The sequence below is a fragment of the Artibeus jamaicensis genome, unplaced genomic scaffold, assembly GCF_021234435.1.
Source record: "Artibeus jamaicensis isolate MK-2021 breed Jamaican fruit bat unplaced genomic scaffold, CSHL_Jam_final contig_924, whole genome shotgun sequence".
NCBI lineage: Eukaryota > Metazoa > Chordata > Mammalia > Chiroptera > Phyllostomidae > Artibeus > Artibeus jamaicensis.
The window spans coordinates 454,526-567,705 of record NW_026522015.1 but is presented as its reverse complement, the minus strand read 5'-3'; the positions used below and the strand labels follow the sequence as shown (position 1 = coordinate 567,705).

General features: G+C 38.0%; 1 protein-coding gene across 1 annotated transcript; it reads right to left on the bottom strand.

Moving 5' to 3' along the window:
• Positions 1 to 16,619: 16,619 nt before the first annotated feature.
• NME8 (NME/NM23 family member 8) lies at positions 16,620 to 76,720 on the bottom strand. The gene is made up of 16 exons (XM_053655118.1): positions 76,660 to 76,720; positions 76,192 to 76,231; positions 76,056 to 76,113; positions 75,756 to 75,862; positions 72,709 to 72,780; positions 66,748 to 66,864; positions 59,034 to 59,100; positions 57,559 to 57,632; positions 39,914 to 40,006; positions 38,622 to 38,809; positions 26,399 to 26,565; positions 21,106 to 21,250; positions 20,308 to 20,415; positions 18,198 to 18,349; positions 17,491 to 17,635; positions 16,620 to 16,857 (listed from the first exon to the last, which is right to left on the bottom strand). Exons 2-16 carry the CDS (start codon positions 76,222 to 76,224, stop codon positions 16,620 to 16,622), a joined length of 1,764 nt encoding a protein of 587 aa, XP_053511093.1. The 5' UTR covers positions 76,225 to 76,231; positions 76,660 to 76,720.
• Between the last annotated feature and the right edge of the window lie 36,460 nt (positions 76,721 to 113,180).

Below are 113,180 nucleotides of genomic sequence, written 5' to 3'. Positions count from 1 at the left end.
CATCAGCTGACAACATTCTCGTCACTCCCAACATCAAGCAGCTGTGAAATAAATGAGTGAGCACCTCCAAGGGGGAACAGTAGAAACCTGAGCACACTGCTCCTTTCCCCTTTTTTTCCCTCCCCGCTGCCTCCCCCTGGCTCAGACTACACAGCGTGGGCCTGTCATTTCTAGGGCTCAGACTGAACTTGGGTCTGATGCCCAGAAGCTTCTTGGGAATTTCCCCTCTTTCAGCTATCAGGTGGGTGATCCTAGTCCCTTGGGCTTAGAGCACGGTCAGGCTGAATGGGCCCTTGGCTGTTGTGGACCACTCTGCCTGGTTTCAGGAATTGGAACTACCCCCCATGGCTAAGGATGAGTGACCAACCTCTGGAATGCAAACCACAGAAGACAAAGCTTGTCTCTGGTAGCAAATGCTGCCTCAGTTTCTTCCCTGCCCTCAAAGCATGGTCAGTTAGTCCACGATGGGTAAGACCCCTCACAGCAGGGAGCAACCTAAGCCAGACGTGATCACTTGGGAGGCCATCATGGAAGGACTCGGGGGGCTGCAATGAAGAGCAAGCAATAGACCCTTCTTCCCCAGCTATGTGACATAGCCCAAGTCCCCATGTCCTCTGGGAGAAGCACTTCCTGGCTAATCCACTTAAACCTGAAAAACTGATGGGAAGGGGTGCAGCTCCTTTTCTTGCTAGAGCAGATCTGGGGAGAAATCTGGCATCACAAAGAATTCCTCAAAATCCTGTGAAACCTGCTTTGCTCTGAGTGCATTCATTCATATGTTAAAGGTTCAAGCAAGAAATTCTAAAATTCTTCCTGACAGACTCTGACTCAGACTAAGCCTTCAGACTTCTTTAAAATGTTATCTACTGTTTGATCCTTGCCGCCCTGTATTCCTGCATATTACAACCCAATAAAATCCCCTAGAGGAAGAGGCTCAAGGCCTTTTTCCCCCGAGAAACTGGCCACCTCTCCTCCCCAAGCATATCATGTCTTGATAGTGTTTACTTTCATCCATGGCAGATGGAGGGACTTGTGGGCAAAGTAGCCCCCACACTTGGCTCCTTGCACCCCTAGCCCAATAGTCTGCCTCTGTGCAGCCTGGGACTGGGTGTCAGGGACAGGCACCAGCTAAAATGCTACTCTCACACACAGAGCCTGAATGCAGAGAAAGGTGCTGGCTGGAGATGCTGCTTGTTCTGCCCCTAACCTGAAGCCCTAGTTGCCCAGCAAACTCACGCCGCTAAGGTATTAAAGCCAGAGCATCTACTTGGGACTCACCACTGCTGCTGTGCTTTTATCTCCTACTATTACAGAACAGAGGTGCAAGGGGGGCAATATTTGGCTCACCCAGGGATGCTGTTACCGAAAACTGTTACCGAAACAACAGGTCCTCCCCAACAAGGACAGGATACTAATACTATCCAGACTACCTACTGGGCTCGTCTGTCTACCGCCAGAGGAAAGACATCTCTCAATGCCAGAGATTCGTGAAAAGGAAAGGAAAGGTTTATTTAAAGCTATACAGACTTAAAGTAGTGACCCAATATCCCCATTAATATATCAAAGTCCTTTAGGATAACCACAGATGCCCACAGTGCTTCCTTCCCCCTTGCCCTAATTCGGGGTACTGTATCTCCCGGAAAAAAAAGCACACGTCTGTGTTTCAGGCTGCTGGTACCATCAGGTGTGTCGCTGTCCAGGATCTCTAATTACTCCAAAGCCATGTGGCACCTTCTCATGATCTACTGGCAAAGAGTTCTTTCACCCTTCTTCCAGGCAAAGTCTCTCCTGCTTCCCAGGCCACACGGCCAAAGGGAACACCCCAAAGCCACATGGACCTCTTCTACAAAAGCTGTAGGGGTCTGCAGTCTGCCAAAAGTGCATGGGTCTCTCCTTCACATGGCTTCAGAGAGGGTAGGATTGCCACTCTGGCAAAGCCGAGTGGTGGTTCTCTTTTCAAATGGCTGCAGGGGTCCCCACTCTGGCAAAGCCACATGGTTCTCCTTCACCTGGCCATGAGGGGGTCCTCACACTGCTAAAACTGTGTGGCTCCCTCTCTTCTTACATGGCTGTGGGGGTCCCCACTCTGGCAAAGCTGTGTGGTACTCTTCCTTCTCACCTGGCCAAGAGGGGGTCCTCACTATGGCTGAAAGTGTGTGGTTCTCTTCTACCAGAGCTGCAGGGGTCCCCACTCTGCCAGAAGTGCGTGGTGCACTCTCTCTCTATGGAATTCTATGGAATCTTAAAAGCAGCAAGAGAAAAGGAGAGAGTTACCTACAAAGGAGTTCCTGTAAGACTATCAGCTGATTTCTCAAAAGTAAACTTGCAGGCAAGAAGGGGCTGGAAAGATGTATTCAAAGTCATGAAAAGCAATGACCTACAACCTAGATGATTCTATCCAGCAAAGCTATGATTTAGAATGGAAGGGTAGATAAAATGCTTCCAAGATAAGGTCAAGTTAAAGGAGTTCATCATCTCCAAGCCCTTATTATATGAAATGTTTAGGAACTTATCTAAGAAATAGAAGATCAAAAACTGTGAAGAGCAAAGTGACAGCAAACTTATAACTATCAACAACTGAACCTAAAAACCAAAAATAGAAACTAAGCAAACAACTATAACAGGAACAGAATCACAGAAATGGAGATCACATGTAGGGTTATCAGTGGGGAGGGGGAGGAGGAGAATGGGGGCAAAGGTATAAAGAATAAGAAGCATAATTGGTAAATACAAAAATAGATGGGGGAGGTTAAGAATAGTATGGGAAATGGAGTAGCCAAAGAACTTACATGTGCAGCCCATGGACTTGAACTAAGGGAGGGGAATGCTGGCAGGTGGTGGGGTGCAGGGTGCAGGAGGATAAAGGGGAGAAAAAAATTGGGACAACTGTAATAGCATAATCAATAAAATATACTTAAAAAGAAGAAATGCTATGATGTGTAATTTTGCCATTACCTATTCATATAGTAGAAGCCTAATATTTATAGCTGTAATATTTGCATGAGAACAATTTTATACCTTGGTAATTCTAAAATATGTAGTTGCAATACCTAGATGAGAACCACTTTATAATGCAAGTTTGGATCACATTAGTTAAATACTTTGAGAGGGAAAAAGAGCATATTTTTTTAACAATTAAATTTACCTAAGAGCAGACTCATAACCAGAGGGCTGAACCCAAATCTCACAAAATTTTAATAATATGAATAATATAACATGGTGTAAGGGACTGACATTAAGCAAAAAATATTATGAATAAAATTCCATGATGGTACTGAGAAATATATAAAATGCAGTTATTGAATCAAAGTGATAAATTTTTCAAATTCATTAACATTTTTAGTCCTCAAACAATTTCAAATATTATGCACTGAAACATTTCAACACTCCAATAACATGGGAAATGGCCTCATGCTCTGTATTTCTTTGTTAAAAGCATTTAAATAACTGGCTTGGGAAGTCATCCAAAGTAGCATCCAGGGGCAAGGAAGTTTAGCCACAGTTCAGGCAAGAATTAGTGTCAGTGGATCATTCCAGTGAAAAGAAAGGGCAGCAAAAGAGTCCAAGAAGAGGAACGTAAAAAAGCATAGCATATTTTAGAAAATATGTCCATTTTTCACAGAGCATCTTACAGGGCACAGGATGCAGAGAGAGGATAATAGAAAGTATAAGTCTCAAATCAAGAATGCTTCAGGACTTCTCTTTTGGAAAGTTGCTAGAGGGGCTCAGTAGGGCAATCAAAGAAACTCTGGCTTCAGAGTCAAGGTGCATGATTGAGCCAGCACTAAATAATGGGACCTGTTCTGTATGCTTAAGATCATGAAGCCATAGACCTTATCCCCAGCTCTATTTGACTATAGAGATACTGGTGCTTCCCTCACAGGCATTCCATTGTCTAAATTCTGAGCCACTTCTGTTTGGATGCATCTCCTCACTGCCATGTGTTTCTCATCATGCTTCCAAATCTCAGCTCAGAGCTCTAATGTGTGCCCACCAATATTGCAGACTTTAATATAGTCCACCTCAGCCCCAGTGGCCCAGAACATGTGCTTTTAACCTAAAGTCCAAGTGAGATTCAAGATCAGCCCCTTTATCTAGAGCCCTAACAATTTCTGGCCTTTTCTAACCTTGTTCCCTGAGACCAATGAGATATCCCCAGGTACCACTAATCCCAGCCCTCATATGCTCTCTCTCTTCCTTCCTCCACCTATAAAAACAATGAAAAGATGCCCCTGGGTGAGGATTAAAAAAAGAGAGAGTACTTGATTTGAATGGATGTAGAATGTGAAGGAAGTGACAAACGTGAAGATTTTCACTATGCTTATTTCTCCGCACAATCCAAAGAAAGCCAATAATTAATTTGCCCTAGTTTTTTAAAAAATACATTCTGGAAAATACTAAGAAACATTCTTACTGATAATTCACATCTGACTAGATTTTGTACATTTTATAACACAGATGAATGTCTACAGATGTGTTTCTCGTAGTGTCTGAATACCAGTTTTGAGGAGAGTAGTGTGTTACCAATACTAAATGTTCAAGAGGTGACATCAGCAAGGTGGCAGATCAGGTAGCTTTGAACCACCTTTCCCCCCAAAACTCACTAGCTCAGCAATAATTCATGGACAAATTCCATATTTGAGAAATCCATAAACTAAGTGAAAAGCCCCTATACTCTTGGTGACTATGAAACCAGGCTCATTAAAGCTGGTAGGGAGGTTTGGGACACCCTCTGATTGCAGTCCCTGCTCTAGTGCAGCACTGTACAATCAGAAAGAGACCCCTTAAATCTTGACTGCTCATAGGGGAGTGAAAGGGTTTGTTCACATGTCCAGTGCCCCAACTTTTCTAAGAAGGATCTCAGAGGAATAACCTCTATCAGTCTTAGAGTTGTATCCATCCACCACAGTCTAACAGCCTAGAGGAGAACAGATGGCATGTTGGGATGGAAAACATCATAGCTTCTTCTTTCACCCTATGCAGAGAAAGCAGTTAAAAAAAAACAGAGATATTAAGAGAGGCCTCACAACCCATACAAATAGCAGGGACATGTGGTGTCTAGCTGTAACAACCTACTCAGCTTCTGCAACAGAGATATGATATAAAGACTCACTTGTCTCAGGCAGATGGCCAGGTGGGCAGGGGCAAACCCTGGCCATGATGGCCTAGAGAACATAAATTCCTGAGACCAAATGCAAGTTTTCAAACTGTGCATACACACACCGTACATCTCTGAGCATCCAGGGAGCCCATGTGCCCATACCTGTGTCTGGGCTCTAGAGGAAGAGATTAGGTCATGGGTGTGTGTTTTGGGGGTTCACACCACTCTGCCAAGGTCAAGGCCACTCCAAACCAAAACAGGTTATTTTCCTAAAGCCAGATCTTGTGGAATCTCCAAAGCTGTGCCATGCTCAGTTGCACCAAGGAATCTAAAAATGACAGACTTGTGACTCCTGATTACAAGAGAGGGCCAGCATCCCATATGGACAGGAGGACCATAATAAAACACCTGAGTCTGTTTTCCCTTGGGAATGGAAGAGTAGAGCTGCTGTATAGCACCCCAATTTCTCCAAAGGTGCTCTCCAGAGGACTTACCTTGGCCCTGCCAATTTTGGAATTTAGATGAGTCCACAACATACCTGCAGCCTGGGGGAGAATGGAGATGGCAAGTTGGGTTGGCACCAAAATAACTGCCCCTCCTGGTTTACCAGAGAGGGAACTGACAAATACACACACACACACCTAACTCCTTCTTGAGGAGGAAAAAAGTTGGTAGAGGTCTTTAAATTGCTGGCCAAACTGATTTGTGGCTGTTGTGACCATTATTAGGGACCAGGAGAGGTGCCTTTTTGTCTAATGCACAGACATCAAAACTGAAATTCAAGTAAAATTAAGAATTAGGTGAAGATGTTCTAAATAAAGGAACAAAATAAATCTCCACAAACTGACCCTAAAAATGAGGCTCTATGATTTACCTGAAAAGGAATGCAAAATAGCTGTCATAAAGATTCTCATCGAGGTCGAGAGAATCAAGCATGAACAAAGTGAGAATTTCAACAAAGAGATAAAAAATATTTGAAATAACTAACATATTAGGAAATAATAATGCAGTAACAGAACTGAACTATTTACTAGGGAAGTTCAACAACAGATTAGACCAATCAGAAGAAGGCGTGCACAAATTTTAATACAGGCCTTTGGAAATGATTCACTCAGAGGAACAAGAAAAGAAAACGAAAGAAGTGAACAAAGATTAAAGTACTTAATACCATCCAGTAAACCAAACGCACATACACACACTCACATGTATTATAGGAGTCTCAGGCAGAAGAGAGAGTGAGACAGAGAGACAGAGAAAGAAAGGAGGAGGAGGCTGAAAAACCCCAAGTCTAGAAAAGAAAATGGATATCCAGATCTAAAAACTTCCAAACTCACAAAATAAAATAAATCCAAAAACTCATTGAAACTCATATAATCAACTTGTCAAACATCAAAAACTAAGAGAATTCTGAAGACAGTAAGAAAAAGTAAACAAGTTACAAGAGAAAGACAGTAAGAAAAAGTAAACCAGTTACCAGTAAACAAGAGAACTCCATAATATTATCAGCAGATTTTTCAATAGAAACCTTACAGGTCAGAAGGCAGTGATATGATGTTCAAAGTGTTGAAGAAAAACAGAGTTAAGGTGAAAATTACAAACAAGCAGCCGAAATGGGAAGACAAAGAAACAGACCCCAAATGAAAGAACAAGAGATCTCCCTAGAGAAGAGCTAAATAAAATGGAGGCAAGCAACTTATCAGAGAGAGAGTTTCTTGTAATTATATTAAGGATGCTCAACAGCATAAAAAAAGACATAGACACCATAAAAAAGGGCCAGTCAGAAATTTAAAAATGCAATAGCTGAAATATATAATACATTGGAAGGAATAAACAGTAGGTTAGATGAAGCAGATGATCAAATCAGTGATTTGGAAAACAAGATAGAAAAAACTACTCAACCAGAGCAGAAAAAGAAGAATTGAAAAATATGAGGAGAGCTTAAAAAAACACTTTGGACAACATGAAGCATAACAATATCCATATCATGGGAATACCAGAAGGAGAAGAGAGTGAGCAAGGGATCATGCATCTATTTGAAGAACTGATGACCAAAACCTTCCCCAATCTGGTGAAGGAAAAAAGCATACAAGTCCAAGAAACTCAGGGAGTCCCAAATAATTTGGACCCAAAGAGGCCCAAACAATTTGGACCCAAAGTGGCCCACACAGAGACACATCATAACTAAAATGACAAGGCTTAAAGGCAAGGAGATAATCCTAAAAGCCACAAGAGAAAAGTGGTTATTAGTTACATACAAAGGAGCACCATACACCATGATCAAGTGGGATTTATTATGGGAATGCAAGGTTGTTACATTCACAAATCAATAAACGTCATTCACCATATAAACAAAATGAAGGAGAAAAAGCACATGAGCATATCAATAGATGCAGAGAGACGTACTTGATAAAATCCAGCCCCCACTTATGATAAAAACTTTCAGCAAAGTGGGATTAGAGGGAACACACCTAAACATAATAAAGACCATATATGATAACCTACTGCCAGCATGACATAATGGTTTTTTCTTGTCTCATAAACTATTTTAGATGTAAAGTGTATTTTTAATATAATTATATTGCCATCCTAGTTCTCTTTTAGTTAATGTTTGCATCTTTTTTATTTTCTATCCTTTTACTTCAAAGCTCTTTGTGTCTTTAAATCTAAAGTGAGTTTCTTGAAGACAGTATATATAGGCAAACCTGGAAGATATTGCAGGTTTGGTTCCAGACCAATGCAATAAAATAAATATCACTTTAAGTAAGATACACACACTGTTTTGGTTTCATAGTGCATGTAAAATTGTTTACACTATACTGTAGTCTATTAAGTGTGCAATAGCATTTTGTCTAACATGTACATACATTAATTTAAAATATTTTTGTTAAAAATGCTAACCATAATCTTAGCCTTGAGCAAGTTGTAATTATTTTACAGGTGGAGGATCTTGCCTTCATATTGTCAAAAATGCAATTCTGCAAAGCATAATGATACTAAGCATGCCTGTATACAGATCATATGTTTAATTCATCCTACCAATCTCTGCACTTAAGTTAGAAAATTCCATTTACTTCATTTAAAGTAATTACTGACTGACTGCTGCCATTTAGCTATTTGTTTTCCATATGTCATTTGTGTTTTTGTTCCTCAATTCTTTGATTACAGGCTCTTTTTGTATTTGATTTTTTTGTGTAGTGTGCAGTTTGATTTCTTTTTTTCTGTAATTTAAAAATACTTTAGTTGTTACATTAGAAATTACAATTAATATTCTAAAATTTATAACAACTTAGTTAAACAATACCAACTAACTTTTTTATATATATTTGAAACTCTACTCCTATACCTTTCTGTTCTTGTCTTCTTATATTACAGTTTGTGTACTCATAATTTTGTGCCCATTAACATGTTTATAAATTTTTATTATTGTTTTTTCCACATTATAGCAAAAAATGAGAAATCAAAAGTACAATAATACTGGCCTTTATATTTACCTGTGTAGTTATCTTTACCAACATTCTTTATTTCTCCATTTGGCTTTGAGTTATGGTCTAGCATCCTTTCATTTCAGTTTGAAATACTTCCTTTAGCATTTCTTACCGAGAAGATCTGTTAGTAACAAACTCCTTTTTTTTTGTTGTTGTTAATTTGAAAATGTCTTAGTTTCACCTTCACTTTAGAACTTTAGTTTTGCTGGATGTAGAATGCTTGGTTGAGTTTTCTTTGTTGTTGTTGCTCTTTCAGCACTTTAAATGCCTTCTGGCCTCCATGGTTTCTGATGAGAAATAAGTTGTTATTGAGGATTCCGTGTGCGTAACAGTTGCTGCTCTCGAGTCTGTCTTTATTTTTGGCATTTGACAATTTGACTATGTGTCACAGTGTAAATGTCTTTCCATTTATCTTGCTTGGAATTATTGAGCTCCTTGGACGTGTGGATTTAGGTATTTCATTATACTTGGAAAGTTTTCAGCCGTTATTTCTTCAGATATTTTTTGCTCCTTCTTCTCACCCTTTATATTCTGGGGGTTTGATAGTGCATATGCTGGTCTGATGGACAGTTTGCCACAGATTTCTTAGGCTCTGTTCACTTTTTGTCATCTTCATTTTTATTTTTGCTCCTCAGACTGGATAATTCCCACTTTCCAATCTTTTAGTTCACAGATTCTTTCTTCTGCTTGCTCAAATTTGTTTTGAGCCCTTTAGTGAATTTTTCAATTTAGTTATTGCATTTATCCAGCTCTAAAATTCCTAGTTGGCTTATTTTTATAATTTTTCTTTATTGATATTTTCATTTTGTTCACACATAATCTCCCCATATTCCTTTATCAATGCTTTCCTCAGCTATTGAGAATATTAAGACAATTGGTTTAAAGTTTTTATCTAGAGACTTTCAGACAAAATGGCAGCACAGGTAAATGTGGTACTCACATCCTCTCACACCCACATCAAAATTACAACTAAACAACAGAACATTCATCATTCATAACTGCCTCACACTAGTGGAACATAAGTCCTGTAACTAAACATAAAAGGAAGAAGCCACATCCAGATGGATAGGAGGGGCAGATAGTCAGAACAGCTGGTCCCACACCAATGTGTGGTGGTAAAAATCAGGAGAAATATCTAGGCTATGGAGGAATATCTATCCCTGAAGAACAAGGGCTCTTAGCCCCACACCAGGTCCGTCAGCCCAGGTTTACAATTCCAGGAAGGGAAGTCCCCATAACTTCTGGCTTTAAAAACCAGTGGGGATTATGGCTGAGTGAGACAGAGGGCTCCTAGAGTCACAGGCATTCCTTTTAAAGGGATCACACATAAACTTTCTTGGACTTGCTCTGAGGTCCAGAATGGAGCAGCAACTTGAAAGGCATTGGAGATATATGGGAAAGAAGCGAATTGTCTGGCTTTGGGGTGAGAATTGGAGAGGCAGCCTTCCCCCAGAAAAAAGTACTGGCAGAACCATTGCTCCTTTTCTGGGCCTTCCCCACACAGAGCTTGCTAGTAGGTGTCATATATGAGTGTCCAGCAACCTAATTATCATTGTTCTCCTGCCCTGCTGATTCCATAAGACCCCACTCCACCCAAATTGCTGGGTGGTCCTAGGGCAAGGCACAGGCAGCAGCTGATCTTAGCCTGCATTTCCCAGGAGACCCATAGCCAGTACTCACAGGCAATTAGCTTGAGGGTAAATCTCTCCCATTGATATTACCACAATCAAGTCTCAATTACAACAGGAAGGTACACAGAAACTACATGAGGGTTGCAGTTGCAGTGCTTAGCTCAGGTGACCAGGGAAGTTGTACCACTTGGCCCTACAAAACACCTACTATGTAAGACCACACTACCAAGACTGGGAAATGTAGCAGCTCTACCTAATACATAGTGAAAAACACAGGGGGATAGCCAATATGGGGAGACAAAGAAACATGTCCCAAATGAAAAAAAAAAAAGAACAAAACTGAAAAAGAACTAAATAAAATGGAGAAAAGCAACCTACTGGATACAGAGCTCAAAACACTGGTTATAAAGATGATCAGTAAACTTAGTGGAAAAGTATATGAACTTAGGTTGAACTTTAATAGAGATCAGAAGCATAAAAATGCAGATAGAAAATATAAAAAAACAAACAGGAATGAACACTACAATAACTAAAATAAAGAACACATTATAGAAAAACTATAATAGAGTAGATGAAGGAGAGGATAAAAGCAGAGATTTGGAAGATAAGAAAGCAAAAATCATCCAATCAGAACAGCAAAAAAAAAAAAAAGAGGATTCTAAAAAGATAGGGATAGTAAAGATATCTGTAGAACAACTTCCTGAATGCCAACATTCATATCATGGGGGTGCCAGAAGGAGAAGAGAGAGACAAAAGAATTGTAAATTTATTTGAAAAAGTAATGACAGAAAACTTCCCTAACCTGATGAAGAAAATAGACACACAAGTTCAGGAAAGGCATAGAGACTGAAACAAGATAAACCCAACAAGGCCCACAAAAAACACATCATAATTAAAATGGCAATGGTTAAAGACAAAGAGAGAATCTTAGAGGCAGCATGAGTTCACATTAGACTGTCATCTGAGTTCTCAACAGAAACTTTGCAGGCCAGAAGGGATTAGCATGAAATATTATACTACTCAGCAATGCTATAATTTAGAACCAAAGGACAGAAAAAAAGCATCCAGATAAGAAAAAGCTAAAGGAGTTCATCACCACCAAACCAGTATTACAAGGAATTTTGAGGGGTCTTATTTAAGAATAAAAATAAGGATAAAAATGGCAATAAATACATAACTATTAATAATTACTTTAAATACAGATTGATCAGATTCTCTAATCAAAAGACATAAAATAATTGAATGTATAATAAAATATGACCCTTACATATGCTGCCTACAAAAGACTCATTTCAGATCAAAAGACACACACAGACTGAAAGTAAAGGGATGGAAAATGATACTTCAAGAAAATGGAAATTAAAAAATGAGCTGTGGTAACAATACTTATACCAGACAAAAATAGTCTTTAAAACAAAGGCTATAAGAATTTCTCAGAAGAGACCTTACAGGCAAGAAGGGGCTGGAAAGAGGTATTCCAAGTCATGAAATCCAAAGACCTACAACCAAGATTGCTCTATCCAGCAAAACTTTCATTTAAAATGGAAGGACAGATAAAGTGCTTCTCAAATAAGATCAAATTCAAGGAGTTCATCATCACCAAGCCCTTATTATATGAAATGTTAAAGGGACTTATCTAAGAAAAAGAAGTTAAAAAAACATGAACAGTGAAAGGACAACAAACTCACAGTTATTAACAACCACACCTAAAACAGAAGCAAACTAAAAGGATAGCTAGATCAGGAGTGGAAACATAGAAATGAAGATCTCAAGGAGGGTTAGCAACAGGGGAATGGGAGGAGGAGAAGGTACAGAAAATAAGTAGCATAGACAGTAGATAGAAAATAGATGGGGGGCAAAAATAGTATGGGAAATATAGAATCTAAAGAACTTGAGACACATGGTCATAAACTAAAGGGGGGGTAATGGTGGGGACGGGGGGTAGGGTGGAGGGGAATGAAGGGGGGAATAGAACAACTGTAACAGCATAATCAATAAAAAAAAGTGAAAAAAAAAGAAGAGACAAATAAGGACCCAGAAATTCCACCTCTGAACATTTATCCAAAGAAACCCAAAACACTAAACCAAAAAGATATATACATTCATATATTCATTGCAGCATTATTTACAGTAGCCAAGATATGGAAGCAACCTAAGTGCCCATTAACAGATGAATAGATAAAGAAGTGTTGCACATACATGATAGAATGTCACTCGGTCATAAAAAAGAATGAAATCTCACCATCTGCAACAACATGGATGAATCTAGAGGGTATTGTGCTGAGTAAGCTAAGATCAGACAGACAAACATAAATGCTATATGGTTTCATTTATATATGGAATCTAGAAAGCAACATAAGCAAACAGAACAGAAACAGACTCATAGATATAAAGAATATTTTGATGGTTGCCAGATGGGAGGGGTTTAAGAGATGAGTGAAAAGGCTGAATGGATTAAGGACAAATTCATTGTTACAAAATAGTCATGGGGATTAAAGTACAGCATAGGGAATATAGTCAATAATATTATAATAACTATGTATGGTGTCAGATAGGTACTAGATTTATTGGGATGATTACTTCATAACTTATATAAATGTCTGATCACTGGTTTTACACCTGAAACTAATATAATGTTGTACATCACCTGTAATTTAAAAATAAAAAATATTTTTAAGAATAGAACTGTTAGCCCTGACTGGGGTAGCTCAGTTGGTTGGGTGTCATCCTGCAAAACAAGAGGTTGTTAGTTTGATCCCCAGCTGGGAAACATGCTTGGGTTGTGGGCATGGGCCCCCATTGGGGAGCCAATAAGAAGCAACCAATGAATGTTTCTCTTGTGCATTGATGTTTCTCTCCCTCTGTTTCTCCCTCCCTTACCCTCTTTCTAAAAGTAAATAAATAAAATCTTTTTTTAAGAAGAAAGAACTGTTAGTTTACTATGGTCTGATGGATCTCATGGATACAAATCCCACTTGACTCTCAGGACTAGGCTTTTGGAGGCCCATCTCTCAGTTTGGTGTCTCAAAATTGGAGGCATTACATGTTCAGTTCAAATCGTTCACTCCTCAGAAAAATGTTGGGAGTTGTGACTTCTCTCCTGAATGTACCAAGGGTGAAGTTTATGGCCAGAGTGTCTCAACCTCTCCCACCCATTACGATATGGTTGTGTCATTTTGTTTTGTTTTGTTTTCATTGCCTGAGGGGTAGGAGTCATGCAGACAGTGCTTGAATTTTTTTCAGAAGGAATTATGCCATAGGTAGCTAAGATCTGGTGTGTCCATGGGAGGAGGTGACTTCAGGAGCCTCCTATGTTACCATCATGAACTGGAACTTCAAGAAATCTCATGAGATATTTACAAATAAGACAATGCTTACAACATTAAGTCCCTTCCCCAGAAACAGGCAACTAGTAGGTGGTAAAACCAGAATTTGAGGTCAGGCAGAATGACTCCTAAACATATTCTCCTGACTGCTATATTCTACCCAGCTTTCTCTACTGAGTTCTATGGTTTTATTGTTGTGGTTATCATTGTTGTTACAGAAAAACATCTTATCTTATTTTTTTAAAACTTTACTTATTTATCTTTAGAGGGGAAGGGAAGGAGGGAGAGAGAGAAATATCAATGTATGGTTGCCTCTCATGCATCCCCTGCTGGGAACTGGCCTGCAACCTGGGCATGTGCCCTGACTGGGAATTGAACCGTAATCCTTTGGTTCACAGGCCTGCACTAAATCCACTGAGCTATACCAGCCAGGATTATTATAATTAATATCAATGGGCATGTAAGAATCTCATTAATATCACATTCATTTTATATTAATCTTTGACGCAGGCAGCTGTGGGATTTCTGATCACCATATAGCATTTTTGAGCAATGCCCATCATGTTTCTTTCTAAGTGGTTTTTTTCAGTCAGGCAAAACAGAGATGACTGCCCTGTGTCATTTTTCAGGCAGCCTCCAGAGAGGTTAAAACAGAAAAACACAATAATCTGTTAATAATATCTGCTCTATTCTCTTTGCAACCAGAGACCAGAGTCCCATGCTGAGAATACAGGCTGCAGTCTTCAAGACTGTGACCAAGTTGGGGAAGTGGAAGGACAAGGGCAAGGAAAAATGTCACAAAGCTTTCATACCATTTTTAACTTGTCCTCTTATTGATTCAGCACTCATTTGTTTACTGTAAACCTTTGATTATTTCCCAGAACTCTGACAATGTTTGTTCTAACTGTTTCTACTTATTTTTTTCAATGCCCCTGTGGACATTATAGCTGCCTACTTTATCATTTGGCTGTTGTCATTCCAAAGGAGTTTTCTTAACTTTGCCACACATTGACTTACTCTCAACTCAGATGCCTCCTTCCCAACGTGAGCAAAACAGAATTCATGCTATTTTCTTACCTGCTTCTCTCTGCTGGGTTCCCTGTCTGAGAATGGTTAGAACATTCTTCAGTTACTAAAGCTAGGAGGCTTTATCTTTTCCCACTTATCTGATAGAGTGGTCGTCAATCACCAAGTCTGTTGGATGCAACGCAGCCTTTCAAGGATTCTCTGAACATTCTAGTCATCACTAACTCACCATTTCTACAGGTTGCTGTCATCTTCCACTTTGACTATTAAAATGACTCTTGCTTAGATAGTTTGCACTTCATTTTCCCTCTCTATCTCCTATATGCATCTATTCAAAGCACTCTGTGCTTAACCCTATTTTTTTTAATCTCCTGCTTTTAGAGTCCTACACTCCTTTAGAACAAGGACTGTTTGTATTCAGCCCTGCAAGCGTGTCCAGCATATAGCAAGAGCCAGACAAATGATTCTTGAATGTCTAAAACTGACCCACAATACTATCCTTCAAAATGTTATGATATAATATATTAGGCATAATAAAATCAACCATCAAAATGTCCTTATATGTGTATAAACATACAGATATACATATAAATTTAGAAAGTTTTAAAACTGAATTCACTTTCTTGCTTCTTATTTCTGATTTTGAAAATCTTACCCTTTATTCAAGATCTATTTCATTTCTTACCTCCTCAAACACCTACCCATCAAATATACATCTGTCAACTTGGTACTGAATCATACAAAAATCTGAAGTCCCTGATATTATTCATAATTCTCCCCTTATCAAAAAAGAAAGGGATATGCAAATGTTAGGATAGATCTATACCATGTTGCTAATCAATGCTATTAATGCAATGCATTGCCACTAATGCTCCCAGCCCAAGTTATTCATCATTGATATGCTTAATAATATGCTATTTTATGTTGGCTATAATTAGATATTATTTTGTGAGTATTGTCTCCCCATTATATTTTTATCTCCCCAAAGGTAAAAAACCTTCATTCAACCAGTTTTCTATTAACCAAAACCCACAGTTCAAACAGATATACAATACATATTTTCCCAACATAAATGTTTATAGGTTGTACAATGATACTTTGGTCTATAATTGAATAAGTTCATGGGAAGAGTGGTACTATGCCAGAATGTACTTTTATTTTTGCATTTAAAGTTTTGATAGAATGTTCTTATGCATGGAGAAATCATAGTCTAAATGACAATATTAAGGGAACAATGTACTCTTCTCTTCCTGAGGAACCTGGATGGGTGTGGAGGGGTTTCTCCATTTCACATTGTTTTCTTATTATGCTCAGAAAATGGATTTTTAATTTGGCTGACGACAACACTACACATGTGAAAAGTCTGTACAGTCATATTCAAGACAGCATTCAGAGCCACACATGTGTACATTTGTGAGCCTTCCCTTTGAAAATAAAGAAGGAAAGGAGGCTTAACGTGAAGTCACTTGTTTTGTACTCTATCTCCCACATTGCCTAGGATTAAAAAGTGTTCAAGTTTTCTCTCTGCAACTAAGCAGACTCAATTTACATGCATATTACACAGCTATCTCTCCCCATATAAGTACCTATTTGCCAAGGAATACAAAAGACTACATTTTGCTTTACGGTTTCTAATATTCTATTATCATATATCACCCACAGGGAGGTAGTAGGTTCCAAGTTCTCAAATACTTAGTGAATTGAGTTGAGGTTGCTGAATGAGACCTTGGCAATTCAAAGAGGAGAAATGAAGGGAAATAAAGGAGAGGGACTTCATGAAACTGTCATGACAGCACAAAGAGTTTGGGACCAAGGCTTTCAAACCCAAGAGTATCTTGCTTGCCTTACTATATCTCAGGTCCCTGGCATCTACAAGGCTTGACTTTGAGGCTTCAAGGCTGCTATGGAACAGTGTAATTTTATTGTCTGGCAGGAAATCGTTTAACACAGGAACATGGGGAACGTTCTGATCAGAACAATGTTGTCCTAGGCAGAGTCACTATAACAACCAAAGAAAAGGAAATAACAATTACTAAAGAAGTACTGTGCTTTAGTTTGCCTCATTATTTGCAGGAACTAAATCTTCAAATATTTTATTAATTGTCTCTACTGCTTCATAGGAATTAGATGATCCATGTACAGCATTTCTCAAAACACTTCTTCCAAATCTGGCTCGGATGGAGTTTGGGGACAATAGTTTTGCTTCATCTGGGTCTGTGGGACCCATCAATCGTCTCCATTCTGAAACAGCATTCCACCTGGTCAGAGCCATGACCACAGATGGACCCCTGCAAAAAACGATGCTTTCAGAAGACTTGGGCTATTTGCAACTGTACAAATTGCATACATGGCTAAAGACAGAACACCACAGGTTCATCCAGAGACCTTTTTTAAATTCTTTGTACTTCCAGTGAGATTTTGTGATTTTTTTCATTTCATTTATCCCTCTTTCAACAGTTTCTGTATGTGCGACTAAAAATATGTTGTGGTTTAATTCTAGGGACATGTGCCAGACACTGTTCAAGTACTTTCAGTGTATTAATTATTTATTCTTCACAACAAACCTATGAGGTAGGCAATATTATTATCCCCATTTTACATATAGAAAACTAAGACACAGATGAATTTTGTTGGTAACAGAGATTTAAACTCAAATAGCCTCTATATCTAATGTGAAGACCTAAATAAAAAAGAGAAAGGAAATAAGGAAGGAAGGGAAAGGAAAAAAGAAATAAGGAGAGGCAGAAGGAAGGGGAGAAAGGTAAGAAAAGAAAAAAATAGAAAAAAATGAGCCCCAAATATTAAGTTGTCTGTTCATGAATTCGATTAATGGAATGTTTTAATTAATTTTTATATTTTTCAGTTTCTACAATGAACATTTGCTACTTAATAATGAAAAGAAATATATATCAGAAACTTACTCATATAGTGTTTCCAGTACATCTTTATAAAAGTCTTTTTTTACAATTTTAAAATAAATTGTGTCTGCTTGCTCTTTTGTTAGTAGCATTTCCTTCACCTGTGTCATATCAAATCCAGCCTCTTTAATAAGGTTGAAGATCTCCTCTAGGGAAAACATATATTTGCTAATCATAGAGATTGCCTCCATTTCTGTTCCATATTCAAGCAGATTAAAATAACTAAGGAGAGTAATAATTTTATTGCATGACTGTGATTAAAAAAAAAGCTATGCTAAACTTCAGAACTTAAAAAGCACCAGACTAACATTGAGAAGAACTTTAACATGTTATTATAGATGTTCAGTCCCTGAGATTCATCTTTCCAGAAACCACCCGAAATGTCTGATGGACTACAGAAGTGGGAGAGGAGATCTGCTCCTATGCTACACATGAAGACTTGTTTTGTCTCCATGCTGCAAATGCCAAGGAACTTCTTGCTAGAGGTGGATTGGAGGTGAGAGCTAATCTGAACTCTTCTCCCTGAAATATAAGGGCACAACTGAGGGAATTAAATAAAGCATGTCTTGTTAAAATCTCACCAACAGCCTAAACTCTGGTGGCTACATTCTGCAGAGGAAGGGGTTCATTATTCTTTCAACTTTTCTGTTTGAAAAATTTCACTCAATTTGGAAATATGTATACAATGGCTTTTATTTTTAAATATGTACCTCTTTGTTCATGTGTTACATGAGATTTAATCAGTGCTAAAGTGGTTTGAGGAGGAAAGAAATACTGTATTTCTCTTTCAGCAGCTTCTAATGAGTCACTTCCATACAACTGGTTGACAGGCAAACTTCCTGTTGCAAATTGTATGCATAAACTTTGGAAAAGAAATCAAGTTAAAAACTGTTTAACATAACATAACATAACATAATGTAACATAACATAACATAACGTAACATAACAATATAATACTATTTATATAAATTGTTTAAAAATTACCAAGCAATAGTAACTCATCCCTGACCTAGGCATAGTAGAAAAGGAAGTAATTGCTGAGTACTTGGGGCATGCTATTTCATTCTAAGGATATAGTAGTCTTTAGGAAGAAAGGCCATGGACATTTAAATAATCCTGATCTTGGATACTGACAGACAGCTGTGAATAGAGGAATGGATGCCCTGGCCCAGTGACAGAATCTTGATCCCACTATTTTCTAGCTATGTGATACTACTTCTCTGTGCATTAGTTGTCTCCCATATAAAAATGATAATAAAACTTGTTTTGGAAAGTGATTCTGAGGGTGTAATCAGATGATGTATTTGAAATACACTGTACAGGTTAAGCTCTCAATAAATATTCTTTTTCCTTCTTTTACCACTACTATAAAAAAAAGCACTAGAGAGGGCATTTCACTCTACACCTAAGATACCAAACTATCAACTTTAAATCCAAGTGAAACTATGATGGAACCCTCCTGGTAAGCAAGAGCAGCAACAAAAGAGGAGCCCAGGTATGGCTATGACTGCAGTTAAAAAACTGCTGTGCAGAGGGAAATGGCCCAAAGCAGAACTCACTTCCTTGGGGTCCTGGTGCCTGATTAATCAGCCCCTGAGTGTTCTGCTTGTGGAGGTGATTGAGTGATGCTCTGGCAGGGTCTGAAGCTGTGCACCAGGTATGCTTGCTCTGCGCCTCCTGGTAGACACAGGCCACGATCAGCTTGCAGGTCCAGCCAAGCTTTCTAGTGGCCTTTGCATTAAAACAACCTTTCTTGGCTCTCACTGAAGACTTTCTTAAAATTTCCCAAAGGTTCACAAACCTCGAACAAACAGTGTCTGGCCTCAGCATGCCCCATACCTCTTGCACAGTGGCCCCAGACCCAGCACTCATGGCAGCCAGACTCAATTCTCAGTTTGCCATTTCTGGGCACCTCCAAGTCCAACACAAGGAGCAGCCACGTACAGATCACTCTGTAGTTTATCCTGGGTGGCTCTAGAGCAGGGTATAGGCAACAGCTGATCTTGGCCTGCATCTTCCAGGAGGCTCAGGGTGCATACACATTTATATAAGTGATGTTTCATAAGTACTGTTATTTATTGTGTAAATATGTGTCAAGCTTGCTCTGCCTAATAGAGCACCTCTATTCTTGCTCACTTGAAGGCAGAGCCTTTCTTCCCCTAAACTGAATTCTTCAATTAAATATGGGCACAAAGAATTCAAGCTAATTGCACTTCAGTTAGTTTCTATCAGCCACATCCCAAGAATGGGGATGCATGAGATACTATCCCCATCCTCTAGGTGATAGTGAGTCTGACAGTTAAGATAAAAAAAATTTATAAAGTGCCCCGTATGTGCCAGGTACTATATCTTGTGTTAAATTGATTACAAAGTTTAGCTATAATCTCAGGTTTATCAGGTAAATGAATTTAGTAATGGTTCTTACCAAATTATAGACTACACATCAAGTTAATTACAATCATCTTGAAAAGATGATCAACTAAATAACCTTCAGCTGCCATCATGTCCATCTCAAAAGAATTTCTCCCAAACCATGGATACAGTAGTTATTTCTGCCAAAAGCTGGCCTTTGGACTGGGTATGCCTCACTTATTTCACAGCTCCAAAACAAATCGCTCACAACCTTCTCTTACAAAGCTTTGGCAACATTCAGGTTGGCCCTGGGCTGGACCTCCAGAGAATAGCAGTCTACCCCTGACCCAGGAAAAGTAGCCATCCTGAGAACCTCCCCTGAGCTAAAGCTGTTTCTGTACTCTATATCAAAAGAAAATTATAATGGCTCCCCTGATAATATTTGGGGATCCATGATATGAATCCTACCTCTCTGGAAGAAAGCCTTTTGCTTCTTCAACAGTGCTTGGTCCAATTAACTTTTTCCAGTGTTGTAAACCATTGTCTCTTAATAAAACAAGGGCTAGAGATGGACCACTGTTAAAAATGAAAAAAAACAAGCTAATAAAAATACGACTCAGCAGCTAATTATACATAGATAATACAAGTGTATTTGTAAGTGGAATATAAAATGTCAAAATAATCCTTTTATGAAGAGGCTGAAATTAATTTCTGTTGGTGTATTCTTAAGAGCATATTTATAAAATTTTTGGATGAAAGCAGAAATGAAGGGAAAAGAAAGGTCTTGGTTCTAATAGAGTAGTTTCTGTATAGTTCCTATACTCCTGCTGATTTATATACTCTCGCTGAATTTCTACCTAAGCTTCTATTTCACTCACTCTTTTAGAAACCTGAGAGATTCCTAGCATCACGTGCCTCTCTTAGAACTCATGATCTTTAGGATTGCAAAAGTCCTTGAGAGTCGGTCAGTCCTGTTTGGACTTAATGTTGTTGTACACCCTGAATTTCTGGCATTCAACTCAAGCAGACTTCAGCAACTTCACCTGGGATATTTCCATTACCCCAATAACATTCCAGGAGGACCAGAGAAGGCAGACAGGTGAGCAGAGTATCAACATGGGAAAGAAACTGGCAAAAATGCAGACTCAGCACTTATTTACAGAATTGAAAAGTGTGGCGACTTGAGCAGAAAACAAGGTTAAAAGAAGATTTATATGATTCAAAAGTAAATCAGGGTGTGCATTCTACAGCAGAAATCTACTTTACCTGGTCATGTTTTCTATAAGATTTCTAAAATAATCTTCATTTTCATATTCCTTGCACAATGTCTGTGCTTCTTCTTTTGATAATACTATTTGTCTCTGCATCAGTATGTTAAAGCCTTCAACTTGAATAATATTCAAAACATCCTCTAAATAAAAAGTCACATAAGTTTTAAATTGCTAGGTTATTTTTATACACATAATATAGAATATATTACCTGAAACTAACAAGAAACTATTATAGCAAAGTTGCAAGTTATAAATAATATACAAAAGTTAATGATTTCTCTATACACTAATAATAAACATTGGAATTTGAAATTTAAAACAACACTATTTACATTAGTACATTAGTATTACAAATATATTAAAAGAAAAATATTTGCAAAACATGTATACTAATTACATTACTATTTCAAAAAATGAAATACATGAGTAGAAATCTATCAAAATATATATAGGACTTAAATGAGAAATACTACAAACCTTTGGTGAAAAGCATCAAAGATCTTAAATAATGGGGATGCATTCATTGTTCATGGCTAGGAAGACTCAATGTTGTTAAGGTTTCAATTCTTCCCAACTTGTTCTCTAAGTTCTATACAATCCCAATCAAAAGCCCAGCAAGTTACTTCATGGATATGGATATTGACAAACTGATTCTAAAGTTTATATAGTAAAGCAAAAACCCAGAATAGCCAACTTAGTATTGAGAAAGGAAAGCAATGTTGGAGGACTAATACTACCCACTTCAAGACTGACTACAAAACTAGACAGAGATGGAAAGGCAAAACAATAGACACACAGATCAACCTAACTGAATAGAGAACCTACATATAGTCACACATAAATATGTCAACTGATCTGTGACAAATAAGCAAAGGTAATACAGTGAAGCAATAATAGCTTTTCCACAAAAGGCGATAGAACAACTAGACATAAACGTGCAAAAAAATCTAGACATACACCTTATACCTTTTGCAAAAATCCACTCAAATGGATTATAACCTTAAATATAAAACACCATACTATAAACTTTCTAAAAGGTAACAGAGGAGAAAATCTTGGTGATATTGGGTTTGGCAATGATATTTTAGTTTAAACACTAAAAGAACAATCCAAAAAAAACTGATAAGTTGAACTATATTAAAAATAAAAACTTTTCAGTCAAAGACCTTGTTCAACAACCACAGATTAAAAACTTAGAAAAATATTTGCAAATACTACATATATGAATATATAAAGGACATGGTCACAATATACAAAGAACCGATAGCTCAACAGATACAAACAACTCACTTAAGAAATGGGCAACGCCGTGGCTGGTGTAGCTCAGTGGACTGAGCATGGGCCTGCGAACCAAAGGATCATGGTTTGATTCCCAGTCAGGGCACATTCCTGGGTTGCAGGCTAGTTCCCAGCAGGGGACACATGAGAGGCAACCATACATTGATACATTTCTCTCCCTTTCTCCTTCCCTTCCCCTATAAAGATAACTAAATTAAAAAAAAGAAATGGGCAAAAATCTGAAGAGATAGCTCAACAAAGGAGATACAGAAATAGAAGTTACCATATGAAAAGATGCTCAGCATCATATGTCATTAGGAAATTGTAAATCAAGACAACAGTGAGATACCATTTTATACTTATTAAAATAGAATAATTCTAAACAATGACCTGTATAGCACCAGGAACTCCCATTAATTGCTGTTTGAAATTGAAAATGCAACAGCCACTATGGAAGGCCTTTGACAGTGTCTTACAAAACTAAACATAGTTTAACCATCCGATCCAGTATCCATGCTCCAAGGTGAAATATTTACCCGGTTGAGGTGAAAACTTATGTCTACACATGTAAAACAATCATATGTTAATGGCTATAGCAGCTTTATTCATAAAAAAAACAAAAAGCAACAAAGATGTCCTTTAATAGGTAACTGGATACATTTTGGCACAGCCATAAAATGGAACATTATTCAGCAATAAAAAGAAATGAGCTAACAGGTCACAAAAAGACATGGTGGAACTGAAATGCATATTAAGTAGCTTTTAATTGGATGTAGTCCCATTTGTTTATTCTTTCTTTTATATCCCTTGCTCTAGGAGGCATATTGGTAAAAATATTGCTGTGTGGAATATTTGAAATTTTCCTGCTTATGTTCTCCTCTAGGACTTTTATGGTATTGTGACTTATATTTAAGTCTCTTATCCATCTTGAGTTTATTTTTGTGTATGGTGTAAGTTGGTGGTCAAGTTTAATTTTTTAGTATGCAGCTGTCTAGATCTCTAAAAGGGAACCAACTGTATGAGAAAATGTATTGGCCAATGATACCTCAGACAAGGGTTTGATCTGTGAAATACATAAAAAACTCACACGACTCCACACCAGGAAGATAAACAATCCAATTAAAAATGGGCAAAGGACCTGAATAGACACTTCTCCAAGGAGGACATACAGAGGGCCCAGAGACATATAAAAGGATGCTCAGCATCCCTAGCCATCAGAGAGATACAAATTAAAACCACAATTAGATATCACTTTACATCCATGAGAATGGCCAAAATAAACAAATCAGCAAACAGCAAGCGCTGGAGAGGATGTAGAGAAAAGGGAACCCTAGTGCACTTTTGGTGGGAATGCAGACTAGTGGAGCCACTGTGGAAAACAGTATGGAATTTCCTCAGAAAACTAAAAATAAAACTGCCTTTTGATACAACAACTGCACTGCTGGGGTTATACTCTAAGAGCCCTGAAACACCAATTCAAAACAACCTATGCACCTCAATGTTCATTGTAGTGCTACTTACAATTGCTGAGTGCTGGAAACAAGCTAAGTGCCCATCAGTTAATGAGTGTATAAAAAAACTGTGGTACATTTACACAATGGAATACTACACAGCAGAAAGAATTAAAGAACTCCTATCCTTCCTGACAGCATGGAAGGATGTCAGGATGGAGAGTATTATGCTAAGTGATATAAGCCAGATGGTGAAAGACAAACACCATATGATATCACCTATAAGTGAAACCTAATGAACAAAACAAACAGGAGCAAAATAGAACCAGAGACATGGAAATAAAGAACAAACTGACAATAAGCAGAGGGGAGGGGAAAGGGGCTAACGAGAGAAAGATGTGGAAGGTTCAGTTCAAGTAACATGTATAAAGGACCTGTGGACAAAGCCATCGAGGTTGGGGGAAGGACTGAATGTGGGAGGAGGGAGGGTGGGTAAGGCAGAGGGGAGTAATGTGGGGGAAATGGGGACAAGTATAACTGAACAACAAAAATAAATAAATTCTACTTACTCATCCTAAAAAAATGCATATTAAGTAAAAGAAATTTGTCTGGAAAGGCTACATACTGTGCGATTCTAACTCTCTGACATTCTAAAAAAGGCAAACTATAGAGACAGCAAAAAGATTTGTGGGTGCCTGGAGTTGGGAGGAGGATGAGAGGAATGAATAGGTGACTCTATTCTGTATAATACTGTAAAGAATACACATGATATTATGCATTTGTAAAAACCCACAGAAGTTACAAAATAAAGAACTTTAATGTAAACTATGAACTCTAGTCATTAACAATGTATCAATATCAGTTCATTAATTATAAAAATATATCACAGAAATATGTTAATAGGAGAAACTGTTAAGCAGGCATGTGGGAACTCTGTACTATCTTAATTTTCTATAAAGCTACAAGTGTTCTAATTTATAAAAATCTATCCATTTAACAAGCAAGTAAATATTAAGAAAGATTTTAAAGGCAAACAAAACATTCCAAAGAACACTCTAGGCCCAGACAGTTACACTAGTAAATTCTGATAAACATTTAAGAAAGATATATTAATTATACACTCTCTCTTCCAGAAAGTAGAAGAGGAATAACAACTCACCTCAATTTATAAGGCCTGCATTACAAGAAAACAACAAATAACCCCCATAATATAAGCACAAAAGTCCTCAACAAAATATTTAAATACCAAGTCCAGAAGTATGTAAAAAAAATACAACAACTAAATGTGGTTTATTTGGAGGATGCAAAGCAGCTTCAACATTAAAAAATCACAGTAATCGCCATATTATCAAACTCAAAGAAAAAAATTATATCAGGAGATACAGAAAAAATATTTGAGAAAATACAACATCCATTCATAAAAGAAAAATTCCAGAACTTGGAATACGTGGAGATTTCTTTAATTTGATAAAGAATATATAGCAATGCCATAATGCTTATTGGTAAAAATGGAATGTTTTCACTATAGGGTCAGGAACAAGGCAAGCCTGTCTATTCTCACCTCTCCCAGTCAGCATCAGTCAGGAAGTTCTAGCTAGTCAGAACAATGGAGCAAGCCGAAGAAATAAAGGTATACAGATTGGAAAGGAAAAGTTATAACTATCTTGATTTGCAATGATATCATTGTCTACGTCAGAAGCTCTGGGCCAAAGATTTTTGTCCCCCAAGAGTCCACATGACCATGTCATTTTTTTGTTCTTGGGGATGATGGGTGAGTGCTACTGGCATCTATTCAGTTGAGACTGAGGGTGTTGTAAACATTTTACAATGCACATGACAGCCTCCCTCAACCAAGAATTATCTAGCTCCAAATGTACATACATCTGGGATGAAGAAATTCTGGTCTCCATAGAAATGCCCAAGGAGACCACACCAAAGCTTCTAAAACTGAGTTCAGCAGGTCATATAAGGTCAATATAAAAATATTACAGTATTTTCACACACTAGCTATGAAAAAGAGTTAATAGTGTGAATTTATGGTTGTGCTCTTATTCTGCCACCATGTTCACTCTGCTATGTGAATGCAGAATTAGGAAATGACGAGAACTTTTTAAGTGTAGGCACTGTATTTATGTTTTCTCATTTACATCTGGATTTTTTAACTTACTTTTCAATTAAAGTTTGCATTCAGTATTATTCTGTATTAGAAGAAATAGACTTGATAAAGCATCTTTTTCAAATCACACTATTAATAAAGGGTTGACCTTAGCTTTGAATTAAGGCATTTCAGACATGAAAGTTTCCAATCATTATTATGTAATAATTCTTGCCACGTTAAAATTTACTCTAACAAATTGATAGGTTAGAAAATATTTTGTCAGTGCTTGAATTATAGAAATTTATTATTTACTATTGAGAAATTATTAAATTAATACTAACTAAATTTCTTACTTTAGGTAATTTTTTAAATTCTAAAATAATATCTGTTAATGTAATTACAGTAGGGTTTATTCAAATCCATGTATGAAATATTTTAACAACTTACATTTTATTTCTTACCTCCCTTTTCTCGAAAGAGATCTGGTCGAAGTAATGCCAGTATCCTTTCTAACTTTACGTTTTTAAAATTAGGAAAGAAGATATCAATAAACTTATTAACATTATCTACATTCTCTTCAATATCACAAAACTGAGATATATTTTGTCTTTCCAGATATTCTTGTAAACTGTTGAAATCAAAACATAATTTAAGATTATAAACTGAAGTTTAATAAGCATGCCAAGAAATTAAAATTGATAATATGCTCACAAATAATTTGGGGTTTAGTAAAACAAAAATATAATTTCACATAAAGATAAGTTGCATATATCACATCAAAGAATAATATATTTAATTTGATTTTTTATTGAACCAATCCACAGATCAATCAAGTGAAATCATGAATATTTGACTTCATGAGAAAATAAAAAAGACCAAAATAAAATGTTTAACTTTTTTTTTCTTTTTTCTTTGTAAAGATTTTCAGAAGGTTTCTATTTTTCCTTTTCCTTTGTCTTTGAATCAAGAGTTATTTCATCAAGAAGTACATTTCATATTTTCTAATAGGTAAGACATTTTGGTCCTTTTTTAATTGTTTATTTCCCATGTAATTGGATTATAAACAGAAAATGTGTGTGGTGAAATCTTAATTTTAAAAAATGTTGCCCTGGCTGATGTAGCTCAGTGGATTGAGCACAGGCCTTCAAATCAAAGGATTGAGGTTCCACTCTTAGTCAGAGTACATGCCTGGATTGTAGGCCAGTTCCCAGCAGGGGACACATGAGAGGCAACCATGCATTTCTCTCCTTCTCTCCTTCCCTTCCCCTCTAAAGATAAATAAGTAAAATAAAATAAAAAGATTTAAAAAAATGTGGACATCTATCAGAGGGAAGGAGTGTTGGGAACTAGATAAAAGAAGGTGAGGGGACTAAACAAAACTACAACGGGGTGGTGATAACCAGAGGGAAAGGGGTGGGGTTAGATGGAGGTAAGCAAAGTGAGGATAAATAGAGATGGAAGGAGATTTTGCTTTGGGTGATAGGCACACAGTGCAGTGTGTAGATGACTTTTGGGTGAGTTATGCACCTAAAAACTATACCTTTGAGAACCAATATCAGTCTAATAAGTTTTAAAAGCCTGTTACGGTTTTCTTTGTAAGTATATTTATACTTCATATATTATAGATTATTACATATAACTATTGAATGTGTATTTCCACTCATATATATCCTTATGTATCTTTGCCTGCTGTGTACTGAAATTTTTTACCAAGGTATTTTTGTGTGCTCCTTATTTTTCTAATACTTTCATTTTTGTATTTTTAACTGTTACATTGTTTGGGACATTTTGACTACTATATCTTCTTCATAAATGTTGCCTCTTACATCATGTTTTTTTTAATCAAGTTTAACACTTTTGATATTCAATTCTAATACATTATTTTTCCTGGCTTTTTGGTTTTTTGCCATCCCCTTAATTTTCTTTTTATTTGTGTGTTTTTTTCTAAACAATATGAATGCAGCTTTTAAAACTTTATTTTGAAAGGACAGAAAGTTTTAAGACTAGGATAATGAACTCTAAATTCACCAAAACTGTTAACATACTAGTATATCATACACAGTTCTCATTCAGATTTCACCAATTTCATAATCAGGTCTTATCTGTAGTAATTTTTTCCTATTTTGGGATTACATTTGCATGTAGTAGTCCTATCTCCCTAATCTCTCTTAATCTCCAGTGCCTCAGCTTTTTTCATCTTTCAAAACAGTGATATTTTGGAATCCAACCCAGTTGTTCTGTACACTGTTCCTCGTTTTGAATAGTTTCAAAGTCTTGGAGGGCCCAGTAGTTTCCTATTACATTCAGGTATGAACCTTTGGCAGGAATACTGCATAAATTGTGCTATACTCTTCTTGGTACATCACATTAGGAGTACATTACACCTGTTTTCCTTATTACTGGTAATATTAATATGGTTAAAGTGGTACCCCTAGTTTTCTCCACTGAAAATTTACAATTTCTACTTTGTAAATAATAAGATATCTTTGAGGACACTGTTTGAAACTATATATTTTTCACACAATAGTTTTAACACCCACTGATGATTCTTTTCTGCATTAATCATTTACTTATTTTTTAATTTAGTTTTTTTACCTTGGTTTCATAATCTCTGTATTTAATGGGATAATTAAGCTTTCCATAACTAGTAAAATAGCCATATACTTGACTATGTTCACTCCATTTTATTTTATATGTACTATTTACTTTAAATGGTATTGTCAGGGTTTTTTTTAATCTTTACCTTATTTTGCTGGCCTGAGCAAATTGCTGTTCATTCCATGTTTTTCCCCTTGTTAATGTAGCAATTATATTATACTGATTCACTGCACCAATGTGTGCTAATTTTTGCCATCTTTTACCTGCTTCCATAAACACATATATGCCAAATATTTCTTGCATTCTGACACACTATTTCTCTAAATCACACTCCATTCATCCCCTTTCTACAAATTCAAATAAGAACCTTAAAATACTTCCATTACCTTATTTATCTCATCTTTCCTCTCTCCTGTATGGGACTTTTTAACCATTTTGCCACATATACTAGGTAACTCCTAGGTGTGTTATAATTTAGGATCTATCAGAGTTCTCTTTTGTTCAAAGCGTCCTTCACTAGCTATTATATTATAACCCAAAATTATGTAATGTGCATGTGTGTTATGTGGGGCAGGGGGTATCTGTGTTCATCAATTCTAAGATTCACTGGTAACAACTGTTTCCCTTCTTTTATTATCCTCATATCAAGGTGTCATTTTTTTTTGGTTTTGTTGAGTCCTTCCTCAAACATTTTTCATGGAAAGATTACATAGGTGATATATTCCTAAGCATTCCTTGAACATCTTCCTCTGCTCCAACAGGTAAGTGATATCTTGGTTTTGTTAAGAATATAGGAGTTGGCTCTGGCAAGATAGCTCAGTTGGTTGGAACATCATTCTGCACATCCTCTGCACCAGAAGGTTGTGGTTTTGAGTCCTGGTTAGGGTACATACTTAGGTTGTGGGTTTGATCCCCAGTTGGGGCACATACAGGAGGCAACCAATCAATGTTTCTCCCTTGCACTGATGTTTCTTTCTATCTCCCTTTCTCTCTCTCTGCAATCAATTAAAAACCATATTCTTGGGTGAGGATTTAAAAAAAAGAATACAGGTGTTGGAGTCTTTTTCTCTTAGTAGTCCAATAACAAGTCGTAGTAGCCTGATAACAAGTCTTACTGCAGTCAGAGATTTTTCCTTTGTAATTCAGTTGCTGCCAACAATGGAGTTGGTGGAAGGGGTGACCTGTGGGTTGGGTTGTCTGTAGGGAAATTTTAAGCCATTAGTAAAACTAACTAAAAGCTGAGTTGCTTTATTATCACCATGCACCAGCAATTCTAAACAATGTTGGTGACAAACTACTCTTTCTTGAAAAAAACATTTTTTTCTACATGCTAAATAATTCCTGTGGTAAGTGCTGAATTTTCTTTTTTTCTTTTTAATATATTTTATTGATTATGCCATTACAGTTGTCCCATTTCACCCCCTTCATTCCCCTCCACCCTGCACACCCCCTCTCCTATCATCCCCCCTTTACTTTATGTCCATGTGTCACAAGCTCTTTAGCTTCTACATTTCCCATAATATTCTTGCCCTCCCCCCTGTCTATTTTCTACCTATCGTCTATGCTACTTATTCTGTGTACCTTCTCCCCCATTCTCCTTCTCCCACTCCCCTGTTGCTAACCCTCCATGTGATCTCCATTTCTATGGTTCTGCTCCTGATCTAGCTGTCCTCTTAGTTTGCTTTTGTTTTAGGTGTGGTTGTCAATTACTCTGAGTTTGCTGTCCTTTTACTGTTCATATTTTTATCTTCTTTTTCTTAGATAAGTCCCTTTAACATTTCATATAATAAGGGCTTGGTGATGATGAACTCCTTGAATTTGACCTTATTTGAGAAGCACTTTATCTGCCCCTCCATTCTAAATGAAAGATTAGCTGGGTAGAGCAATCTTGGGTGACATAACTTGGAATACCTTTTTCCATCCTGTTCTTGCCTGTAAGGTGTCTTTGGATAAATCAGCTGACAGTCTGATGGGAACTCCTTTGTAGGTGACTGTCCCCTTATCTCTTGCTGCTTCTAGAATTCTCTCCTTCATTTTAATCTTGGCTAATGTAATGATGATGTGCCTTGGTATGTTCCTCCTTGGGTCCAAGTTCTTTGGGACTTTCTGAGCTTCCTGGATTTCCTGGAAGTCCATTGCCTTTGCCAGATTGGGGAAATTCTCCTTTATTATTTGTTCAAATGAGTTTTCCACTTGTTGCTCTTCCTCTTCCCCTTCTGGTACCCCTATAATTCGGATGTTGGAATGTTTAAAGATGTCCTGGATGTTCCTAAGCCTCTCCTCATTGTTTTGAATTCTTGTTTCTTCATTCTTTTCTGTTTGGTCATTTTTTTCTTCCTTTTAGTCCACTCCCTTGATTTGAGTCCCAGTTTCCTTTCCATCACTATTGGTTTGCTGTGTGTTTGCCTTCATTTCAATTAGTTTAGCCTTCATTTGTTCCTCTAATTTGTGACTAAAATCAACCAGTTCTGTGAGTATCCTGATCACCAGTGTTTTGAACTGTGTGTCTGATAGGTGGCTATCTATTGGTCGCTTAAAATTATTGGCTATGGGGCTTTGAGCTGTTCTTTTTGAGCCATAATGCTTTGGTCTGTTCACGCCTGTTACATATGAGGGATGGAGCCTTAGGTGTTCACCAGCAAGGAGGGACCCAGATCGCTGGTTTGTGAAGCTCTATGTGGGGGCAGGGTCAGAGAGGGGCAATGGTGTTTGTTCTGCTCTCTCTTGAATTTTGGTCCCCTTTGCTGCTTCCCACAAGCAAACCAGCCCCCCTCGTGCTGGCTCCAGCTTGTGTGGGCCTGTGCACCCTCCAGGGCCCTGTGGGTCTCTCCAGTGAACTCTCTGAGCCTGGGAGCTTCTCCCAACACCTCGACCCTGAAAGTTTTTCCAATTGGTGCTTTTAGGCTTTAATTCCTGTCACTGGGGCCCTAGCCTTTGTGGTCTATCTCACTGCTCACTCCTTCACCTGGTTTATCTGAGTGTGAATGTGTGACTGCAGTCAGCCAGCCGCCTTGTGCCCCCACTGGGTCTTCCTGTTGCCACCCCACACCTGGGATCTGCCAACCACCTCCTGCATGCCTGGGTTGGTCTGGCCACTGACCAACCTGCCTGACCCTGTTTTGCTAGTTGCTGACTCTGCCCCTCTTACCGGTCTTGCGGAATGGTTCGTTATTGTCAAACTTTTGTACAGTTCAATTTTCTGTGTTTTGGTTGTGTTTTTGTTACTAAAATTTTGTTATCTTTAAAATTGGTTGTTGGAGGAGGCACAATGTTTCTACCTACACCTCTATCTTGGCCAGAAATCCTGAATTTTCAAAATATATTGTACAACTAGGCTTCAAGTTAGTTGTCTTTAATAAACAGTGTACTTGACATTGTACTCTACATGAAAGAATCAATCCTAAAATAAAAAAGCTATTGGCAGTACTTGAATTTTTAGAATTTATTGTGAAAGGAATTTTATGTATCTCTGTTTATTAAACATCAATATACATACAAGCTCTTTACAAAAAAATTCCAGCCATTGTTAATATAATGAGAACAATTTGCATAACATCAGTGTAACCTAGTAGCCAAGGAGAATGTACTGGAATGTGCATGCGTGAACAATAACTACTTCACTGTACTAGTCAGTGGGGACAATAGACACCAATGAGTTAGCCTGTGTACTGTGTGGTCGATGTGTTCAGAATGACTGAGCAAGTAGAGCAAATGAATCTGCATCAAATTTTGTGTTAAGCTTGAACTTTTCTCCGCAGAAACTATTCAGATGATTCAAAAGGATTTTGAGGACAATGCAATAAGTGCAGCACAAATACAAGTGTGGCACAAATGCTTCAAAGATGTTCAAGAATCTGTCAAAAGTGATCCATGTTCTGGAAAGCCTGCAACAAGCAGAACACCTGGGAATGTTGAATGTGTATGGGCTATAATCAACAAAAATTGGTGACTGACAGTGTGAGAACTAGAAGCTGAGCTAGGGATTTCAAAAACTACTGTGTTCAAGATTTTGATACAGGGTCTTGGCATGAAATGTGTCATGCATGGCAAAACTTATTCCACAGCTTCTGCTATCAGAGCAGAATCAACACCATGCTGCAGTTGCTAATGACTTGATTTAAACCATTAACAATAAACCAGATTTCCTTAAGATCATAACCAGGAGATGAATCATGGGTCTATGGCTCTGATCCGGAAATGAAGTCATCCCAACGGAAATTACCTGGTTCTCCACACCTGAAAAAGGTGCAGCAAAGTCACAGCAAGATCAAGACCATATTAACTATGATTTTTTTTATTGGGAAGGTGTTGTCCATCATGAGTAGACCCATCCAGGCTAAACAATTAATAAGGAGTATTACCTCAATGTTCCTTCTCAGTTGAGTGATGCAATACAATGAAAACAGCCACTGGTATGGGCAACTGGTGATTGGTAGCTTTATCACAACAACCCACCCACTCATGCTTCCTGTCTTGTGTAGAGCTTTTTGCTGAAGTGTCAAATCACCCAGGTGACTCAGTTCCCCTACAGTTCAGATTTGGCAGCCTAGTGACTTCCAGTTTTTCCCAAAACTAGAATCACCTTTGTAAAGGAAGAGATTTTAGATGTTGATGAGGTTCAAGAAAATACGATGGGGCAGATGATAGCAATTCTGGCAAAGGATTTTGCCATGTTTTGAACAGTGGAAAAGACACTAGGAGAACTGTGTGAAGTCCCATGATGCCAGCTTTGTAAGGAACTGAGGCATCATTGTCCTAGGTACAATATTTGTTGTATCTTCATCAATAAATGTCTCTATTTTTCATATTAAATGCCTGGATACTTCCTGGACGGACTTCATATAGCAGAGATCAGTTTTGAGACTGTCACTGACAAATCTTCAAAAGTTAAGGCTTACAAAAAAAACTATACTTTTTAAAAATACATTAATGTAATTAAACAGTAGTAACCTATTGTTTCCATTTTTTGTTACTTTTTTGTTCATTTATACACAAAATGCCATAAAAGACAATTTTCGCTATGTTTCTTTTATGTCCATTATTATTTGTCTCACTCAATAATTGGAACTTAACATTGCCATGTAGTGGAAAGGGGTGTTAAAATTACCTGCTCTGACTCTCAAACATTAAGTATATCACTGCCTGTTCTTTCTCTCTAGAAACAGGGTACAGTGTTTTCCCCAGGATCTCAGCATGTGTTTCTTCATTCCAGGGAATTTTTCTCCTATTACTTATTGATTCATAGCTTGTCCATCTGTCCTTTCTTCTCTGTATGGAATGTCTCTTATTACAACATGATTCTGCAGCATATTCTTCAGATTACTTATGTCTGTTTTGAGAATTTCTGTCTCATTTTTTTCTGTATTTGGAGTTATTTCTTGAAGCTCATTTTCCAACTCCTTAATTCAAGTCTCAAATGACTATTATGCCCTCGAATTCTTCACTTAATTTATAATTCAAATTGTGATTTCCATAGTGCAAATTTGAAAGTTTACTGTCAGTAGTAGTAGCAGTATTACTATTATTTTATTTAAGGATTATTCTGTCCCTAGCAGTCATTTTCACTTGGCTTGTTTTGATTTCTGTATACATCTTCCTTTCTCTGGATGCTGTGCTTCCTTAGGTGGATAATCATTTTTTTCTACATTAGCTTTTTGTGGATTAATGTCTGGTTTTTGGTGTGTTGAAAACCCTGTACTTACTTGGAAGGCAAAAATGGCCTCTAGGCTACAAGCCAGCAGGGCGTCATTCCCCTACGGAAACAATTGGAAAAAGCCCATAGAGAGCTGGACTTTGAAGGCAAGGAATTCAGTAATACTGCTTAGCTCTATCTTGGACTTTCAGGAGTCAGGAGGACCAGTGAACTCCGGGCCTGACCTTTGGCCAGCTGCTTATTTGTACAGATTCCTTTTGATTCTAAAGAGGCAAGAAAGGTCTGGAGTTGGGAGTAGAGAGTGAAGTTATAGAATTCAGACTGCTCTGATCCAAGAAATACTTTTAAAAGAGAATTTTGTAATAGAAAAAGTAACTGTAGCTATGATGTACAGAAATAAATAGGTTACCAAGAATAGGATACATACATTCTATAGAGAGAGAAATACAATATATTATAGGAAGTAGGAACTGTTATCTTCACTCAGTCATAAAGATGTAAAGCTGAAAGGGACCTTAGAAATCACCTAATTTTTTCCTCATGTTGTATCCTCAGGACTTGGCACATAGGACTTCAATAGATATGGGATGAATGAAAGGATGCAAAACAGAATAAATGAATGAATGAATGAATGAATGAAGACTGCCCGAAACTATTTATATGACTGAGCAATACAGCTAAGGAACCACGCCTTCCCCTTCTGAAGGATGACTGGAAAACAAAGATAAACAACATTATATTTTGGGTTCTTAATACACAGATGGGTTAAGGAGATGGACATGTAAACAGATAACACAAATAATGTGATAAAAAGCCATCATAAATGAATTTGGGATCTGGGTGAAAATTTTGAGTTCCTGTGTCCTATTTTCCTGTTTCTTTCTCACTCCTCCCTGGCCAACCATTGGATCAAGTGGGTTATTGTTGGCGTGGACAAAGTTTCCTCATACCATGTGGGTTCATAAACTGTGTTTTTCTCTGCAGGGATAACCAACCTGACAGACCTGGGGCTCTGCTGTCCTGGGACTAGCTCATGTTTACACAAGAGGCCACCTATCACTCACAGCATAACTGATCTGTTTTAAACTTCAATTCTGCCTCACCTCCATCTCCTACCACCCAGAGAGGAAGGTGAGAAAGCTCTGAGGTAGGGGAGGGTGGCAAGAAAAAGAAAAGTGAACAAATGTGTAAATTACTCATGAGAGATTTTGTCCTTGATTCTTTAGTTTCTAGATCTAAAAGATGGCAAGTGGAAGTACACAGCACCCCGTTAGGACCTGCCTCCAAAACAAGAGCTGTGAAATCTGAGTCACACTAACAAGCTCCTCACGACTCCATGCTGCCCCCTGTGGCCACTGCTCAGGATAAATACCGCCCAAGGCAAAAGGAATCTCTAAATCTAGAAAGAAAACACCACAGGCTTTGTCAAAACAAGATTAACACATCTCACTTCACTCTCACTCTGCCAGTTGCCTAAACTGTTCATCCCATTATGTGGGTATTGAACAACTGGAGACAACTCTTTCTCAAAGCTGGATATAATGGAGACTTACCTGAGCAATGATACCAATGCAATACTGACTTCTCATGTCAGTTGCATTAATGAGAATTGCACAGAACTCTTTTTTTCTTTATTGTCCAAAAATTCTGGTATGAAATCTGGTATTGTTTTGAGCCAAACTCTGATCACCCAAACCTTCTTTCTGATGACTGATTATCATTTTTTCTTAACAGTCTAAAAATAGGTATCACTGTTTACAAAGCCCTTTGTTAGCAGTTGGCTTACCTTAATGAGTCCTTCTACCCTACTTAAGAATTGGAATGAGTGATGTTAGGGTTTCTCTGTTACCTAAAAATCTACAACATTGCTAGGAACCAGCAGATGTAGCTACTTGAAAAAAGCCAATACAATTCATTAGCAACACAAAGAAAGTTCTAGAGATTGCCAGCCAGAAAATGTACTGTGAGTATAGCAGGGTCAGGCATTCCCTTTCTCAGATCTGATCTGCTAAAAAATGAGGAAACCCTCCAGCTGTTGTCTTACCCCATTAATCTAGAGCAGGTACAAAAATTATTACAGGAACATGGACACAAACTTCTACCTGCCCCCAATAAATACCACTGATACAAACAAATTAAATCAGGGTATATGTGGTCTATTTAAAACCCTGGAGGTGTAACTGTTCTAAATCCTAATTACAACTCAGTTGGAAAGGTTCACATCACATCCCACTAAGCACCTCAACTGCAGTAAAGCTCACAGGGATATGCAGTTATGTTCATTTATCTCAAATTAAACCTGTTTCTCGTGAGTCCCACCGGAATCACAACCCGAGACCTGTTTTTGCGAACCCATCGAAGACCTCAAACTCCTCTTCAAGAAACAAAAACCTGTTGTAGATAAGTAATAGAATAGCTGGGGTTTTAAAAAAATATTTATTTTTACAGAGAGAGGAAGGGAAGGAGAAAGACAGGTAGTGAAACATCACTGTGTGGTTGCCTCACACACACCTTCTACTGGGGACCCGGCCCGTAACTCAGGCATGTACCCTGACTGGGAATTGAACCAGCAACCCTTTGGTTCAGAGGCTGGCACTCAATTCATTGAGCCATACCAGCCAGGGCTAATAGCTGGGCTTTGATACAATTCTCTTTTTCAAATTTCTGACACTCTTTCTAATGGCCTGTCTCTACACTCAACCTCCTCCCACCGGAAAGAAATTTTTTGTCCCTGCTGGATTTAACCCTGATCAGATAAAGTCCTACGTTCTCCACTCCACTGACCTTCTTGTCAAATTTGTCACCTCTATGCTATAATTCCATGTCAAGAGGATGACACTTAAGAAATTTCAACCCATCTGTACTTTAAAATAGCAGCCAATGGCCTCTCTGGTCTGGTCTCAGATCCCGTTCCCTTGCTCCCCTTAGATCAAACAGGGAGAGACTTCCATACCCTATATAGGCATGGACCACATACTTTGTCAGCAGGAAGAAGTCACTGAAGGCAAATCATTTTCCCTAATCTACCCTAAAAGACTTTAGGGATAGAAGTCAATAAGGGGGAAATGAAGCAGGATAGTAAAAAGCCAGAGAAATTCCTTGACAAGTAGAATGAGAGAAACTAAGACAAAAATAATTAAACAAGGCCCAATAATTTGAGCAATTTACAGCCGGCTAATGAATCACAGGGTTTTATCTTCCCTAATCAAGGACACTTAGGAACAAATGGTTTATACATTCACATCTTCCTGGGACAGACCAGCTTTGATCCCAGTCCATCTTCAATGATATTCTTGATGACATTCTTTGAAAATAAAACTAAACAGAAAATAAACCCTGACCCCTCTTTATGCACATATTGATGAATCAGCACGTTGAAGGACATACCTAAAAAGCTAATGAATATCCTGTAAAGACCTCCCCTAGAATTCTGGCTACAAATAGGTAAAAAGCCTCAAGACAAAGGACCTACAGCTCATTGTCACTAGAACACACCCACAACTTGTATCTCTGCTAAACTCTAAGGGTCTCCATAAGACCTGCAACGAGAGGAGAAGTAGCCAGTGACAGCTTATCTCATGCTTACCCCCTGAGCTGCCTCCTTTTTCTCTGACTTTCTAGTGAACCAAAAGCAACCCTGCCTAAGCTCACTTTTTTCCTATACTTTAAGCCCTTTGTTTCACTGTCCCCAGATTTAATCAACATTCTCTCAAAATCACTTGGACTCATATTGTGAAATTTTTTCTGCATGGAGTCAAGAATCCACATACTATCAGCAGACTCCACTCCAGCATGGTCCTCATCTGGTAACAGTGAAGTCTCAAGGCTTAACTAATCTCAGTGTATGTTCCCACTCACCCACCTTTCCTTCAGACACAACTCAGACAAACTTTGTGTTAAATTCTGGATTTTCTGAGTCAACAAGGTAATAAAAGGCATGAATAGCAGTGCATAAAACCAACATTCTATAAATTACTTACATTTGGTTTCAAATATTTAAAAATGCATTAACAAAAACATACAACTACTTAATTCTTAAAGTATAAACACTAATTTCATTAAGTAAAAGAGTAGAGTATGTTGATGCCTTTAGGACACAGTGAAGGTAGCAGTGGCAGGTGGGGAAATGGGAGAGGAGACAGGGTTGAGAGGGATTATGCATGGTCCTAGCCTACCTCTGCAGACCCAGCCAATGAGGCCAGACTGGTGTACCCAGCTATGGAATGATGAATGGAAATTTTTCCTCTTGCTAATCCTCTTGATTTAAACTTTCAGGGCACCCCCAGCTTTGCTGAATATACAGTATTTTAGACTGATTGAGAGAAATGTTGGTGGCTTCAACATAAATGTTTTCCTTTAGATTTTGAAATATTTGGACATTACACTTTACTATCTACTAAGACATTATAAATCACTTCCTAGTCTTGAGCTACCTGTCCCGCTTCTTTTTCATCATTGTAGGTGTGGCCATCTCATGTTGATCCTCAGATGATTCTTTATGTTCAGGCTCAGGATTAGGTACTGTTTCTTCCCAGGGAGGTTCTTGTTTATTGCCTTGAGATATAACTAGAATATAGCTTAGGCCACTTGTCATTAAAGAAACAAAATCTTCAAATTCAGGCTACAAAATAAAGTGATAAACTGTTCAGTTTCCTGAAATGGATAGACTAACATGGCAGCTACTACCTAAGTTAAATGGCATCTTCCCCATTATACTCAGTAAACAAGGGTATGGTATCCTTATAAAGCTCCTGTTAACAAACATATCTGTCAAGGATAAAAGTCCACAGCTAGCATGGATTGACCTTAAAGATAGTCTAATAACTATTCTCAAGCTTTAGGATGTTTCCAAATGATCTGAAGAGCTTGTTAAAACACCAGTTTCTGGAGTCTGGTCCCACAGTTTATGATTCAGTAGATTTAGAGGGGCCTTGGATTTGGATTTTCACAAAAGCTCCGAGGTGATGCTGATGTTGCCAGACCAACCCTTTCCTGGGGCCAAGAGAGATGATTTGAGTGGTGCAACTAGTTTACAAAGTGCTGTTAAGTAGAACTTTCTGAAATGACAAACGTGTTTTGTGCTCCTTAACATATGTAGCCACATGCAGCTACTGAGCACTTGAAATGTGACTAGCGAAAATGACACTGAATTTTTATTTAATTTTAAAGACTCTACATTAAAATGGACACAAGTAGCTTAATGGCCACCTATTGGACAGTACATTTGTACAAGCTTTGTCTCCTGACCCCCAAGCCAGTACCCTCTCCCATATACAGTGCTGCCTTTATCATATTCCCCCAGGAAAGAAAGAATTTCAAAAATAGCTTAAAAGAAAGGCCTTTGAGTACAGAAAGAATTAAAGCTTTCTTATAAAATGTATGACAAGGAAACTTCGACCGAGGATAAAAATCTATAGGAAGTGCCTAGATATTAACTTCCAGGGCTAATGCAGGGAGTCTTAAAGGACATAACACAATAAGGTCTTCACACCAAAAGAACACAATCAGATCATTCATTCACTTTTGCTTGACTGCTCTTATTTCTACTAGAGATTTCTCCTGAGTCACTGTCTTTGGTATTACCATGATATAAACATCAACAGTGACACTGGGAGGTTATTTGGTTGGTCATACTTATTCACTTGTTTTTCTATAATAAAGATCTAAAACTTATAAGAATCTATTGTATTTGAAAACACAGTGGCTTTTTTTTAAACTTTCTTACCTGGTCAGCTATTTGACTATAGAAGTCCCTTACTTGCTTTTTAGTGAGCACTCTCCTATCTTCTGCTTCTATGACAAATCCTCCTTTGATAATCTTCAATGAGAGAGTATGGTCAGATCCAGACATTACGGGACCACATACAAAACAAGTCAAAAAGATTTGTTCCCTAGGCTTAACACACTACCCAGATTTCAATGTATTTCTTGTAAGAACCTCAGCACAATTTGTTGGGCACTAGATTTGAAGAGGCTCAAAAATATATAAACCAAGAAACCCCACAATATTTATATTATTTGAGTTGCCTCAAGATGTTAAAAAATTAACTGAATTCCCAAAAAAGATATCATAGATTTCTGAATCAATCATAAAAATCATAAATCTATAAGCCCTTTTTTATAGCCTATTTTCAAAATCATTTTAACTCTTCTAAGGCTTTACTTTGTTAAGGTTATAACTTATAATCTATTATACGTTCCTCTTAGCAACAAAAATTATGGAAATTATAGGAGAGGAGAGAATTTAATATTTAGATGCTTTACTTGTCTTAAAAAAATTTTATGAAAAATTCAACTTGCATGTCATTCAAGTATAATAAAATGTAACAGGTAGAAGTTTTGAAGTCAATATAACAAGTCCAATGAGTTATTAAACAATTAAATGTAAGCGTTGCCTTGATTTAAAGTAATTTAGTATTACATTAAATGTTACCAATAATTTGAGCTCAATTTTGTTTGGGAGTACCCAGCATCAATTACCTCTGCTTCTATCATGTGAGCAAGCCCTGAACTGGTTCCAGGGGCTTGTGTGATATTGCAGAGCATCTTAGTGACCTCTCTCCCGATATTCCCATTTGAAAAATTTCTAAATATCACATCATGCCTGTTAAGTTACTAAGTGTCTGACAAAAGAAGATAATATCCAAGCGACAATGAAACTTGATAGCTTCTCCTTTACTACAGTTGAAAAATGCAGTGTGTTCATTTTCTTTTTATTCAAAACACTGAAAAAATGTTATGTAGCCTTTTATTGTATTCCAAAGAGGAAATGCATTTAATAGATATTCATAATTTATATTTCTGAAATGTCATTTAGTATGTCAAAACAAAAAAAACATGATTAATAGTATTTCCTCAAGTAAAGAATGAAGTGAAAATCTTCTCTATTACAGTTATTAATAACTATATTGAAATAAGAAAGAATAAACCATCGGTATATGATATTATTTTTAAAAACTTTAAAAAGTATAAGCAATATATGGGGTCTGGGATATGGTCTGGTGTTCCCCTATTCCATGTATCTGGAACATGGAATAGGAACACCTATTCCACTAGAATCTGGAAAAGAGGGGGCGGGAGCTATACTTAGAGAGTGATATTAATTAAATCAACTGGTAATTGGAGAGAGACAATGTTTACCTTGACTCATGGACCATAATCAATGATAATTCCACTATACCTAAAGAAAGAATGCATGATGGGAACTTCACCAAAGAGATATCAACCCCTCCTGACATAGCTCCCTAAATGATATCTACAATGCATGAAACATTCTTTCAAATTTCTATATAATTTTGTTGTTTCAACACAAAGTCATTGTTCAGGGGTCAGCAAACTATAGCCTGCAGTCAAAATCTGGCCCAATGTCTATTTTTGGAAATGAAGTTTATTGGAACATAGTCATGCCCATTTGTTTACATAGTGCCTAAAGATGATTTCTCCATACAATTTCAGACGTAAGCAGTTGTGACAGAGATCATATGTCCCACAAACATGAAAGTAGTTGCCAAATGGTTCTTTATAGAAAATGTCTGCTGAGATCTTTTTGAAGATGGCGGTGAGGTAGGTGGGTGCAGAGCCCACTGCCCCCTGCATACAGGTGGAACACCTAGACAATCTTCTGAGGAACAGAGTGAACAGCCAAAGGTATCCCAGCATATATGATTGTTGGAGGCCAAAATTATAGAGAACATTGAAAAACAGACTGTAAGAAGATTGCTTTAGAACAGTAAGGTCCCTGGGACCAGTGTGGGTCTAGGGCTGCTGCAGTCCCCGGCCCAGCACCTGCCGGCACCAGCCACAGGATCCTTGGAAGAGAGCCAGGTCAATGGTTCCCTCCCCTACAGAAAAGGGAGGATAAAGTGGCACCAGGATAGACCTGGATAATTGAAGTCACTGGGGGTAATAATGATGAAGTGGGAGACACACAGAGGCAGTGTTCACCCACTGAGTCTATGGACGCTGGCTGTGTCATTACTAGAGAAACTGGGGAGCCAGGTGACACCTGGAGAAGAGAGGAGTTGGGCCATGACAGAGTCTGACCCAGACAGCCTCCAGTCTGGTTGGAAAGTTGGCCTGTGTGAGAGGCCAGGGGCTTGTTAGGAGAAGCAGGCTTGAACAGAAGAATTTTGTTTTCAGAAAGGCTCTCAGTTGCTGGTTGGGGAACTCGCCCATGGTGACCACACCCACACCTCTGCCACCACAACTCAGGCCATGACCCTGTCCCCACGCCTCAGCAACAGAGGTTGCACCCCCACTAACTCGGCAGACTTGGCTGTGCATATGCCCCCACCCCCCCACCCCCGGCCAGGCTGACTTGATAAGAGGAAGGAGGAGGTGCTCCCACAAAAGAGAGCAGGGCTCAGGGCGTTAGCAGTCCCCAGAAAGACTTAACTCAGTGGGGGAGCTGAACTACCCTGAAGAGACTTTGAGAGTGCCTAGCACTAGGACAGCAAAAAGCAAGAAGGTGGTGTGTGAGTTGCCCCTAATTAGTGTACCTCAAGAATAACTGGTGAACTAAAGGTGCCAGCCTGAAACAGATGGGCAGTGGGGGCCTGGCAGTGAACTGAGGAACTGAGCTAGAGGGTAGGCAACTGTGAATATTGAGGCCCAGACCTGGCCCCCATGCTCACAAAACCATAGGAAGGGAGAAAAATCTCAGCCCATGCCCCCTCTGCCTGAAGGTCTTCCCGGCTGCCCACAGGCAGGAAGGCCCACAGAACTCACTTAGCCAGTTTAAAGTCAGCAGGAGGCTGTTTTTTATCCCCAAGTGAGACAATAATACCTGGAACTGTGAAAGGACCAGAGTGAGACCCAAAGAGGGATCATAAGGTCAACAACTGAGAAACCAAGACAAATTTCACTTTGCTACTCCAGAGAACTTGCATGTTATTGTTTATTTGTTATTATTTTTTTTTTACTTTTTATTTTATTAGTAATTTTATTGTTCTTTCTGTTTAGTTTTTTCATTTTATTTGTTGTTTAATTGCATTGTTTGACTGGTTTTCCTTGGTTCTCTCTGTCATAGTGTATTTTAATTTTCCTTCTTTTACTTCACTTGTGTTTCAATAGCACACCACTATAGGTCATGTACTTCCTATTCTTGTTATTCAGATAACATTGTTTCTGTAATATGATTGCTGTTCCAGTATTGTAAATAATTGTTGTTCCGTATCATTGTAAATACTACACAGCAACCCCCACCCCTCACAGATCTTAACCCTTTTCACTATCTTCCAGACTTTATTACTATTGTTAATTCTATTGTCTCAAACACTACACCTACTTTCTGTCCTCTACTATCACTATATCTCCTAATCTGATCTCCCATAAGCTCTCTGTTTTCTAGACTCAACTCACAAAATTTCTCCCTTCTTATAAGAGTCTTATCTCTTTTCCACACTTTCTAAAAAGTGGCTAGTTAGGTGAAATATCAGATAACATAATACTTATCCAAAAGATTTCCTATCTCTTCTCCATGTGTTGGTACTTTAAATCCCATAGAACACACTCCCACTGTCTTAATCCATTTTGCCTTCCCCCTCCAACTGATCACCTAAAAGACTAGGTGGGAGTTGTGAACACCAGTATACCTGCTGGAAGAGGAAACCCACCAACAAAGGAACCACCAACAGGTAATAAAGGAAGAAGGTGGAGGAGCGAGAGAAAACCAACACTAACCACCACCCAGGACCAATCTGGAATTGCAACTAAATGCTAGAGAAATTATCCAAAACAAAAAACTGAATAATAGTGAAAAAGAAGCCTCATAATGTTGGACAGACAGAAGAACCAGCTTTGACACAACCTGTCCGCACCTGCACAACAGAATATAAGACATGGTGGGCAAAGTGAACATCAGTTAATCAGCTGGAGGGAAGGACCCACCAAAAAAAGACCCAGCAACAATCAAAACCCAAATACATCCAAAGAGCCAACATAAATGACAGCCCAAGACCAGCAAGTTCAGGAGATCGAGGAGACTGCACCACTAAACCTCACAGGTCTACTACCATAGAAGTTCACACCATAAACCCAGGGAAACAGAACAGATCAATTTAAGAAGCAGAGCCTAACACAAGGAGTCTCACAAACAATGGGAAGAAAAAGAAACAATCCCCAAATGAAAGGAAAGGAGAAAGCCTCAGAAAGAATGCTAAATGAAATAGAGGCAAGTGAACTATCAGAAACTGTGTTCAAATCAGTGGTTATCAGGAAGCTCAATGAGCTCACTGAGAATTAACAAAAACTACAGGGAAACTACAGTGAATTCACTGCAAACTATATCAGCATGAAAAGGGAATTAGAAACTATCCACTGGGGCCAAAAAGAAATGAAGAACACAATTTCTGAATTGAACAGTAGAAGGAATCAAAAGCTGAATAGATGAAGCAAAAAAATCGAATCAGTGAGCTGGAGGACAAAGAAGAAAAAAAAATCCAGGAAGAGTAAGAAAAGAAAAAAAAACACTAAGAAAGAAGAAAGAGGTGCTAAGGGAATTGCAGGACAACATGAAACATAAAAATATCCATATAGTAAGGAACAAGAGGGAGAAGAAGAGCAAGGGATAGAAAACTTGTTTGAAAAAGTCATGATGGAAAACTTTCCTAATTTGATGAGAGAAACAGTCACACAAATCCAGGAAACACAGAGAGTCCCAATCAAGAGGAACCCAAAGAGGACCACTTCAAGATACATCATAATTAAAATGGCAAAATTCCAAGACAAAAGGAGAATCTTAAAGGCAGCAAGAAAGAAACAGGAAGTAACACACAAGGGAGTCCCAATAAGACTAACAGCTGACTTCTCACTGGAAATGCTCCAAGCCAGAAAAAAATAGAAATAAATATTCCAAGTAATGAAAACCAAGAGCCTGAAACCAAGACTTCTTTAATTGAGCAAGGTTCTCAATTAAAGTGGAAAGCCAAATAAGAAGTTTCACATGCAAAAGAAGGTGTAAAGAATACACCTTGTCCAAACCAGCGCTGTAAGAGATGCTAAAGGTTCTGCTCTAATAAAGGAAAGAAAAAGAGGAAGAAAGAGAAACACAGGTACAAAAGAAGTAAAATGGCAATGAATAACTACCCATCAATAATGGCCTTAAACATAAATGGATTAAATGCTCCAATCAAAAGACATAAAATAGATGAATGGGTAAGAAATTATGACCCACACGTATGCTGCCTATAAGAGACCCACCTCAGTACAAAAGACCTACGCAGACTGAAAGTGAAGGTCTAGAATCAAATATTTCAAGCAAATGGACAGGAAAAAAAGCTGGGGGAGCAATACTCATAACAGACAAAATAGACTTCAAAACAAGAGCCATACAATGAGACCAAGAATGTCACTTCATAATATTCAAGGAAAGAACCAACCAAGAAGACATAAACACTGTAAACATGCACAACCAACATAGAAGCACCCAAATATATAAGGAAATACTTGGAGGACTTCAAGAAAGATATTGTCAGCAACACAATTATAATAGGGGATTTCAACACACCACTGTCAAAACTGGATACATCTTCCAAACAAAATATCAACTAAGATATTGTGGCATTGAACAATGCCTTACATTAAATGGAATTAACTGATATATATAGAAACTTTCATATCAAAGAAGCAAAACAAACATTCTTTTCAAGTGCACATAGAATATTTTCAAAGATAGACCACATGATAGGACACAAAACAAGCACCAACAAATTCAAGAAAACTGAAATCATATCAAGCATTTTCCCATACAACAAGGGACTGAAACTAGAAACCAACCTCAAGGAAAAAAATTCTAAAACACTCAAACTCATGGAGATTGAATAACATGCTATTAAACAATGGATGGGTCAAGAATGAGATCAAAGAAGAAATCAAAAGTTTCTGGAAACAAGTGAAAATAAACTCAAAACAATCCAAAACTTATGGGACAGAGTGAAGGCAATCCTGAGAGGAAAGTTCATAGCAATACAGGTCTACCTAAAAAAGATAGAAACATTTCAAATAAACAACCTACCCCTATACCTCTGAGAACTGGAAGAACAACAAAGACAACCCAGAGCAAGTACAAGGAAGGAAATAATCAAGATCAGAGAAGAATTAAATGATGTAAAAACTAAAAACACAATTCTAAGAATCAATGAATCCAGGAGCTGGTTCTTGGAAAGATAAACAAAATTGACAAGCCTTTAAGCAGACTCATCAAGAAAAAAAGAGAGAGGACACAAATAGATACAGTCAGAAATGAAAGAGGAGAGATTACAACTGAGGACACAGAAATACAAAGGATTGTAAGCAATTACTACAAGGAACTATATGCCAAAAATTTTGAAAACCTAGGTGAAATGGACAAATTTCTAGATAAATATAACCTATCAAAACTGGATGAAGAAGAAGCAGAAAGGCTGAACAGACCAATAACAGCTGACAAAATTGAAGCAGTATTCAAAAACCTCCCGAGGCTTTCAAGATGGCGGTGGACTAGGATGGAGTAGATACCAGTTCCTAGTACAAAAGAGACAGAAATCTATCCGATCGGAGGAGGTGAGGCCAGCAAGCCAGCAGTTGCCAAGCATATATGAAAATAAGAGACCAGAAACCTCATCAGTCACGGAGGAGCCAGACAGTAGGGAGACAGCAGCGGTACAGTAGTCTCTGGGACGGAGCAGGAAGAAACAGCCGGTGCAGGGTAGGGGAAACAGCACCCTGTGGCGAGAGCCCAGCGGCTCCTGGGGCAGCCTTCAGCGCCCCGGAGGGCTCCCTCCCTGGGATTTTTCTGCCGGGCAGGCCAAGTGGCCCAGGCAAAGAGGTGTGGAAGAAATTTCAGCCTGCGCGCAATCTGGGGAACTAGTCGCTCCACACGCAGTGTGTCTGGGCGGGTGCCTAAGGGCACCTAGGCCAACATTCAGCGCCCGGAAAGCTCCCTCCCTAGGATTTTTGGGCCAGGGACCTGCCAAGTGGACCAACCAGAGGGGAGCAGAGGTGATTTCAGTCTGTGCATAGCTCGGAGGTTCAGTGCCTGGTGGGAACTGTGTCTGGGAGAGTGCCTAAAGGTGCCTGGGACAGCGTTCAGAGCCCCGAAGGCTCCCTCCCTGGAATTTTTCTGCCAGGCAGGCCCAGTGGCCCAGGCAAAGAGGTGTGGAAGAAACTTCAGCCTGCGCGCAAGTTGGGGAACTAGTCGCTCCACACGCAGTGTGTCTGGGCAAGTGCCTGAGGGCGCCTAGGCCAACGTTCAGTGCCCAGAAAGCTCCCTCCCTAGGATTTTTGGGCCCGGACTGGCCAAGAGACCCAACCAGAGGGGAGCAGAGGAGATTTCAGACTGCACACAGTTCTGGGTCCAGCACCCGACGTGGTGCTGCTACATCCCTAGGGTTTTTTTTTTTTTTTTTTTTGCCAGAGGTTGGCCAGGGGACCCAGACAAACACAGGAGCAGAAGGGATACACACCACGCACGTAGCGTGCCATGACGAGCACACAGAGTTTCTAGGTCTGCGCCCAGTCCTCATATCGGCTCCCGGCTTCCAGTCTACCCCCCTCAGACTATCTGGAAGCCCCGGGACGCTGAGGGGTCCTGGGAAAAGAGCTGAGACCCTCAACCCCCTCCCTTTCTGGCCAAGCAAGGTGGGGGGCCAGGAGAGACTTGTTTGATAGAGTTTACAGAGAGGGTGCGGAGGACAAAGGGCCCCAACCAAAGACTCTGTGGTTGCCAGCCCAGGAGAACTCAGAGGTGCAGCCTGGGGCTCTGAATCCAGTAGACTCGGCAGCCTGCTCTGCTTCACACCCAGCTTGGCAGCGAGCCCAGGATTGGGCAGAGGGTCTGGGGCCTCCCAACTGAACGGAGGCAGGCCTGTGCTCAATCCCGAGGGAACCAGTCAACTAGGCCAGTGCAGGTGCCTGCAAATACAGCAAACCAGACTATGGCAGTAACCCCTGGGAGGGGAGTGCTGTGAGAAAGTCCTAGTTCCCCATTGTAGGGAGCTGGGGGAGAGGCGCCAAGTGTCTAGATCCTGAGAGGGGCTGGCTGAAAAAAATCACAACAATGGACCCTCAGCCAACTGCAACCAGAAAAACCGGTTCGGCTAGTTTGAAGCCAACAAGTGACATTCCTTTTTCTGAGGTTGTTTTTGAGAGATTATTTTGGTGCGTTTTTTGTTTTTTTACTTTATTTTATTTTTATTCTTTCTTTTTTTTTTAATTTACCTTTCTTCCTTCTCCATTCCTTTTCTTTATCTTTTTGCTTTTTTAAAGTAATCTGTTATTTCTTTTAAACTTTATTACTGTTTCATCTTTCCATACTTTTGTCCTCTTTTCCCGGATTTTCTGTTTTATTTCTTTTTTCTTTTCTTTCTAAACTTATTGCTCTTTCTTCCATTCCCCTACCATTTTTTTCTTTCTTCCTTTTATTTCTTTCCTTATCATTTCTTTCTTTTACCCACAAGAGTCACAATCAACTTGAAAATATAAAAAGACCAGAGCTGGACCCATAGAAGAGGCCTCCCAATAGTAGAGTCAGAGAGACAAATTGCACATTGTTGTAGGAGAGAAGCCACAAGTTGCTGCATATTTGAGTAGGTGGAAGCAGAGAACAACAGGATAACCAAAAGAGGCTGCACCATTGAAATTCACAGGCATTCCACCACAAAAGTTCATACCATAAACCCAGGGTGTCAAAACAGATTAATCTAAGAAGCTGAGGCTAACAAGAAGAGTCTCACAAACAATGGGAAAACAAAGAAACAATCCCCAAATGAAAGGAAAGGAGGAATCCTCAGAAACAATGTTAGATGAAATAGAGGCAAGTCAACTATCAGATACTGAATTCAAAGCACTGGTTATCAGGAAGTTCAAAGAGCTCACAAACAGCTACCAGAAACTACAGGGAAGCTACAATGATCTCACGGTGAACTATATCAACATGAAAAAGGAAAAGGAAATTATTAGCAAGGGCCAAGAGGAAATGAAGAATACAATTTCTGAATTAAAAACCACAGTGGAAAGCATTAAAAATAGGGTGGATGAAACAGAAGATCGGATTAGTGAGTTGGAGGACAAAGTAGAAAGCATCTCACAGAAAGAACAGGAAAGGGAAAAGAGGCTCAGAAAGAATGAAGAGGGATTAAGAGAAATGCAAGACAATATGAAACGTAATAATATCCGAATAATAGGAATACCAGAAGGAGAAGAAAAAGAACAAGGGATAGAAAACATATTTGAAAGAGTAATGAAAGAAAATTTCCCTAATTTGATAAAAGAAAAAGTCACACAAATCCAGGAATCACACAGAGTCCCATTCAAGAGGAACCCAAAGAGGCCCACTTCAAGACACATCATCATTAAAATGGCAAAATTCCAAGACAAACAGAGAATCTTAAAGGCAGCAAGGGAGAAAAAAGAAATAACATACAAGGGCATCCCAATAAGGTTAGCCACTGACTTCTCAATGGAAACACTCCAAGCAAGAAGAGATTGGCAAGAAATATTCCAAGTAATGAGAAACAGAGGACTACAACCAAGGCTACTTTACCCAGCAAGGCTCTCAATCAAGATAGAAGGCCAAATAAAGAGCTTCCAAAACAAAAGAAGTCTAAAAGAATTTGCTGCCACCAAGCCAGCTCTACAAGAAATACTAAAAGGTCTGCTTTAAGGAAAGGAAGGAAAAGAGACAGACAGAGAGGAACACAGGTACAAAAATGGCAATGAATAAGTACCTATCAATAATAACCTTAAATGTAAATGGATTAAATGCTCCAATCAAAAGACACAGAATAGCTCAATGGATAAGAAAGTATGACCCACACATATGCTGCCTACAAGAGACCCACCTCAGGACAAAAGACCATCACAGACTAAAAGTGAAAGGCTGGATACAAATTTTCCAAGCAAATGGACAAGAAAAAAAAGCTGGGTTAGCAATTCTCATATCAGACAAAATAGACTTCAAAAAAAGAGCCATAAAGAGTGACCCAGAAGGTCACTTCATAATACTCAAGGGAAGAATCCACCAAGAAGACATTAACATCATAAATATATATGCACCCAACATAGGAGCACCAAAATATATAAGGAAAATCTTAGAGGAATTCAAGAAAGATATAGACAGCAACACAATTATAGTGGGGGGATTTTAACACCCCACTATCAAAAATGGACAGATCTTCCAAACAAAATATCAACAAAGACATTGCGGCATTAAACAACACCCTTGATGAAATGGACCTAACTGATATATACAGAGCTCTTCACCCCAAAGAAGCTAAATACACATTCTTTTTAAATGCACATGGAACATTCTCAAAGATAGACCACATGATAGGGCACAAAACAAGCCTCAACAAATTCAAGAATATTGAAATCATACCAAGCATTTTCTCTGACCATAAGGGACTGAAACTGGAAACCAACCCCAAAGGAAAAAACCCAAAACACCCAAAATCATGGAGACTGAACGGTATGCTATTAAACAATGAATGGGTCAAGAATGAAATTAGGGAAGAAATCAAAAAGTTTCTGGAAACAAATGAAATGATCTCACAACAACCCAAAACTTATGGGATACAGCCAAGGCAGTCCTGAGAGGGAAGTTTATAGCAATACAGGCCTACCTAAAGAAAACAGAAACATTTCAAACAAACGACCTTACTCTACGCCTGCAAGAACTCGAGGAACAACAACAAAACCAGCCCAAAGCAAGTAGAAGGAAGGAAATAACTAAGATCAGAGCAGAACTAAATGACATAGAGACTAAAAGTACAATTCTAAAGATCAATGAATCCAGGAGTTGGTTCTTTGAAAAAATAAACAAAATAGACAAGCCTTTAAGTAGGCTCATCAAGAAAAGAAGAGAGAGGACACAAATAAACACAATCAGAAATGAAAGAGGAGAGATTACAACTGATACCACAGAAATAGAGAGGATTGTAAGAAATTACTATGAAGAACTGTATGCCAAGAAATTTGAGAACCTAGGGGAAATGGACACATTTCTAGAAAAATATAATCTCCCAAAACTCAATGAAAAAGAAGGAGAACACCTGAATAGACCAATAACAACAAAAGAAATTGAAGCAGTAATCAAAAAACTCCCATCACACAAAAGCCCCGGACCAGATGGATTCACAGGAGAATTCTACAAAGCATTTAAGGAAGAGCTAAACCCCATTCTTCACAGACTATTCCAAAAAATCCAAAAGGATGGAAAACTCCCTAACTCCTTTTATGAAGCCAGCATCATCCTAATTCCAAAACCAGATAGAGATACAACAAAGAAAGAAAACTTCAGGCCAATATCGCTGATGAACATAGATGCTAAAATCCTCAACAAAATATTGGCAAATCGCATCCAACAATATATCCAAAAGATTATACACCATGACCAAGTGGGATTCATCCCAGGGTTGCAAGGATGGTTCAACATTAGCAAAGCAGTAAATGTAATTCATCACATAAACAAAAGCAAAGACAAAAACCACATGATCATATCAATAGACGCAGAAAAAGCTTTCGATAAGGTACAACACCCATTTATGATAAAAAACACTCAGCAAAATGGGAATAGAGGGAACATTCCTCAATATAATAAAGGCCATATATGAGAGACCTACAGCCAATATCATACTCAATGGACAAAAACTAAAAGCTTTTCCACTAAGATCAGGAACAAGACAAGGATGTCCACTTTCACCACTTCTATTCAATATAGTATTAGAAGTTTTGGCCACAGCGATCAGGCAGGAAAAGGAAATAAAAGGCATCCAAATAGGAAAGGAGGAAACAAAATTGTCACTGTTTGCAGATGACATGATAGTGTACATGGAAAATCCTATAGACTCTACCCAAAAACTGCTCAAACTAATTAATGAATTTGGCAAAACAGCAGGATACAAAGTCAATATCCAGAAATCAAAGGCATTTTTGTATACAAACAATGAATCAGCAGAAGCAAAAATCAAGGAAAAAATCCCATTCAATATAGCAAAAAGAAAAATAAAATATCTGGGAATAAACCTAACCAAAGAGGTAAAAGACCTGTATGCAGAAAACTACACAGCACTGAAGAAAGAAATCAGGGAAGACACAAACAAATGGAAACATATACCTTGTTCATGGATTGGAAGAATTAACATCATCAAAATGTCCATACTACCCAAAGCAATATACAGATTCAATGCAATACCTATTAAAGTACCAATGGCGTATTTCACAGACATAGAACAAACAATTCAAAAATTTATATGGAATCATAAACGAGCCCGAATAGCAGCTGCTCTTTTGAGAAAGAAGAACAAAGTAGGAGGGATCACAATACCTGATATGAAACTGTATTACAAAGCCACTGTAATCAAAACAGCCTGGTAGTGGCATAAAAACAGGCACATAGACCAATGGAACAGAACAGAGAGCCCAGAAATCACCCCAACCCTCTACAGTCAATTAATATTCGACAAAGGGGGCAGTAACATAAAATGGAGTAAAGATAGCCTCTTCAGCAAATGGTGTTGGGAGAACTGGACAGCTACATGCAAAAAAATGAAACTTGAGCACCAACTTACACCATACACCAAAATAAATTCAAGGTGGATAAAAGACTTAAATATAAGCCATGACACCATTAAAGTCCTAGAGGAGAACATTGGCAAGAAAATCTCAGATATTCCACGCAGCAACATTTTTACGGATATGTCCCCTAGAGCAAGGAATATAAAGGAAAGAATAAACAAATGGGATCTCATCAAAATTAAAAGCTTCTGCGTGGCTAAAGAAAACAGTATTAAATTAAAAAGACAACCAACTGTATGGGAAAACATATTTGCCAATGATACCTCAGACAAAGGTTTAATCTCCAAAATATACAAAGAACTTACACGACTCCACTCTAGGAAGACATCGAACCCAATTACAAAATGGGAAAAGGACTTGAACAGACACTTCTCTAAAGAGGACATACAGAATATCCAGAGACACATGAAGAGATGCTCAATATCGTTAGCTATCAGAGAGATGCAAATTAAAACCACAATGAGATACCACTTTACACCAGTCAGGATGGCTATAATAGACAAAGCAACAAACAACAAATGTTGGAGAGGTTGTGGGGAAAAGGGGACCTTAGTTCACTGTTGGTGGGATTGCAGACTGGTACAACCATTATGGAAAACAGTATGGAATTTTCTCAGAAAAATAAAAATTGACCTGCCTTTTGACCCAGCAATTCCACTGCTAGGATTATACCCCAAGAATCCTAAAACATCAATTTCAAAGAACCTATGCACCACAATGTTCATAGCAGCACAATTTACAATAGCCAAGAGTTGGAAGCAACCTAGGTGCCCATCAGTAAATGAATGGATCCAAAAATTGTGGTACATATACACCATGGAATTCTATGCAGCAGAGAGAAAGAAGGAGCTACTACCTTTTGCAACAACATGGATGGAACTGGAAAGCATTATGCTGAGTGAAATAGGCCAGGCATTGAAGGACAAATACCATATGATCTCACCTTTGACAGGAAGCTAAAGAATAAAACAAACAAGCAAACAGAATAAAAACAAAGACGCTGAAATAGAGAACAAGTGGGCAGCGACCAGAGGGGAGAGGGAAGGGAACTTAAGGGGAAAAAGGGGGAGGGATTTTGAGGAACAAGTATGGAAGACACAGAGATGAGGACTGGGGGGGGGGAATGGGAGGGAGGGGGGAGACCAGGCCGGGGGGTGGGGTGGGATGGGAGAAATAGATAAAAAAAAATGTACTTGAAAAGTAACTAAATAAAATTTAATATTAAAAAAAAAAAACCTCCCAACACACAAAACCCCTGGACTGGATAGTTTCACAGAAGAAGTATACAAATCATTTAAGAAAGAGCTAACCTCTATCCTTCATAGACTACTCCAAAAAATCCAAGAAGAAGGAAGACTCCAAACTCTTTTTATAAAGCCAGCGTCATCCTACACCCCAAACTAGATAAAGACATAACAATAAAAGAATACTATAGGCCAATATCACTGATGAACATAGACACTAAAATTCTCAACAAAATATTGACAAACCACATTCAGCAATAATTAAAAAGATCATCCATCATGATCAAGCAGCATTTATTGCGGGGATGCAAGAATGGTGTAACATTTGCAAATCAATAAATCTAATATATTACATAAATAAAAGGAAACACAAAATCACATAATCATATCAACAGATGCAGAAAAGCATTTGATAAGGCACGGCACCGATTTATGATAAAAACACTTAGCAAAGTGGGAATAGATGGAACATTTGTCGACATAATAAAGGCCAAATACAAGAAACCTGCAGCTGCCAATACTTAGTGGGCAACAAAGCTTTCCCACTAAGAACAAGAACAAGACAAAGATATCCACTTTCACCACTCCTATTCACCATAGTATTGGAAGTTCTAGCCACAGCAACCAGACAAGAAAAAGAAATAAAAGGAAAGGAGAAAGCAAAACTATCATTATTTGCAGATGCCATGATAGTGTACATAAAAAATCCTATAGATGCTACCAAAAAACTACTCAACCTAATAAGTGAATTTGGCAAAACGGTGGGGCACAAAGTCAATATTCAGAAATCAAAGGCATTTTTGTATACCAACAATGAAATATCAGAAACAGAAATCAGAAAAAAAACATTTAATATAGTAACAAGAAAAATAAAGTACCTTGGAATAACCTAACCAAGGAGGTAAAAGATAGGTACTCAGAAAACTATACAACACTGAGAAAGAAATTAAGAAAGACAGAAACAATGGAAACACATACCATGTTCATGGATTGAAAGAATTAACATTTTGATGTTAATATCATAATTTCCATATTACCCAAAGCAATTTATAGACTCAATGGAATATCTATTAAAGTACCAATGGCATATTTTATAATATAGAACAAACACTAAAAATTTATAAGGAACCATAAATGACCCCAAATAGCTACAGCAATTTTGAAAAAGAAGAGCAAAGTAGGAGAAATCATAGTACCTGATATCAAAATGTATTACAAGGCCACTGTAGTCAAAACAGCCTGGTACTAGCATAAGAACAGAAACACAGACCAATGGAACAAATAGAGAGCCCAGAAATAAACCCACATTTCTATGGTTAATTAATATTTGACAAAGAGGGCAGAAGCATAAAATGGAATAAAAATAGCCTTTTCAACAATGGTGTTGGGAGAGCTGGACAGCTATATGCAAAAAGGAAAAAAAAAGAAAGAAAGAAAGAAAGAAAGAAAGAAAGAAAGAAAGAAAGAAAGAAAGAAAGAAAGAAAGAAAGAAAGAAAGAAAGAAAGAAAGAAAGAAGGAAGGAAGGAAGGAAGGAAGGAAGGAAGGAAAGAAAGAAAGAAAGAAAGGAAGGAAAAAAGGAAGAAAGAAAAAGAAACTTGATCACCAACTTACACCATATGCAAAAATAAATTCAAGGTGGATAAATGACTTAAATATAGGTCATGACACCATAAAAGTCCTAGAGGAGAACATAGTCAGGAAAATCTCAGATATTCTTTGCAGCAATATACTCACTGAGATGTCCCCTAGAGCAAGGGACATAAAGAAAAGAATAAACAAATGGGATCCCATCTATTAAAAGCTTTTGCACGACTAAAGAAAATAGCATTAAAATGAAAAGAGAACCAACCATATGGGAAAATACATTTGTCAATGATAACTCAGACAAGGGTTTAATCTCTAAAATATATAAACAACTCACACAACTCCACTCTAAGAAGACAAGCAACCCAATTAAAAAGTGGACAAAGGACTTAAACAGACACCTCTCCAAGGAAGGGTCATACAAAGAGTTCAGAGACATATGAAAACGTGCTCAGCATCACTAGCCATCAGAGAGATGCAAATTAAAACCACAATGAGATACCACTTTATACCAGTGAGGATAACTATCATAAACCAAGCAACAAACAAGTGTTGGAGAGGATGTAGAGAAAATGAACCCTTAGGGTACTGTTGGTGGGAATGCAGACTGCAGTGCAGCCACTATGGAAAACAGTATGGAATTTCCTAAGAAAACTAAAAATGGACCTGCCTTTTGACCCAGCAATTCCACTGCTGGAATTATATCCTAAGAACCATGAAACACCAATCCAAAAGAACCTATGCACCCCAATGTTCATAGCAGCACAATTTACAATACCCAGTGTTGGAAGCAGCCTAAGTGCCCATCAGTAAATGAACAAATCAAAAAACTATGGTACATTTACAGGACGGGATACTATGCAGTAGAAAAAAAAAAGAAGGAGCTCCTACCCTTTGGGACAGTATGAATGGAACTGGAGAGCATTATGCTAAGTGAAATAATCCAGGTGGTGAAAGACGTATACCATATGATGTTACCTTAAGTGGAACCTAATCAACAAAACAAACAAGCAAGCAAAATATACCAGAGACATTAAAATTAAGAACAATCTGACAGCAGTCAGAGAGCAGGTGGGAGGTGATAATGGGGGAAAGTGCCGAAGGGTTTTCGAGAACACTATAAAGGACACATGGACAGAAACCAATGTGGGTGGAATCAGGGGAGTGATGTGGGGAAGGCTGGGGTGGGGAGGAGTTGTGGGGAGAAAATGCAGAAATCTATACTTGAACAATAAAATAAAAAATAAAGAAAATGTCTGCTGATCTTTGCATTAGAATGCTCTGAAGCAAAATATTAAAAGGTTCCTTAGGCTATCATGTACATAAAAATAAGAATACATTTGTAACAACATACAGGGAAATAAAACAAGCTGATGTGAGCTTATAACAAATTTGACATATAATAGTTAACATGTATTAATTGCTAATTACTCAAAACAAAAAACATTTGCTAGAATTCAATATAAGAACTATCATTTTGGAAACATTTTTCTCAATTCTTTGAGTCCTTGCTTCCAGGCATGTCCTTTGTTTGGTTCAAATAAACTCTTATTAAAAAAAATAACTATATATTTTATCATTTATATTTGATGCTGGTAGAGCAGAGTTCTTTAAGTAAATATACTTGAGTAGTTCTAGCCCAGGATGTCAAATTCATTTTTACCAGGAGCCACATCAGCCTTGCAGTTGCCTTCAAAGGGCTAAATATAATTTTGGGGCTGTATAAATGTAACTACTCTTTAACTAGGGGCAAGAAGCTCTACATTTAACCGTTGGTAGGCAACTGTGAGGCTGATGTGGCCCCTGGTGAAAATGAGTTTGAAACCCCTGGTCAAGCCTTTGTAAAGACGAATTGTTCAAAGCCATTGGAGGCACCAGAAGTTCATTATGTTCTATTTTACTTTAAATGATAAGATTGCCTCTAAATTGACAATTAAGAGGCTGGTATTTTTCAACTAATTTAAACTATTATGGCAAAATATTACTTACTCTTTCTTTAATTTCTATAGTTTTCCCAGTAGTCACAGTCTTGGGTTTGATAATAACAATACTGTATAGTTTGTCTATGAAAAAAGTAAATATACAAATTTCATTCTCTTGGTACAAAGTCTAGATAATCAAGGTTTTGGCAACTAAAAATGTAAACTACTAATGTCCACTGAATTTTTGTCAGTTGACAGTTTTGTTCTTATTATGGCATTTCAACTACCAAAGAATTTCTATGTAGAACCAAAGTTCACTTTCATGTTTGCACATAAGAAAAATACTCACAAGAGTTTGTAGTCAACGGGCAAAGAAAGAAAAAAGGAAGGAAGGAAGGAAGGAAGGAAGGAAGGAAGGAAGGAAGGAAGGAAGGAAGGAAGGAAGGAAGGAAGGAAAGCACTGGTTATTTTAATGCAATTCACATAAATTAGAATCACACCCATGACCCATTCAGTTCAGTATTGTTTGTGAGTAGAGTTTCAAATGCAAGCAAACATCACACACTAAAGAATTTACCACTATGGTTTATTCACATTTATCTACATATTCTTAGATGTTTTACCTCTACTACCTCAGTATAATTGAACGTACACTCATATACCCACATAGACAATCCAGTGACCCCAGGAAATTGTTAATGGTACACTAAATTGGGAGTGTAGGTGATCAAGAAAGTGATTACTTTCAAAAGTTGAAGGATAAAATAGGAGAAAGCTGCTGTCCAGATGAGTTACCTGTGGTCCTGCCTGGGTAACCTCTGAATGGCTCCAGGCATAGAAACCAAAGAGAAATGGGAGAAAAGCAAAAGAGGTTTCTTTTTCTTTTTTATGTTCTATAAATTAGTACAATATAATTTTTTATGTTTATTTTTTATTGTTCACTTACAGTCATCCCACCTTTTTCCTCATGCTTTCCCCTGCCCCATCTCACCCCCTACACACATTTAATCCCCACTGTCCACACCCATGGGTCCTCTATTCATGTTCCTTTGCTTGCTACTTCCTCCTTCTTTCCCCATTACCTGCCTCCCCCATCCCTTCTGGTCACTGTCAGTTTGTTCTTTATTTTCATGTCTCTGGTTCTATTTTGCTCACTTATTTGCAGCATAGCCATGTGCTGGAAACAGCATAAGTGCCCATCAGTAAATGAGAGGATCATAAAACTGTGGTACATTTACACAGTGGAATACGACACAACACAGCAAGAAAGACAGAGGGAACCCCTACCTTTCATAACAGCATGGATGGAACTGGAGAGCATTATGCTAAGTGAAATAAACCAGGTGGTGAAAGATAAATACCATATGATCTCACTTATAAGAGGTTTCATTTTAATAGCTGAGTCTAGTACTGCACAAATCATCATTTATCCTATCAGTTCCTTATCAATTGATGGCATTATGAGCTCTTTGCTGCTTTAAGTGATGCTGTAATGAACATCCATGTACACAAATCCTCTGCCATTACTTTAAATTTACTTACCAACATTTTCATTGGATGCTTCCCCAGTATCTTCTGCATCTGAGTCTACAAGTGCAATTTCATGATACTATGGAAGAAAATGCAAATAAAACAGTTATATTTTAATGTGATAGTGAGTTTTTAGAAATTTTGTTTATAATAAATATTTATAATCTAAGGGATAAAAGGTAAGTGGGAAATATGCCTGCATTTGTCTAACACTACTTTTCCCAAGCTTTCCATTAAAATAGATAAAGAATATTTAAAATAGTTGGGGTAGGAGGACTATCAGAAATGATGCATATATGTTGTATGCAAATGATTAAAAACAAAAAACTATAACTTTTGAAGAGCACAATGAAAAAAGAGGCATAAATTAACAAGTAGGAAAACAATACAGACATAATTATCATGTTAAAAGATCAAAAAGCATTTAATAAGTTTCATGATCGATTCCTGAATATTGCTACTAATCAATCAGAAACAGAAAGGTACCACCTTAATTTATTAAGAAAAAAGTTTGCTCAAAACAACAGCTAATTTCCTACTATTGAGTAAAATACTAGAAAGGACAGGTAATGGGGGGGTCTTAATTACTTTAGAAGCCCTGAAAATTCTTCTGTGATTCTGTATACATTAATATACTTACATATAAACATTGTTTTGGAAAAAGAATGAATAACTTCAGATTCTCAATGGAATAAAGACTCAAAAATATTTGGACATAACTATACTAGAAGCATGCACCCTTATTAAAATCAAGAATGAGAAAATTATGCCAGGTATAACTTCAAAATGAATCTGACATTGTATTTGTTAGCTTGTTGGCCAGTAGGGTAGCCATTAACAACATAAGCCTATCTGAACACATAACAACATAACAACATAAGCCTATTGAAATAAGGTTGGTCCAAAATAAAATGTACTACAAGTGAAAAACACACAGCATATTCTAAAGATTTAGTATTGAAAAGTGAATATAATATACCTTATTTTTATATTAGTATATCTTTAAGTGGAATCTTTTAAATATACTGTATTAATAAAGATTTTATTACTATTAAATTAATTTCACCTGCTTGTTTTTATTGTTTCTAATGTGACTAGTAGAATATTTAAAATTATATATGTGGCTCACATTGTGGCTTATATTTTATTACTACCAGGCAATTAAATAATAAAGGTAAATAATAGATGTCCAAAAATAGAATAATTTAAAATAAAAATTATATTAAGAAATTTCTTATTAATTAAAACAGGATGTCATTCAATAAAAACAATGATACAGCAACAATATAACCACAGAACACAGTAGGAAAAGCTGGATAGAATATAGCAATTAGAATGTTTAGGAGTCATTCTGCCTGACTTCAGATTCTGGTCTCATGATCTGTTCCCTGTTACAGGGGAAAGGACTTAATGTTGTCAAGCATTGTCTTATTTGTAAATATCTCATGAGATTTCTTGAGATTCCAGTTTATGATGGTTCAGTATAGGAGGCTCCTGAACTCACCTCCTCCCATGGACACACCAGATCCTACCTATGTATGGCAAAATTTTTTCTGAAAGAGGTCCAAGTACTGTCTGAGTGACTCCTACCCCTCAGGCAAATGGAAAAAGAAAACACAACTATATTGTAATGGATGGGATAGGTTGAGAATCTGGCCATAAACTTCAACCTTGGCAAAATGACATATAATCAGGAGAGAAGTCACAACTTCCAGCATTTTCCTGATGAGTGAATGGTTTGGAGTGAACATGTAAATGCCCCCAATTTTAAGATTTCCAACTGGGTGATGGGTCCCTAAAAGTCTAGTTCTGAAAGCCAAGTGGGGCTCGCATCATTGAAATACACCAGACTACAATAAACTAACAGTTCTCAACACACCCCTGAAGACCCACTGTGACTGTTTTCCCAGGGCTCACTGCAGTGGCAGCAGACTAAAATGCCCTGTTTTCCCAGAAAGAGGCCTATTTGGAAATCTTTAAAGCTGTAGCCCAAGAGTCAGGCTCCTAATTTAATGAAGGTCTAAGGGCTGACTGTAATTTTCTCCTGAGACTGGGGAGGCCAACAGAAGCCATCACATGCTCCTCCTCTGCCCTGCTCCAGGTTGCTGGTATCTCCCTGGAGGGAGCTTGTACACATGTCTGGCACCCCAGCTTCTAAAGTTGCTGCTCAGGTAACAAACCTCTTGGTCACCTGGCTCTTGAAGCCAGCAGAGCTTGCATTCACAGGTCCCTCAGGACTGTAGCTAACAATAAAAGAGTTCTTGACTGGCTACCCCTCAGCACAGTGAAGAGGCAGAAGCCAGAGGCACCCAACTCCTAATATTTCCCTGAGGGAATCTTATTTCCATGTATCAGGGGCTACAGCCTCAGCGGCAGGCTCTTAGTCTGACAAACAGATGGGAACTAACTGAAATCTTCCCCCAAATCCAGGGAAGCTGGCAAGTGCCATGTTTGCACTTTCCCTCTTCTCCATTCCCCATCCCTGGTCTTCACATGAAGATAAACTGAGTGCACATCTGGAATGTCAGCTTTTGTGGCTGCTTCCCAGAGGACACATCCCTTGATAGCCTGGCTCTAGCACCCAGCAGGACTGCTATTGGTTGGTCCAGAAGGACCAGCAATGAGTAAAACCATCCAGAAAGAAAATTGAATAAGGAAACATTGGATTTAAATTACATGTTCAGCCAGATTGATTTAATAGACATTTACAAAACATTGCATCCAAAAGCAACAGAATATCCATTCTTCTCAAGTACACATGGAACATCTTCTAAGCTAGATTATATATTAGGTCACAAAACAAGTCTCAATAGATTTAAGTAGATGAAAATCACATCAAGCATCTTCTGACCATAATGGTATGAGACTAGAAATCAACTATAAAAAGAAACTAGAAAATGCATAAATATATAAAGATTAAACAACATGCTACTGAATGGGTCAAAGAAGAAATCAAAACACAAATCTAAAAACTTCTTGAGGCAACTAAAAATGGAAATACAATGTAAAGAATATGGTTCAACTTCCAGCCAAGATGGAGGTGTAGGTACATACATTGTACCTCCTCACACAACCAAAAGAAAGACAACAACAAATTTAAAAACAAAACAAAACAAAAAAACCAGAAATGACAGACAATTGAACTGTATGAAAGTCTGACAATCAAGGAGTTAAAGAAGAAATATTCTTCCAGACCAGTAGGAGGGGTGGAGATGGACAGCTGGGGTAGAGAGGACTCACGACAAAGCAAGGTGGTGGCTGGTGGAGCAGGTGGTCCGACATTTGTATGCAGATAACCTGGGAGGAACAACTGGGGAGAGAGACAGATTACACAATCCAGGGTTCCAGCACAGGGAAATAAACCCTCAAAACCTGACTGAAAAAACCTGTGAGAATTGTGGCAGTGGGAGAAACTCCAAGCCTCACAGGAGAGTTTGCTGGAGAGACCTACAGGGTCCTAGAATGTACACAAACCCATCCACCCTCGAATCAGCACCAGAAGGGCCTAATTTTCTTGTGGGTAGCAGTGGAAGTGACTGAGAAGTGACTGAAAACAGGCAGAGAGCAGAGCAAGTGGCACCGTTCCCCCTCAGACCCCTGCCCCCACTGACAGCACTGCAATGCAGTGGCTTGGGTTGTCCTCCTGTAGTGAACACCTAAGGCTCTTACCCTTACTATGTAACAGGACACTGAGACAAAAAAAAATGGCCCAAATGAAAGAACAGATCAAAGTTCCAGAAAAGATACAACTAAGCAACAAAGAAATAGCCAACCTATCAGATGCAGTTCAAAACACTGGGAACCAGGAAGCTCACAGAACTGGTTGAGTATGGTCACAACATACAGGGAAAAAATGAAGGTTATGAAAAGTGAAATAAAAGAAAATATACAGGGAACCAACAGTGATAGGAAGGAAACCAGGACTCAGCAATGGTGTGGAGCAGAAGGAAGAAAGAAACATTCAACCAGAACAGAATGATGAAACAAGAATTGAAAAAAATTAGGAGAGGCTGAGGAACCTCCAGGACATCTTTAAACGTTCCAACATCCGAATTATAGGGGTACCAGAAGGGGAAGAGGAAGAGCAACAAGTGGAAAACTTATTTGAACAAATAATAAAGGAGAACTTCCCCAATCCAGCAAAGGAAATAGACTTCCAGAAAGTCCAGGAAGCTCAGAGAATCCTAAAGAAGTTGGACCCGAGGAGGAACACACCAAGGCACATCATAATTACACTACCCAAGATTAAAATGAAGGAGAGAATCTTAAAAGCAACAAGAGGAAAGGAGACAGTTACCTACAAAGGAGTTCCCATTAGACTATCCTTTTATTTCTCAAAGACATCTCAAAAGGCAAAGGGCCTGGAAAGACATATTCAAAGTCTTGAAAGTCAAGGACCTACATCCAAGATTACTCTATCCAGCAAAGCTTTAGTTTAGAATGGAAGGGCAGATAAAGTGCTTCCCAGATAAGGTCAAGTTTAAGGAATTCATCATCACCAAGCCCCTATTATATGAAATGTTAAAGGGACTTATCTAAGAAAAAGAAGATGAAAAGTATGAACAGTAAAATGAGAATAAACTCACAACTATTAACAACAGAATCTTAAAATCAAAAACAAAAACAAACTAGAACAGGAACAGAATCACAGAAATGGAGATCACAGGGAGGGTTATCAGCAGGGAAGTGGGAGGGGGAGGGGAAAAGGTACAGAGAATAAGTAGCATAGATGGTAGGCAAAAAGTAGGCAAGGGGAGGTTAAGAATAGTATAGGAAATGTAGAAGCCAAAGAACTTATATGTACAACCCATGGACATAAACTAAATGGGGGGAATGCAGGTGGGAGGGGGTGTGCATGGCAGAGGAGAGTGAAGGGGGGAAAATGGGACAACTGTAATAGTATAATCAATAAAATATACGTTTAAAAAACTTAAAGAATACAACAAGAGTTTTAAGAGGGGAGGTCACAGCAATAAATGCTTACATTTTTAAAAAATCTCAAATAAACATTATAACTTTACACTTCAAGGAACCAGAACAACAACAACAATGAAAAAACTAGACCAAGAATAAATACAGCCAAAGTTAGCACATGAAGGAAATAGCAGTGATTAGAGCAGTAGTGAATACATTAGAAACTATAAATACATAGAAAAAATCAGGCAAACTAAATCTGGTTGTTTTTTAAAAAAGGAAACAGACACATTTTTTACATAGACTTTAAAAAAATAAAGAAAACTCAAGTAAAACAAAATAAAAGGGCAGACATTATAACTGATACCACTGACACCAAGGAAATACAAAGAATCTTAAGAGACTGCTAGGACCAACTGTTAAATCACTACCTCAGAAAGTTATCTGCACTCTAATGTTCATTGCAGCATTACAATTGACATTTAAACAACCCGTGTTTGAACTGCATGAGTACTTATAGGCAGATTTTTTTTCAGTAAACATACCATCAGCCACCCATATCCCTGGGTTTGGCATTCAAATGCAAATAAAAAACAGTTCTTTCAATCCAAGGTTGGGAATCCATGGAAGCAGAGGGCTGACTGTGTGCATTGCTTCATGCCATTGTATATAAGGGACTTGAGCATTAACGGATTTTGGTATCTGCAGGGTGTTCTAGAACCAATTTCACTTAGAGAAAGGACTGGGTTTGGAAGGAGCAAAAGTTATTTGGGGATTTTCAACTGTGCAAAGGTCATTTCCCCTAACTCCTACATTGCCCAAGTGTTGACTGTATTTATAATAGCCAAGATATGAAAACAAGCTAAGTGTCCATAAATGAATGAATGGATAAAGAAAATGTGGTATATAAATATGATAAAATATTATTTATCCATAAAAAAAGGACATTCTATCATTTGTGACAACATGGATGGACCTTGGGGGCATTATGCTAAGTGAAATAAGACAAAGATAAATACTGTATGATCTCATATGCAGAAGCTTAAAAAAACTGAAGTCATAGATACGAAAAATAAAATGGTTGTTGCCAGAGGAGGAGGATGGGGAGTGGGGGATGTGGGGAAAGGTGGTCCAAGGGTACAAGCTTACAGTTTAAGGTAAGTTCTGGGGTATAATATATGGCACAGTGACTATAATTAAATACAATATTTTATCTTTGAAAATTGCTGAGAGAGACCTTAGAAGTTCTTACAAGAAAAAATATAATCATGAGAGGTGACAGATGTTAACTAACCTTGGTATAATAATCATTTTGCAATATACGCATATATAAAATCATTACATCTTAAAATATACACTTATTTGTCAATTATATCTCAAGAAAGCTGGAGGTGAAAAGATTTCTGTAAGGATTAAATGAGATCTGTTTGCAAATCATAGGAAACAGTAAGTCTCCAATCATTCCTAGTAATGATAATTTTTAAGAAGAAGTAGGGAGAGTGGGAAGAGAGAGAGAAGGAAGAAGATTCCCTGAAAAACAAGACAACCTGAAAAAGTAAAGAAAAATGTCCTTGGATGCTAACAATCTCTATTAGAGATATAAATTTCTTACATTTATCATTTTTCAGTTGTCCATCAAAATGTTTTTTAATGCTCTTAAGTATTTTCTATACAATGTCCATATTAGCACAGTGACACACAGCACGTTTTTCCCATTTTATTGCCTTCCTTTACATTTTAGAGGCACTTCAAAGTTTTAAATAATTAAATCTATCTATTTTTCCTTTTTGATATCTCTGGTTTGTGTTATACTTACAAGGCATTCTCCAATCTATGACAATATAGGGATCTGACAATATTTTCTTCTGATACCTTTATACTTAGTTTCTTCATATTTGACTCTTTAATTCATTTGTAATTTATTTATGTACATGTGAGGAAATTATACAACTTTCTTATACAAATTGTAAAACAAATATTCTAAACCTGTTTATTGAATATGTGTATACTTTCCTGATTTAAACTGACATTTTGATAGCAAATATTTATAAAAGTTTGGGCTTATATCTTCTCGACATTTCTATTTTTTAATATTTCTTGGCTAATATCTACTTTCTGTTTCTTAAATTCATATTTCCCTTGGGTTTGTTGTTGTTGTTGTTTGTTGTATGTATGTGTGTATTTCAATAACATCAGTTGCTCATATTTATATACCTATATTTCTGATCACTTTTTTATGTGGCTTACTTTCCTGTACTATTATGTTCATACCTCCATATACTTTATGGTTTGTTTTGTGAGTTTAAAATATTTCATTTCTTATTACATAGGTACTATGCTTCACATACACAGAATCTTTTTCTAAATATCCTATCAAGTGTACTCTTTTTAAAATTCATCTATCTTGGCCTCTTTCTACATGAATAATATGTTGTTAAAACACACTAAATAACATCATACTATGGATTTATATAATTTATGACACAAATTATAGACATTTTATGTAATCTATTGGCTGTTGCTAGCATTTGGATTAATTCCAAATTTTTTAATAGCAGGAAACACTGCGATAAATATTCTTTTCTATATTTGTCTCATTATCTTCTTAGAAAAAATTAATTGTTCAGTCAAAACATATGTGTTTTTTAAGGCCTTTGATTCATATTGCCAAAACACCTCCCGAGGCTTTGCAACATTTAGACACCTAGAGAGCTATAAAATCAGAAAAAATGCTTTAGGAAAGCAAACAAACAAACAAAAAAGATGTAATGCAATTTTTTTAAACAAAATAGTCAGTCATCTAAAGTATTACCTGAGGGCGAACCATTTTACCTGCTGCAATTTTTCTCTCCTCGTTGATCAAGTTAATAATTTTTTTATTAACAAGTGGTGCATTTGCACCCTCAATCTTTGCAATAATTTTGCCATTCTACAAAGGAAAAGAAAGCATGAAGAAAACTTTCATTTTCAGGATAAGTCAAAAATTAGTATTTCAACTAAACTAAGTAAACCCACTCTGACCCACACCTCCACCAATACTTTCTTAACAACTGAAATTTGCCATTTTAAAATATGATATAAGTGATGTGAAAGTATGTCTTGATTGGGTAAACTACACTCTTTGAGTTCCACCTGCACTTGTCTGTCCTCCAATGACCAAAGACAGGCCATCCCTGCATTATATTTTAATGGTCCTTTGTAGGCCTACCAATATTATCCTCCCTAATTATCTCCAACATTATATTGCTTTTACCTATATTACAGCACATATTTACTAAATGCTTGTTTACTAGCACTATACTAGGTATGATGTTATGGAATAATAGTTTTACCTATTACTACCTGACCTACTAATATCTGACCTAGTTATATTACAACACACACACACATGAAATAACAATGACAGGCACCATCAAAAGAGGAACAAAGAACTTGGAGCATCTATAAGAATTGGATCCTTATCAAATTGATCACAGAAGGTATTTATCAATAACAGGAAATGATTCTTGGTGTAAAATATGAAGTATGGGCAAGAGATACCTAGGAAAAAAAGGAGAAGAAAGAACATTCTAGGCAAAAGGAATAGAGATCAAAGTGTCTAAAGCCCAGAAGGGAATATGTCAAATGAGAAGGCCAGCCAAGAAATTGAGGGGTGACAGCTCTGAGATGAAGCTCACAGCCATGAAGAGCCAGACCCCGGCAGAGCCTCGTGGTCATGGAAGGATGCACACTTTATCCTCACTGCACTGAGAAACCTTTAAAATACTTAAACGGGCAGTGACCACAATTAAAACTGTTGTTTGTTAAGAACATTTCACCTATCATGTGGAGAAAGGATTAGAGGAGAATCAGAAGATATACAAATTAGAAGCTATTGTAGAATTGAAATGAGGGAAGGTTGCAGAGTCTCCGACAGTGGTGATGAGATGGAAAGAATGAAAAGGAAGAGATGAGTGTGAGGAAGTCTTGGGTGGTCAAAGTGACAGGTCCAGGTTCCAGTGTGGCTTGGGTATGATGTTAAAAAGAGAAGTTGCTAAGATAACTTTACAGTTCTCGCTCGAGAAACTAGATAAATTAAAAGGTTATTCACCAGAAGAGACAACGCTAGAAAACCATGTTTTCTGGGAGAGGGAGGATTGAATCAGTTCATTGTGAGATGTTCTTGAGACAACCAAGAAGAAATGTCAAGCCACCAGTTAGATAAACAGGTCTGGAGCTCAAGAAGAGGATTTAGCTGAAAATGTAAATTCCAGTCATTGATATATGAGGTGACAACTGAAACTCTGTAGAGGAGATTTTCTAAGAAAGGTACATGACCTGATAAAGTCTATATTTAACTCTTGAATAAAGAAGGATGAATCTGCAAAAAAGATGAAGAGGGGGTAGCATCTAGGAAGGCAAAAGAAAAACCAGGTCACAAAAGGAAGCAAATTTTTCAAAAAGAAAGATATGGCCACTGTATTCAATATACTTGAGAGGTAGAGTATGATGAAGGCCTAAGAGCATTTGGTATATTTAGCAATAAGCTGGTAACAGGATACATTAGCAATAGAAAAATTTGGTGGAATAATAAGACATAAGTTAGATTAAATGGGTATGGAGTTAATGGGATGAGGAGAAATGGAGTAAAAATAAATTTAAAAATCTTCTGATAAATTTAGCTGAGAACTAAAAGAGAGAGAGAAGTAGAAGTTAGAGAGGGACATGATAGAAAAAGAAGTATTCTATTTTAAAAGAAAAGAATTATATTCAAAGATGAAAGAGAAGAATCCGTCTGAGATTTAAATAAAATCTGACATTCTAATAACCATTTCCCACTGAAAGGAACTTTCCAGCAATTCTGTGAACTTTCTAATGTCCCTTGAAAAAGCCCTTCTTGATGGAATTTGCTGAAATAAATTTGTGGTCAGCTAAGAATGCTGACCAGTACAAAGGGCCATTGTGGAACTATTTGAACAAATAAACTGGTGTGGGAGAGCGGTTTTGTGATTACAGTTGAGACTCTTTTTTTCTTTTTTTAAAATATATTTTATTGATTATGCCATTACAGTTGTTCTATTTCCCCCCTTCATTCCCCTCTACCTTGCACACCCCTCCCCCACCATTCCCCTCTTTAGTTTATGACCACGTGTCTCAAGTTCTTTAGATTCTGTATTTCCCATACTATTCTTGCCCTCCCCCTATCTATTTTCTACCTACTGTCTGTGCTACTTATTTTCTATACCTTCTCCCACCTTCTCCCCCCTTCTCCTCCTCCCACTCCCCTGTTGCTAACCCTCCATGAGATCTTCATTTCTATGGTTCTGCTCCTGATCTAGCTGTCCTCTTAGTTTGCTTTTGTTTTAGGTGTGGTTGTTGATAACTGTGAGTTTGCTCTCATTTCACTGTTCGTCTTTTATCTTCTTTTTCTTAGATAAGTCCCTTTAACATTTCATATAATAAGGGCTTGGTGATGATGAACTTCTTGAATTTGATCTTATCTGAGAAGCACTTTATCTGCCCTTCCATTCTAAATGAAAGCTTTGCCGGTTGTAGGTTATTGGATTTCATGACTTGGAGTACTTCTTTCTAGCCCCTTCTTGCCTGTAAGGTGTCTTTTGAGAAATCAGCTGACAGTCTGATGGGAACTCCTTTGTAGGTGACTGTCCCCTTATCTCTTGCTGCTTCTAGGATTCCCTCCTTCATTTTAATCTTGGCTAATATAATGATGTTGTGCCTTGGTGTGTTCCTTCTTGGGTTCAACTTCTTTGGGACTCTCTGAGCTTCCTGGATTTCCTGGAAGTCTATTGCCTTTACCAGATTGGGAAAGTTCTCTTTTATTATTTGCTCAAATAAGTTTTTCACTTGTGGCTGTTCCTCTTCCCCTTCTGGTACTCCTATAATTTGGATGTTGGAATGTTTAAAGATGTCCTGGAGGTTCCTAAGCCTCTCCTCATTTTTTTTGAATTCTTGTCTTTTCATTCTTTTCTGTTTGGTCATTTTTTTCTTCCTTTTGGTCCACTCCCTTGATTTGAGTCCCAGTTTCCTTTCCATCACTATTGGTTTGCTGTGTGTTTGCCTTCATTTCAGTTAGTTTAGCCTTCATTTGTTCCTCTAATTTCTGACTAAAATTAACCAGTTCTGTGAGCATCCTGAGCACCAGTGTTTTGAACTGTGAATTTGATAGGTTGCCAATTTCTTGGTTGTTTAGAGTTGTCAGCTCCAGGGGTTTGAGTTCTTCTTGAGCCATGTTTTGTTCTGTTTGAGCCTGTTACACATGAGGAGGGGAACCTCAGATGTTCACCAGAATGGGGCCACCCAGGTCGCTGATTTGTGATGCTGTATGTGAGGGCGGGGTCAGAGAGGGAGCAGTAGCAGTCCCCTCTGCTGCTTCCCACCACTGGGACCTGCGTGGTCTGTCTCATTGCTGGCTCCTTCGCTGGTTTATCTGCGCACGTGAATTTGTGACCGCAGTCAGCCTGCCACCTTGCTCTTTCACTGGGTCTGCCCATCACAACCCCACACCTGGGATCCGCTCTCAGCTGCCTGTGCCCACCTGGGGTGGGGGGTGGTCTTTTTTGCCTGAACCCACTCTGCTGCTGGCTCTGCCCCTCTTACCAGTCTGGCTGAATGGCTCGTTGTTGTCGGACTTTCGTATAGTTCAATTTTCTGTGGTTTGACTGCATTTTTTGTTGCTAAAACTTTGTTGTTTTTAAACTTGGTTGTGCGAGAGGGCGCAATGTTTCCACTTATGCCTCCATCTTGGTGAAATACCTCTTTTTTTCTTTTTTAAATTATTTTATTGTTGTTCAATTACAGTTGTCTGTATTTTCTCCCCACCCCTCCCCCAACCTCTCCAGACCCAGCTCCCTCCCTTGCTTTCACTCTCCCCCTTGGTTTGGCCATGTGTCCTTTGTAGTAGTTCCTGACTGATTGAGACGCTTAATGATTACAGGTAAGGAATATGAGAGATAACAAAGTCAGAGGCATAAAGCACAGGAGTGATTGGGTGAGGTACACTGCAAAAAAATTTCATTAAAAATTAGGCGGCCAAGAATTAAGAGTCCAGGATTTTGGGTTGGTTGTCAGTGTAAAGTCCTAGGGTGATGGCAAGACTTGGTGTGAAAGGAAAACTTTAAGGCACATGCAAAGTCTTCAGTCATCTACACAACTGATCCAAAGGCCAGTGAATGACAGAAATAAGGTGAAGGAGGAGGAGTCAAATAGAGTAGACCTCCAACAAACAAAGAAAAGAAAGTTATTGTAGTAACAAGTAAAGAAACATCAAGTCTACATCTGGCCTCAGGAAAGAATCTGAGAAAATAGTCACCATTTCTGGGCAGCAGAGGAAATGTCCTATGTAAGGATGCAGACTTAAGGAAAGTCAGGAAAGTGGAACAAAAGTTCAGGGCCAAGGGTAAAGCTTCAGAAGTCTGATAACTACTTATAACAATTCCAGATGTCACACAGTAAAAGGGTTTGAGAGATGGGGGAGTACTAGAGAAATGGGCCAGGAAAAAATATTTCGAATTTTGGGATGAAGCATGCGTGGAGGGGTGGTCTTATAATTTGGGCATTGATTGCACATAAAAGAAAATTGACTGGATGGTCCAGTTGAGAAGGGTGGACAAGAGTCTACTGATCAGACCTGACTAAATTGGCAGGATGATGGTCATCCCAGAGCTTTAGACTGTATATGGTGGTTCACCTACCCAGTCTTTTTTCCTCACTCCCATACTCCTAACTGTTCCTGCTGCTGCAGTCTCCTCATTGTCCCATGAGTCTAAGTCCATTTCTACTTCGTGCAGTTACTCATTCTGGTTCCAGGCCAGGGGTCAGCAAACTAGGACCCAACACAGGGCCAGTATTCTGGGAAAGCTAAAAATACTTAGCTAGCTGACCCCTCATCTAACTCATCAAATCCTACATATCCAGATCGACAATACAATTTTTAATTCAATTAACACAGTAATTTAGTTCCTTGAAATAACTGTAAGAGTAGTACTTAACAGAAGGAAAAAGTTATATCCAGAAGTATTTTTACTATCAAAAATGACAACTGAAATGTCTGGCAGCACAGGAACAGTCCAGGCCTTCTCTGAGAAGCCTTTCCGTAGGATCCCAGTTCTCCAGCTTTCTGTGGAGCAGCTATACTCTGTCACACAACTTAGCATTTAACTGTATATTTGCCTTTTACAAAAAAAGCACTTATTATGGTTTTCTGATGGTTAAAGCTGTTGTGTTCATTACAGAATAGTTGGAAAACATTGGTAAGTATAAAGAAGAAAACTGAAATTATGCAATCTTCCTCCATACATAGAAAACTAATGACATTTTGGTGATTACACAGTCTTCATTCCATTTATTTGTAAATGCAGAGAGAAAAGTGATAGATATTACTAAATGGTGATCATATAGCTACTTCCTTGATTGGTATATGTGAATATCTGTAAGCAATTCTCTCCTACTGCATATCTAAGAAATTTCTGGTTTTTCACTTCTTTAAGTAATAATTCATCATTTAAATGTCTGATTATTTCCTTCAGAAAGGTAAATACACCTTGTTTTTCTTTTCCCAAATCAGCTTAGTATGTGGTAGTCTAATTACTCAATCCATTATTAGCTCTTAGAAGTCATGTTATAAAATATATTAATAGATAAGCAAAGATAAAATAAAAAATCTGCAATTAGTATCATCAAAAAAAAGTTCTGTGGTAATTTTACCATGCTACCTGCTCTTTAACTGTAAATTGGAATCTGATAATACATTTGAGACAATAAATATTATACTTACAACACTAAAAAGAAAAATAGGTTCACATTTATCTCTAAATGGCTGCAAAGTCACAATGTTGTCGGCCTCTGCCTGGAAAAACACATTAAACTTTCTCATGTTAATAAAGGAAACTATGTCCAAGTCATTAGACACGCTATGTACAAAAACACAGATACACATATAAATACTTACTCAACACTCCCTTAGTTGTTAGAGTTGTTTTAAGGATCAAATTGCAAACACTGGCCAGTCAGGCCCTGTGTCAGTCGGCCTCAGCCTGACTGCTGGCCGTTCACAGTTATGTACCACCCACCCACCCAAAAAGAGAACAAAGGGGGCTGAAAGAAACTATAATATTAAAGAACAGAAGGCAAAGATTATATTTAAAAGTAATTAGGTATCATCATTACAAAAATGTTTATATCATAATAAAGCACTAACAGGTAAAGCATTTAATATTGTAAAAGAACTACAGTAAATAATATTTACTGAATTTTTATATGTATAGGTATAATGTTATTAAAAGTCTTTTAAAAGGGCACATAATTGAAAAAATTATGTTGACCATTTAGCTTAGGGTTATTTCAATAATCCTAATCAACTTCATAGGCTTTAATTTTGGATTAAAATTACAAGTTCTGAAAGGTTCCCTTTCCTTGGCTAAGAAAAATATCCAGCAAAGGGTGCTACTCCATCGCTACAGTGGAGTTTGGAAACTATGAATTTTCTTCACCCTTTATGAGCAAGTCATATCATAAAACCAGGACCAAGCTATGTGACTATACATTGTTCAGTGTGCTCACATATAGCAAAAGGAAAACCATTCAAGGACAATGCACAAAATTTTATTTTGTTAAATTCAACAGATGCTAGTACTATAAATACAACATATTTTGGAGAGACTACCAGACTTCCCAGTGGGATCAACATAGTCATGGGACTAATGCCTCATGGCTATGGAGTTCTGTCTGGTCCAGGTACTACTGGGAGGACAATCATAAATATCAGGCCTGTATCCTCACAGCTGTGTGGCCTGTATCCTCACAGCTGTGTGGCCTGTATCCTGAGCTGTGCTGAGATGAGAGCCTAAGAATGTAAATGGCCTAATTTTTCTTCCACACCCACTTCGCAGCCTCCATCACCATTCCCTCCCCAAACATACCCCAGGTTTGTTTCTACTTAGATTCAACAAACAAGGAGGGATATGATATGGTGACTCTAGACCACCTGGAAACACAGCATCCAGTTCCATTACCTCACTGCCTAAGGACTTCTTCCTCACTTTCCTCTGCTCAAGTTCCTTTCCAGCTAGCCTGACAGGTAAATAGGGGAGCCTGCTTTGTTGTTAGCTTCTCCCCATTGACCCTCAGTTTGTTTTCAGACACTGGAATTTCCCCCGTGGTTCCTGGCCTATGAAACTGCACTCCTACCACAACCAGACAGCTGCTAGGATTCATGAGAATTTTCTAATAATGTTCGGTTATCTGTGATCCATTTGCCAGCTGTCAGATCCCCCTGATGCTACTACCTTTTAACTTCTCATGCCAACGTATTGTCTACTGCATGTGGCAATCCTGTTTAGGCCCCCATTCTCTGTCCTCTAAAATTAGCTTTTCGTCCCTGCCAAGGATCAAATTTAGAATCACATTCCAGCCTCATTCAGGTGGTTCTGACTCTTCAGAGTAAATAAAGCATCATTATGTAATGCTGCCTTTTAAACACTACAGGGCCCTTTTTTCATAAGGCAAAAATGATTCCATTTCATTAAAAATGTTTTTTTCTTTGTTGGTTCTTTAGTTTTTTCTTTGCCACCTACTGTCTTGAAGTGAAATAATATTAAGAGGTGAGTTTCTAAGCTTTATACTGCTTATTTGTAATGTAGAAGTAAGAAAAAAAGTCCTGTAAACAACATGTCTGCAGAAGGGGATGGAGGGACAAACACAAGTTAAGGTCAGTAAGGAATGTCATTCCCAATGTCTGGGTTGGAAGGGGTCATAGAAATCCTGAGAATATGCACGGGGTTGAGGTTTCATGTTTGCATCAGGAATTATGCACTTTAGGGATATGGAATAAAGATATGTAATCAGTTATCTGCTTCTGCATCTTAGGTCTAGCTGGTTTGGACATATTTTTGTCCAGTAGAAGTAGAATGTGAGCTACAGTTATACTTTTAAATTTTCTAGTAGCCACATTTAAAACCTAAAAGAAATGGTGGAACTAACATAATAATATATTTAATAATACAAATTTCTTATACAATAATATCCAAAATATGATCATTTTAACAGGTGATCAATGTCAACATTATTGAAATATTTCACATTCTTTTTACCATACTAAGTCTTCAAATCTCATGTTTATTTTATACTTAGAGTACATCTGAATTTATGGGTTAAATTTTAAGCATAAATAATCTCTAATTTGATTTCATAAAATTTACAGTAAAAAAGTAGATTCTGTTATCCAAGTTTCCCCAAACAACTTGAAAAGTTTTACAATAACCTAATTGAGTATATTTTCAAATTTAAATATGTTAATTAAAAATAAAAATTCAGTTCCTCTGTCACACTAGCCACATTTCAGTGCTCCAAAAACACTTGTGCCTAGTGTCCACCATATTAAATAACAAAGCTCTAAGTAGTTAATAACTTAATGTGGATAAATTGAATAACCAATACAATTAATTTCTTGTCACATTTGGTGACAAATAAGTAAGGGAAATCACTATGTGGTAAATACCCAGAGTCTAACCCAAAGTTGTTTAGTAACCAGCATTGGCAGCTGTTATTCTAAGAGACAAACTGCATATGGTCAGGTGAAAAGAAACAGGTCAATAGGCAGATATCCATTTTTATACTTTTCTAACATTCACAACCATGGTCAATAACCTCAATGCTATAGGAATAAAATGAAAATCACATTTGTTCTCGGATCAGAAAGAACTAAACATAGCAACACTACCATGTAAACAGTGTCCATTTTGAAGAGTTAACAATCCTTAGAGAGCATACTTCAGTACTTAAAATAGCAAGAAAACTATAGTTTAATAGAAATTAAATCCTTACTACAACAAAATGCAGAATTTCATCTTCGTTCAACTCATTTTTCAATTTTCTGAATAAAGTTTGCATTGCTTTGCAAGGTCCACACCAGGCTTGATAAACATCGATCACTAGAAGATGATGATATTTATGAAAGAACATAGTCAAAGATTCTAGAATAGCAGGAGCTATTGCCCCAGGGACAAAGGCAAAGTACATAGCAGGGCTCTATGCTGGAAGTAGGGAGCCACACTCTGTACTGGGGTGCTGTGAGGTGTCCTGGGCCAAACTACAGGGGATTGGACAAGGAGGGAGCCCCAGTACCTGTTAGGCCTTTGTTCTGCAACATCTCATCCCATAGGCTCTGACTATTGATGACTGCCTGCAAAAAGGAAGGCACTGTAAACGATCTTCAAGCTCTAATGCACCAAGTAAAGAATTATTGATACGTCATGCCCACCTGCAACTGGACTTCACGCTTTTTGCCTGCCATTTATCCACTATCACATGAAAAAGGGAAGCAAAATAGAAAATATTTCAGGTAAAGTTAAATAATGTTCTGTTTATACATTTAAGCAGCATCTTAATGTACCATAGAAATTTTCTTTCAATATCGGCTATGTGCTTCCCCCCTCTCTAAAAGAAGGGGGCCCTGATGTCCCTGAAGCGCTTTCCATGCTGTTTAAAAACCTACTTACTTACAACAGTCAAACTTCTTACTTTCCCAAGATTCCTGAAGCAAGCTAAGTATGTTAGGAGTTACAATTACTTGTTGGAATCTGCAAAAAGCCTTACACAAAACAGAGCCTCCTTTAAACTGGATTGGGATGTTCAAAGAATAGGAAGGAACCACCCCCACAGGATCAAAATCGGCCCTTTTGCTGAAGCTTGTGGTCTCTGTGGGATAAACTCCACCAAGTCTGAGTACCTGAATGTCCCGCAGGCAGAATCTCAGGGTGGCTGGGCTTCTGCTGCACTTTCTGCCTGCGCTAATCCCTGCAAACAGCTGGAAAAGGGACCCGGGTGGCCCGGGAAGGGGGCGGGAGCCAACGTTTCCAGCTAGTCCAGCAGCAGTTCAGGCCCTTCCGAGCCACGCCTCGTGCCTCGACCCACGCATTCAGACCCTGACAGCAGTTAGAGCGGTTGGCCCTTGGCCAGGAAAATCAAGCCCTCTTGTGCCCCTACCCTGAAGGGACTACAAAGACCTGTTTCCCGGTCTCCCTCAGCTGTCTCCTCTCTGTTTAGTTCCCTCCATGCAAGACAATAGGCGAAATGAGGTTTTTAAACATCACTCCTATTGATTGCAGAAAACTTGAATGTTAACGCTTTGAAACATAAACTTGATGAGATTTTGACTTGGGTCTTCCTATAATTGACTTCAAAGACAAGTGCACTATGAAATGTTATTTATAAGAAACTGCGATTGTATTTTATTAAAACAAAGCATTAATTATACATTCCAAGTAGCTTATGAGAGATGTTATTCCTGAAAAGATTTAATAGTATGTTTTCCTCCTTGCATATATTTGACATTATCTTTCAAGATTTGTTGGAAGTGGGTTTTTTTTGTACATTGCTCTGCCTCTTTTTCCTCCTAGCACGGCACTAGTTATAATATTTAATTATTTTCTTGGTTTATAGATTTATTGCCACCTGTTTCATTTGTATACTCACTCAACCTCTGTCTAAACATAATATGAATGAAGACCCAGAGAAGAAGAACTGATCTTTTTTCAAATTTACTGAATCTTTTCTTTGCCATTTCTCATGTGTTGAGTCCATCTAATTAATGCTTTACTTCAGTTATTTTGATTTTCAACTTTACAATACCATTTTTAATAGTATTTTCTGTTGAGATTTCCTATCTGATACATTCACTGATGTCATATTTTCATTAATTTAAAAAAGTTTTTTCTTTCTTTGAACATTTTTTTTCACAGTTGCTTTGAAATCTGTGCTAAATGTAACATTTAGGCACACTCAGAATCAATTTCCATTAATTGCCCTTTTTGATCCTGAGCAAAAGGTATACTTTTCTGTTTCTTTGTACACCTAGTAAATTTTAATCAAAACTGAGCATTATTGATAATATTGTCAACCTTGTAAAGACACTGAGTTCTCTTGTATTATTTTATTTTTTTCAAAGATTTCACTTATGTATTTTTAGAGAGGGGAAGGAAGGGAGAAAGAGAAGAGAAACATCAATATGCAGTTGCTTCTCACATGTCCCCTACTGGGGACCTGTCCAGCAAGTCAGGCATGTGCCCTGATTTGGAATTGAACCAGAGACTTTCTGGTTCACAGGCCAGCACTCAATCCACTGAGCCACACCAGCCATAGCTCTTGTATTATTTTAAACATTGCTATTTAATTGTTCTAGCAGGTGATTAACTTTCTAATGCAAAGTTAGAATACCCCATGATGTACAGCATCTAATAAAAAGATACAGATAAGTTGGGAGTCAATGATGAAGATATAATGTACACAGCAAGCATAGAAAGTTGACATGACTATATTAATATCAAATAAAGTGACTTCAGTACAAGAGTATTTTCACAGATAGACATTTCCTGATGATAAAAAGGTTTATCAAGAAGACAAATATTTTAATTGTATATACTTAACAACAGAGCTCAAAAATACATAGACCAAAAAAATTGCCTGAATTAAATGAAAGAATAGATGCATCCACCATGATGATTAGAGATTCTAACATCCCTTTCCCAATAAATGATAGAATAAGTATATACAAATCACTAAGCTTTTTGAAGATGTAAACAACTTTATCAATGATCTTGACCTGACATTTACTGACAGCTGCAAAATATACCTTCTCTTCAAGTGTAGTTGGAATATTTTCCACAATGAATCATATAGTAGGTCATTTTTACCCTGTGTTTTTAAAATATTTTATTTATTTATTTTTAGAGAGAGGGTAAGGGAGAAAGAGAGGGAGAGAAAAATCAATGTGTGATTGCCTCTCTCATGCCCCCTACTGGCCACCTGGCCCACAACTCAGACATATGCTCTGATTGGGAATTAAACTGGTGACTCTGGTTCACAGGCGGGAAGCTCAATCCACTGAGCCACACCAGCCAGGGCTATATAGTACATAATTTTAAAAAGCACAATAAATTTAAAAAATTGGAATCTTTCAGCATATTTTCTCTAATCACAATAGAAATAAACTAGAAATCAATAAAATATTTGGTAAATCATTAAACAACCGATAGTTAAGCAACACTCTATTAAATAATCCATGAATAAAGAAATCAAAATGGAAATTAGAATATATTTTTAATTAAATGATAATTAAAACACAACATATCAAAATTTGTTAGATGTTGGTAATTCACTGGTTAAAGAAAAACTATAATAATAAAGACATATTAGACAGGTTTTAAAATATATAATGCTTTAAGTTACAACTTAAGAACTACAAAAATGTATTAAAGTAAGGTGAGGAAAGAAAATAGAAAAGATTAGAAAAAATCATTTAAAGAGCAAACCAAAAATAAAATGATATTGACAAAATCAAAAGTTGTTTTTTTAAAGATCAGTAAAATTGATAAATTCAGAACAATAGTGATCAAGAAAAATAAACACCAATTTCCAGCATCACAAATAAAAGATGAGATGTCACTAGTGATCTCATGGCAATTAAAATGACAATAATAAAATATAACAACTTTATACTATCAATTTTTTTAAACTTAGCTGAAATAAAAATTCTTCAAAAACTGCAACTTGCTTTTTTAAATACAATTATTATAAAATATAAATGTTTTGTGCATTTAAATATATACAAATATACCAAAATATAGACATATCAGATTACAGCAGTTATTATATAGAGTGGTGACAAACAGGAGTATACAATAAGCCATAAATTATATCTGCAATATTTGGATACTGACACTGAAAATTGTCAAGTATTAAGTATAACTTGTGTAGTTAAATATATTAATTCTAAATAAATAGTTGTTAATGTTTAAGGTTATTAGAATAAAAATTGGAAGCAATATAAGTGACCAAAATTGTATTAGTATTGTGAGATTATATTAAAGATGATTAATACTTACAGATGAATATAATGAATGCATTGAAAAGACACTACTACTTTTCTTTGAGTAATAAAATTATTTGTGATCTTTATTTTACTTTTTATACTTTTTCTGTAATTTATACAATTATATTTATTTTAGAATCAGAAAAAGCAGTAAATATTTTTAAATCCACTTTTCCCAGTATTTTTACAGTCACTGTTCTTTGATGTCCTTGGGTTCTTTCTCAAGTACTTTCAACTATTTTAATAATCAAGTTTAATTTTCACTTAATCTGGTTTTCCTTACTTCTTTAACATGGCATTTCACTTATTTTCTGGGTATTGCCCTTTTATCAAGCTAATGGGTATTTTTTCAGAAATATCTTTTTTTGCCATTTTTACAGAAACATCTTAATACCACCCTTTTACCTTTAATAGATAACTCAGTGACCTTTGAAAAGTATTTTCTCCTCCTTCTTTGATCGACCTGAGCATGCATAGATTCTGGAGTCAAAAAAATTAGGTTTAAACCCTGGCATTCCCTTTACTCTTATTCAAACCTAGAACAAGTTGCTATGACCTTTCCAACCTTAATTTACCTATGGTCAAGTGGGGATTATAGTAGCATGTTTATGAGATTAATAATATAAATAACAGAAAGTGCCTAATTAATGTAGAGTGTGTTCCATGGTTGGCATGTTTGTTTAACTTCTCTCCCTCTGCTTCCTTTGGTTTTTTCCTTCTGAAGCAGAACCGGATGATAGCTACAGAATTTTAAAAAAATAAGTTGTCACAAATAGTTCAATAACTGAAATTGAATTTTCTAATAAGATGTTCTTGGATCCTAGTTTGAAAAGGACAAATTCCTAAATGCTAAAATTTTTAAGAGCTCTGAGAATTTTCTCTTTTGCTACTATTATTTAATTTCTTTAGTGAAATTTAAATAAAAACTTTCCATTTGAATATATTCTGCCTGAGGCCTTTATGTGAATTGGGGCTTTTTGCACATATTTATAAAAATAATTCATGACATTGTTTACTGTCAGCACTATTTGAATTTTACAAGCAATAATGTGTAAGTGCAACTTCTCAAAAAGTCCATATGGTGGCTGATTATATTTTTGTGGTGGCAATTGAGAAGCAGCTCACTATGAAATCAAACATCTCTGACCACATCTTGCTGCCACACCTCTGTAGCCCTCTTGACCCTGCCCATTTGGGGAACTAGTACTCTCCAGAATAACTAGAGATATACAGAGATACAAAGAGCTATAATCTCAGATTCTGGGTCTCAGAATTGTCTTTCCCTTCTTGATCATCTTCCACCACAGTTCCAAAATGACACCCCCATTTGTAAGATACATAAAGCTCTGGGACTCACAGCTTTGCAAGTGGCCCTGCAGCTCAGCTGTTCCCAGCTTTAAAGAGGTCTCTGCTCAGGAGTGGAAGGACTTCTTAGTAGCCTGACAGTATAGTCAGATAGTAGTTATAAGTGAAAGCTGATAAATGTATGTCAAATTACCTTATAGCATACTTTGATATTAGGTATTGTGATCCCTCCAAATTTGTTCTTCTATCTCATGATTGCTGAGGCTATTCAGGGTCTTTTTTGGATGCATGTAAATTGTTGGAATATTTGTTCCAGATCTGTGAAATAGCCATTGATATTTTAATAGGAATTATGTTGAACCTATAGATTGCTTTTGGTAGTATGGGAATTTTAATGATACTAATACTTCTATTCCATAAACACGATATATGCTTCCACATATTTATTTCTTCATTTTTTTCTTTGCTATCCTCTAATTTTTTTTTGAGTAAAGGTATTTTATCTCTTTAGTTAAATTCATTCCTAGGTACCTTATTTTTATTGTTGTAATAGTAAATGGAATTTTTTTTTTAGTTTCTCTTTCTGATAGTTCATTATTGGTATATAAAAATGCCACCAATTTCTGAATAATTATTTTGTATCCTGCTAATTCACCAAATTCCTTTATAGATCTGGTATCTTTTTTGTAGAGTCTCTAAAGGTCTATGTAATATATATTATGTCATCCATGAACAATGACAGTTTTACTTCCTCCTTTCCAATTTAAATGCCTTTTATTTCTTCTTCTGATTTTATTGCTGTGGCTAGAACTTGCAGTACTATGTTTAATAGGAGTGATGAAAGCACACATCCCTGTCTTGTTCCTGATTTCTACAGGAAACACTTTCAGGTTTTGCTCATTGACTATGAAATTGGCTGTGGGCTTGTCATATATAGCCCTCATTATGTTGAGATATGTTACCCCAATTTCCACTTAGGGAGAGGTTTTTTTTTATCATAAATGGGTGCTGAGTGTTATCAAATGCTTTTTCTGCATCTATTCATATGATCATATAGTTTTCATTCTTCATTTTGTTTTTGTGATGCATCAAGATTATTGATTTGTGGATATTGTAACAAACCTTGCAACCCCATAATAAAGCCCACTCTATTGGTGTATGATCTTTTTAATATATTGCTAGATCTGATTTGCTTATATTTTGTTGTGAATTTTAGCTATGTTCATCAGGAATATTGGCCTATAATTTTCTTTCTTTGCAATATCTATGTGTTTTGGAATTAAGATAATGCTGGTCTTATGAAATGAGCTTGGGGGTCTTCTTCTTGAATTTTTGGAATAGTTTGAGAAGGATAGGTTTTAGTTCTTTCAATGTTTGGTAAAATTCACCTGTGAAGCAATTTATACCAATTATTTGTTGGGAGTTTTTTGTTTACTGCTTCAATTTCACTAGTTGCAATCTATCTATTCAGGTTTTCTGATTCTTCCTGATTCAGTTTTGCAAGACTGTATGTTTCTAGGAATTTACTTTGCCATAATTGTCCAATTTTTTGCATGCAGTTGTTCATAGTATTTTCTTGAAATCCTTTGTGTTTCTTTGATGTCAGTTGTTACTTCTCCTCTTTCATTTGTGATTTTATTTATTTGGGTTCTCTCTCTTTTTTCTTGATGAGTCTTGTTAAAGGTTTTTCAATCTTGTTTATCTTTTCAAAGAATCAGCTCTTGGTTTCATTGACCTTTTGTATTTTTTTAGACTTCATTTTGTTTAGTTCTTCTCTGATCTTTATTATTTTCTTCCTTCTACTCACTTTGGGCCCAATTTGTTGTTGGGTTTATTTTTCCTAGCTTTGTTAACGATAGAGTTGAATGTTTATTTGAGTTTTCCTTGTTTTCTGGGGGAGAACGTAATGCAATGAATTTCCCTCTTAGGGTTGCTTTCACTATGTCCCATAGATTTTGGGTTGTGTTCTCTTTTTTATTTTTTTCAAGAGAAATTTTTATTACTCCCTTGATTTCATTGTTAACCCATTCATTATTTAATAGCACATTATTTAGCCTCCAGGAGTTTGTATGTGTTTTCAGTGTTATCCTTGTGGTTGATTTCTAGTTTCTTATCATTACATGTGGGAGCAACTTTGTTCGCAAAGTCCCCCCATTTGCCACGAATAAAAATAATACTGCCAAGACACGATCTGCCTGGGGAGGAGAAGTGGGCAGTCTCTCAGAGGAGAAAGACCAAGAGCCCCTTCCTCAATGGCTTTTATTGGGTTATAATACACAGGAATATAGATAGGTAAAGCTCATCAATCAATGTCAGGCAAGGATCAAACAGTAGATAACATTTCAAAGAAATCTGAGGGCTTAGTCTGAATCAGTGTCAGGTAAGGGGGTTGCAGAAACTTTGGGAGGCATACTCATTTCCTGCTCAGACCCTTGTCATATGAATGAAAGCACTCTTAGCAAAGCAGGCTTCACAGGACTTTAGGAACTCTTTCTTATGCCCAATCACCTCGGATCCCGCTTTAGCCAGCAAGGGGCTGCACCTCCTTCCCCATCATAGGTTTTTAGGCTGAAGTGGATTAGAGCCAGGAAAGGCTTCTCCCAGAGGACGTGGGGACTCAGGCTATGTCAGAATAGCTGGGGACTAGGGTACATCACTCCCTCTGTGTTGCAGCCCCCAAGTCCTTCCTTGATGGCCTCCCAAGTGATTCTGTCTGGCTTAGGTTGCCCCTATGATGAGTAAGACCACTCATCATAGACTAACCAACCAAGCATTGGGGGCAGGGGGTGAAGCAGAAGCAGCACTGCTGCCAGAGATAAGCTTCATCTCCTTAGCGGCTCGCATTCCAGAGGTCATTCACTCGAGATTAGCCATGGGGGGCAGTTACAACTCCTGAAACCAGGCAGAGAGGTTCCCAACAATTACAGTTACAGAAGATATTTGATATGATTTCAATCTTCTTAAACTTATTGAAACTTGTTTTGTTTCCTAACATGTGGTTGATTCTGAAAAACTTCCATGTGTGCTTGAAAAGAATGTATATTCTGTTGCTTTGGGGTGAAATGCTCTGAAGATATCAACTGAAGTCATTTGATTTAGTGGGTCATATTAGACCACTGTTTCCCTTGTTGATTTTATATATGAAATATCCATTTACTGACAACAATGATGTGTTAAAATCCCCTACTATAACTATATTATTGTCAATCTCTGTTTTTTAGCCATCCAAATTTACTTTACATATATAGGCACCCCTATGCTGGGTGCACAAATGTTCACCAGAGTTATATCCTCTTGTTACATTGCTCCTGTTACTGTTATTGAACAGCACAAGAGGGATCCTGCTGCCCACTGCCACCTTCTAGGCAAAATTCTGGAGGCAAAAGATTAGGTGATAAAGGAAAGGAATCTATTCAAAAGCCACACAATTTTGGAATAACAGCTTTCCAGATGCATTAGTCATTTACAGCTTTAATCACTGAAACCTAACAATTAAGGCTAAACTCTTCAACTCTTTAGTTATAATTATTTAAACCTATCAATTAAGGATAAACTCTAACTCTTTAGTTACAGCTATAATCATTAAGTGATTCACACTCCAGCCTGCAGAGTCCATGTGTTGTGGCTGTGGTGAACAAATTCACATGGACTACAGAAGTCCTGTGGAGAAAAAGGGATAGCATGGCTGCCCTCTAAGTGAGAAAGAGGGCCCCAGCCCTTGCCTGGGTTGCTTTTCTGGGTACATTACATGGAGGATGGTCTTTTATTGTGCACAGGTTTGCTGTAGTTGATTACCTTTTACAGATAAAAAGGTAAAAATGTTGCTAATTACTTAAAGGAGAAAGTAATGTTGCAGATCAAGGGGAAAAGTGGTTGAACTGGTTACACTCCATACTTGGGAGTTTCAGCACTGATTTTAGGAAGTTACTTTAAAGATAGGCAGTAAACATTTTCTGCCTCAATCCAGGGTGAGGGAGTTTTAGCAAAAGCAAGCCTCATGGCAGCCTAGGTACAATGTAGGCCTGATTCCCCATGGGAAAAACTATCTGTGGGCTTGGTTCCTGTGTACCAACTCACTCGCCACTGGATTTTCCAAGTAAGGAGCTGGGCTACATTCCCCATGCCACTCGAAATTGTTCCCTATCACTAAGCCTATCAATTAAGGCTAAAATATTTAACACCTGAGTTCTCCTATTATTCTTCATGTTAGTTTTTAATTATTATATTTCTATAGGGTTAGTTTACAAAGTAAAACAATATAAGATACAAAGGCTACACAATTTTGGAAGAATGGCAGTCTTCTACCTCAGAGCTTGTCCCCTCTAGAACACCCAAAGAAGAATAACTTGCTATGCTCTGCTAGGCCATCTCAATCCTGGGCCATAGCTGGAGTTTCTCCTTCTATCCAAAATCCATCCAAAATACCATCCTTAGGGAAACACAGACAGCTGCAGCACAATCATCCAGGCATCCTCCTGGAAGAGAGCCCGAGAGTCAGTCTCTGCCTTTTTTTATTTTAAATCATGTGGCCTGTAATCCCATGCACTCTTGGAGGCATTCAGTTTCTCAGCCAACCCCACCCTAAATTGTTTACCATTGCCTTGGGCAACCTCTTTCTATGTCCCCTTCCTACTCCTCCCCAGTGATCTGACCAGATCTCTCTGTATCATCATTATCTGTTATCCTTCTTTGATTTTATGATAGCCTTTGTTTAAAGTCTATTTTGTCAGATATAAATATTGCCAGCCTAGCTTGTTTTTCATTTCCATTTGCATGAAATATTGTTTTCTATCCCTTCAATTTTAGTCTTCATATATCTTTAATTCTGAGGTGAATCTCTTAGAGATAGCACATATACAGCGCTGGCTTCCTTATCCATTCAGCTACCCTGACCTGAGCATTTAATCCATTTATGTTAAAGAGATTATTGATAGGTATGTGTTTTATTTTTTTTTCTGTTCCACTGGGGGTTTTGTTTGGTTATTCTCATTTTTCTTCTTGTACTACTTCTTAAAGCAGGCCCTTTAACATTTCTTATAATACTGGTTTGGTGGTAACAAATTCCTTCAGCATTTCTTGTCTATGAAGTTCTTTATTTCTCCTTCAGATTTAAGCGATAGCCTTCCTAGCTTAAGTAGTGTTGGTTGTAGGTCCTTTCTGTTCATCAGTTTGAATATTTCATGCCAGTCTTTTCTGGCCTGAAATGTTTCTGTTGAAAAATCAGCTAAAAGTCTATGCAAACTCCCTTGTAAGTAGTAAACTGCTTTTCTCTTGCTATTTTTAAGATTCTTTCTTTGTCTTTAAGCTTTTTTATTTTAATTATGATGAGTCTTATTGCATGCCTCTTTGGGTTCATCTTGTTTGGGACTCTGTGTACTTCCTGGACTTGTATATCTTTTATCTTCACCAGGTTAGAAAAATTTTTATTATTATTTTTTAAAATATGTTATCCATCTCTTGCTTCCTCTCTTCTCCTTTTTGTATCTCCTTTTTGGATGTTGTTATAATTCATGCGTCCCAATATTTCCTTAAACTATCCTCATTCCTCATTCTTTTAAATTCTTTTTTCTTTTTGATGCTTTAATTGAGTGGGGTTTTTTTTTTCTACTTTGTCTTCCAAATCACTGTTTAATGCTCTGCTTCATCCAACCTACTTTTTATTCCTTCCAGTGTATTCTTGATGTCAGATATGTGGTATTCTTCATTTCTGACTGTTTCTTTTTCATACTTTCTATGGCCTTTTTCATACTTTCTATGGCCTTTTTCATACTATTGTAGTTCTAAGTTCCTTGAGCATCCTTATAATCATTACTTTGAACTCTATATCTGATAGATTGCTTACCTGAATTTCATTTAGCTCTTTTTTTTTTCCTGAGTACTTCTCCTGTTCTTTCATTTGGGACTTGTTTCTTAGTTTTCCCCTTTTGGGTGTCTCTTTGCATTTGTTTCTATGAGTATTTGTATCTATTTGTATCTATTTGTTTCTATGAGTATTTGTATCTATTTGTATTAGATAGATCTGCTATGACACCCAGGTTTCATGGCGTGGCCTCATCTAGTAGGTGTATCTTGGAGCCCAGGGGTGCAGTCTCCTTTATCTCCTGACCTGGGTGCTCTAAGAATGTCAACTTGTGTGGGTTATGTGGGCCATCTTGTAATTAAGTCTTGGTTTCTGTTGGCCCATTTGTGCATGGGATTGATGTCAGGCTTGCTAAGTGTGAGGCTCAAACTCAATTATGGCATGCAAGTTGTTATGTAGGTGCTGACCAAAAAAAGAAAAGAAAAAAAGAAAACAGAAAAAAAAACAAAGAAAAGATGAAAGAAGAAAGAAAGAGAGAGAGAGAGAGAGAGAGTGAGAGAAAGAACAAGTCAGTTGAATTTGGTTCAGCAGAGTTTAAGGCCTACTGCAATCTCCCTTTAGAAGTGTTGTTTGTGAAGTTCCTTGGATCCTGCGCTATTGTTATTTGAAGCTGGCCACTTCTTATGTTGGTTCTGGGTCTCTTGGGAGGGACCCTGGTGCAGACCAGTGTCAGACACTTTCTGTGTCTTGTTTTTGGCAACATGTTTAAAATTACAAGAGATCCACAGTTTGTGGCTGCCACTCTTGGGCTTAGGTGTTCATGGGAAGGGCCAAGATATGAGCCAAGGCCAGCTTTTAACAACTCTTGGCCCAGAGGCAGTTTGGTAAAAATCCCAGGGCACCTTGGAATCCTCTCCTGCTGTCCTTTGCCTGCAAGCTCCCTGTTAGACTCTTTCACTGAAAAAGCCTCTGGTGGGATTGGGAGGATGGGGTTTGTGGATATCCCATTAGGGGGAATTATTGTTCAGGCTTCAGGGAATCTGGTGGTGAGGTACCTTACTCACAGTCACATGCTTGACTCTGTTCTAGACTTTTCCCTCACCTCAGCAGGGTGGAGATCCTTGTAGTTTGATCGATGATTAATACAGAGTCCAGTGGTTGTGTCTGCTGGAAGCAGGGAGGTTGGTTCTATTGGTTCTCCTATGAGAAGGAAGCACCAGTCAGGTTCACAGGAAAGTAGGGGGAATGGCTCTGCCCTACAGCCTGTCAGTGATGAGACTGTCCTGATTTCTACACCCCAGCCTATGTTGCTAACTCCTCAGCAGGGTGTAAGCTCCCCAGGGTAGATAGAGCAAGAGGAATTCCAAGGGTGGAGTTAGTGCTTTCCCTCAGCCTAATGCCACTCTGAGGGGGCTGCTCTGTCCAAGAGGGTTGGTGATTACAGTTTTGGAGAATGACTCAGTACAGGGGTCCTGGCAGCTGTCCCTCTGCCCGGCATCCTCCCCAAAGCCTCAAACCCAAGAGTCTCCTCAGGCAACTATATAGTTCATACTACCATCCTTCTGCCAGAGCACAAGATGAATGACCATGAACAAAATGTTGTGTATTGGCCCTGTAAGAGGGTGCTTATGTCTCCAGCACATTTCATTATTCCTAGGTGAACAGAAACTCCCTTGCTTTTCACATCTGGATATTATGAGGGTGCCTCTTCCTGGTTCTGGTGCTCTGGGCTGGGGAACCAGGTTTGAGGTTTAGGCCCCATGCTTCTCAGGGGGACCCTACCAACCACTGAGCTATCTCTCTGGGACCTCAACCACCACCCAGGGGAGTAGGGGCAGCCCTTTTTGCATCCCGACCCTTCCTATTAGTTTTGCCATGACTTCCTCTGTAAATCCTTGGTTATAAGAATCTTCCTAAGCTAGTCCTTAGTTGGTTATTCATGATGATTATTCTTATTTTTCTATTTCTTTTTTAAATGAAACATTATTGTCTGTTTTTGCATTATGTTTTAGTCCCCTAATGTCCTCTCCCCCCAGCAATCACCACGCTATTGTCCTTGTACATGAATCCTTTTTACTTTTTGCTCAGTCCAAAGGAACCCAAAACCCTAATTTGAAAGAACATAAGCCCACCCTGTTCATTGCAGCATTATTTACAATCACCAAGATATGGAAACAGCCCAAGTGCCCTTCAGTAGGAGAGTAGATAAAACAACTAAAGGACATTTACACAACAGAATTTTACATTGTTCTTTAATTTAACCATATGGGAGAATTCTGGTCAAGGTGGTGATGTAAAGAGACATGGCTCACCTCTTCACACAACCACATCACAATTACAACTAAAATATGGAACAACCATCACATACAACCATTAGACATCAAGTCAAAAAGAAGTCTGACAACTACAGAATTAAAGAACCAACAGCCATCCAGACCGGTGGGAGGGGTGCAAATGTGGAACAGGCTGGTCTCTCACCTATGTGTGGCGGATAAAAATTCAGAAGCGATATGTCAGGAATGAGGAGACTCAGACCCACACCAAGCCTCCCAGCCCGGGATTCCGGTGTGAAGAAGATAAGCCCCCACAACTTCTGGCTGCAAAAATCAGTATGGATTGAGTGGGAGGAAGAAACTGCCTTACTCCCAGCAATTCCTCTTAAAGAACCCACACATTGACTCACCTACTTGGACTCACTCCCTCTGAGCTATAGCACTGAGGTAGCAGCTTGCAAGGCACCGATGGCATGAAAGGAGGAATTGAAATGTCTGGCATCCAGGTATGCAAAGGCCATTGTCCCTTTCCAAAACCCTCCCCTCATAGAACCAGCAAACTAGTGCCATATCTGAGATTCCATTAACCTAGCTAACACTTTTTTACCCACTTTGGAGATCCCTAGAGACTCTGCCCAACCCAAACTACAGGCCCACCTAAGCTGTTTTTCCATATGAATGGCTGGTCATGGTTCATGCATCACAACCTCCTAAATCCTCTCAAACAAGCAATAACTGGCCTCAATGACCCCATGCCCAGCAGTAGCAGCAGCCAGCTTAGATTAACATCTTGGCTTTGCCTGGGAATCTAAAAGCCCAGCACAAGCAACAGCCACCTCACATTGCTTTACAACTCAGGCAGGGTGGCCCCGGACAAAACATAGGTGGGGGCTGATGTTGGCACCCACTGGATAGATACAGAACATGTCAGAACACCGCCACCTTGCCTCTGCACATCTGGTCCTCCATGGAGGGCAGAGTTTAGTGGTCAGAGGTTACAGCCAGTCCTTACAGCTGACTGGCCTGGATAAATGTGTCCCATTGATCTGCCAACAGCAATTAAGTCTTAACTACAAGAGAAGAGTGTGCTCAGACCACAGGGATGGTGCACCTTGAGTATCTAGCTTGGGTGACGGAGAAGCTGTGCCACTGGACCCTGTAGGATACCTCCTACATTGGACAACACTACCAAAACATGCAGTCAAAGGAGCTATACCTAATACATAGAAACATACGCAGGGGGGCTGCCAAAATAAGGAGACAAAGAAACATGGCTCAAATGAAAGAATAGATCAAAACTCAGAAAAAGAGCCAAACAAAATCTATCAGATGCACTGGTTATAAGGATACACAAGGAACTTAGTGAGTACCTTAACAGCATAAAAAAGATCCAGTCAGAAGCGAAGAATACACTAATTGAAATAAAGAACTATTCCCAGGGAAACAATAGTAGAATGGATCAAACTAAGAATCAAATCAATGATTTGGAACATAAAGAAGAAAAAACAACCAATCAGAACAACAAGAAGAAAAAAAATCCCCCAAATGGGGATATTATAAGCAGCCGCTGGGACAACTTCAAAAGATCCAACATTCACAGCATAAAGGTAAAAGAAGGAGAAAAGAAAGCAAGAAATTGGAAATCCACTTGAAAAAAATAGTGAAAGAGAACTTCCCTAATTTAGTGAAGGAAATAGACATGAAAGTCCAGGAAGCACAGAGAGACCCAAACATAATGGACCCAAACAGGACTATGCCAAGGCATGCCATACTTAAAATCCCAAAGATTAAATATAAAGAGAGAATCATAAAAAGAGCAAGAGAAAAGCATTTAGCGCCCTCCCCAGGGGAGTTCTCATAAGACTGTCAGCTAATTTCTCAAAAGAAACTTTTCAGACTAAAAAGGATTGGCAAGAAATATTCAAAATCATGAAAAGCAAGTACCTACAGCCAAGATTGCTCTACCCAGCAAAGCTATCATTTAAAATTCATGGGCTACCCTAGAGCAAGGGAAATAAAGGACAGAATAAACAAATGGGATCTCATCAAAATAAAAAGCTTCTGCACGGCTAAAGGAACTGGAAAGCGTTATGCTGAGTGAAATAGGCCAGGCATTGAAAGACAAATACCATATGATCTCACCTTTAAAAGGAAGCTAAACAACAAAACAAACAAGCAAGCAGAATAAAAACAAAGACACTGAAATAGAGAACAAGGGGGCAGTGACCAGAGGGGAGAGGGAAGGGAATTTAAGGGGGAAAAGGGGGAGGGATTTGGAGGAACAAGTATGAAAGACACAGGGATGAGGACTAGGGGAGGAGGAAATGGGAGGGAGGTGGGGAGCACGGGGTGGGGGGGCTGGGATGGGAGAAATAGACAAAAAACTGTACTTAAAAAAAATATATATATATATAAAGAAAAGAAAACAGTATTAAATTAAAAAGACAACCAACTGTATGGGAAAACATATTTGCCAATGATACCTCAGACAAGAATTTAATCTCTAAAATATACAAAGAACTTGCATGACTCCACTCTAAGAAGACAAGCAACCCAATTAAAAAATGGGCAAAGGACTTGAACAGACATTTCTCTAAGGAGGACATACAAAAGATCCAGAGACACATGAAAAGATGCTCAGTATCGCTAGCTACCAGAGAGGTGCAAATTAAAACTACAATAAGATACTACTTTACACTGGTCAGAATGACCATCATAAATAAAGCAACAAACAACAAGTGTTGGAGAGGTTGTGGAGAAAAGGGAACCCTAGTGCACTTTTGGAGGGATTGCAGACTGGTACAACCATTATAGAAAACAGTATGGAATTTTTCTAAGAAAACTAAAAATGGATCTGCCTTTTGATCCAGCAATTCTACTGCTAGGATTATATTCTAAGAATCCTGAAACACCAATCCAGAAGAACCTATGCACCCCAATGTTCATAGCAGCACAATTTACAATAGCCAAAAGTTGGAAGCAACCTAGATGCCCATCTGTAAATGAATGGATCAAGAAACTATGGTACATTTACACAATGGAATTCTATGCAGCAGAAAGAAAGAAGGAGCTCCCACCCTTTGGGACAGCATGGATGAAACTGGAAAGCATTGTGCTGAGTGAAATAAGCCAAGCAAGGAAAGATAAATACCATATGATCTCACCTTTAACAGGAAGCTAAACAACAAAACAAACAAGCAAGCAAAATATAAGCAAAGACATGGAGATAGAGAACAAGTTGACAATGACCAGAGGGGAGAAGGGAGGGAATTTCAGGGGAAAAGGGGAAGGGTTTACAGGAACAAGTATAAAGGACACATGGACAAAAACTAAGGGGGGTGGAAATGGGAGGGAGGTGGGGAGCAGTGGGGGGGTGGGATGGAAGTAAAAGACGGAAAACTGTACTTGAACAACAACTGAAATAAATAAATTTTAAAAAATAAAAATAAAAATAAATATACTTTCAGTGACTCTTTTAGCAACTTTGTGCAAATTATTTCTATTACAAGTATTTTGGAGGTCCATTATGGTCCAAAAATGTTACCATTTAAAGATCTATTTCCAGAAACTATGTTTTAATGCAGTCAATCAATAATCACAACTATTTAAGAAATTGTATAAAATGCAAAAAAAGGGGAAAAGATTAAAGCATCCAGTTTATACTCATACAAATAGTCTCAGATAAAAGTAACACATCTTATTTGCAATTATATTGTTTGGACAAAATCATTTCAGACGTCAATGCAAAGAAATCTACACATCTGTCCTACTTAGTACTTTGTCCTCTCAAGCTTCTGTCTTTTTCACTCTATTGTATTATTTATAGTTTGTAACATATATATCAGTTAATCAGAAATGCCTTCACTAAACTTTTATTTTATATTTGTGCTGTTCAATGGAAACACAAACGTTACCAACAGAAAATGGTCAGCTAGACTTGGCTCAGGTAGGAGTTCAGATTTCTACCTCTTTTATCTGAAGGAGAAAATGTTAAGATATTTGTCAACTTATTTTCCACTTATTTATTCATTGGCAAATATTTATTGAATAGCAAGGTGTTGTTCTAGAGCCTGAAGTCACAGAAAGAAGTATCACTTAATTTCTTCCATGATCTCACTCCCTGGTGCTATCTATGTCTTAGCGTGCCAAAGGAAAGGCACTATGATAGTTACATATAAGATAACAAGGAAGTTGGTTAAAGGGAAGGTTTATAACCTAGTCTGGAGGTAGGGAGGGGCATCATGAAATTCTGACACATGAGCCTTTCTAAAGGACAAATAGTGGTAAGTAATTACTCTTTCTGCTCTCCATAAAGGAAGGATCAGAGGCAAGTGCAGAAGGTAAGGTAGAACTGAGCATGGAGCACAAAGAAAGGTAGTTGGGGATACAGGGGGCACAAGGGAGAAAGGCAACTCCAAGGTGGAGAAAACAGTGATAGAGGGATGAGAGAGCCTAACACACAGAGTGAACTAAGAATGTGATGCTGTCCCTAAATGAAGGATCTGTGTGGGATCATGATGTGTTTAGCGATGGCAGGTGGATCTGCAGAACAGAAGTTCCCATAAGTATGACAATAGATTAAACTTTATATGACAACAGTGTGAAACATCTCAAAGTTCAAAGTGGAAAGATTTACAACAGATGGATGGCATACAAATTTCTCAGTTTTAGAAAAAGACTGTGACATTAATGTGGCAATTGGGAAAATGTGGATGTGGATGTGAAACAGGAGATAGAGACAGTTAGAGGCCTGCTGCAGCAATCCAGGAGAGCTGGGCTAAGGGCCTACATGAAGGCAAAGACCACAGAGAAAGAGCAAAGGAGATGACTTTTGAGAGATTTGGGTTGTTATCAACAAGACTTGGGGAGTAAGCAAGGAGAAACCACAGCAAACTCCTAAATTTCAGGTGTGGGTAAGTGAATAATGCCTTTTGCACAAATGAGGGATGTAAATGGAGGACCAGACCTGGAGGAAAGGTCCTTTGGTAGAATAGGAAAGGTTCAAGTTGGTAGGATAAAGTGACAGGAGGAAACTCATTACCACTATCAACAATTAAATCAGGATTATTATGATCAGGGCATTGATGAATCCCAAGGGAACAATTAGTAGGGCAAAAGCCCTTCTGCACCACAGCATTAGGCTTGAGTAGTAGCCTGTTCAAGATCAACTTTGGTCTGTGTGATCAGTAATTTATGAATAAATAAAGTGGATTACACATATTATGGCTTTTAAAAAAATCTTCTTTGTAGGATATTTTTAATTGATTTTAGAGAGGAAGGGAGAGAGAGAGAAACATTGATATGAGAGAGAAACATCTATCAGTTTCCTCCTGTATGTGCCCTAATCTGAGATTGAACCCACAACCTAGGTATGTGCTTTGACCAAAAATTGAACTCTCAACCTTTTCATGTGTGGAGTGACCCTCCAACCAGCTGAGCTGCCTGGCCAAGGCAAGGCCCTTTTTAGCTACTATGTCCCCTGCTCCAACACACTTACACATTTTCAGTGAAATCCCCATGAGACAATATTTTGTAGTGGTGCTCTTTGTGACCTTGGGCAAGTTATTTAACTTCTCTGCACTCCAATGTCTTTACTGGAAACAATAATGGAACCTATTAATCTCTTCTGTGAGAATTCAATGATACATTTCATTTTTTTTTAATTAAAAAAAATTTTAGAGAGAAGGGAAGGGAGGGAGAAAGAGAGGGAGAGAAACATCAATATGTGGTTGCCTCTTGCGCGCCCCTCACTGGGGACGTGGCCTACAACCCAGGCATGTGCCCTGACTGAAAATTAAATGGGCAACCCTTTGGTTTACAGGTCCATGCTCAATCCACTGAGCTACACCATCCAGGGCTCAATGATTTAAAATATACAAAAGGCTTAAAATAGTCTTCAGCTTATGGTGAGCAATCAATAATTATTATGTACTGACATGCAGAAATATAACTCTAAAATATTTTTATTAGTAATCCTATTATACTGAAGTCCAGTTTATCTAAAACTTGCAAAACTATCTTTTTACAATAATTCCTATCACTTTTAAGTAAGAACTAAATGAAGATGGTAGAGAAAGAATGCTGGGGAGATGAGTATGGACATGAGGAAGGGAGAAGAATTACATGACTGAAATGTTTTCAGATGATGGATACTGATATTATTTTACACTGGTAATTCAGTGATTAATTACTAAACGAGAACAAAAAAATTGATTATAGCATCTGTATGTAGGTCATCTTAGGATTATTATAATATCAGAAAAAGTGCACAGAAAAGACAGTCACGATCATGAAAATCTATGACATGTTGTTATATTTTCTTACGTATTTTATTTCTGTGGTTCCAACCAAGATGGACTAACAGGGATCAGATGCAACCTACTCTCTGAAACAATTTTTAAAAACTGACAAAATACACATAATGATGGTCTTAAAGACATTGGATGGACATCAGGCAAAGAAGGACAGATATCAATGAAAGGTGAGAAACAAATCAGATAATTACCCCATTTTACTGCCTCCTAAAAATTTTCAGTTTGCAACATCAGAAAAAGGAATCCAAGCAGAACCAGCAAAATCCCTGTGTTGAGGAGTCTGAACTGATAATCCAGGCAGATAAAATTTGCAGGGCATGGTAACAGAAAGTAGATGGCAAAATGGAGAGAGAACTCCAGGCATTTACAGAGCACCACCCCCATCCTTTTCTGTCTAGGGAAGGATACACAAAGGACTGGTGGAAATTGTACTCAGTGCTCACACAGGATTCGGAATAGTGCATGTTCCTGCCAGACTGATTGAAGAACACAATAATAATTTAAGGACCCTAGTTACATATTACTCAAGATCTTGACTGAATAATAAGGAAAAAATAGCTCTAGATTGAACACTACTCTGGATCTACCTAACAAATCTTAAAAACAACACCTGTGAGGATCAAAATGCATCCCATAAGATAGCTCAACAATATTTATAAAAATACAAAAATATCCAATATCTAACCAGGTAAAACTGACAATAAATGGCATCCAATTAAAAATTATCAGACATGAAAACTAAGAAAATATAACCCATAATGAGGGAAAAATAATCCAAATTGATCCAGAACTGATACAGATACTAAAATTAGCAGAGAAGAACATTAAAATAGCAACCATAATTCCATTCCACCATATATCACCACCAAGGAAAGAGGAATAAAAGATGTAAAAAGAACCCAAATCAAATTTATAGAGATAAACAAACACCCTATCTCATGAAAAGTACACTAAATGGGATTAATGACAAGTTAGACATTATGGAAATAAAGAATAGTGAATTTTAAGACAAATCAAATGAAACTATCCAAATAAAACACAGAGAGAAAAAATAACTTCAAAAAAGAAGAAAAACCCATCAATGCAGTGAAGGAAATTTATAGCTGTAAACACAGTTAAAAAGAAGAAAACGTCAACAATCAACAACCTAATTATATACCTTGATGAACTAGGAAAAAAGAAAAATTCAATTTAATGCTAGCAGAGGAAAGGAAACAATAAAATTCAAACTATACATAAATAAAATAGAAACTAGAAAAAACAATAGAGAGAATCAACAAAACCAAAAGGTGATTCTTAGAAAATGTAAAACTTAAACCATTAGCTAGACTGACAAAGAAAACAAGAAGGATGACAAAATTAGAAATCAAAGTGGGGAACTTACTATCAACCTTACAGAAATAAAATGGATTTTTAAGCGAATACTACGAACAATTGTTTGCTAACAAATTGGATAACCTAGATAAAATGCACAAATTCCTACCAAAAGTTACATGAAATGGCTCAGGAAGAAAAAAATCCCAACAGACATACAACAAGTAAAGAAATGGACTTAGTAATAAGAACCCTGCACCAAAAAATGTCCAGGACCAGATGACTTCAGAAGTGAATTCTAACAAATATTTAATGACTTAATGTCAAGGCTTCTCAAACACTTCGAGAAAATAGAAGAGGAACACTTTTAAACTTACTCTGTTAGGCCAGAATTACCCTGTGATTAAAGCTCTAAATGAGAAGATAGTGGGGAAAATAAGATCTGTCAACCTAGAATTCTGTATTTCAAAAAGGAAATGATGAAATAACATCTTCTTAGAGGATAACACTGTGTATGTTAGATCTCTTTTCTGTGTTCTATAACTATCTTTTCTTGCTAATTCTTCTTAATTCTTTAAAAAGCCTTATATAATTATTTGCTTTTATCAATCTTTATTTCCTATTTTTGTCATGTTTTAAGCAATTCCAAAAGTCTTTTATGAGGTTTTCAATATAGTCTTCATTTCTGAATTTTTTTGTTTATTCTTTGAAATATATAAGCTTATATTTTTATCACTTTCTATTTTCTTATATTTAATTGATCAATTTTATTTCTCTTTGCTTTCATTTTAGAAGGAATAACTTCAATAAGGCACTTGTCAACATTTTTCTCCATACTTCTCTACCCTGCTCTCTGCCCAGAGAAGTTTGGAGAATATCACCAAAAGACTGGACAGGTGGAGAAGAATGAGTCTGTGGATTTATCCCCTGGCTTATTTTCTGTAGTGTTGCCTTGGGATGATTGAATTCTTCAACCAAAGGTGATAGTTTCTTCCAAAGCAGCTCACTCCACATTATTCCTCTCTTCAGCTTTTGGTAACCACTCCCCTCTCTTTGCCATTTTAGGCCTAGAGATAGTGACAATGATGCTGTTACTAGCCCTGCAATACTATCATTTTTGGTTTCCCTACATTAGTCTCCCCTTGAATTATCTTGGTTTGCATGGTATAACCATGTCCTTATGGTACCTTGACTGGGTATAAGCTGAAACTACTTGATCCAGATGACTATGCCTGAAGCATTGACAATTCTGGGGTTAGTATCAGTAGATAGTTTATTTTTCTTATAGTTCCTCATAAATGAGAATTTAGTCGTGATCTTTTATGTGCTGCATTTTATGAAAGATTCATCTGCTAGTTAGTAAGTGGCAGAAAAACTGGTTGAGAAGAATAAAAATAATCAGGAAATCAGTAAGTCAGAAGATCTGTTCTTGCTCTGATAGTGTCTGAGGTCTACTCTGCTCTGTAACTTGATAACTTTCACTCTTATCATCTCCCATATGTCTGTAATTATCCAGATAGAGAAAAACTTGCACAAACCCTTATCTGCCCAAGTTTATGAGGTCTTTGGCTGGTTCTCTGTTATGTGAGCAGCTTTCATTCTGTGCAGAGGGCTCACGAACAGATGAATGCTGCATGAGATCATGTCACAATACCCAGTCCCCTGTGTCCGATTTCACCCTTTGCTAGCTTAAAGGATGGTTTGATTTGCAAGTTGGGGTAAAAATATACAATCAGATAAGGCCCATTTTTTTCTTGCTCTCAAATATCTCATGGCTTGAGGAATAGAAAGTATGAGAGGGAATTTTATATAGACAAATAATTATAAGGCAGTTTACAAGGGCAATAAAGATGACCTACACAAATATGTTTGCCACATATTTGGTAATAATGTCTGATATTTTTTCCTCTATTATTTTGTTTTTCAATCATTGCCTCTTAACAGTTTTGAAATGAAAAGAGTTCAAAGGGAAACACTGAAAGAATTCATGCAAAGATGGAGCGGAGCCAGACAGTATACAGAAACACTAATGAAAACCCTGAGATTTGAAGAAAAAAAAGGTTGAACAAGCCAAGGAAGTCTGCATATTCCCAAGAACTAACAGTTTAGGAATATTTAAGGTCTGAAAGAATTTTTGACCTGATTTGAACAGATAAGTTATAACCAAACAGAGTGCCAGCTATTTCTGACTAGAACACCGTTAGGAGCACATCCTCTGCGTATCTCTGCCCTTTGCTCTGGGCTGTCCTTTCAGTGGTAGCTGCCGTAAGTCTGAGCTTTCAGTAGAGCTCCTAAAGAGCCAGCATTTAATATGCTGGAGTTTGAATATGGGCACTAAGGATATGGGAAGGTATGGTCTTGAGTGAGCCTTTGACAAACAGGAAATCAGTGAAGGGAATTTCTAAGAAGGTGCTGTGGAGCCCAGATATAGGAGCCTCAATCCATACAATGTGTTTCAGCCAACGTAAAGAGCAAAAGCCATTAAATAAATTTTTATAATATACCAAGTCAATGTTTTTTTCCTTTTTGGGTGTTATTATCATTGTCATCATTGTGTGTTTAATGTGTAACCTGGTGATGTTCAATGTCTCTGACTTCCTGAGGTCACACTTTTTTTTCACCCCCTAATAAAATAACTCAAACAAACCCTTTTTCTATACGTCTTCTGGTGATTCCATGTCTTCACAAATACTTGCAAAAATTCTCCAAAATTGGTTTTCTTGGAGACTCTTTGCTCTAGACTCCTGATTCAGGCTGAATTCTCTCTGCTGTCCCATGGCCCCTGTTGTCTCTCCACCGCACCATTCCACTCATTTCCCCCAGGCCCCAATAACCTGGGCTGTTGTGTGCAAAATGTTGTACAAAAGTTTTAGTATTGATATAGAGGCACAACATAGCAGAAAACAACTCAAAATAAAATGGATAACATCAAATTAAATATTTGACATCCTCAGTGTCTTTGATCATTTCTGCCTCAGTGTCATTATTCCTCCTAGGTCTATCTTTTAAAATAAAAGGTGCAGTTGCTGAATCTCCCAACTCAAACACTTCCCTAGATCTTCTCTCTTCTTCCTTAATTCACTTCCTAAGCCACTAGGAAATACCCAAATTCTGGCTACTTTCTATTTTCTTAACTAGACTAGCTGGAGGATTCACTATTTTCACTTAGCTTTTTCAATCACTATGTTTTATCAAGATACTTCCTTAAAGTACCTTGAAAAAACTTTTGAGAAAGAATATTGTTTTTGTTTGAAAGGTCTTCTGGAACAGTAGATTTCAGATCATTTTAACCCTAGACTCTTATCAGTAAAAGAACATGTATACCTCCCCATTAAATATATATTTATTAATACTTTATACCTATATACTGCTGATAGTTCGTTTATGAAGTATAATTACTTTATATAGGTAAAGTACTTTATAGTATAAGTATAATATACTTTATTATAGAAAATTAAAAAATAAATTTTTACTATTCTTTTTGCATCCCACAAAATTATTCTGCCCACTTTCTGAAGACTACCGCTCTAAAGCAAATGATCGACATTAAAAAAAAAGTCCTCTGCTACAAGTGCATGACATTGGCCTTATAGTATGGTGTACTTTAGGTCCTGCATCATTTGTCCCGGAAGAGGTATTACTTCTATATCCTTTTCAAGTAATCTACTTGATATTTCTGCCTCATGAGCCTCAGGGAAAATCATGAGGAAATGGAAACTCAAAGGCCAGTTTTAAAGTACATGTACATTTGTAATTATGGGTGGACTATTTTCAGTTCTCTCCACAATCAAGAATGAGTTGGAGTTTTTAAAGATTTTGTTTATTTGTTTTTAGAGAAAGAGGAAGTGAGGAAGAGGGGGAGAGAAACATCAATGTGTGGTTGCCTCTCACATGCCCCCTACTGGGGACCTGGCCTGCAACCCAGGCATGTGCCCTGGTTGGGAATCAAACCAACAACCCTCAGAAGAATGAGTTGGATTTTTGATAAGCATGTGATGGAACCAAGTCAGAATCTCCTGCCGGATTCTTCAGTGCTCTGGCACAAAACTGTCTCTTCTGAAATGAAAGGCTCTAGCCTTGTTCACTGGGAGTGGAAAGAGGCCCTGAGTCCTCTTTATGGATGCATAAAAGACCCAGCATCCTAATTATATTACTTTTAACAACTCCACCTCCATTCACCACCCTATTATTTGTTTGAATATGTTAATAGTTATGAAATCTTTTCATTTATAAGAAGGAGAAGAGAAAGTTTGTGTTTGGATAGCCCAAGAAAATGGAGAGAAGGGGACTGTTTCTCTTTCTACGCTGTCTAAAGGAATGGATTTGAGTTCCTGTGGAATATCAGTCAGTTTCTTTGCAGGAAACAATGCAACTCAAACAGAGAAACTGAAGAGTCATTAAAGAAAGTGCAATTTCCAGAAGCATGAGCAGAAATGAGAAAGCCAATAAAAGGTACTAATATAAGCAGAGACTAGCATCAGCACATCCAGGTCTGAAAAACCAAAGGGAGACAATAGCCTTAAGGGAAACTAGAGGCCACCTGGTAGGAGCTATAGCCTGGAAAAGCTTCAGGCCATGCTAAAACTGTGATGACTCAGTAGGGGAGGAACAGAGAATATATACTTTCACCTCACTCCTCTCTCAATATAAAATCTCTGGCTGGTAACTCCCAAGAGCCAAATCCAACCAGTAGCCCATTAGCAACAAATACCCATAGCTCAGTGCATCAGGGCCAGGCTCCTGGTGCTCAGAACAGGACCAGGTGTAGAAAGCAGCAAATGGAACAACAAATAGGGTTAGAAAAGGAATAGTCAGGAACATACACAAGTTTTTACCAAGAAACCCAAGAGATTCTAGAATGAAATGAACACCAAAGCTAACAGAACTATGAAAGACAGAGCTTGTGAGACTCTGGGCCAAAGCAAACTGCCATGCAGGTCAGCTGAGGAAGCATGGCTTGAATTCAGAGAGGAGACAATTTATTCTGTTTGTCCTTGGAACCCAAGGACTGTAAACACTGGAAGAATCAGAGAATCTGAGGCATGGACATTAGTGATCTTGTGCCATCTTGTGTGGGAGATTTTGCCAACCACCAGCATGAGCAAAACAGGAAGGACAGGCCAGATTTATGTGATGGCTACAGCTGATGGTCTAGTCTGAACTCGAGGAAGAAGGCAGGAGGAAGGCTTCCTGACCCACAGGTCTGTGGGCCTACAGCAATCATAACTGAGTTAATAAAAACATACTTGACATTTTTCTATAACGAAAAGCTAGTGATGTCTGGGATATTTTGTGTTACACATTATATTAGTCAGGATTCTCTAGAGAAACAGAACTAATTATATATATTTACATATAAGATAGATTGATTATGAGGAATTATGGAGGCTGAGAAATCTTACCATCTTCTCTTTGCAAGCTGGAGACCCAGGTAAATCAGTGGTTAATTCAGTCCATGTCCAGAGGCCAGAGAACCAGGGGAGCTGAGGTATAAATTCCATTCCAAGGGCAGCAGAAGATGAGCTGAGCAGTGAGGCATGAAAATGGGGCAAATTCCTCCTTTCTTCCTCCTTTTGTTCTAGTCAGGCCTTCAACAGATAGGATGATGCCCACCCATATTGGGGAGGGCTGTCTGCTTTACTCAGTCCACTCTTTCAAATTCTAATCTCATGTGGAAATACCCTCGTAGACAAACCCAAGAAATAACATTTAATCTGGGCACTCACATGGCCAATGAATTCGACACATTAATCATCACACACGTGTTTAATGTATTTGTTTAGTTTAAGTGAGTAGTAACTTGTGTGGACGTCTTAGAACCAACTACACATTTAGGTGAGAGAGAACACCTGGTGTTAAAGTAACATAGACTGGCCCAAAAGATATTGGGTCAAAGGAGAGCACTATCCCTTGTGGAGAGCACTTGCACAAGGTGGATAAAAATAATACTGCATTTATTGAAAATATGCTACATGCTGGGCACTGTTACTTGTACCTTATATTATACCATTTAATATTCATATCAACTCTCTGAAAAAGGTTCTATTATTCCCATTCTACATAGGAGGAAGCTGAATTTCAGGGAGATACAGGGCCAGTCTCTTATAAGGAAAGGGTCCTTAGGTGCATCCTCTGGACTAATCATGAGCCATGTGTGGCTATTGAAATGTGGCTATTCAAGCAGCTGCTCTTTTGAGAAAGAACAAAGTAGGAGGGATCACAATACCTGATATCAAACTGTATTACAAAGCCACTGTAATCAAAACAGCCTGGTACTGGCATAAAAACAGGCACATAGACCAATGGAACAGAACAGAGAGCCCAGAAATCAACCCAACCCTCTACAGTCAATTAATATTTGACAAAGGGGTCAATAACATAAAATGGAGTAAAGATAGCCTCTTTAGCAAATGGTGTTGGGAGAACTGGACAGCTACATGCAAAAAAATGAAACTTGAGCACAGACTTACACCATACACCAAAATAAATTCAAGGTGGATAAAAGACTTAAATATAAGCCGTGACAACATTAAAGTCCTAGAGGAGAACATTGGCAAGAAAATCTCAGATATTCCACGCAGCAACATTTTTACGGATATGTCCCCTAGAGCAAGGAATATAAAGGAAAGAATAAACAAATGGGATCTCATCAAAATAAAAAGCTTCTGCGTGGCTAAAGAAAACAGTATTAAATTAGAAAGACAACCAACTGTATGGGAAAACATATTTGCCAGTGATACCTCAGACAAAGGTTTAATCTCCAAAATATACAAAGAACTTACACGACTCCACTCTAAGAAGACACCCAACCCAATTAAAAAATGGGAAAAAGACTTGAACAGACACTTCTCCAAGGAGGACATACAGAACATTCAGAGACACATGAAGAGATGCTCAATATCGTTAGCTAACAGAGAGATGCAAATTAAAACCACAATGAGATACCACTTTACACCAGTCAGGATGGCTAGAATAGACAAAGCAACAAACAACAAATGTTGGAGAGGGTGTGGGGAAAAGGGGACCTTAGTTCACTGTTGGTGGGATTGCAGACTGGTACAACCATTATGGAAAACAGTATGGAATTTTCTCAGAAAAATAAAAATCGACCTGCCTTTTGACCCAGCAATTCCACTGCTAGGATTATATCCCAAGAATCCTAAAACACCAATTTCAAAGAACCTATGCACCACAATGTTCATAGCAGCACAGTTTACAATAGACAAGAGTTGGAAGCAACCTAGGTGCCCATCAGTAAATGAATGGATCAAAAATTGTGGTACATATACACAATGGAATTCTATGCAGCAGAGAGAAAGAAGGAGCTCCTACCCTTTGCAACAACGTGGATGGAACTGGAAAGCATTATGCTGAGTGAAATAGGCCAGGCATTGAAGGACAAATACCATATGATCTCACCTTTGACAGGAAGCTAAACAATAAAACAAACAAGCAAACAGAATAAAAACAAAGACACTGAAATAGAGAACAAGTGGGCAGTGAACAGAGGGAAGAGGGAAGGGAATTTAAGGGGAAAAAGGGGGAGGGATTTTGAGGAACAAGTATGAAAGACACAGGGATGAGGACTGGGGGGGGAATGGGAGGGAGGTGGGGAGATGGGGCAGGGGGGGCTGGGATGGGAGAAATAGACAAAAAATGTACTTGAAAAAATAAATAAAAATTTAAAAAAAAAGAAATGTGGCTATTCAGAATTAGAATGTGCTATAAACATTAAACACAAACCAGATTTTAAAGAACTTATTATGAATAAAATGCAAAATATCTCATAATTTTTATATTGATTACTTTTTATAATAATAATATTATGAATAGAATTAGTTAAAAAGCCCTGGCTGGTGTGGCTCAATGGAATGAGTGCTGACCTGCAAACAAAGTGTCACCAGTTCAATTCCCAGTTAGAGCACGTACCTGGGTTGCAGGCCAGGTCCCCAGTAGGGACCATGAGAGGCAACCACACATTGATGTTTCTTTCCTTCTTTTTCTCTCTTCCTCTTTCTCTAAAAATAAATAAATAAAATCTTTTTTAAAAGAATTAGTTAAATAAACTATATTATTTAATTTTACCTCTTTCATTTTAATTTGTAATATGGCAACCAGAAAATTTTAAATTACATATGTGGCTCATATTTGCAACTTGCATTAAATTTCTATTGAACAGCACTAATGTAGAATTTCATTTGTAGTGAGCCATTAATTATTATAATTACCTATTGTTGCATAACAAATTACCCCCAAAATCTAGTGGCTTAAAACAATAATTTTATTATATCTCTTTAATTGTATGGGCCACATGTTCAGCCAAAATTGAGTGAGCAATTTCTCTTACATAAGATCATGTGAACTGGAATCACTTGGTGGTATCCAAGTGGCAGCTGGGCTGGTTTGGAGTGCCCAAGGACCTTCATCTATACGCCAGATGCTCAGAGTGGAAAGCTGGGCTTATCTAAGCTTATCTTCCCTTCCTCTCTGTGTAGCCCCAGAGATCTCCAGCTTTTCTCTCCTGCAGAGAAGTCGGACTTCGTGATCTTTCAGGCTCAAAAGTGAGTGTTTCAGGGACAGGAAATGAAAGTTACCAGTCTCCTTAGTCCTGCTCCTAGAAACTGGCCATGCCACCTCTGTATTCTATTGGTTGGAGTTGTCACAAATTCCACTAATAGTGAGCGGGTTGGGAATAGAAATTCCATCTCTCATTGGAGACATGTTAAGGAATATCTGCCCTTTATCCACCTATTTACTTAATATAGAGCAGTAGTTCTCAGACTTTAGCAATCTAGAGCAGTAGTTCTCAGACTTTAGCTCACAGCAGGATCACCTGGGAGGTTTGTTAAAATACATTATCATGCCCTGGTTCAGTTGCTCAGTTGGTTGGAACATTGTCCCATACACCAAAAGTTTGAGGGTTTGATCCCCGTTCAGGGCATATACGCAGGTTGAAGGTTTGATCCCCAGCCAGTGTATGTACAAGAGGCAATCAATTGATGTTTCTCTCACATTAATATTTCTCTCTCTCTCTTTCTCTCCCACCCTTCCACTCTCTCTAAAATCAATACACATATCCTTGGATGAGGATTAAAAATATATTATCATTCTCCCCAGGTGTTGCTACTGTTTGTGGTCTGAGGACCATGCCTGGAGAGCCAGTGATTCTGCCCACTCTGTTCCCTTTGAGATCTTTACCCTAAACTACCCCAGTGTATTTCCATGTACTATCATATAAGTCTATTTATATTATTTAAAGATAGAAGTAAAGCTGCTAAATTATCCAGACATTCTTACTGACTCAGAGAATAGTCAAGGACATGTTTGTTATGGTGAGGAACTAGAGCAGACAAGAACTGCAATTGGATTGTAAATATCAGACACACGTATCTTATGTAGCAGCATTTCACAGGTACAAATAAATTGCTTACTGTATCTATTGCTGAAAAACACATTATTCTAAAATTTACTGGCTTATAACAACAAGTATTTATTATATCATAATTTTACATCAGGAATCCAGGAGCAGATCAGCCAAGTGGTTCTCACTGTGGCTCTTTCACAAGGCTGCAGTGTCAACCAGGGCTACAAGCATCTCAAGATTCAACTGAGAGAGGATCTTCTTTTGAGCTTACTCTATCTCTACTAACAGGTCTCAGAAAATCCACTCCAAGCTCACTCATGTGGCTGTTATAATGTCTCACTTTTTTGTCATGTGTGCTGCCTTATGACATGACACCTGGTTTTCTTCACATTGAAGTAATCCAAGCGAGAGTAAGAAAGAGTGCCCAAGATGGAAGCTGCAGTCTTTTTGTAACCTAACATTGGCAGTGATCTCCCAATGCTCTGCCATATTCTATTGATAATAAGTCAATAAAAGGGGGCAGTTTACATAGGGGCAGGAATATTATTAGTAGGCAAGGATTATCAGAGGCCTTTTTATCTCTGATGCCCATCATATTAAAAGAAACTCAAGGAACACAAGGTTTTAGTAAGCTGAGTATGATTATATCTTAACTATAACTAATCACAATTGGTCTTGGGGTTACTATTACATCCAAGTAACATGTCCCTGTAGGGTCAGAAAAATAATTTCTCCCACCTTTCTAAATTCTTCTGTCAGAATTAATAACTGAATTAATGTAAGACAAACTAGCAGGAGAAAAAACAAATTAAAGTTTAATTCAGTAACATGTATACCTTCTGTGAAGACCCAAGAAAACTGAGTAATTTGCCAAAATGGCAGAATCCATCACTTTAAATAGCACTTTCAGCTGAAAACAAGACAAAACAAAATGCTGGGGATTGAATAGTCAGTTATAAGAAGCTTCAAATAAGTTTTATATTTCAGAAGCTAAATTGACAGATTGCTCCATATCTCATTAAACCAGTCTCAGTATTGAGAACTGGTCAGTTCATTTAAACACTTGTGTCTCATTTCAGGAGGCAGTCTTGCAGGTAGGTGGGTTCTCAAAATTAGGCCTATATTATGAAAGAATTCAATAAGTAGTAAGAGATATGTCTATGGAAATAAATGAACACCAAAAGTTAATGATTAGAACAAATTATAATCCCAGTTTCTCAGTTCTGAAAGAAGGCAGTTGAGAAGATTTCTAGATGTCAGGGTCAAACATCTTTTGCAGTTTGAAAGTGTCTGGTGATCTTTCTTCAATAGGCACAAGGATTATTCATGTATGAGCTGTTGTGGCGATTCATCTAAAGTGTATATCAAGTTGTCTAGAGGGAGTTCTCGGGGCTTTGGGAAAAGGGAAAGTTTTAGTTCTCAGTCATGCCAAATCAAAGGATGAAGAAAAGTAAAAAAACTAGTTCAGAGAGTGCAACTAAATATTAGGGGAACTGGAATAATTCTGGATCCAGTCTAGTTCAGAGGTAGAAAGCAAAACCTCAAAGACTTATCTATCCAAAAGTATGTATTATAGTTTCTATTGGAATACAATTTTTCTAAAATTACCCTCATTTTTACCAAAGGTAACCAAAGTAAGACTAATTTATTTGCAAAATAAACTTGGCCTAATTATTTAAAAGAGTACAAGAATAGCATTTGAGCATATAGGCTCTGTTAGAATTGTTCTGATGGAATTTTTCATATGTAATCTCCAGACTGAAGTTTTAACAGCCTCTCAAGGCTAAGGCCAAGCTACCATTAGACTGCACCTACAAGTCTATAAATTTGGGTTACTTCCTTTCTTCTGAGGTTCCCCAAATGTTCCAAGGCTCCTGAACCTTCCAGGAAGTGACCTTCCTTACTCACCTTGTAAGATTGCTGGGAACCCTGTAAAAAAAGTACCAGGTTGATTTTTCCAAGGGGCTTTTTATTGGCTTACATAGTTGATCTAGATCCTTAAAACTATATGGACATATCTGACTTTGAGCAAATCTCTTTCAAATATGACATTCTAGCCAAAGCCTTATTAATATAACCAGTTTCCAATTGTGTCCTGTTGTAAGGAGAACAGACTGCTATTGAATTTATGCAAATAACAATGTTACCATGAAAATAAGGATGTTCACTGAGAGTGTCCAAATTCTGGAGGGATAGTAGAGAAAAAAGATAAATGTTCTTCAGTTCTTTCAGTCCCACATAATTAAGACTTGTTCTTTTTAATGCAGTTTTTTTAAATTAGTTCTGTGACCATGCCTGATTATTGAGGGTGATAGGGACAGTGATCATTCCAAGTTTTCAAGGCTTTCATCAGAGCTTGTACGATTTGCTCAATGAAGTGGTGCCTCAATCACCAGAAATTGTGGAAGGTATATCCCAAGTGGAAAACACAATTTCTAACAGGTTGTTTGTTGGGTTTTTGTTTGGGGTTTTTTGTTGGTGTTTTGTTTTGTTTTTGTTTTGTTTTGTTTTGTTTTTTTTGCCCCTGTATAGGTATCAGCTTTCCAGCAGGGGACAACTTCAACCCATCTGGAAAATACACATAAAACAACAGTGTATATTTATAATCCATACTAAGTGGCAATTGAATGAAGTCCAGCTTAAATGCAGTATGGTAAATGAAAGAATGCAAAAACTGAAAATGGAGTTTTCCAGGAAGCTATAATAAAAATCAGTCAGCCATCTTGGGTTTCCATTATCCCAACCATTTATTTAATTTACAGCCATTTTTTAAACCATACAGTATATCCTAGAAATTTATCATCACTTGTTATACAATGATTCCCATGCAACTTAACCTACCGAATAGGCCTAATTAGTTTAATGTCTCTTGTATAAGAAAAGAAAAAAAAAACTCTTTGAAATGTCCAAGGATGAGACGCCAGCCAAGATGATGGCACAGATAAGTGTGGTACTTGCCTCTGCCCACACCTACATCAAACCACAGAACATCACTCAGAACCACCTGAAATCTGGCTGAATGGAAGTCCTACAAGTAGAAAATTAAGGCAGTAGCCACATCAAGACTCATGGAAGGGATGCAATGCAGAACTGGCTGGTCTCACACCCAAGTGTGAGGAGAAACCAGGAGGACTCTCTTGGCTGGTGAGGTGGCTTGAGGAGCAAGGAGTCCTAGCCCCACCCTAGGCCCCCCAGCCCAAAGTTCCAGTGCCAAGAAGACAAGTTCCCATAACTTCTGGCTGTAAAACCAGAAGAGAGAGAGGCTGAGTGAGATGCAGGGCTGCTAGAGCCCCAGGTAGTTCTTTTCAAAGGGTCCATACATGGACTTACATGGACTTACTCCCTCTGAGCTTCAGTGCTGGGGTAGCAGCTTGAAAGGCACCAAAGACGTACAGAGAGTTTGGTATCAGGATGAGAGCTGGGGGTATAATTTCTCCCACACGGAAGTGCTGGCAAAGGCCGCTGTTCCTTTGATGAGCCCTCTCCCACAGAGGTGGCAGTCAACCACCATATCTGAGTCTCCATCAACCTGGCTCATCACCTGACCTGATGATTTCACCTGACTGTTCACCTCGACCTGATGATTTTCTAAGGCACTGCCCCACCCAAGCTGTTTCCAGGGACTTTTCCATGTACAAATGACCTGTATTGGCTTATGCTTCAGATTTTACTAAAATCTCTCAAATAGTAGCACCTGGACTCAGTGTACCCTATATTTCTTGCTAAGTGACCCCAGGCTTGGCACTAGCAGCAGCCGGCTTTGGTTCACAGTGTGACCTTTTCTGGGCAGCTCTAAGCCGAGAAATCAAGTAGCAGCCATCTGCAGATCACTTTGTACCTCATGCCAGGGGACCTCAGGCAGAACACAGATGGCTGTTGACCTTGGCCTGCACCTCCCCAGAAGTTCCAAAGCCAGCACCCCCAATAGAGAGCTTCAGACCATGTTGAAGCACCACCACCCAACCACCTCCACAAGTGACACACTCAAAAGGGAGATTTAGCAGGCACCAGAGTCCATCTGGAATAAGTCTTGCTCTGTGGGTGGGCCGCTGCACAGCTGGTTTTCCATGCTGGTTGGAGGTTAGAGTTTGTAGCCAGTCCTTGCAGTAGATTGGCCCGGGGACAAATCCTTTTCATTGATATGCCAACAGTAATCAAGGCTCAACTACAAGAGGAAGTGTACACCACCTTCCCTGAGGGACACCTCAAGTGCCCAGTTTGGGTGATTGGGGAGGCTATGACACTGGACCCTATAGAACACCTTCTAAAGAAGGTTGCTCTACCAAGCCCATGAGACGTAGCTGCTCTACCTAATACATGGAAACAAACAGAGGGAGACTGAAAAAGAGAGGAGGCAAAGAAACAGGTGCCAAATAAAAGAACAGGACAAAACTCCAGGAAAAGAATGAACAAAATTGAGACAAGCAATCTACTAGATGTAGGGTTCAAAATACTGGTTATAAGGATGCTCAATGAACTTAGGGGAAGAGTAGACAAAATTAGTGAGAACTTCCACAAACAGAAAACATAAAAGTGGAACTGGAAAACATGAAAAGGAACCAGTCGAAATTAAAAATACATTAACGTAAATGAATAATATATTATAGGGAATCAACAGTAGAGTTGAGGAGATGAAGGAGAGAATCAAATCAGAGATTGGGAAGATAAGGAAGCTGAAAACACCAGATAAGAACAGCAAAAAGAATTTTAAAAATAAGGATAGTTTAAAAGAGTCTCTGGGGCAATTTCAAGCATATCAACATTTACACTATGGGGGTACCAGAAGGAGAAGAGAGGAAGAAAGAAATTGGAAACCTATTTTTAAAAACAATGACAGAAAACTCCCCTAACTTGATGAGGGAAAAAGATATACAAGTCAGGAAAGCACTGAGTCCCAAACATGAAGAACCCAAAGAGGCACGCAGCAAGACACATCATAATTCAAATGCCAAAGTTAAGACAGATATCTTAAAAGTAGTAACAGAGACTACTTGCTCTTGAAATTGGTTACAGCTTATTTTAAAGGTGGTTAACCTAGATGCACAAAATAATGGACAGGGTTCGCTGAAGAAAAAGACAATAATTTCACTAAGAAATTATATGCCTGGGCCATGACTACCCACCATGACCTGCCCAGTTAGGAACTCTGTAGGTCGTGACAGAGTAAAAGGCTCTGTCTCTATGGCTCCATCTTGGTCTAGCCTGCATTGTTACCATGGCCTTCAGATTAACAGCTTCTGCTTAGTCTTGCACATATATATGCCAATCATTAAAGGAATTCTCAGTGCAGTTTGAGTTTTACAAAAATACCCAGTTCCATTTTTCCATTTCTTGCCATAAAAGAAGCCTAAACTCTGTACTTATCAATACTTTAGATGAATCTGAGGTACAACTGGGGCTCTCATCTTCTCAGTTGATGCCTTCTCAATAAAAACACATTTCTTTAGTCCAAACGCAGACATTTTGAGTTTTGGCCTTTTGAACCATCAGGCATATGGACTTTGGGGCCACAATGAGGTTACTTTTACACAGAACCCCCTATTTTTTCATTTACCTGGCTTCGCAAATATTTATTCCTGCCAACATAAATTTAGCTCACCAATTCTTATTCCCATGAATTCTGCAGACAGAGATCAGAGATGTCTACAGGGTAAGAATGCTTACCTCTTCCAGCTTTTTGTCAGACATCACAAATCTCAGCTGTAGCAGTTACTGGTGAGCAAGAAGTGCACCAGCCAGTGAACTCACCCAGCTGGCTTGCCATAACTGTCAGGGTCAAGAAGATGGTCGTGAAATAGGTGGGAGTGGATCCCAGTTCTCCTTGTGCCCAGCCAGAACACCTAATGGATCTTCCGAGGAAGAGAAGGGACAACCAATGGAATCCCAGCTTACATGAGGTTTGGAGGCAAAAAAAAAAATTGCAGAGGACATTGAAAAACAGACAGTGAGGAGAGTGTGCTGGGACGGTAAGGTCCCTGGCATCTGTGCTGGAACCAAGGCTGCTGTGGCCTGATGCAGGATATGGGGAGGAGAGTTAGAACATCAGCTCCATCTGTTACCAAACAGAGGTCCAAGGGGGGGCAATATTTGGCCCACCTAGGGATACCCAAAACTGCTACAGAAAAATAGGGGCTCCTCCCAAGGATGGAATATTGATACCTACTGGGCTCTTCTGTCCGCTGCTAATTGGAAAGACATCTCTCAATGCCAGAGATTTGTGAAAAGGAAATGAAATGTTTATTTAATGCTATTCAGGCCTAATGCCTCCATTAAAATATCAAAGTTCTTTAGGGTATACACTTACACACACAGCGCTCCCTTCTCCCGCTGTCCCAACTAAGGGTACTGTAAATCAGGAAAAGAACACATGTTTTTCCAGGCTGCTGGTATCATCAGCTGTGTTGACTGTCCAGGCAGGATCTCCAGTTAATCCAAAGTCATGTGGCACCCTCTCACGGTCCACTGGCAAGAGTTCTTTGTACCAAGTTCCAGTCAAAGTCTCTCCTGCTTTCCAGGCCACGTGGCCAAAGGGGGCACCCCAAAGCCACATGGGCCACTTGTGCAGGGGTCTGCACTCCACCAAAAGCTGCAGGGGTCTGCACTCCACCAAAAGCATGTGTCTTTCTTCTTCACCTGGCTGCAGGGATCTCCATTCTGCCAAAGCTGCGTGGTTTTCCCTTTCACCTGGGAAAGAGGGGGTCTGCACTCTGCCAAAACCACATGGCTCTCTCTTTCACCTCGCCAAGAGGGGATTCTTACTCTGCTGAAACTGTGTGGCTCTTTTTTTCAATAACTGCCATGTTTGGGTTTAAATCCCGCCCCTGCCAGTCCTCCTTTGCAACTCCATTTCCAACTCCTCCCATAATTGGTTACACCTGCCAGGACTCCCATATTATTACAAGTTTACTGGGCTGCCATCATTAGTCTGGGCAACTGTGGCCCCATGGCATGGAGCCAATCAACTCCAAGCTCCCACAGACGTGCCATAACTCAGGGAACCTGCCCCTAGT

What these genes read in the sequence shown, in the direction of transcription:
- NME8 (XM_053655118.1), bottom strand. Translation starts at nt 76,224, where the DNA reads ATGGCAGGCAAAAAGCGTGAAGTCCAGTTGCAG. An exon ending in CTATTTTTCTTTTTAGTGTT is followed by an intron (nt 66,865 to 72,708) that starts GTAAGTATAATA and finishes TTTCCTTTGTAG; the next exon opens with AATGGCAAAATTATTGCAAA. An exon ending in GTAAAATGGTTCGCCCTCAG is followed by an intron (nt 59,101 to 66,747) that starts GTAATACTTTAG and finishes TTTCTTCCATAG; the next exon opens with TATCATGAAATTGCACTTGT.